The sequence below is a fragment of the Haliotis cracherodii genome, unplaced genomic scaffold, assembly GCF_022045235.1.
Source record: "Haliotis cracherodii isolate W230 unplaced genomic scaffold, xgHalCrac1.p SCAF_25, whole genome shotgun sequence".
Lineage (NCBI taxonomy): Eukaryota > Metazoa > Mollusca > Gastropoda > Lepetellida > Haliotidae > Haliotis > Haliotis cracherodii.
In genome coordinates this window covers 3709030-3853208 of record NW_027266281.1, presented here as the reverse complement: position 1 = coordinate 3853208, position 144179 = coordinate 3709030, and the positions used below count along the sequence as shown (strand labels likewise).

At 37.7% G+C, this 144179-nt stretch overlaps 3 protein-coding genes and 1 pseudogene across 3 annotated transcripts in view; 1 reads left to right on the top strand and 3 right to left on the bottom strand.

Moving 5' to 3' along the window:
• The window catches only part of LOC139472829 (uncharacterized), a 12862-nt gene extending 11416 nt beyond the window's left edge, over positions 1-1446 (bottom strand). The window contains exons 1-4 of the mRNA XM_071255303.1: positions 1416-1446; positions 1084-1119; positions 854-895; positions 251-280 (exon numbers count right to left, since the gene is read on the bottom strand). Coding sequence (XP_071111404.1) covers positions 251-280; positions 854-895; positions 1084-1119; positions 1416-1419 — 112 coding nt within the window. The 5' untranslated portion in view covers positions 1420-1446. The remainder of the gene's footprint in view (positions 1-250; positions 281-853; positions 896-1083; positions 1120-1415) is intronic.
• Positions 1447-44885: 43439 nt separating this feature from the next.
• On the top strand, positions 44886-119119 carry LOC139472807 (uncharacterized). The gene is made up of 14 exons (XM_071255286.1): positions 44886-45055; positions 45590-45728; positions 47568-47734; positions 48159-48309; positions 53773-53939; positions 54270-54417; positions 55019-55188; positions 55648-55890; positions 56251-56511; positions 57233-57475; positions 57762-58022; positions 103977-104117; positions 104287-104317; positions 117049-119119. The coding sequence occupies exons 1-14, from the start codon at positions 44890-44892 to the stop codon at positions 117131-117133; spliced, it is 2373 nt and encodes a 790-aa protein (XP_071111387.1). The 5' UTR covers positions 44886-44889; the 3' UTR covers positions 117134-119119.
• On the bottom strand, positions 50489-52799 carry LOC139472574 (uncharacterized; annotated as a pseudogene).
• Positions 69319-103210, bottom strand: LOC139472572 (uncharacterized). The gene is made up of 16 exons (XM_071255042.1): positions 103181-103210; positions 100616-100651; positions 100276-100369; positions 99497-99662; positions 97737-97932; positions 96040-96076; positions 90874-90945; positions 89609-89653; positions 89254-89301; positions 88767-88880; positions 86518-86637; positions 80586-80705; positions 79916-79999; positions 70627-72228; positions 69971-70219; positions 69319-69461 (listed from the first exon to the last, which is right to left on the bottom strand). The coding sequence occupies exons 1-16, from the start codon at positions 103208-103210 to the stop codon at positions 69319-69321; spliced, it is 3156 nt and encodes a 1051-aa protein (XP_071111143.1).
• Positions 119120-144179: the final 25060 nt, after the last annotated feature.

Below are 144179 nucleotides of genomic sequence, written 5' to 3'. Positions count from 1 at the left end.
AACTTTAAACTCTATTTAATATCTCGACCCCTGATATCATCGCTATAAAGTCTACTACAATTATCTTGGATTGGACGTAAACGGGTTGTAATTCAAGGCAGGTGGTTAATGCACCAAGACACAAAGTTTGTTCGAACTTTGACCCCACCCCATGACGTGGTGCAGCAACATGGACCAGTCAACAACTTCTTGCTTGGGGTACCGTTACAGCTTTGTGACAATTTAAATTTAATTCTACATTTATTCATACCTCCTTTCAGTGCTGAGATTATTCCCGCAACTGAAAAGAAGAAAAAAGGAAATAGTGTTACATGTTCCCAGGTGGTACCAATATCCTTCCTCAAAATATAACTGGAAATCAGAATACCATAAGTTCAAATTCAAAGCATTGAATTATGATGTTTGCACATATTACATGAACACAGAAAAACACGTTGGTGAGCATTAAAAAAAGCTTATCGCAAGACAAAACCCTGCCTGCATTGAAAATCAAAATTGTACTCGTGCCGTGTTTTAAGAATGAATTCTTATGACGACACGTATCGTATTGTGGCGAACTGTATCATTGCACCTTCATGCTGTTTTATTCTGCTTGTTATTTAACGCTGCAGTCAGCAACATGCCAGCTCTATGAAGGTAGAACGTAAATAACTGAATCTGAACCAAACAATGTATTTTTTTATGGTATGCGAAACAATCCACGGGTCCGATCAATTAAGTCGCCTCTTGCACCATTCTAACCCCTAAGTTTACATGATTAATTTGTGGCATTTTATGGCAGTGTTTTAAAGACCTTTGATTACAAAACAAAAGAAGAATTATTTGCAAATCGTTCCCGCCAGTTCGTACTTACTGTCATAGTCATCTACGATTGGATAACTTGAAGGTTTAAGAACTGAAATACGAAAAGGAACAATTACACACTCCGTATGGTTGCAACAATAACAAAATACATGTATTATGAAAGAAATGTAATGAAACCTTCACTACATTTGCTACAATCGTCAATGAGATATGAACATGTCTATATTAACTAGTTGAGTATTGTAATTTTTTATTTATGTATTGTCTGATAGTACATACCATCTCTGAGCTTTTCAAAACTAAGGTCTTTACACCCTGAAAGAAAAACATCAGTTTCATTACATATTATTATTCACTGTCATTACTTGCATTGCAGGATTGTGGTCACCCAAGTTTATGTATTTGGAAGTGCCATGCGTAACGTGAAATTGTAATCTGGTGTAAAATCGGAACGGGTATGGAGGTGAATATATTGGTATGAGTATTTCGTGACAGGTTGTAAGAGTTAGATTGAGATATAACTGAATGACCATTGAATATATATCATAAGTATCTCTTACGGAGGTGATTCATCTCAAACAAATGCTATATCTGTTTGGTTTTATACCCACTCATCAGTTTTTGATCCACTGGTAATGCAACAAGATCTGAAACAATAAGAACAAAAACGTTAACTTCACTAATGTATTTTCCTATTCTCAATGTCAAAGTGATAAGCGTAGAAATGTGTTGAATGAAGAATCACTTGACCGGAGCATTAAGTTGGGTTTTTGTTGTTGTTGTTTAACACCGCACTGTGCAATATGACGACAGTCTGTAATGTCAAGTAAATCCACTAATTAATATCATGAGATTCGATACGATTGGGATACGATGACATTTACCAACCAAGTCAGTACCTGATCCCATTCATCGCGTCATACGACAAGCAAGGGTTGCTGAAGACGCGGAATCTTCACGGGACCCACAGCATTAAGAAGCAGCTATGAAGGTATGCAGTATTGAAAATACGACATGACACGTAATTTATCAATTTGACTGTAATTATGTAGGATTACACTTTCGTAATTATGTTAATATTAACTTTATCACCGCGGCTGGTTACTCGTGAATCTCGGCGAACTAAATTAAGAGTAATTAGCACAAACAAATTGTAGAAAGTACATGGAGCTAGCATGCTACTCCGTCACAATCACAATTGGTAACCAGACCATCTTTCTACAAGCCTGGCTACTGGCGCCTGTTCTTCCCAAGATTCCTCATGAGGGGGAAAACATTGAATAACGCGACACCCCCTTCACTACCATTGTTGAATACGCCTTGCAAACTGCTACCCTTATTCTATACGTACTCACCGTCAAAGAGGTGGTTGTTTTCTTCCCGATCTGAAAGAATTATAAAGTGAAATATTTACATTACAAACTGTCCCAATTCTTACCGAACATTTCATACTTTTGGATACTTATTAATTTCAGATGATCTTTGTTTTATTGCTAATTTTGTCATCAGTATGAAAGCTTAACATTCTTGCCAAAAATGGGCTATAACCATCAAGTTTGATAAAACGGGAGTGATGTTTTTAAGAAATGGTCATGAGTTTAAGGAAGCATGAAGCCTGGTATGTTGGAGGTAGAAGGTTAATAATCTTATCATATAAAAATATTTTGAGAGTACCCTTTTCAAACAGATTTTCTTGGTCAAAAGCAGCTCCAAATATTGTTAAAAGGGCCATGGTGGTTTTGTCTTCAGATAAAATAATTGCAACCAGACTTCTGAATATATTTCCGATAGGTTTCATGTAAGGTTTTGTAAATATGTATTGAGTGTAAGTTATAAATGAACAAATGTTATCGTTTTAGCTGAATTGGCAGTTATTATATGTTTATTGATTCGAGTCACTATTGTTAAATACTGGTATCAGCTTTTGGAGCTCCCGGAGGATAGGTATACAAACATATTATGTACTTTATATCATATTGGCAGGAACAGGTTTGTTTATAGAGTAAAAAAAGTCTCTTTAATTATGGACTGGATTTGGGGAACAAGGGAGTTGGTAATAAAGCAGCTTTTCTAAAGGAAATGTACTCAAGGATAAACGATTGTAACGCGCATTCTGTCTTTTAAGACGTTCAAAGTGGCCCTCCCTTGATGAGTATTACTGAGCCTTATCTGTTAACTATGAAATCCAAAGGGTCAAGGAGCCCAATATCCATATTACGAATTGGTGAATTATCTTTACGTTTTGGAAGACGGAAAGGAGTACCCAGATGAAGTCGGTTTCGTGTATGAAATGGCAATAATATTGTTGAAAATAAATTTCAGTATATCACGACTGCGTCATTAATACATTACACATAAATGTGTATTTATAAACCATGATTTTTTTTTAATTATTGCAATGGAAGAGTCTGTCAACTCGAGCGAATTCTTCTGATATGAGATGCATAAGCATAACTTCAAAGATGCACTTACAGCCAGTACGGGAAACACTCAGAATATTGTTTTGATGGCACACAGGTACAGGGAATATAGAGCCGGTGTCACGAAATATATTCGCCCCCAGAATAAAATCTCCTCCCGGCGAATTTATACCGGTACAGTTCCGCCCCTCTCGAAATAAACTCTCCCCCACCCTACGAAATAAAATCTTCCCCCCCCCCCCAGAATATTTCCTCCCCCGATCGTTTTATAAATACTTGCCATGCAGTTCAATAGTTGATATTATTTTGGGTTAGGTAATGTTGTAATCTATTTTTAGCTATTGATTCCATTACTTTACATAAGTTTGCAGTTATGGATATTGGTCTATATGAGTTAGATTTATTAGCCGGTTTATTAGGTTTAGGGATTGGTATGACTAGGGCCTGTTTCCAGGGAGTAGGAACCTGTCCGTTTAGGTAGATGAGATTGTATAGTTTGAGTAGTGCCTGGAGTAGTTTTAGCGGGACATTTTTAATTATTTGGTAAGAAGTTAGGTCAAATCCTGGGGCTGTGCCCTTTTTCCTGTTTTGGATTACGTAGAGGAGCTCCTCCATTGTGAAGGGTTGGTTTATTTCTAGATTCTTATTGTTTGGATCTTTTGTGGGTTTGTTTTTTGTTTTAAGTTTATCTTGGAATTTTTGGCTGAAGTTGGTGTTACTGCTAACGGTTGAAAAGTGGTTGGCGAGAATATTTGCTTTTTGGGCGGGGTTGGTTGAGTTGTTAATGTTAGTTTTTTTATGTCGTTTTAAGCCTCTAATGGCGTGGATTTTGCGCCAGACCGTTCTGGCATCTGTACGGTTATTTACACCTTCGCAGAATTTTTTCCAGTCTCTACTTTTGGCTAGTTGGACTAGTTTTTTAACCTGGTGGTTTAGTTCGTGGGCTATGTTTAGATGTTTGTAGTCACGTTTTGCTTTATTGAAGGCTGATTTACGTTTTCGTCTAGTCTGTTCTATTTCCTCATTCCACCATGGTACCGTGGGTTTGCCTAGCCTGTCTTAGATGTTTTGAAGGGGATGGAGGTTTTGGCTGCGTTTATTATATAGTCTGTTAGGTTTCTACAATAGGTTTCTGGATCATTATTTTCTATTTCGTTTAAGTTAGCTTCGTTGCAGATATCTTGGAATTGGTCCCAGTTAGCCTCATTGTAATGGAATTTTGGTTCTTGGTTTCCTGTTTGGATTGGTACGTTTGTATTTCCTATGGTAATGTTTATAGGGAAGTGGTCACTACCTAGCGGGACGTCGTGCACTTCCCATTGAGTACTTTGAGCTAGATCTGCGGTGCATATGGTTAGGTCGATAGCCGACATTTTTTGGTTTATCTTATCGTACCTCGTGGGTTGGTTGTTATTCAGGAGTACTAGGTCGTTTGTTTCTATCAATTCGGAAATTAATTTCCCATGATTATCTATTTTATCATCTATGCTCCATGTAGGATGGTGAGCGTTAAAGTCTCCTAGGAATATAGTAGATTTATCGCTTATTTTGAGCAGTTTGTTTAGATCCTCAGGTAGGACTTTTTGTTCCGCCCAGTGGTATATATTTATGATGTTTATTTTTCGGTTATATAATGTGATTTTTTAATGCCGCTGACTTCTAGGTTTGGCGTGTCTATTTTTATTTCTTCATAATTTATATCTTCCCTGATAAATATGATTAGTCCTCCTGCGGCTCTTCTTGTTTTTGGTTTAGCTCTGTCAGTTCTAACTGAGTTGTAGTTAGGTAGTGTAAATTTGGATTTTTTTGAGAATTTGGTTTCCTGGATACAAGCAATGTGAGGGCCTTTATTTAGTTTAAATTTAGTTTTTAGTTCATGGCCGTGGGAGGTGAGTCCGTTGGCGTTCCACTGAAAAATATTTAGTCCTTCCATTATTGTGTTCGGGTGATTGGTGATTTAGTTTTTAGTTTTTATTTTATTCGGTGACTTCTTTTAGATGGAGGTTAAAGAGGAAGAAGGGAAGATGGGTTAATATTAGATTGAAAGCTACTTTGTGGAAGGATTTCATGCTAGCTTTTGGTGAGTTTTGAATATGTATGTATACTAGGAGTAAGGTGAGGTTATTTAGGTTTTGGGTGTTAGCTGGTTGGGGAGTTTTGCGGTTTAGTTTTTTCTTCCTTTTTTGGGATGAGATGGAAGTTTGATTTGTTTTAGTTGGAGTAGTGTCTATTGTTTCCTCAGTAGTGGAGGAAATCTTCGTCATCGGTTAGATTAGGTTTAGCTGTTTGGGTTTACATAGGGGAGGCATGTGATGTGGCGGGTTGTGTAGGTGTTTGCGGGATGGGTGTAGCTGTGGATTTCTTAGTGTTTGTGCTTTGTTGTTGTGCTTGCTTGTGGGGGAGTGTTGTTGCCATGTGGGCTGTAGGATGCTTGGATGAGGGTCGTATTGTGGCGGTCGTTTTGTGGTTTGTTTTGCATGCGGGGGTTGATGTTTTGGCTATGTTGAGATGTGGGAGGGTTCGTGGTTGGTTGAGTGGCTGCTTGTGTGTCAGGTGGGTGCAGTTTCTCGGTAGGGGCCCCAGACAGAGCTCTCGGTTATGGGTGTGGTGTTTGTTTGTGGGATGGTGTTTGGGTGTGGTGTAGGGAGGAGTGGTTTGGATGCGGGTGTAGCAAATTTTCGTGTTTGGATTTTGGCCGTGTCTATGTTTATGTGTTTGTTGGCCTGCTGGGTGAGTGTGTGTCTGTGTGGGCATTGGTTTGAAAGTGAAGTGTGTTGGATGGATTTGCAGTGGATGCACCAGGGTGTGAATGTGCCTGGGCAGTCTGTTTGTGCGCATTTTTTACATTTAGTTTTAGGGTATGTGCATTGGGAGGCAGTGTGATTGTATTTGAGGCACTAAACCCAGATCAAAGCAGTTTCACTCCTGGCCGCTCAACCCTAGATAACCTCGCCCGACTAGAGCAAGATATTAAGAGAGGACAACTAAATAAACAATATACCACAGGCATCTTCTGAGACTTCTCTAAAGCTTTCGACATGGTATGGCACGACGGGCTAATACAAAAACTTTAAAAAATAGGACTCAAAGGTCAGATAATAAACTACATCCAGGACTTTCTAAACAATCGTAAAATAACCGTGGGTATAGACCAAACACTATCGGACATTTGTCCCCTAGAAAATGGCACTCCCCAGGCCCAAAATTTACTCCAAAAATCTGTAAATAAAATACAACAATGGGCTGACAAATGGGGCTTCTCCCTTTACTCAGAAAAAACAACAGGAATAGTATTCAAACTCCCCAGTTAGAGCCAGTTAGGAATCTTAGGGTGTTTAGGTCTTTACTGCATTTAGTTGTTAGGTTTTGGATGTGAGCATCCCAGGTGAGATGTTCATCGAAAATAAGTCCTAAGAATTTGGTTTGTTTTTGAAATTTGATTGTTTGGTTGTTTAGCTGGCTTCTGATAGAGACGATGTTTAGTTTATATGCTAGTTGTTAGGTATAAAGATTGTTTAGTAACTTTAGAAGTTATTAACACGTGTCGCATTCGCGATTGTCCACTTCCAGATAACATCCTGTGTTGGTTTAACATGAATTAGTAAAGATTAATTGGGGATGTCCAACACGTTAATTAATGTCAAAACACTGTCATTTCCTGCCCAGGATATCACACCCCTACACGCTAAGGTCGGTGAGAAACATTCTCATCAAAGAAAACACACAGTCAAGACTGTAGATTCCAGTCGTCTAGCTACAAATCCTGTGATGTATGTAGTAAAGGTTGAAGAATTTTGAACTGTCCGAAAGTTTATATCTAAAATTTTGGAATTGGATACAGTGATAAAGTCTTATATCAATATGTAAATTCATAAATATTGGTTTTATGTTTTAACGGAGATATGATGTTTTCTTTTGAAATATCGCGTATTAGTGTAATTTGCATGCTTTACCATTCATTGTACCATTCTAAACCATGTGAATGTTGTAATATCAGTCAATCGGGTGGGAAAACAGCCCAATCCTCGCTCTGTAAAGGGGTATGTCAATCATTTTGCAAGTTTAAATGACCCCTGATACTTTATGAATACTTTATGACAGTTTATGGAGTCAAAATCAATGCTGATTATTCATAAACTTAATGCTTCGTACTATAGGCCTGTGGCCTCTTCAGTGCTGAATAAAGATTGAAAATACATCAGTCAATCAAAGATGAAGGTAACTTTATACATCAGAGTTCTTGAGAATTAGTTCATGTTTTGTTCTTAGACTTACATTTCAACCATCGATTGTGTTCACATGTAGACTCAAACTGGTATATTAAAAAATGTATACAGACAACAAAAACTGTATTAGAAACAACAAACTCTGTAAACTTTTAAGGATAGTTTTTGTATAGCATTTCAAAAGCCTGGTTTGTTTGCATTAAAATCAAAACAAAGGAATCTGTAATTAAAATGTGTCAGGTGAAAAAGCTTTTACATAAAAGAGCAAAATACATGGGGGAGAGTAAATATATAATTCTATATAACTTTTCTTGAATGGAGCACATTTGAAAAAAAAGATAATCCAAGCATATTCGATATTACCGTGTTTAACGAATTTATATCAGTCATATATTTCTAACTTAGATCACCCGTATGTAACCCAGGTAAAGCATGCATAACGGGGAACATTGTAATGTTGGTACAGTTTATCGTGTCTTCGTGCTTTAGCATTACACATTTTCATATTCCTCTAGGTTTTAATGTTTATTTGTTTACGTATATTTTGTTTATTTTTTTCTCTCCTTTATTTTTTCTGGGTGATATATTTATCTAAATATACATTTAGTTACTTGTGTGTGTGTGGTTGTTTGTTTTTATTTGTTGATTTTTATTGATTTTGCGGGTTTTTTATCTTTTCGGGTGTGGGAGGCTGGGGGGGGCACTTTTCCTTTCGTTTTTCATAATCATATTTTTTTTAAGTTGTATATAACGTATGAATCCCTTCTCAGATTCACCGCCAGCCCGATTGTAACAATTACATGATCAATTTGTTTTGTCGATGCCGGTTGATGTTGTTCAATACAGGCTGATAGTGGGTGTTTTTGAATCTATTCTACATGCTAATCATTTCGGGAAGATGATACACATTTCTCTATATTTTGGTTTACTTTGCTTATATAATTTCCGATTATCATTCTTAGTTTTACTTTTTCTCTTCTGCTGCGGCGATATCCATCCGAATCCAGGACCTTTGCATAGTCCAGATTTAAAGATTATATATCTAAACGTACGCAGTCTTAAAGACAAAGTAGATTTTATCAGTGCTGAATTAGATAGTTATGATGTTGTATGTTTAACAGAAACCTGCTTGCACCATGATATTCTAGCCACTGATATTACACTGATACCATTTTCATATCGTAGCCTGTATTAAGGAATATATTTTAGATCTAAAATCAGAGTATAACGGACAGCCTGAGCTGGAGGCGCGCGTGGATATAATGACAGTTTTTACGTAGTTAGTGTTAAAACCGAATGTTTGCGAGGATTAATAAGATTTCTGAATTCTGTTACAACAGTAACCGTACATGTATTTGTTACATTAAGTCATTTCATTCAAATTTGTTAGGTATGATTATGTCTTATAATTAATTTAGGATGGAAGGTACAGTTACCAAATAAAATATGCTGAAATATGAATTCATTATGACCATATTTCATAATCTATTTTTTAAAGTAACCCTCCTTACATTAAAGATAACTCTTTAAAGAATATAGTACTTAAAGACATTGCAACAAACCGAATAATCAGGGAGGAGACTTTATACTGAGGGGGGGCGCGAAACATATCCGCCCGGGGGAGATTTTATTTCAGAACAGATTCTCCGGGGTAGAATCTGTACCGGTATAAAATCTCCGGGGGGGGGGGGGGGGGGGGGGGAGGGGGAGAATTTGTACGGGGGAGAGTTTATACCGGGACACCGGAACTCTATTGGCGATTTTGTGACACGATTATACAACTACTTATCAACCGCCTGTGCACTTCTGATAGAATATGCATTTTATTTGTAGTGATCTTTTATTTGCCTGTGATGCAATCGTTGCCTTATGCATACTTTTCTCTGGAGAAAAAGGAAGAAAAGTAATGTCAATTCGTGAGGATATTAGTCCTTGAATGGATGTCCAAACGGAGGCCTTATACGGAGACCAACATTTATAACTACCCACTGCAAACATGAAACGTGTCCTTTATGATAATAGGTGTACTTACCATGAAGAGTCTTCCTTATTTCGTCAGTCTGTCTTCCCAGAAATCCTGGAACATTAAAGGACTATGTTTTTACATTATCGTTGGGATTGTCAGAGAATCATATATATATCTTTACAGGGATAGTTCCAGATCTTATCCAACCTGCGCGTGGTTATCAAACATCTCCTCTTGTTAAGATGTTTATTTTGCAGATCCGACAGATGCATGACATCTATATCATGTCAACTTGCTGAATGATTTACACTCTTTTCACAAGGCGTCCGACCTCGGATCAGAAGGTCCGTGTTTCTAAAAAGTTATGGTACTTGGCAACTGTATGGCTGCTACATTACGTAATATTTTACACAGGCACAAAAACTACTGCATATTCGCGACAGCTGACTTTAAATGTTATACCACCACCTACAAATGCCAAAAGTATATACGATAGAAATATGATAGAGGTATTGTGATCAACATCAATGATGCTGGTGCATTATCGTTGGGATAGTCGGAGAATCATATATATTGATGCTGGTGCAGTGACCCATTAGAGGAAGTAAGCATTTAACATCTGTGAAATGGCCAAAAAGTCAGCTAAGGATTGGTATAAGCATGTGAGAAAAAAATATTAAAACATAGTTTTATACAAATTTATTTGATTCATTTGGGAAAATACTGTCTCAACGTAAAACACATGGCCACATTGTCGAAGTGGTCCTTAACGACCATTGTCCTTGTGTAAGTACTTACTGAAATCATTATTGGGAATCACCATGTCCTGATAGACTGAAAGGGAAAGACACAAACATAATTTGTATACACTCTATAGCAATCGTGTGATATCCTCCGTCCATCCATCTATCCATCTGACTATGTAGTAGATATAAGACACCTCCAGTTCATCAGAGTAAAACACAACTTTTTACAAGTACATTTCATAATAGTTTCCATAACAACGTCAAATCAGCTCCAGCAAGATTATTTTAGAGTTTCTCACGAGTCGATTGGTTGGCCTGGTGTCGAAAGCAATCGCTCGTCACACTGAAAGCCACTTAATTCCCAATATGGTTACACTGTATGAAGCCCGATTCTGTTTTCCCCGTCGTGATTGGCATTTACTCATTCAAACGTTCATGGGAGAGGATGCATAGAACAAGAACAATAAAACAACATCATGAAAAAAGTCAGCTTTGGTTGCAGACTTTCTCATAGCAGGATTTTCTGACGTTTAATAGAAGAAAGGGTTGCTTAAGTCATATGATCATACTCAATAATACTCCAACTACTTTCAAAACTCAGTGATACATCAGAATCTGCATTTTTCTCCTGGTCACAAAAATCCCTAAGTAATCTCTGCATAAAGCAGAGTTGACTGTACAATCCCCCCCTCGGGACCGAGTCTCCACGGGAAAATTCATACAACACAGATGAACGGCTTACTTTTACCAATATTTCAAATGACCATCTTATAATACTTACGTTCTAGAATGCTGGTCTTGTTGAAATGGTCATTCACTGAAACAGGTTTAGGAATGCTATCAAGAATGCAATGACAATGAATCATTTTGGCACTGGAATTTGTTCAACAGATATAATTATTCATAGACCTTGGTGTTTTGCAAAGGTTCCTTACATTATAACGAGGGACTCATTCTTTCTGGACCTGTACATGTGTCATGGTTCAGACTGGTTTCCAATTCGTAGTTCAAGTTTGATCTGAAATTCTAGTTGTACCTTCTTCCCATCAGTATGTAATTGTATGTTTTTTGGCAGTATTGTCACTTAATTATAACTTACAATCAAACACAATGTATTCAGTCCAAACAAGGTTAACATCAGTTAAAGTCAGTTACAATATTTCCAAAGTTTTTTTTTAAATTTTCTGTCAAATTACTTTCATAAGAAATGCAGATATTACAGGGACCTGGGTATTCAAGGCGAATGTATTGCGTGTGTAATACACTATGCATTGTCACATAGGCTGAGTATTCCATACATAATGTAGTATCTTTTTTTAGAAAGAAAGTGAAAAAGCATATTGCGTGTGAAATGTCAACCCCAAAATGCAGTACTTTGACGACTTACTGTATTCATGGTAAGAAGTGACTATTTGAAGTGTAACTTAGAATATACCAATCAGTGAATTATTACGTTACATTACAGTGTATATAAAACTATTGACCTTTTTTACACTTCATTGCTTCCGGATTGAAAGCGAGGCCTGGAGTGCATAAGGTGAAGGCTGGATAGCACATGGTACATATGGTGATTTCAACAAGCCACGCAATCGGTACAAACTGTGCCAATTTGACCATTCCGATATGTTTTGATTTCAATTTCAAATATCCATGACCACCTGGTAACTACCAGTGCAGTTTATATACAGAAGCTCAACACAATCTTAGTACATACCCTACATGCATGTGTAAAGAATCATTCATCACAAACCATTTACTCAAACTATTTATTTGTTTTAGTCAAGGTGTGAGTTTGAATAACTTTGCGAGTTGTATTTGAAGTCAGCTGGGTCTTTGGCCAGTAGAAAATATTCACCTTGACCATATCGAGATAGATATCAGAAACTAACTGAATTGATATGTTGATCTTTTTTATCTTATTGTAACCTTTTAAGATTTTACAATCATAAACAAATAAGAAGTTTTCATCAGTTGTGTATTTGATATAAAACTCATATAAATTCCAATAACATTTTAGAGATCTAGATCTACTTGTGCTGCTGTGATTGTGAACAGTAGTTATATTAATTGTCAATGTTGACAGATTAGATAACATGAGGTGTATGATTTTTACTGAATTAGTACATAAAGGGAGTGAAAATATTTTTAAATGAACAGTTTGATCTTCATTATTTTTAACAAAATGATATTTACTTTTCTCTACCAAAATAATCATGTTATAAAATAAACAAAAAACTAATTAATGGTCAGAATATGTACAATCTATATGTGATCTGCGTGTAATGTACTCATTTAGTAATCCATCTGGTTTTATGTACACAAACATATTTTGAACACTTTTAAAACAAAATAATTTCTTTTATGCAAGCAAATGCATTGTAACGTTTTATTGATTATTTATCACGTTAATTAATATATAAGATGATAGTTGTACTTACTTGCTATCATGATCAAAAGAACAGTCTGATATACTTAAAATCAGTGTCTAAGTCTGACGTAGCTAAGGCATTTTAAAAGTTTTGGCAACTTTGGAGATATATATTTTGAAAAAAATTGCCAAGGACACTAGGCCTAGCCAAGCGGGATCAGTAGCCATATCTGTGCTTGTAGACTACGGCTTGAAACCTTTTCAACAAATTAAAATAGTTGGTTTTAGCCCAAATATGTTTGAATTGTTACCTTGTTTCGTTTTGTCGCTGAATGTACATCTGACTGCACTTCTTAACATTATGACAGAACAGGCCGACTTTCAATTGTAGGGTTATCTATATTATATATGACTATGGTTAGGTGCTCTACCGCCTAAACATTACTAGCTCTGTTATGCACGACTGAAGAGAGATGAGAGTGAGCTCCCCTTAGATCATTGACCATGTGGAGGCTGTATACTCAACACTCAGCACAATAAACCTACTATCTTCAAACTATATATACTGTGGTATATTGAGAAGACATAACATGGTGTCAGAAGTGGGATCAGGATATTATTAACCAGGTTAGCAACTACAATGGTCAAAAAGAAGATTTTACTTGATGAACTTGTTAGTGAGCGAAAACTGAAGGTCTAATTGAAGTCCATGAGCTTTTTGTGAAGTGTTGGAAATTTTCATCTGGTGTGATAAAATGGCAAATAACGAAGAGCAATCACAGTTACCTCAGTTATTACCACAGTCAGCATACAGGGTGAACCCACCTGAACAGTTTGACTTCACAAAACCAGAATCTTGGCCAAAATGGTCAAGTCGTTTTGAACGATTCAGACAGTCATCTCTTTTGACTAAAGAAGCAGATGAAGTTCAAATCAATTCACTCATTTACCATATGGGAGATGAATCAGAGGATATCCTGTCATCTCTGAATTTGACAGATGAAGAAAGGAAGTCATATCAAACAGTGATTGATAAGTTTCAGAGACACTTTGTAATTTCTCATAATGTGATATATGAGAGAGCTGTATTTAACAGACGTATACAAGAAGATGGTGAGACTGTGGATTCGTTCATCAATGCATTGTACGTTTTAGCTCGTCATTGTGACTACGGTACACTACACGACGATCTAATAAGGGACAAAATTGTCGTAGGAATTAGAGACAGTGCATTAAGTGCTAAAATGCAAGCAGATAATGAACTGACACTAGTCAAAGCTGTACAGATGGCAAGACAACGAGAAATGATTAAGAATCAACAATCTCAACTTCGTAAGACTGACACAAGTGCGGCAGCAATGGATGCAGTCAAGTCTAGAAGACCGACAAAACCACACAGACAATCATCAAAGAATAATTCTTCAAAGGCCAGTCATGCTTCCAATAATGGAAAACACAGTTCAGCAAAGTCAAGAAGACCATATTGTCAACGATGCGGAGCGAAACCTGCACACAAATGGCAAGATTGTCCTGCACGCGAGTCTATTTGTCACAAATGTAACAAAAAGGGACATTATAGTTCTGTTTGTCTTAGTGGCAGAAAAGTACATGAATGTGTGCTAGACTTTGACTCTGATGAAGACGAATTTTTCATTGGACAGCTGAGTGATACATCAAGAAATATTGATGAAGGCCCATGGGTGACAAACGTTCAAGTGAATGACACCTTGATGAAGTTCAAGATCGATTGTGGTGTGGATGTCACTGCCATATCCGATACCTGTTTCAAGAAACTTGGCAATGTCAAACTTGAAAAGACCAAGAAGAAATTACTTGGCCCAGCTAAAATAAAACTCGATGTCATAGGGGTGTTTACTCCGAAGCTAACCAAAGGCAGCAAGGTAACATCACAAGACATCTATGTTGTGAGAAACCTTGACAGAAGTCTACTGGGGGGACCAGCCTTAACAGCCTTTGAATTGATCAAGTTTGTTGACTCAATCACAATCGATGATGTGGAGAGAGACTTTCCATCATTGTTCAAAGGTCTGGGTGAAATTCCGGGTGAACATGACATAGAACTAACTGATAATGCTGTTCCCTGTTCTCTAAACACACCAAGACGTGTACCCATACCACTCCTTGAAAAGGTCAAGAAAGAGCTTGAGAAAATGCAGGATCTGCAAGTCATTGAACCAGTTACACATCCAACTGACTGGTGTTCAGGTATTGTCGTCGTTCCTAAGGGGAAGACAGGAGTGAGAATCTGTGTTGATCTGACACAGCTCAACAATAGTGTGAAGAGAGAAATTTACACTATGCCTGCAGTTGATCATATTCTCGGTCAGATTAAAGGTGCTAAGTACTTTACTCGCTTAGATGCTAATTCAGGCTTTTACCAGCTGAAGTTGTCAGACAAAGCATCCAAGTTAACAACTCCATTTGGCCAATATCGGTTCAAAAGGATGCCATTTAGAATCTCGAGTTCACCCGAGATATTTCAACGAACAATGTCTCAAATCCTGAAAGATCTTCCTGGAGTAATCTGCCTGGTGGACGACATACTCATCTATGGCTCGATTCAAGAGGAGCATGATAAGCGTCTCATGAGATTACTCAAACGTCTAGCAGATAATGGTGTCACACTCAACAGGGACAAGTGCGAGTTCAACAAGACTAAACTGCAGTTTGTTGGACATGTCATCAGTGAGAATGGTGTTCAACCTGACCAGGATAAAGTCAAAGCTCTTGTCAACATGAAACCTCCTACAGACAAAACTGAGCTGAGAAGATTTCTCGGTATGGTGAACCAGATGTCAAAGTTCTCTGACAAACTTGCTGAAGGTACCAAACCCCTGAGAGAGTTGCTACATAAAGACAGTACATTCCTATGGAGTGATGTACAACAAGCCTCATTTGATGAAGTCAAATGTCAAATAGGTGACGCACCAACTCTGGCGTTGTATGACTCAGCAAGAGAAACGATTGTATCAGCAGATGCATCATCATATGGAATCGGAGCTGAGCTGAAACAGAAACAATCTGATGGATCATGGAAACCAGTAATTTTGGCATCCAGGTCTCTAAGTGACACAGAGCAAAGATACGCACAGATCAAAAAAGAAGATCTGGCGATTACCTGGGCAACAGAATGGTTCAACGATTATGTGCTTGGAAAACACTTCCAAATAGAGACTGACCATAAACCTCTTGTTTCCATACTTGGATCCAAATGTCTCAGTGATCTGTCTCCAAGATTGCAACGATTCAGAATGAGGTTAATGCGATATAGTTATTCTGTGTTCCACACACCTGGCAAAAATCTGGCAATTGCAGATACACTGTCAAGATCACCGGTGGATGAAATCCTTCTAGCCGAAGACAAACACTTTGAACAAGAGACTGATCTCTTTGTTGATCTAGTAGTGTCACAACTACCAGCTTCTGATGCGAAGTTAACAGAAATAGCCTCAGAACAAGAGAAAGTGTATGGCAGAATATCCACATTCTTACAGAACAAGTGGCCAGCATACCATTCCCTGTCAACAGAGGAGAAGCAGCTGTACAAAGTGAGGCATGACTTGTCTATGGTGAATGATCTGTTGTTAAAAGGCAATAGACTGGTGATACCTCCTACTCTTCGATCTCAAATGCTCGAGAAGATTCATGCGGGACATCAAGGAATCCGTAAATGTCGAGAGAGGGCAATGACAGCTGTATGGTGGCCAGGACTGAGTGCAGAAATCAGATCTGTTGTTGAACACTGCAAAATCTGTTCAAAGTACAGGAGAAATCCATTGAACCTCTCCTACCAACACCAATTCCTGATCGACCTTGGCAGAGAGTAGGTACAGACCTGTTTGAACTCAACAAAGCAATGTACATACTGGTCATTGACTACTTCTCAAGGTACATAGAAGTCATCAAGCTGTCTTCTACAACATCAAAGAGTATCATCAACAGTTTGAAATCTGTATTCTCTAGACATGGGATACCAGAGGTAGTTATCTCAGATAATGGACCTCAATATTCTTCACTGGACTTCCGTGAGTTTGCTCAACAGTACAACTTTACTCACATCACATCCAGCCCGTTGTATCCAAGAAGCAATGGAGAGGCTGAGCGAGCTGTTCAGTCATGCAAGAATATGTTGTGTAAAGCTGATGATCGATATCTTGCAATGTTGGAATACAGGTCAACACCTGTATCTGGTGGATTATCTCCAAGTGAGCTTCTAATGGGAAGAAAGCTGAGAACAAGCTTGCCATGTCATCCTACACAACTACAATCCAAACATGAAACATGAATCAGCAAACTGAATCTGTGAAAAAAATAATAATGAAAGATCAGTATGATCATCATCATAATGTGCGACCAATGTCTGAGCTCAAACCTGGTGATTGTGTTTGGGTAAATCAGTCTGAGTCGAAAGTGGTCGGTAAAGCCGACACCCCGCGGTCATATATTGTGTCAACCCCAAAGGGGGAGGTGAGGCGCAATAGATGTGATCTCAAGTTAATTCCAGGAACAGAGGATACAAGTGTCAAAGTGATCCAACCAACTGTCAACAGCAGTACTGGAAGTGCAAGTCTGTGGTCACAAGACAATACTAACTCTAAGTCTCCAGTTAAAGTTAATCCTTTCAGTCCATCATGTGTGCAAACCAAAAGTGGTAGACATTCAAAACCACCGAAAAGACTTGATCTTTGAAATGCATATTTCATTGTATTTGAATAGCATTCAACAGCGATGTTGTATCAGTAATTTTGAAGTTATAGCAATGATCATTATAATGTTCTATTTTAGAAAACACTTAACAAGAGTACTGTTTAACTAGAATGATCTAGTAACATTGACTAAGTGTTAAGGCTTTATTTTCAATATAAGGTTATGCATAATACATATGCTTGGAAGTGTCAAATGTTAATTTCACTTAAGAAAGTATGATCATTTATTTGCAATCGTTATTGCATATTTGTGTTTAAATGCATTTAAATGTGTTCGGCATATATCTGTCTGTAACTAGAACATGTAGAATGCATTAATGTTTACTTTGTTTCACGTGCTTAAAGTTTTGCAATTATCTTTCCTAGAAAGGGGAATGTAGGGTTATCTATATATATATATATATATATATATATATATATGACTATGGTTAGGTGCTCTACCGCCTAAACATTACTAGCTCTGTTATGCACGACCGAAGAGAGATGAGAGTGAGCTCCCCTTAGATCATTGACCATGTGGAGGCTGTATACTCAACACTCAGCACAATAAACCTACTATCTTCAAACTATATATACTGTGGTATATTGAGAAGACATAACATCAATAACGTCAGAATGTGGCCGTGACGTCCCCTAGACTAGGGGTAGAGTAGCTTCCCTTTGACAAAGGGTAGTTACTCTAGCGGACAGATTGATGGATTGCCGCGAAATGCAAGTAAAAACCGACTGACTCATCACTTACCCTGTGACATAATAGATATTAATGCGAGCATTCCAGGAAAACTCGCAATGTTTCGGTTATGTTTGTGAGGGAGGGAAAGCAATTTCCAAGCACAGAATTACAGAATGACATATATGATAAAGCCAAGGCTCACTAAATACAATATTTATTCCTAATGCAGGATATTTACCATCCCCAAACACACTTGTGTGATAACCTCTATTTCTCTGTCATCTTCAAAACCTTACTCAGTAAACCATAGTGCCAATGAGGCAGACTGGCTGTAGGTGTAACAAAACATGATGTTGAACCTGATTTTAGTAATGGTATTAATTTCACACCAGCGAAATTATCCTTTCAGCATGTTCAGACTCACCAAAATATTTCATGATTAAATACATAATGCAAATATAAAAACGTGTTTCCTTGCAACAAGGGTGAATTTCTCTAACATTGATATAAGAACTGCAGTGCATCCTGTGTCATTAAACTGGTGCATCGGTTGTGTTTAGACAATTCAGATGAATTCATACCTTCAAGATTTTTCTAAGCGGCATGTTATGTTATTCATTGTGATGAATTTTCCCAAGATTCTCTTTTATATCTGAAGAATATTGTTTTCGGAATAAGAAATATTTTGAGAGAAGATGAATATTTATTTGTTATTTTTTTAAATCATAGAAGAAGAAATATTATTACGAAATCATCGAAATATTTATTTCAGGCTTTGAGTCAAGAGATTGAACAAAGTCTGCAGAGTCCACTCAGTTGATACTCCTACTTCATGGAGATGTATGCTGAAACATATCGGGGGATGGAGGTCTGGAGGAACTTCTACTGATAGTAACACACTGAAACATCTCGGGGGATGGAGGTCTTGGGGAGCTTCTTTTGATAGTAACACACTGAAACATCTCGTTGGGTGGAGGCCTGGGGCAGCTTCTACTGATAGTAACACACTGAAACATGTCGGGGGATGAAGATCTGGAGGAGCTTCTACTGATAGTAACACACTGAAACATCTCGGGGGATGAAGATCTGGAGGAGCTTCTACTGATAGTAACACACTGAAACATCTCGGGGGGATGGAGGCCTGGACGAGCTTCTACTAATAGCAACACACTAGTTGCAATGCGCTTCCTGTCACATTTCACTGAAATAGGATTAGAAGTGAAAAGCCATATTCTCTCTCTCTCTCTCTCTCTCTCTCTCTCTCTCTCTCTCTCTCTCTCTCTCTCTCTCTCCCTCCCTCAGAACTCTCTCTCTCTCTCTCTTAATCAGAACCATTTAATTGAACCAACACACATATTTAATTAGCCTGTTCAGACATTAGCATTAAATACCATATTTATGGTTTATTTGTCCCAATCACAACATGCTCTCTGTTTCCGATCAGCTGATGCGATTGACACTGCATGGAGCTATGCTCCCCAAGCCTCGTTTTCGATCCAAGATGGCGAAAGTGTGGAAAAGGTCAATTGGAATGTTGTACCAGTAGCTCACATTCTTATTGTTTGGTGTGTACTTACATTCCATTCGTACTTTGGGTGGTAACGTTCGAAGAACTAAAATGATAAAAGGAGCGTCTCTCATTCAGGGTAAAAGACACACGAAAAGAGTCACTTACATGTACAAGGATGAAATGTACACTTGGCACATAAATCAGTACACCATAGCGACTGCTGATACATAATAGTAGCGTAATACTTGCAAGTAAACATATTAGCTGACATTCAGACATAATTATCTTGTAATTGAAAGGACAGGATATGCATGATCAGTTAAACTTCTGTTGTCACGTTTAAAGACATTAAAATATTAATCCAGTATTGTACTTCTTCCTTTTCCCGAGGCGATGATATTTCTGGAATATTGCTAAAAGCGGTGTAAAACCATACTCACGCTACCTTTACCCAGTTTCGTAAGAAGCCTATACACACTTAGCATGGTAAATCTCTGTTATTGTTATATGCTTACACTCGTCCAGTTTCTGTGGCCTCTCATCTGAAGGAAAGGAAAATGTAAATATATACCTGTTATACAAAACATTAACATATATATGTATAATATGGTCACACATTGTGGTTTGTGGGTGTGGTATAACGATATATGTTGAGTGATTGCACGTCAGTTTTAGTGTTTGTTTGTTTGTTGTTTAACGTGGCACGCAACAATATTCCAGCTTTTAGACGGATGTCTGTAAATAATCTAGTTTTGAACAATGATTGACATCATGAGCATATCTCACCGCATTTCTGATACGATGACATGCATCAACCTCGTTTGCGAGTCTGACCATCAAATTCCGTTAGTCGCGTCTTAGTACCAGCACTGTCTCTTCTTATGGCAAGCATGGGATCCTGAAGACCTATTCTCTACCCAGATCTTCACGGGTCCAGTTTAATGTGTGAGGTGAGCTCAACATGACCACCGTGTTTTGTAATACAGTGTGAGGTACCATTAAGAGATTCTGGCATTATACACTAGGACCCAAGTTTAGCACTGATATAATTGGTTAGATAGCACCATACACACGCTCGTGGGTTTTAGGGATGTTGTAATGAAGTAAGCGAACATGCAATGGTATGACTGGAATGCCGTTTATAAATGCCTCAAAGCCAACTCAACCACCCATTTACTCTTGTTAACTCTTTCTACAGTCACCTGTTACGTTCATATTTCATATTTTCGCATTTCCAGTACGACCAATCACAGATATATATAATCACACACAAAATTGTTTGTTGCTTTAAATTCGATGACGATCGTCGCTCATTTCTTTACCCAATTGTTGAAATACAAATAAATAAACAAAACGCTTTCTATAAACAAATGAAATTTCTGCCTAAAAAATTAATGATTCTTCTCTCTCAATGATGACTCCACGTTTCTTTTTCTAGAACTTCATTCAATTTTTGACGCCTTTTAATGAAGACATGTTCAACTCTATTGTGCAAATGATCTATTTTGTAAAAATTGCAGGGAATCTTATTTTCCATTTCTAGTATATGTAACAAACATTGACACACATATTGATTGTTCAGACATCTTATCTAAAAACAAACAAAAATAAATGTCTTTCAGACATTTCAAAATGAAGCTTAATGTATAGACTCTTACATACCTTCTCAAGTTTTGTGTTATGTTGATAATATATTGTAATGACAATCCTTTGGATTAGATTGGTATTGAGAAAAATCACGAAACACGAATATGATTATACATACCATCATTAAGGAGCTCGTCATCTGAATCATATTCAACTGAAACAAGTTAAATTCATAGGTTGTAGTTCAAACAAATTTTATATCTTCTGACATTTTTTTCTGAAGTAACTAGAACAACTTCAGTTCATCGGATGTAACAAATTTGGTTCATTGAATGTATCTTACAAATGTTAAATTCATGGGATGTAACGTAAAAAAATTAAAATCTTCAGATGAAAATGAAACAAGTTTTTTTCATTGAATTTAACTGAAGCAAGTCATCTGATTCGAATGAGTTAAATAAATCAAATTTTCTTAACTGGAATACAATCGACATCTTCGTGTTATTTATGTTTTGGGTGAACATACTTCTCAAGGTATATTGTGTGTTAGTTGTTGCATTTCAGTTGGTGATTTTTTTTAAAAGACTGCAGTTACAGACTCAAGTTGTCGCTGCAATTTCATCAAAGCAAATTCATCATTTTGTGTGTTAACAAAAACAACGTTACTTATTCAAGAGCATGGGGTAACACGTGCAAGCAGTTGTGATGAATGATAAATCTAGGGGTTTTATAAACATGCAGTACATTGGTCAGTATTATATTGTATTATAGGTCAAATTATAAAAAAAACATGAACAATTGTTAAGTGATATTTGACGGTACACACCTATTTCTCTATCCTCGACAGGTAACCTTTGATAATCTGTAACAACAAAATATACCAGTATTGACTTGAAATGAACTGAGCTTGAAATTTAAAGAGTGATTGTTTTCTCCTTAGCAAATAATGAATTGTTTTGGGGTGATTCCCTTAAGTTAATAAATTACTTTACACTTGCCTGTTTTCATCATTTATATAGTTTCACATGACGAATGCAAATCCTCATTTCCTTTAAAAAAGATTTTTCCTTTTAAAGTTTGACCTGCAAACAGTTCCAGCATTATCTTCTTCGTTGATACTTACATTCCACGATGCGTCTGGGTTGCATCAGCTCACAAACTGGAAAACAAAAGCAAAGAATGATTTATTGAAAAAGTAATCCACCATACAAACTCATATATAGGTGTGTGCACGATATATCCGGGTGTGCTTTCGTATTGCACAAATATATTGGAAATAGAAATGGTATGATACGAGCCTTTGGTAACCATGTATAGAGCTTACTTATTCCCCGCCATAATGTGATAACACTTAGTATTGAATAAGAACTATTTGTTTCATAGTACTTTGGTACCATGGTAACCATATATAGAGCTTACTTATTTCCCGCCATAATGTGATAATACTTAGTATTGAATAAAAACTATTTGTTTCATAGTACTGAGGTTAGGTATCATTATAAAGCGTGACTCATGTCCACAAACGTTCAATGAAATAGTACATACGCTTCTTGCGATCCTCCAACGGAAGTTGGTCAAGAACTGCAAAATGAAAGCAGAATCGCATAAATGACCTTTTTTGTTGTTGTGTTTAATCAAAGCTATTTATTTGCGCAACTATACTTATGTCATTTCTCTTCACTGCGGTAGGTGTGTTAAAGTCCATCGCCAAACAATAAAGAATATAAGTATTTACCTTTATAAACATCCTCGTCTTTTATTTCACGGAGAACTGAAAAGATGAAAGACCCATTTCATATGTTTTACAACAGGGAAATGCATAGTAATAGCAGTTTCTCTTATTTCAACTGAATATATTAGAACTTGTTATATTCATTTCACGAAGACACTGATATTTTATATTTCTCACCATTAGACAATTGTGTCCCAAAGACAAATATCAGTGTAACATTTGAAGGATAAAGTGGTAGGCATATATAAACTGTATAGATACAAATAGAAAAGAAATATTGAATATTCTGCCTAAACGTACCTTTGGCAAAGTTGTCAGTGTGAACGGCTCCATTGACTGGACAAACAAACACAAGTGCTTAAAATAGTGTGTCATTATAATGTTGGTACATGTGTGGGCGTTTGATTTAATATGATGCTTTTTCACAGAACTAAAGACGTGTCTCTGTTCTTCCCTCAGCTTGGGAAACCAAGCATTATTGCCAGAGATAGACACATTGTGTCAAACGCATATATACTTACTCCTTCGTCAGGTGAATGAATGCTATGAGGCAGAGAGCATATATATGTATGTGTAAGAACAAGAACATGTGGAAACTTAACAAGGGAAACCAACAGATAATTTGCGCTGATAGGTGATGAGCAATAGATAATGGAAGCCAACACTTTACAGCAATTAGCGCTGATAGTTAATAGTTATGGACAACTGGAAGCCAGAACTTAAATTCTCATTGATTGGTAATTGGCAATGGACTATGAGAACACGGAAGTCTGGGGGTTATTAGCACTGACAGGTAAAAGAATTGAAATAGCAATATGCAAATGGAAGCCACCTCGATAATCAGCACTGACTAAGATCAAAACAAAAAAATCCAAGCACTGGGCAGATAGGTTCCCATGGGTTCAATGATATACATGATTTCATTGGATTTATCAAAAAGGACAAGATCAGGTTTGTTGGCCTGGATACGTCTGAGGTTGTAAATGGGCCTATTCCAAAGAAACTCGTATTGATCATTTTCCATGACGACTTCATCCAAGCGAAGGACTCTGAAGGATTGCTGATCTTCTCATCCTCTCAAGACACATACACTCGTTGCAGTGGTCGTTCAGATAGCCTCTCCTTAAAACACTGAGTCTGGGCCGACTTGATATGGCACTTCGTTTGGTTGACACTTATTTTTCATTATTATTATTAACTCATTATCATTGTTTTCAGATTAAAATAAAACATGCAGCAAAGAGGGTTTGGGGGATACTGGCACAGTCAGGCTGGTTAGGCTCATTATCGGCTCAGTGCCCTTGCCCCCTCTACACGCAGCCCAGACAGCGAATGGGACTTCTCCCAGGAAGCGCTGCCTAGTCAAACCCACCCAGAACTTTTCGGAGAACGTGAAGACTCCCCAACACTGCAGCCTTCTGCATTACCCAGATTGTCAGAAGGGCTGTATTCCTGGTAGCAAACCCGGGTACTCTACCAATGTCAGTCAACAGATTGGGAGGTACCAAACCAAAAGGCACCGAGAACAATGGGGAGTCGGACAACTTGGTACTTGGGATGCAAGTGTGACATTTCGAAAGCAAGGTCCGCATATTTGCCATGTTTTTCCTCAATCTTGTCAATCACACACTGTCAAAAGGGACACAAAATTCAATGATATAAATGATTTCATTGGATTTATCAAAAAGGAAAAGATCAGGTTTGTTGGCCTGGATACGTCTGAGGTTGTAAATTGGCCTATTCCAAAGAAATTTGTATTGATCATTTTCCTTGACGCCCTCTAAATATTCCGGGTCGTACCATTGATGGACCTCTGTGTCAAAACCACAAGCATGGCGAAGACGGCAATAAAATGAAGATACTGTGTCTGTGCCAAAGCTGGGCATCCACTCACAATGTGTTGGACAGTCTCATTAAATTCATTACATAATCTAAATTTCATATTCACATTTTAAATGCAAAATCACACATTGACGGTTTCGAGGGGGAAGTGACTGGTCCTGTTTAACATACAATAAATATTTTCCTAATTTCAAGATTGTTCATGAAGAACGTGTTCTTTATTGACACAAAGACATATTTCACTCCTTTATTTTGTTACTTACTTTTTCTTTGAAGATTGTACTTTATATCATCAAGCCCTGAAACAAACTCATTTAATGGAATCACAGTTCACAATTTCCTCACACGTGACACGCCATGATGTTTGAAAAATGAGGCAATGAAATATTGAAATATTCATCGACCTAAATATACACGTCTGATAGCTATTTTGCTTCAATAATTCACGACACCGGACTATTACTTCCTATTTGGGAATAATATCGATTCTTTAATTGTATGGCAATGTCCACACGGTGATCGGAAAAATGCATTCATGATCGCTATCAACACGTGAACATGATTTCAACCCTGATAGGTGAGGCCAATGGCCGTTTCTTTTCCCGTCGGTCGGTTAGACTCGCTCAGATTATCGAATCACAGACCTCCGATTCATGTCGACGCTCTATCCACGGATACGGTTTGTTATGAACTGTTGACAGATCACCTTCCATTTAGATGACATTGTGTCCTCAGCAATGGGAATGGAATTGCCTAAGTCCGTGATAATATCGTGCATGAAAGTTGGCTATGAATAGATAGTTTCACAACGCAGTTAACCACTTATGTGCATGAAATTGAAACGCTTACACTGTTACTGTTACATTAAAAAGTGAGTGAGTGAGTATGGTTTTACGCCGCTTTTAGCAATATTCCAGCAATATCACGGCGGGGAACACCAGAAATGGGCTTCACACATTGTACCCATGTCGGGAATCGAACCCGGGTCTTCGGCGTGACAAGCGAACGCTTTAACCACTAGGCTACCCAACCGCCCCTACATTAAAAAGAATGTCTGTTGACATCTTACTTTCAGGTCGTATTTTCATATGATAATGTGTACGTATTATAATTTCAAAAGTCTTACGTGTACTACATGAGTTTCTTTGCGACATGCTTCCGATACAGAAAAACAGATTTTCCCTTTCAAATTTTAAGAGATTTTTCAAATAGCAACAATCCGTTTTTACTATAGGTGCAGAAAGTTCCTCAGTTGGTCGATAGTATGTGCAAAAGCAAGGTCAAAATATTGATATCCAAACAGCTGATTTGCATGTTGATTCATGTTTTTTAAATGAGGATAGATTTCTTTTTTTAATAACAGTTACTTGACACATATATAAGGCATACAGATGAAACATATGGATGCACATCTTACTTTGCAACATAAAGTACAGAAATTAACGTATTATATAGAACTAGATGTGCTTAATGAAGATGAATTGGTGTCTGGAATATGTGATGAAGTGATAAAACCAATAACAAATGTTCACATCGAAACTTGCTTATAAATAGAATATTAGATGTGTATTGCATTTTACTAAATATTTGCCCGGTTTGCCAAACAATGTTCCTGATCACATATGCATCCTTTAATACGAGAAAAAAAATATGGATCACGTGTGCTGAGAAGAAGCTACGTCGTTCTGATTACAAACCATCCCCTAAAATTTAAATGAGAACTAGAATCCTGATATCATACAAATATGTCATATATGAGATTCATTTCTAAATTGATTACCATAGCATAATGTAGGTCGCTTCAAAAGAATATAAAACATTTAACATACGTTTTTCCTCGGCATCTGCAGCTACGGTTCCAAAAACTGAAACGAAAATAAATATGTATATATATCATCTGTGCCTTCCAATCAAAGCATTTCTTTTTTATGTTACCATTGCATAATGATTGCATAAACCACTCTTGCGTTTGATTAGGGTTACATCATTTACGGTCATAAGCTTTCAAAACGTTTCCAAATTTGACGCATCTGAGACCAAAATGATGTCAGATGCAATGTGTATCATATTCTAGTTTATGACTTACCCTTGAAGAGATCACCCATTTAATAAACATGCTGTAATGCACATTGGATAATATCAATGCTGCTGATGTACTGTGGGATCAAGTTTCACGAACAAATATTGAAGGCTCTCAACATGTCACTGGCTTATTCAGTGATATTGGGTGTTCAGATGATAGATCACGGAGAGGAGCCAATGAACACTCGATGTCCCCAGCAGCCTGTTGCTTTCGCTCGTCAGATACCAGAGATACTTATGAGTTTCATTCGCTCGTGAGATACTACAGGTATTCACGAGTTTCATTAAATTGGTATTGCACTGAAGTTCGCTTTGCATCTTATATATCTTTCTTGAGCGAAGCGACCTGTTCACGAGTTTTTGAGTTCTGGAACAAATCGTTGTGATATATATATTACAACGATTTGTTCCAGTTCCGCGAGACACCATTATCTGCTCAAAATCATGTACAAGCGCTTTTGTTAAATATATGGGGATTTTTTTCGACATATTCTCAAAGTGGAATGAAAGACATCACATAAGATAATAGGTATGGAGACTGACATAAAGATTCAGATTTCTGACATGGTTCATTTATATATTGTGTTTGCGAACATCTGGTGTAATTACTGATTCTCAGTAAGCCATTTATCATATTTTACCGCTATTTTAATATGTTTTGGCTCAGAATGGAATCTGTTTCGGCGGACGGAAATTCTCTGGTGTTGACGTTTAATATCTATTTCTTACATCAAATAATAGATTGATTAATTAGATTGTCATATGGATTATTTCTGTCATGGCTCATGGAAATTTATGCACACGCTATCATGTTTCATCACAGAATTTGCATTTTGCTTTTTTCCATCAATAAATATCTCTTACTGTCCTATTTCATATCATAAGTCACACAAAAAATAAAAAATTCATAACCTACTGCTTGTATGAAAATTGTTTACATAAATAAAGAAAATAGAGTTTTATTCTCGCATAAGATGCAATGCAAATGTTTAAAACTGCAGCATTTAAGCATAACATTGTGTGTGCTATCCTCATATATAAGATAGCTATGCAATAAATCGCAAAGAACGACGACGAAGAACGATGCGCGGTTTGTTTCACGTGACGTAATTTACGGATATTGGAATACGCACTCGGAAATTGATGACGTTATATATGGAACGACGTTGTTTTTTAGGAGGAAGTGACTGGTAAGTTGTTTCCCGTTTGATGTAGCTGGGCTAAGCAGATAAACGCAGCAGCCGAACGATTGCAACCAAGTGGAAGATATATCGGCATTGGGACAAAAATTATCTATAACCGACGTGAGGATTGTGAGAATATAGAAACACCAAACTTAACCCCCCTGTTCGTAAGATGGACTGCGCCCCTCATGGTTTATTCTCCCAGCACTGTTTCAAAAACAGATTTGAATTAATTCCCACTTGGAATAGACGGAACTATTTCTTCACATTTATTGACGAGTGAACAATTTCATATCTTTTTTCGAAACATGTGTCGCCAGCGGGGTTTGATATGAGAACCTGTAATTGTCAACCTCAGCTACGGCAGCATATTAAGGTATGGTGTGAAATTAACTATTAAATATTTAAATCATTTTGCATAATGCTCTTTGTTCGGGGCTCTGTATCTCCTATTATTCCCGTCAGCATGTATTGACAATGTGCAAGCGATTGATAAATGCTAGTTAAGGACCTAACGAAAATACGAAGAGCCGTGAACCATGCATTGTAAATGTCAGCTCGCGACGTGGCTTGGGGCACGTGCAACAGCGGCAGAGAACGCACACCTCGTGCATCACGCAAGGGTGACTCACGTATATAAATACAGTCCACAAAGACACGATTAAAAGACAGATGCCTATATTTCTAATGTCTAAGCTGTTAACTTTTAGAATGAAACAAAGTACTAAATGTAACTTACCCAACATTAAGAGGACCAGTGACTTCATGACGATCAGAATCATGACTATCGATACAAGGACTGTTCACAGGCTTAAATAACTACAAGCTACCAATAAATATTTAATATTCCCTTTTAAACTTATCAATTACCTTAAAGTTAATAAACTGTCCGAATATTTGAATTTCGTTTCGAGCTCTGAATAGAAAATTTAATATCAATATGCTATTGCCATCATTATTAGTATATTCAGCTTCAAGTTACCGCCCATGTCGAATGATAACTCTTTAGTACCACAGAAACATAATTTGTATATTATGAATCTTGAAATAACAAGCTTAAATAACCACAAGCTACAAATATATAACCCATATCCCTTTATAAAAGTATTAATTACATTAAAGTTAATAAACTGTCCGAATATTTAAATTCAGTTTCGAGCTCTGAATAGAAAACTGAATATCAACTTGCTATTGCCATCAGCATTAGTATATTCAGCTTCAAGTTACCGCCCAATATCGAATGATGACAACTAAGCCACTGAAGCATAATTTGCATATTATGAACCTGGAAATAAGAAATATATACATGGCCTCGACAGATGCAGTTAAATTAAGTACACCGGATTGGTATTAATTAATTATTTCAGTTAAATATTCGGGCGTGAGGAACGGTTACTGCATAATTATGGATTTTACTTACAATATTTGCATACACGACTATGTTTGACAAGTTTATTATATTAACTTTCCATTTTAATCCTAAAGGGCGTGGGGTATATTACAAACTTTATTATAAAGGAGTATTTGATATGCATTTGTTGTAAAACTTAATTTAGGTTAGTTAAAAGTGCTAAAATATCGACTTTGCTGGTGGATCAGCACCCGGGCGTTAAAAAGCAATACTTTGGTGATTATAAACATACTCGAGATGGTCTTATATGAATTGTATACTTGCCCGTAACGCAAGGCTGCATACACATTACACGCAAGGGCGACCTACACATTATGATCCCGATGAAGCACAGTGTTCCTGAACATCTTTCAAACAACGGTTACACATTTTAAGTGCTGGGGATCTTTGACTTACTTACTTATATTGGAGATTTTACGTGCGCTCTCCGGCTGCAAGCTTATGTCGCACACGGGGATCTTTGAGTGTTGGCAATGCTTTTAGGTTAGAGCTCATTGATCCTGGTGTCTAATCGTTGGCCTAATGGTCTAACTTACCATTTCAACGATTAGGCGCCTCGTGGTCTAACCTCTTCGTGAACACTCTCATCATTCTTTGATAGTGATTGATAAACACGTACTCATGATACAGTCAGAATCGTCAAATCGTCGATCTCTGAGAGAGTAGGTCCCTAGAACACCACGCCTGAAAGAGGTCCCCGGTACATCATGCCTGACAACGTTGGTCCCCAGTACACCATACCTGACAGAGGTTCCCAGTACACCATGCCTGAAAATGTAGGTCCCCAGTACACCATGCCTGACAATGTAGGTCCCCAGTACACCATGCCTGACAATGTAGGTCCCCAGTACACCCTATCCGACAATGTAAGTAACCAGTACACCATGCCTGACAATGTAGGTCCCCAGTACACCATGCCTGACAGAGGTTCCTAGTACACCATGCCTGACAATGTAGGTCCCCAGTACACCATGCCTGACAATGTAGGTCCCCAGTACACCATACCTGACAATGTAGGTCCCCAGTACACCATGTCTGACAATGTATGTCCCCAGTACACCATGCCTGACAGCGAAGGTCATAGTGCACTATTTTCTAGAAATACAACACACTCTGTCCAACCGAATATATAACACATGCATTCCTTCAATGTGACAAATGACTTGGGTCATATATATGTGAGGATCGTTAGCTCATCTGCAATGCTTACAGTGTAGTTCTAGACAATAACATCTAAAGTCACGTTACATGTGAAGAATACGTCCATTTTAAATAGGCAGGTACTCTCTCGTTCTTTTGTGCATGAGACCGTTACGAAAGGACTTTTCCCGTATTGCTTAATGGCCACTCAAGCATCCTTCTCATCTCCAGGACAGACCTACTTCTTGGAAGGACACGTCTTCGTGAACACGCTTTGCCGAGGATTTAAATTTCAAATTTACTAAACATTATAATATTTGCTATGATGATTTTTTAGTACATTATTCGTTTGATGTTGCTGACGCAGTTTCAAATGTTGATATTCAAATTGTTACCCCGCCACGACTTATGGCAGCTATAACCTTGAGATAGGAAACCAGTGTTCTTGAAGCTCGATCTGGCCAATCTGAAGGACATATTTCAATAACTGTTTTGATAACTAATATCCTAAATAATATTTTTGAAGCAAATCCATTTCAAACAAAGATCAAGTTCCTGTTTCAACAGAAGTTACCATTTATTGCTGTGCTTTCTGGATCCCACCATTCTAAATCGGCTCACCTTGAGTGAAAGTAGATCATGGCTTGCAGCGAAGTTTCACAGTATCCACTTCATATCTTGAAAACTAAAACTTTACATTAAATTTTGTTTAAACAAAAGTAAAATTCTTTTACCAACAGATATAACCATTTATTGCTGTGTTTTGTGGAGAACCGCACCAAGCCCACCATTCTAATTTGGCACCTCTTCACTGAAAAAAGGCCATTTTGTCTTGCAACGAGTTTTTGCAGTATCCGCTTCATATCTTGAAAACTAATATTCTTAATAATCGTTTTAAAGTAATTCCACATTAAACAAAAGTCAAGTTCTTTTTCCAAGAGATGTTACCATTTACTGCTGTGCTTTTTGGCCGTCATTCTAATTCGGCACATCGTGACTGAAAATAGGCCATTTTGGTTTGCAACCAGCATAAGGGAAAATTCCAATATATACAAAATATACAATTTTGTATATTTGGTATTTCCAAAATATACAATTTTGTATAGTTGGTATATCCAAAACTATACAATTTTGTATATATGGAGAGATTTTACCCCTGCTTCATTGAATCTTTTGAACCCGTAAGAGGTTTTCTTGGGGTTTGAAAATATTACTAATGTTACCGAACAGTATTTTTGCACGTGACAATAATACGTTAATACTATTTTCATTATGGCAACTATGTTTGGAGTGTTATGAAATAATTTGTATTTCTTTATGTTGACAGCATTTTACACAAGAAATAGAACATTTGTGCAGATTTTAGTAACAGATAATGTAAATAATACCGCTGTCTTAATTAGATCGCGGTTTGAAAAAGCACTGTTTGTATAACGAAAGGCTGCCGCTGTTTTAACTAGGTCGGGGTTAGAAAAGCACTGTTGGTATAACGAAAGGCTGCTGCTGTTTTAACTAGGTCGGAGTTAGAAAAGCACTGTTTAACGAAAGGCTGCCGCTGTATAAACTTAATTGGGGTTAGAAAAGCACTGTTTGTATGGGGAAAGGCTGCCACTGTCTTAACTAAATCGGGGTTAGAAAAAAAACTGTTTGTATAGCGAATGACTGACGCTGTCTTAAATAAATCGGGGTTAGAAAAGCACTGGTTGTATAACGAGAGGCTGTCGCTGTCTAAACTAGAATAACCACTAAACGGAATAGCAAGAGAGTAGCCTTTTAGCGATTGTCACGATCATTGCAAAATAATAGATAAAAAAATCCATGAATTTAAAATTGTACAAGGAAACATATATAGGAAACACTTTGTTGGAATAAATTCCTATTATATTACGTTCACGACATTAGTTCTGGAGTTTTCGAAGTAAAATTTAATATATATGTTTCTGTGATTTCATGTAATGGTGATTCTAAATATGAAATATTGGTTGATATTGTTTGTCAAACAGTTGTACACACCGTCCATTGTGATACTTCTACTTAAGGATGTTTGTTTAGTCAATTGGCATGCGTTCAGTGTATACAAGGATCATTAGTGTGAAAGGATTACTAAGTTTGTCATCCAGTATAATGCACTTCCACGATTAGCATATTTAGAACAGAGTTTGTAATTAGGTACATCCGGACTCCAGTTAATCAATGCAGCTACATCAGTTCAGAGTGTGAGCAACTGGAGAAGAGGCGAGCAACTCAATGTGATTAATGAATTAGTGGAATTTTAATAAATAAACGAACGCCTGTCGCAAAAATGCTTCCCAAATAACCAATCAATATTCACGGCAGAACTAATGGGCATGGCCTCAGCCCTCCATAATCAAGAATCCAAAAACCACGAAAAAATCCTAATACTAACCGACTCCCTAAGTGGACTGCAAGCCCTCCAAAACAAAAATACCAAAAAACGACCTAAATTAATAAATCAAATACTTAAAAACTCCAACAACCTAACTAAGGCAGGCAAACAAATAACCTTCTTGTGGATCCCCGCCCACGTAGGAATATACGGTAATGAAAACGCAGATAAAGCAGCTAAACTATCCCTCAAAATCCCAGAAATAAGCTTAAACTTACCCATCTCAAAATCAGAAATTAAAAGTGTAAACAAGCAAAAAATCACCAAAAAATGGCATAACCTTTATCTAAACTCAAATAGCCAAATCAAAAAAGTGCTCAGCAAACCACTAACCAAACCAAAAATTCTCCATCCATCAAAAAAATCGACAGAGTAATCACTAAACTCCAAACAGGACACACCAACCTAAATAACCACCTAAAAAAAATTAAAAAACACACTACAGGTAACTGCCCACATTGCAAACAACTAGAAACCCCAGAACACGCACTCATCCACTGCACACACTACCTCACACATCGAACCGCATTTCAAACCACCCTCAATCTAAACAAGGCTCTCACTCTAGAAGCAATACTAAACCCACAAAATAAACTAGAAAACTTCAAGGCCTTAGGCGTATTCTTAATCAAAACGGAACTAATAAAACGCATCTAAAAACATAATAACCTACCAAATCAAAATCACATAAACAAACAAACATCCACCATACCCAGCTCCCTTAGTTCTCCTCCCCAACCCCATCGGCATCTATTCCAAATCTCAAAATTCCCAATTATATATAAGCAACCCCTAAAGCCCCTTTTTAGGGTTGCACAGGCCACCTTTGCCCCTTTCGGAAACACATTAAATGGCCTGGCCGGGCCCGTGTGCGAAATACGCATCAGTCGGAAAGCGCACGTTAAATCTCCAAAGTAAGTAAGTAAGTAAGCAAAAATGCATTCGAACAATCGCAGATTTCTATGGTACATTTGAGGGTGAACGTGAACGAAGCCGTGCAGGATGCCTAACAGCGATTTGTCTTCAGAACACACAGTGAGCTCTGGTGAGTTTATTAATGATGATATTTTCATTCATTCATAGATATGGCGATCATGAGCGCTGACACTATATGTGTTCGCAATAGAACATTTGGAAGACTAGACACATATTGATTCACTATATGACTACATCAAATCCAGTATTTGTTTAATGCAACAGGTTTAAAGCATTCAAAATTGTGCATTATTATAAAATACAATGTGTGTCGCTTCGTCTTCCATGTAAAATACATTAATGATTTGTTTTAAATATAAGTTAATATTACTATAAGTTTTACATTATAACTAAAATTATGGAGTCTTGCATGTCGAGCCAACAAACTATTGTACATATTATTCACATTGGAATTTCTGTTTACTGTGTTTACGGTGGGGTCCAGACAATTCCCCAAAGGGACAATTCCAAATACTACTGCGTAAAATATTAATGCTGATTTGGAGAAAATTACCAAATGAATGAAAGTAAGTAAAATTTAATCCAGAGAAAACAGAAACTTTCTATTTCACGTTAAATTAAAGTCTTCCCAAGTGCAAAACCTAATCTTAAAATGAAAGGAATTAATATTTATGACTTTGGGAATAATATTTCAGTCAGATTCTGATATTGACGAGAACCATATTCACTCACTCAGTTAAATAACTCCTTTCACATAAATCGTTAGAAGTTATGAACAAGCATATAATGCCCATATTTTGGATAATTGTACCAAAAACAAGAATTAATCCTAGAATGTTTACACTAAGATTCATTCCGGACGCTGAAATATTGCCGATGAGACGTTAAATTTTAACTCACTCACTCAATACAGACTATACTGACTATTTGTGGGGCGATAAGGGGTACAGGCCACGAGAAAATATATAGAGAAACTAACACAGCCATTACAACTTTTTACAAGATTGAAAACATCTTTGCCTGTTAGTAATTACATTTATAGAAATCAAACCAATATACAGGCTATATGTTGTAGAACAGAATGCTTTGCCAAGTTATTCCTACCTGATACCATTAATAATTGGAATAGTAATCTGATATAGAGGATTATTAAACTTGGACAGTGTTACTTATATACATTTAAGCCATGATACCAGATTTTGTCACATAATCCTTTATCGCCTCGGACTCGGTTGTAGTGATTTAAACTTCCATCGGCTTAAAAGACAATATATTAAGAAACGATTCGCCTTTCTATTCTAAAGGCTAAGTGAGTTTATATTCAGTGGTTTATGGGAAACAATTTGTCAATTTAGCTATTTTGAAATCGGTCCATTTACATCCTACGTTCGGGTGAGTTTGCACTAATGTTATAACTTAAGAATTAATTAATATGTTAAGACACGTATTAAGTATTAAACAGTTCAATAGATTTTCTTAGTAATTGAACACCTTTCCATCGACCGCACCAACTGTTGACCAATCGTTTTTCATGTATTCTACGTCAAATAAGATCAGAACACGGGTATAATTACAACATCCCCAGGATACCAATAACAACGAAATGTACAAATTAACAAACATGACCAACATTATTATTTCATGATAATGTAGGTGTCATGCATGTAATTATAGCTATATAAACATATGTTTAATTATTCAGTTTGTGTGAAGTCGGTCATAAATACAAGAAACAGTTGATTCTGAAATTTTTTAATCATGTACTTTTAAGTATATTTTCCCAATATTATATTATCCCCAAAAGGGCAATTATATTCATGTTATATTTATCAGTCAATTTTTGAATACGAATTACGTAACATTTATGCTACTTTGATTTTATAAGACCAATGTTGTTGTTACAGATTCAGGGAGCGACTAGGTTCATTACATGTCATAAAAGTGCCGGGACATAATGTGGTGGCAATACATTCTATAAATAACACCTGTCACAAAGGGACGGGCCATTTGGGTTTGTCCTCAAGGAATGTGTTATGCAATTTGTGTATTCACGAAATAACATTCATCAAGTCGGGTGATATAGGATTGATGCATTTGTACTTCATATAAATAAATGAATAACATTATTTTCTTAATCGTGTGCTTAATACGCATAATGTCGGTAAGCGCAAGTTAAATCCCCAAATACTGACTTCATTCCTAAATAAATCACAACCCTCACTTATAATTGTATCACTGTATCACTTTAAATTTTAATGATGTAAATCACGTATCTGTCACTTTTAATGTAGAATACGTCAGACTCAACCAGTTCCACTATTATTTTCCCAAAAGATCAAAGATTAAAAACAAGTATCAATATTTAATTTCCATATCTTTAGATATACTTAATCTTTACATTGAAACAACTTGATGTATTATTCTGTGTTGAATGACATTACATATATGCTCCTATACCGCCGCTGGTGTCTTAATTTGCAAGAATTAAACATTTGGTTTGCATCCAGCCATACGCGTCCCAAATTATACAGCGTCAAGCTTTCAGAGCTCCAAAGTAGAAATTAAGCAAAATGAATATTTATCAAGTTTCCTTTTGCTAGAACATATGCGTGCTGTTGTGGTTTTTCAAAAACAAATCTTCGTTCTCTCTGTTGTAAACAATATTAAAACAACAAGTACTATAAAATATAATACGGAAATATATTACATATTATTTATGCATCCGGCTGCTCACAAAACAATGCTAGTAAACAATATTTGTGTCCCAGGGACTGAATACCAATTAGACCAAGCCAGCTCTACAGATACTGACTGTCTCAAAGACAGCAAGGTACATTATACAGTTAATTGAAAACTGTGATCTCAAACATATCTAATGCTACTTCAACACTTTATCATATACTTAGCATTTGAATATTCTGTAAAATTGAAATAAATCCTCTATTAGTTTACAGAGACGATTCTTGCAGGCTATATAATGACTGACTGACTGATATAAAAGATTTAACGTGCGCTTTCCGACTAAAGCGTATTTCGCACACGGGCCTGGTCGGACCATTTAGTGTATTCCGAGAAGGGTGAAAGTGGTGTGTGCAACCCAAGAGGGGGCTTTTAGGGGTTGCTTATATTGATTTTTTGAAATTTTTAAATTTGGAATAAATGCCGAGGTGGGTGGAGGAGGGAACTAAGGGAGCCGGGTGAGGTGGGTGTTTGTATGTTTATTGGATTTTGGATTGGTAGATTAATTAATTTTTAGATGCGCTTAATTAGGTCTATTTTGATTAGGAATACGCCTAGGGCCTTGAAGTTTTCTAGTTTATTTTGAGGGTTTAGTATTTCATCTAGAGTAGGAACCTTATTTAGATTGAGGGCGGTTTGTAGTGTGGTTCTGTGTGTTTGATAGTGGGTGCAGTGAATGAGTGCGTGTTCTGTGGTTTCGGGTTGTTTGCAGTCGGGGCAGTTGCCTGTGGTGTGTCTTTTAAGTTGTTTTAGGTGGTTATTTAGGTTGGTGTGTCCTGTTTGGAGTTTTGTAATTAATCTGTCAATTTTTTTAGAGGGGTGTAGGATTTTAGGTTTGGCGAGTGGTTTTCTGAGCACTTTTTTGATTTGGCTATTTGAGTTTTGATATTGATTATGCCATTTTTTGGTTATTTTTTGTTTGTTTACACTTTTAATTTCTGATTTTGAGATGGGTAGGTTTAGGCTTATTTCTGGTATTTTGAGAGATAATTTAGCTGCTTTATCGGCGCTTTCATTGCCGTAAATTCCTACGTGGGCGGGGATCCACAAGAAGGTTATTTGTTTGCCTGCTTTTGTTAGGTCGTTGGAGCTTTTAAGTATTTGGTTTATTAATTTAGGTCGTTTTTTGGTATTTTTGTTTTGGAGGGCTTGTAGTCCACTTAGGGAGTCAGTGAGAATTAGGATTTTTTTGTTGTTTTTAGATTGTTGGTTATGCAGGGCTGAGGCCATGCCCATAAGTTCGGCCGTGAATACAGATTGGTTGTTAGGGAGTCGGTAAGATTGTGTGGATATAACTGGTTGTGTGGTATGGACTCCGAAGCCTGTGTGGTTGGAGATCGGGTCTGAAGATCCGTCTGTGTATATGTGACACCAATTTGGCCAATTTTCGTGTATGTATGCAAGTGTGGTGGTTTTAGCTATGTTTGGGTCGGTTTGTTTATTTGTTTGGTTAGCTAGCGTTGTGTCTATTTGGGGTATTTTGAGTTTAGGGGTGAAGATATTTGATTTTTTGCAGTTTTGTTTAAGATTTTGAGTTTGGTGTTCATTGAGGTAGTTAGTTATTCTTTGGGATATTGGGGTGAGTAAGGGGTGTTTGCGAGCTAGAGCTTGGTTTCTTGGGCTAATGTTTTGGTTAATTAGGTTTTAGGATGAGAGGGTTTGTTTGGGACGCGGCCCAGAAATTAAGGCTTAGATGTTCCCTGCGTAGATTTAGTGGCATTTCTCCTGTAAGGGCCTGAAGTGAGGTGTAGGAGGTGCCATGTTTGAGAGCCTGATATTGTATTGAGTCAAGTTTTTTAGAAAGAGAGTTGTTTAGGGTATTGTATATGACACAGCCGTAGTCTAGTTTTGATCTAATTAGTGTTGTATATAGTGAGAGGAGGGTATCTTTGGAGGCTCCCCAGTTAGAGCCGGTGAGACATCTTAATGTGTTAAGGTCTTTGCTGCATCTAGTTTTTAGGTTTTGGACGTGAGCCTCCCAGGTGAGGTGTTGATCGAAAATAAGTCCTAAGAATTTTGTTTGTTTTTGGAATTTGATTGTTTGGTTGTTTAGCTGGAGGATTGGGTAGGCAGGTTTCATGTTTTTATGTTTGAATACTACTCCTGTTGTCCTGAGTTAAGGGAGAAGCCCCATTTGTCTGCCCATTGTTGTATTTTATTTAGAGATTTCTGGATTAAGTTTTCTGCCATTTTAATGCTTTTAGTGCGGATCCATAGGGCTCCGTCATCCGCGAATTTTGAAGTGTTTAGTTTAGGGGATTATCCCTCGAATAGATCATTTATCATTATATTGAAGAGGGTTGGGCTGAGGATGCTGCCCTGGGGAGTGCCATTTTCTAGGGGACACTGGTCCGATAGTGTATGGTCTATACCCACGGTAATTTTGCGATTGTTTAGGAAATCTTGGATGAAGTTTATTATTTGACCTTTTAGTCCTATTTTTTTTAGTTTTTGTAGTAGCCCGTGGTGCCATACCATATCGAAAGCTTTAGAGAAGTCGAGGAATATGCCTATGGTGTATTGCTTGTTTAGCTGTCCTGTTTTTATATCCTGTTCTAGTCGGGCAAGGTTATCGAGAGTTGATCGGCCAGGAGTGAAGCCGCTTTGGTCAGGATTTATGATGTTGTTTTGGTCTAGGTAGTGCTGTAGCCTATTTTTAGTCATAAGTTCCATTATTTTGCAGAGATTTGAGGTTAAGGAGATGGGCCTATAGGAGTTTGCCTGATCTGCTGGTTTATTTGGTTTAGGTATTGGGATTACTAGAGCTTCCTTCCATGAGGATGGGACCTGTCCGTTTAGGTAGACTAGGTTGTATAGTTTAAGTAAAGTTTGGAGTAGTTTGGTAGGTAAGTGTTTGATTATTTGGTAAGAGGTGAGGTCTAGGCCAGGGGCTGTTCCTTTTTTTCTATTGTTTAGTACGTGATTTAGTTCTTCTATGGTGTAAGGTTGATTTATTTCTAGGTTGTCTTGTCTGTTTTCTTTGGAGAATTTGGTTTCTTTATTTAGTTTATCTTGGAATTTCTTACTGAAGTTACTGTTGCTGCTAACTTTAGAGAAGTGTTTGGCTAGGTTGTTGGCCTTTTGGGTGGGGTTAGTTGAGTTGTTTATATTGGGGCTTTTTTTGTGCCGTGCTATATAATGCAGGCACGACCCGTTATGTATCATTCAATCTTTCTCTTTCTCACTTTCTTATAAAGGCATAATGATCGATAATCTCTTCTGTTGCAGTGTGAAATGTTAATTTATTGTGAGTAAGGCTAATCCCTTTCTCCAGACATTAATTGATCACTCACCAACAACTGACAAGGGATTACTCCTCGTTAAGGCAATACTAAGTGATACAATATACAGCAGATTAATTAACTAATTAAGGGTTAAATGAGATTGTTTACTCAGAGTGTGATGTAATCCGTTTGATGTCGAATTACAAAGAGTGAATCTTCAAAATGGGTAAGCATACCCAACACTACCAGTAGCACCTGGCATTCCCAAATAGTGTTGTTCTAAGGGTTATCAGAATAAATTTGAATTTGATTTTCACATATTTTCCTCCATTGCTCATGAGCATATACATGTATATACATGCATATGCATTATAAATTTGAAATGCAATTGTAAATAAAGTTGTTGTTTTTCTTTAGAAGAGTCGTAACCGAGTCCTCGGGATACGCCATCGCAACCTTCCCGTCCAGAAGAAACAGAGGTACGAGGACGCATTAAAGATAGCACAGTTGATGCGCTCCGAGGAAAGTAACTATGACGAAGACGGCATAAAGATTTTTTACAGTACGACCAAAGAACTGCAAGTCGACGGAACTGCAGATGGCGAAGAGGCTCGCAGATGAGACATACATGAAGAAGCTGGACAGTACAGCAGCTTTCCCTAAGGCAAGACGTGTCCGTTGACCACCATCCAAAAACCCATTCCCTGACATGAAGAAGGATATGTCATGGGTCAATTCCGAGTATGGAATTCCGTGGTGTGGTGTGTAACGTAATATATGTGGGTGGGTTAGTGACTGAATTTGCGGATGTGTGTGTGTGTTCGTGGTACTTCTATGGCGTGATGCGTATTTTGTCTCAAAAGCCAAAATGGTTGGTTGTTTAAATAGTGACACTTTAATAAACTATTCTGCTTTTTCTTCTTCTTTTTGTTCATTGTCAAGATGCTGTGTATTACTTCCCAGACTGCTGACATGAGTTATCATTTTTTATCTTCAAATATCACGATGTGCCCACTGATACCGTCATTATGTTGATTGCCTGATTGTTTAGAACTATCAGTTGCGATATGTTATATGATTGCTTTGTATAACATCGGCATTCTGTTCACTTTTATTGGGACTGGATGCTTTGCACAATAGCCAGAGTATCTCACTGTTAATTATTTTTTATCATTTGCATTTACATAAGTAAAGAACATATCAATTTAATCTGAATACGTCAATGTGTCAATTTCTTGTACTAAAAAGTACAGGTATAAGTATTCATATTCGACTTCTTATCATTTGTATTTGTAAGAATTATTTTAAATTTTCTTGCGCCTGTTGTACATTACATTTATGGTCGTAGTTTGTTGACTTTGCTAACAATATTAGGCTGAGCCCCAAGAAATATTTTCAACATTTGATTGCATTTTAAGCAATTTTGTGCCGTTTGGACAATATTCATACCAACAAATGTAACAGTGGCAAAAGTAAAAAAAACAAAGATGGCGGATGTAAAATTTCGGAGTTAAATCAGTACTTTTAAAAAATCGGGAATAGTTTCTGCGCACCCGGCCACCTGGGTTCCAGACGGTGTCTAGCCGGGAGAGCCACATTTCAGAAATGGCTATTGCCGGTAAAGCCACATTTTCAGCTGAGTGCATTTCGCCTATTCTAGCGTGTAATTAATTAATCCGATTACCGATACCTTTATATGAGTGTCCCACATTTAAATTACTAAGCGCGGTACTCCCAGACTGAGGGAGGCGACCAGTTCCTACACCGTGTTAGTGACGACATCATCATCTTCACTACAGACAAGAACATTGAACATTTGTGTACTGCAGACATTGTATTTTGTGATGGTTCATTTTATGCCTGTCCCAAGATGTTTGATCAGATTTATTGTTTACATGCTGAGGTGTTTGGCCATATGTTTCCATTAGTTTACTGTTTGTTGTCCAATCGAACAAAAGTTATGTCAACATGTTTCAGTACCTATGCGATTTTGCTAGTAGAGGAGGTCTAGAGTTTGCCCCACTTACAATTCAGTTGGACTTTGAACGTGCAGCTCACAATGCCGTGACTGAGGTATTTCCTGGGACATTAGTTAGAGGGTGTTTCTTTCACTTCACCCAATGTATCTGGAGGAGGGTGCAGAAAGAAGGTCTGGTGTTGGACTATAAGGAAGATGAGGAGGTGAAGAAGCTGGTGACAAGAGCTGCCGCCCTCCCTGTAGTACCTCGTGGAATATGCTGACCACGTGGGCGACCTCCTTCATCTGCATTATGATATTCATATGCTATTCATATTCATCAATGTAAAGTTTTGATGAATATGTTATCCTTGTTGAATAGAAAATGAGAAAACAAGACTTGTTTTGTTATATACGGTAACCTGTTAGAATCACAAAGCATGTTTTGACAGCATAGCCGCGAGAGCCACATTATACAATCACGCAACCATAACCATTGCCGCGAGAGCCACATCAATTTGGGCTATCTATTTTCGAAATGTGGCTTTGCCGGCCTGTAACCTTCCAGACACTAATGCCTACGTCCACTTTTGCCTACATTTACTATTGCCTACAAATAAATAAAGCAGTGGGGAATAATGCCTACACAATGAAAACCCATGCTAGGAATGAACTCTTTGATATTTCTTTGAGATCATCAAATATCTGCTGGTGTATACTATAAGAACTAATGCAATGATGCAGAAATGATGCACTGATAGCAGGTGTCGCTGACATTGTTTATTGTAGGCCGTAGGCATTAGTGGATGTAGGCATTAGTGGACGCCGCCGCCACCTGGGAGCAATAATGCCACAAACGTGCAATGTCCCTTTTCCCATGTTGAAGCATATTGAGAAAAGCATACCTTTGTACTTATTATCTTTTGTAAAACATAAGACATTAATACAACATATATCCCGGTGTTATGGGTTTTCGGACGCTGAATAAACATTCATAGTTTTTTCACATGAACAACTGTAAAACATCTCATTCGCTTATAAAAGACAACTTTATCATAAAAAAAGTCATTATTGGATTATTAACAATTTCTGTGTGACGAATATTGGTCCTTTAAAGGACAAAAAATAGAAACTTCAGGATTTTATAAATATCTTGGTGTTTACTTCAGTGGAAACTTGTCATGGCATAAACATTTGTATCAAGCTGCTTTACAAGCAAGAAAGGTCTTTGTAAGTATCCATAAGAGTTTGAAATTTTTAGAAACCATTTTATCAATCTTTTTTTTAAATATTTGATATAAAGATACTCCCCATTTTGTTGTATGGGGCAGAAGTCTGGGGTTTACAGCACTTTGATGCCATAGAAAAGATTCATATAGATTGCAAAAAAACTGTTATAATATGATGATAGTTTATTATATCAATGTTTATACTTTCATTAACCCAGAGATTAAAGGATATCTATTTACAATCTTGGACTGCATCATTGACTCTAACAAACAAGTGCTTTTATTACAAAATGTTTAAATCAGAAATAATTATGGAAGATTATTTATCAAGAGTTAATGTTAAAAAATTTCGAACGGCTCTTTTACGTTTTAGATGTTCTGCTCACGATCTTAGAATAGAAACAGGGCGCTATGTAAACATTCCCCGTGAAGAAAGAATCTGTAATCTATGTAGTTTAAACTCAGTAGAAGATGAATTTCATTTCTTACTTGTATGTCCAGTGTATTTACACCTTAGAGAAAAATACCTGCAAGCTTATTATTACAGGTACCCTAATATTATTAAATTTGTTACACTGCTGTCAAACCCAAAATGAAGTATCTTACAAAATGTTTCCATGTACATATATTATGCCTCTTTATACCGACAGAGATGCGAGGTGGAATGACGTGAGGTGATTTGGTGAGATATGTACATAAATTGTATAAAATTGTATATTCTTCAAATTGTACTATAGACCTGTGGCCTCTTCAGTATGTGAAATAAAGATTGGATTGGATAGAAAACGTATGATGTCCGGAAATGATCCCATGATTGTGTGATGAATAATAATAAAGGCATGTTTGATGCTGAAAACTGTGATCGAAAACAGGACAATCCGCCACGGTTGTCCGGCAACACGAGTACTTTTATTTTCGGAGTACTTTTATGGAGTATTTATAAAAAATATCTTTGATTATATTTTGAAGAGGATTTTTCCAAGTACTGCCGTTTTTAAAAACGCGATTTTCCGCGTTCCGCCTAGATTTGACATTATAACAATGTATACCCTACAATTAAACCGACACCTCAGAACAAACCAAATTCAACACTTTAAATTAATAATAAAATAGTTTTCATCCTCTGTGCAATCCACTCTGTTGGCTAATCTGCCATGTGCACGAGTGCATGTCACAAATCACATCGCGGCCTCCCCGTACAAGCTCAGCACAAATTGATTTCAACACTTTCAAAACAGTCTCCACCAATGCAATCACCCCCGACAGCTTATCCTCTCTATGCATTTGACCCTATAGTCTACTCACATACCAAGCACCGCGCCAGGAAAAGTACCAGATGCCTCAATCGCTTACCCGTCAATATCATTGCAAGGAGAGTATGTACTCCCGCTAACAGTGTGGAGTACTAATTAAACATTCCAGTAATGTTACACGCAACTATATCAGCTTTTGTAACTTGCTGATACTATTTTGCACATACAAAACAATTATAGAACAATACATAGCAATTATCCTCCTTTACAAATATATACAAAGAAACACAGTGCTCAACTTAAAACACTTCAATTTTCATATATATATAATAATTATACACAAATACATAACAATTATCTCCCTTTACCAATATATACAAAGAAAACAAATTTGAATATACCATATATACAAATGGTATATTTTTGTATATGTCGTATATACAAACTTGTATATTTTTGTATATATCATCATTCCAATCTTGTATATGCTTTGGAAATATCATCATTCCAAAGCATATACAAGCTTGTATAGATGGATTTTTTTTAAGTGCAGGTTCCACAGTATCCAATTTAGACAAGTCAATTTTAGTTTATGCAGTGGTTTCAATCTGTTGTACGTGATAGTGATGGCAAAGTTTATAGAGTCAATATAGCTAATGTGATATGACTTAGAAATTTATAACACATTCGGCAAAACCTTCCGTTTCTATTGACAGTGAACCTGGAATGACACCGAACTATATTTCCGAGTTTGGATTTGGAAGTGGGACAATCTGGCTTGATAACCTGGACTGCAATGGTACTGAATCATCCCTGAGTGATTGTCCACACAATGGCTGGGGATCCCATAACTGTGATCACCTTGAAGATGTTGGTATCATATGTGATGAAAGTGAGTTGGCATGAATACATAAAAGTTTCAATGTCCAATGTGTAGCCATTCAAAAATAACGTGCCAAAATTTGCAATCTTTGTTTCAAAAGTTTGCTTCATATACTAATATGGGCACATGCGTTACATTTCACAACTTTTGAGTTACATGAATATATTGTCTACCCACTCAACATCATTTTGTGGATGGGGCGGTCGCCCGACATGGGTAAAATGTGTGAAGCCCATTTGCGGTGTCCCCCGCCGTGATATTGCTGGAATATTGCTAAAAGCGGCGTAAAACCATACTCACTCACTCACTCACTCATTTTGTGGATAAATATGTCAGACGACGATTCCTTGATTACACTGAGTTGCCTACACATTCCATTAACAACGTTCAGGGGTAGAATAGGTCTTCAGCAGCCCATGCTTGCCGTAAGAGACGACTAACGGGCACGGATGGTCAGGCTCGCTGACTTTGTTGATGCATGTCATTGATCCCAATTGCGTGGATCGATCGATGCTCATGATGTGAATATTACACCCTGTGTAGATGAGGTGACGATAAAGCTGACATCAGACTACAATAGAGGACTTCTACAGGTGTACCACTCCGGTACATGGGGCATGGTGTGTGATGACAATTTCGGCCAAGTAGAAGCTTCAGTTGTGTGCAGGCGTCTGGGATACCAGTAAGTTATCGGTCAAGAGTTTCAACAGGCACATATACAGACACACACAAGCACGCACGCACGCACGCACGCACGCACACACACACACAGACATACATACAGACAGACAGACAGACAAACACACAAACACACAGAAATGATAGTTAAAATAAAATTAAAATATTTACATTCGCATCCTTTGCCCTCTGGAGAGCATGTTTATATTGAAAAGGAGCAGGCCTTCCAGGAGGGGATTTTTCAAATATACTGAACCGCAAAAGAAACGTCACCCCAAGTAAAATTGCATGAAAAGTTGTCATTTTAATGTCTGGGTATTTTTTGTCAAAGTTTCTAAAATTTAACATGACTTTGTCCTGCAAATAATGAAATTCAAAGATAAAATAAGAAAGCAGATGAGAATAAAACCGATCGCCCAAACGCATCATGGCAACGGCCATGGTAACCATGAGTTCCGTGCAAGTTGAAATGCACATGTGTTCCCCCATTTCTTGCCCTATAAAAATCCACCAAGTTCGGATAACATTCATTCGTAATGGAATTGCTACCACACGCCAAGATTGACAAGAAATCAGCGACACCAATCCCTTGGACGACTGCAAGCTCGACAAACCGCTCAGCAAGTAGTCAATCCATTTCAAATCAACGATAGGACCATATACAGGCTCCAGCAACGGTACCAGACCACCAACATTACAGATGACCGACCATGTAGTGGGAGACCAAGGGTCACCACTCGACGTCAGGATCGTCAGATTGTGCGACAGCGTCTTTAAGATCGCTTTGTTACTGCTGCGAAAACTGCTCGACAGACCATGGGGACACACCAGCGACACATTAGTGCGGACACCGTGCGTCGACGATTGACGAGCAGACACGTCCACTGTCATAGGCCAAACCGAGGACCCATTCTGACACCACGTCATCGCCGGGACCATCTTCAGTGGGCAACACAGCTCCAGCATTGGCGTCACCAGCAGTGGAGCCGTTACTGTATCTCAACAGCAGATGGCAGAGAGAGAGAGAGAGAGAGAGAGAGAGAGACTGGCGACGCCGTGGGTAACGTTTTTCGGATGCTCTTGTTGTTGTGAGAGACTCGTGGGGTGGTCCGAGCATCATGGTGTGGGGTGGAATTGGTCTTGCACAGAGGGTCGGCCCTGTGGACTTCCAGAACATTGATCCAGGCAATGGCAATGGTGTCACAGCAGCTCGGTACATTGATCAAGTCTTGAGACTACACGCCATACTTTATTTGGCACGTCGCCTCAACCACGAGTTTCAGCATAACGCCCGTGCCTCACACTGCGAGAGCAACAAGAGACTTCCTCCAGCAAAGTGGCATCAGAACCATGCAGTGGTCTGCCCTTAGTCCCGATTTAAATCCCATTGTGCAGTTGTTGGACGTGATTCAAAGACAGCTAAATGACGTCCGACCAAGGACGACAACTGCATCTGAACTGCGTCAGCCGTTCCTGAGAGTGTGGGCTCAAATGCCTATGGCCTTCATCAACCGCCTCAGCCATTCCATGTATCGACGTTGCAGGGCAGTCATCAATGCACATAGCGGACACACGAGATACTGACTTGTGATGCCATTTTCTAAGAGACTATGGTTTTAATCTTGATTATCAGTTTTGTCAAGTCTTTTTGATATGTTTTAAAGTATGTTTACAGTGTTTGGACAAATAAGATTTCTCACATATATATCTATTGTGACGTTCCTTTTGCGGTTCAGTATATTATTAAATTATTCATCACACTACACCTGTATTAATATTAACATTTATTTCATGCACTGTTTTTCTGTAATACACAAGACTTCTTGTGATGCTTCATTTACAGAGCTGGGAAGGTTTTCCATGCAAACAGAACCTTACCAATATTGTTGGATTACGTGCAGTGCACTATGCTGAATACAGATCTGATGGACTGCAAGCACAGCCAATGGGGGAGTGATAATTGTAGCAGCTCTGAAGCTGTTGGTGTCCAATGTTTTTCATTTACTTTAGGTATGTGTGTAACCTTTTTCTCCAGAGGTCTGACATTGCATCCCCAGTTGATTGTAATCACTTTATACTTCATGTAACTGGAACTTAATACCGTGATGATGTAGGCTGTTTGCCTTTATCAACCAATCTCCTGTTCATAGGAAGACGTTAGTTTTCTATAAACCAGATGGCCCTTTTAAAACAGACGCAATGTCAAACACAGCAGCAGTTACATGTCTAGAGCTAGACAGGATATGGACACCGGGCCATTGAGCGTAGTCCCGCTTTAACCTTATCTTGTCATCAAATATAGATACATTATTACAACATACTGTATTTTGTTCGGTGTGTCACTAACTTAATATTGTGAACAGTGTACATAATTCAAAACAAAAATTGTTAAGTCAGATATTGTTGAGCTTGGTTTTGTATGATGTCTTCGTAGAATCTACAGCAGCAAGACTTGTATCCACCACCAACACGCCAGGGGAAGGAGTGCTGGAGCTGTACTATGAAGGCCAGTGGGGTCGAGTCTGTTCTACAGGGTTCGGAGTGGAAGAGGCAACGGTTGCCTGCAGAATGTTGGGACACAAGACGTAATATGACTAACTTCCACATCACATATATTACTGTATCTGGAGAAGATGTATGTGTAACGTGACAAATGTTTGAAGGTTATTATACGAGGAAAAGTCGATAAGTTCATCTCTTGGTAGACGTAGGCAGCGGGCTACTTTGGTCCCAAACATGGCATCGAATGTTATCATTGAACATATAGGGACCTGGTTTCATCATACGCGTGGAGATACCGTAGTGTCGCGATTTCTAGGAAGGATTTCTAGGAAGGAATTTTTTGTTCGGGAAGCAGAATCTCTGGCATTAAATTTGGGTCAAACGAATGAAATGTAAATCTAATGATGAATAAGAGCCACACAGGTAGAAATATAAGTGAGGTTTACAGTACATATTGTAGTAAAAGTTTTCATTAAAACCATAATATCATCTATTGTTCACGTTAATATGTATACATATATATCTTATTTTTAGGCATGGTTATGGGACTTTCCATATAATTACAGTGAAAATAGGGTGAGATCCCTCAGATAATACATGATTACATATAGATAAATAAGTACCGTGTATTGAGCAGTATTGTCAACCGTTTCATTGTCAATACATGCATAAATCAATGCCAGAGCTATCACCGTCAGTCTGCTGCATCAGGAACAGATGTATCATCATCATCATCATCATCATCAGAATCCTCGTCACTGCTTGTATCCACTGATCCATCTATGTCTATCAGTTGCTGCGGCAGGATGTCTCCGAGTTTCCCATCAACCATCATCCATATAGACCACCCTTGGGAGCTGGAATATCAGGATTCCAAATGTCAACCTGATAATTGACTCTCCTTATGTGCTGCTCAAGACTCAGTCGACAAGGAGGTAGACTTCCCATATCAACATTGTGAGAGGGGCACACAGCCCATTCATTCTGAGGGAGCGTAGATAATTAACACTTATACAAGGTCTCCCATACAAAGCATATGAAAAGTCATGAAGTTGATGGGTACATGCTAGTTTTACCCGATCTTGCAACAGGTGACAGGATTTTCAGTGGTTTTACCTTCCCATGTCCATTGAGTGAGTGAGTATGGTTTTACTATGCTTTTAGCAATATTCCAGCAATATCATGGAGGGGGACACCAGAAATGGGCTTCACACATTGTACCCATGTCCGGAATCGAACTCGGGTCTTCAGCGTGAAAAGCGAACGCTTTATCCACTAGGCAACCTGACCGACCCCAATGTCCCTTGAAGGCACTCATAGTATCAATGTGGTACAGTCTTGATGAGTTTGGGACTGGGCAAGTTCCCGGACAAAAATCAACCTTGTCTTGTTACTAACCCGGTTTGAAATATTCTTTTTCTCCATATTGTGTGCATAATGGAGAAGGATGAACAAAATGTCAGTGTCTGGGCTCTTTACTCTGACATACTTGTAGTTCTGGTTCCTGGCGTATTTACAAGAATAGATGGAATCTGTCTCCTCACGGGAGGATTTGAGGATTGGTATTTCTGTATTCACTGTTCTCAGACCCATCACCAGAGGTGAGTTGGTATGCAAGGTTTCACATACGACTGTCAATTGTCTGCCTTCGAGTTTGTTGTAACAAGTCTTGGCTCCAGAGTCCAGTAAGAAGAATGATTAGCTTGTTCATATCATTAGAGATTAACTGTTTCCCGTCAGTAGGATTATTCATGTTCTCATGTCCTTGACAATGAAGTTTCTCCCACATCCCCTCCTTTGTCGCTCGATGGCTTTGACAGAATTAATAACATAGTTGTCTGTGCTGAACACAACATCGCCGGTTTTCGACATTATATGAAACATTTTCCTGCTAATGTGGTTGAAGTTACTGGGAATGTCCTTCAAGTAGTAAAACAGTTTATTGCCATTATGGATCACAAGAAATACATGGGCAGGAAGGGGATCCGCATCCTTGAGATCCTTGGTCAGGTGGTGGCCTTTGACAGGTCTGGTCTTTGGTGGGAAAACGTCTGCAGTCCGTTACTGTAAAGGACAGGAGCGAAAGGTGATTTGCAGCATTTAGCAGTTCCTTCAGATCCACGTATATTTCTTGACCTAGGGATGTGATAAACAACTAAAAAGTGACGTACCCTTGTTGTTTGGACTGAACTACTTTGTTTGCAGGGGTTGGGGTCCTGGCTTTCTTGGTCATGTGTCCCAAAGTTTTGAGATTCAGACGTTTCACTGACTCAAAATATATTTTCCTCTTTCCAAATGGGTTTTCATGTAAGCATTCTTTGCATGTCTTCTGTGAGAAAATCTATTTTCACATGTTCTGATGCCGCTTGTCCCGATGAGAGTGACTGATCTTTGCTGTCAACTATGAATGTGTTCAGGAAACTTTTAACGGTATCTTAAGTCCTGTTTACCAGTTTTTCACTTATCAGTACCTCAGCAGGCACCAAAACATCATGTTTTTTTGGTTTCCCCTATGCTGCCTGACAACATATCAGGCATATCGAGAGTGACGTTAACATACTGCCATCTGGCGTGAGTGGTTCTAACCCAACGTTGATAACCATCATGGTTGGTCAACATGACTGAAACTACAGCATCACCATGATACTTGGCACGTCACATGAACGTCTCTTTCATAGTCTTTTCGACTTCACACCTGACCGGAGGACCAGGCTACGCTGATAGCACCTCTCTTTAACAAGCCTGTAGCTCCTGAATGAGATCTCAATCTCAATGCTGGCTATGAAAGAGGAGAAGCATGTGAGTTACCAGCCATGAGATAAAGACAATGCACATACATTGTCAACATGCCTGAAACACCAGCACCACTTCCACCAGCATCACCTTGATCCTTGGCATGTCACATGAAGTCTCTTGCATATCTTTCGACTTCAAACCTGTTGCCAACAAAGCTGAAAAACAGGTCAGCCATGAGATGAAGACAATGCAAATGCACATACAAGAGGAAAGCATTGTGTTTCACGGCATGTATCAGTAGAAGTACAAGCCATACATGATCCATGTATGATAGCCATTGTTGAGCAGTCTTTCCATGAAGTCCTGCTCTAATGTCTACGCGATATTGCTGAAATCCATTGATTGCTCTGATAGCGAAGACAGTACTTCTGTTTCACCCCAACTGTCTACTTACTGAGTCATTAGGAGGCTCTCAAGGCATTCCAACAAGACCTCATGGCAGGGCATAGCTCTGTCGTAATGTTTCCTTGAAAGAACATCTGCAATGGACCCTAGGCAATTAAGTCTGATTCCAGCAGTATGTCAGAGAGACCTGAACCATTTATGTTCTTTCCTATCATGTTCATTTATGCACAAACTAGATGTAATGTTCTGATCACGATAATGAGATTCTCGTACTTAGTTTGGTTGTTCCAGACGAGGGGATATGATTTCAAACATTCACCTCAGTCGAAGGTGGTGATGATGTAGCACCGGTTGACTTCATTTGTGGCAATTTTAGCACAATGTAGACACACCTGTACTGTCCTATAATCGTTGATTGGACTACCAATTACGTGATAGATCAGGAGCTTTACCAGGCACGGTTATAAACCCTGTCCATCCAGGGATTTCCTGGTGTGAAAAACAACTCTTCATCTGTATCAGCACCCACGATACGGGTCACATGTCTGCTTCATGGTAGGAATGTTCACCATCAGTGTATGTCAGCTGCTTGATCACTATCTGTGGACTCCTACTCTAGGTCAAATAGCAATCTGGCAGATGTTCAGCTGGATTAAGGTTCAACGAGCGTTGTTTGGTAGTATTATCCTCCTTCGGAATTGTTGGAATTTTTTACACGGGTGCCACCATGATCTTCTGGCTTGCCTTCTATATCCTGTAGCATGATGCCAGCGCTGCTTCCAGTGATCCTGAGCAGATGGTGGCCATTTCAATTCGTTTGATTGGCGAAGCTGTCTATAATAACCTTGTGCAGATAACTTCCAGCTTCTTTATCGTATCTGAATAAGCGAGTCTATATGCATGTTCATCAGCATCCTCAATATCGGAAGTGTACACAGTATCGGTTTGAAAGTGTCCAGTGCTGTCCAACATACAGAAAGACAGTCTGTCCTTGTGTGTGTAGTGTTTCTCAAGTTTTCCTTGGAGGTTCTCACGGTGGAAGTTTGGATTTGGAAACTCTGTTAGTAGCAAGCCATCAATAAATATCTTGCAGAGATCAGTCAGTTTTATCATCTTCTTCTACTGTGTGATATCCAAGTCGATCACTTTACTCACAGTATCAAATGTTATATTATGGGCCTCTATGAGTTTCATTTATCTCGATTTGTCCAGAATTTGGTGTGTACTTCACTGTACACGGCTCGTGTTACTTTGCTTCACAGGCGAACAAGTTTTGTTTTTCTTGTGAGAAGTTTTTCGTCATCTCTTTTCCCGGCCGTTTCCAGTACGGCTCTCCATCGATCATATTGACACTGGCTCTGAACCTCGGTGCTACATGTTCCCTGGATCCTGGGTTTCTTCCTCCCTTCGGAATTGCAGAATATGCAGTCATGAGTAAACAATAAAAGGTCTCCTGAACTTTTCCTGCTTGGCTTGGAACTTGATGGTCAAGTGTGTGAAGAGAGGCGATTGAGATTCATGGTGAATCGTTGATAACATTCTCTGTGGTATGCATGGTATTCTGCTGTAGCATCTAGTATAAGTTCAGATGTCGTTGTCATTTGATGAACCCAGCCTCGGGTTGAAATAGTAGTCTCTTCTCTTGTATCTCCTTCAATTTGGTCTGTATGTTTTTAACATACTTCATTACAGATACTGGTTGGATTGTTCCATTTAACAATCCTGGGACGTGGACAATGCATACATGCGTCTCTCGTTTCAGAAATCACTCACACATCAGTTGACACCAATCTAAATAATGAGAACATATTTTACATTATCTAGGCATACAAATGTGTAATTGTATGGAAATTCTTCATCCACTTGTCTAATTGCGTAATGGTTCAATCAAGTTCGTAATATTAAACAAGATATGGTTGGTGATTACAGCTGAAGAATATAGTAATCTTAACTAACATGTCTTTGTAAATCCTTGAGTCATAAACAGTAGCGTATGACGTAGTCGGAATCGTTTTGGAAGATATTTCTGTTTATGGATATGGTTCTGTCGCTTTATTTATGTGAGGCACTGAACATTTTGATTTACCCTCGTATTTGTGCCAACACCTTTCACTATTCACCTATTTGTATACTTATTACATCGGATGTATTTTTAAGAGACACACATGCGTGTCCTCTGACATGTGAAATACATGTACTTATTGTTCACGGGGCATCGCTAGATCCAATTTTTTTTGTCATCAAATGTAAGACGTGCTTTTGATATCCCAATTTACGATAAGAGAAATGAGATTCGAATCTTAAATATATTGCAAACAAATTCCATTTTCAGGAATGAAGTGTATATTTGCATGTATATACATTTTGTTAATTGCCTATCTAATATTTTATAATCTAATATTCAGTATTGGGGCCAGCTCCACCCACCACACAAAGACATCAACACCTCCAGTTATCTTAGACAAGGTTCAATGTCTTGGCACAGAACTATCCTTCAATGAATGTCTCCATTATCCTTGGTATGATGTAGACTGTTCTACGTCGACCGTAGCTGGAATACGATGTCCCTCTGGTAGGTTCCAATATGATTAAAGTATAATCAATATTTGGCAATTATTATTTACAAAAACGTCATAACAAGGTGATGAGGGTGTTTTCCAAGGGTTGTGACGTTCATTCCAAATTATCACAATGTTTCGTGAAAGCTGTGACGTCTTTACATGGTGAGTGCTAGCTGCTATTGGGCCGAGTGTAAATTATCACTCAAAGACATGGAATAATGTTAACTGTTTCTCAACAGTTGTTCCAATATGTTCCTCTAGTAAGTCTAAATTTGTTGCACAATTAATAAAGGTAATGTTGTATGATATTTTTGTAATGCTTGGTATGTCATTTGTTCAAGAATATTCTCAAATACGCTTGAATTCGGCAATTCCTGGACGTGGTCGAGTGGAAGTACAACACAACAATGTCTGGGGAACAGTTTGTAGTGGGTCATCTTTTTCCACACAGGAGGCACAAGTAGTATGCAAAATGGTAAATCTGCCGTGGTAAGTTGGTCTTTTGACATCTCTTAGGGGGAAGGCTTACCTTGCCATTTTAGGAACATAAAAAGTTCTGCTTTTGAAACTTTACCAGGCACTAAATAGAGTGAGTGAGTGAGTAAAGGTTAACGTCACATCGGCAATATTTCAGCCATATCGTGACGAAACAAAATTGACATTAACAATATATATTAAGTAGTACAAAATTCTGCCGACGAAGGGCAGTATAGAAACTAGCATATCACAGACTGTCTTAAAACTAGTTTGAATATGTTAAAAGAGATAACTAACAGAATCATTTGACAATACATTATAAAAACGGGCTATAGATCGCCACCAACTGAAGCACTAAATAGAAACCAAACTTGCTAACCGTCTGATTCACAGAAATATAATAGCTCTTTAAAGTGTTCTATGTCTTGTCGTTGTTTGTATTGTTAATGTCATGTTCATAAGCTCATATGCACAAGCTTACATTTATGCCCACTCTTAAGTTAGACGTTCTACACTAATGTCGCATGAGAAGTTTAGTCAAAATAAATCTTAAAACTACAATCACTGTTCAAATAAGTATAGGATTCATGTAAAATGTAGAATTCTTTTACAGGACAAGCGCCAATGTGACGAACTCTTACGGGCCAGGTGAAGGGCCTGTTTGGCTGAGTAACGTCGACTGTACAGGGAGGGAGACCTCCCTAGACGAGTGTTCCCACTCTGGTTGGGGAATAGCGATAAACTGTTCTCACAGTAGTGATGTTGGCGTGGTATGTAGTGGAGGTGGGTTTGACACATTAGAGATGTAGGGTGGTATTTTGTGGAAGAAAGGTTTACACAGTAGTGACGTTGGACGGGGTGTTTTGGAAGTGGGTTGGACACATTAGAGATGTGGGTTGGTATTTTGTGGAAGAAGGATTACACAGTAGTGACGTTGGACGGGATGTCGTGGAGGTGGGTTCAACACATTACAGATGTGGGGTGGTATTTTGTGGAAGAATGTTTACACAGTAGTGACGTTGGACGGGGTGTCGTGGAGGTGGGTTTGATACATTAGTGATGTGGGAAGTGAGGGTGGTATTTCATTGAGTTGGAGGTGATAAATATACATAATAGAATTTTCTTCCTGAGAAATATCTAAACTGGCAAAATGTACATGATGTATTTGATAAGTTAGTTATAAATAAATAAGTTTACATTGTTAGATTGTTTGCATATTGTATACGTGGTAACATCTTTCAGCCACCCTGCAAATCCACCTGGAGCCTGCAGGAAGTGTCCTTAACGTTTTCCTTGGTCAAGTGATCAGTGTCGTGTGTGTGGTCGACTACTCCAACTCTCCGGTCACTTCGTTCAGATGGACACATAACGGAAGTTCCTACAGTGGACAAACCTTCAGCAAAACAGTAACATCCAAGTCGGACTCTGGCACTTTAGAATGCAGTGCTGGGAATGTGATCGCCTCTACTCAAATCAGCGTTCTTTGTAAGTCATTTACGATTTTGAATCTACGCAAAGGGAATAAATATGGTTGCAATGTATTGCCAATTCAAATGAAATCCTTTCGTAGCTGATTTTATGAGTTATGAAAGCATATTTCTGTGAAAAACCTAACGTAGCGTCATATGAATTTCGTGTTTTCTCTTCAGTAGAAGAATAATGTATGGACATTTTACAGATTCTTTATTGAATGCAGGAACGTACACCTGTCCCGTCTGTATGTACATCGGTAGTCGTTGAATTTGTGCATGTCATTTTTTTATCCTCATGAAAATAAACACTCTTGTATATGTCATTGCATGGAATTATATCACTAATCTATGGATTGATCATTGATATCCCCAGATCGGCCAGTGATACATCTGGAACCAAGCAATGACACCATTGATGTCATTGTCGGTGAAGACCTGCGTGTAGACTGTGTGGTAGATGATGCCAACCCTAGTGTCCACACATTCCGGTGGTCTCACAACGGACAAACAAGTAATGGGTCGACATTCCTCAAACGTAACATAACCCTTTCTGACAGAGGGACACTGACCTGTACTGCTGATAATGGACACATGATGACACCCGGACGAGCAGATGCACATGTTAACGTTCTATGTGAGCTGCATTATTAACCTATTATAAGTTTCTTTCTGTAATAATTAGAGGCTTTCTTCCACCCTGCTACAAACCATGGGAGTCCATCCTCGAGGTCTTTATTGGCAAACATGGTGTGTTTGTGTCGTGCACGACCCCAACCACTCTGTCGACTTCTACACATGATTGTCTATAACTACAATGTTAGTTATGGACAAGCGTTTATGAAGCATGATTTATCACGTCTTATGCCGGGAATATGTCCTGCTCTGCAAAATGGGCAGGGAACATAACTGATAATGATAACAGTCATCGATGGTGCACGTATGTACATATTGAATGTTTTACTTATGGGGGTGGGGGGAGGTATTTCAAGGAGGTGGAGGTTGATTTCCGTACACTATTGATATTGGCGTGATGCGTCGTTAAGATGGTTTTAAAACATTAGGTGATGTGAGGTGGTGTTTTGTTGAAGGTTTAACCCAGTAGTGATGTATGCGTGAAATGTCATGGATATCGGTTTGACACATATGTGATGTGAGGTGGTATTCCATTGAGTTGTAGGTGAACAATATACATGGAGAAATTTTTATCTTGAGAAACATTTAATCGATATGTAAATAAAAGTAATGGGATTCGATATGAAAGCTATATTGACTAGAAAATGCATGATGTATTCTAATAAATAAGTGGATACATATTCAGATTGTTTGCATATTGTATACGTGGTAACATCTTTCAGCCACCCTGCAAATCCACCTGGAGCCTACAGGAAGTGTCCTTAACGTTCTCCTTGGTCAAGTGATCAGTGTCGTGTGTGTGGTCGACTCCTTCAACTCTCCGGTCACTTCGTTCAGATGGACACATAACGGAAGTTCCTACAGTGGACAAACCTTCAGCAAAACAGTAACATCCAAGTCGGACTCTGGCACTTTAGAATGCAGTGCTGGGAATGTGATCGCCTCTACTCAAATCAGCGTTCTGTGTAAGTCATTTACGATTTTGAATCTACGCAAAGAGAAAAATGAGGGTTGCAAGTATTGCCAATACAAATGAATATCATTATGAATTATGAAAGTATGTTTCTGTGACAAAAGTAACAAAAGCGTCATATGAATTTCGTGTTTTCTCTTCAGTAGAAGAATAATGTATGGACATTTTACAGATTCTTTATTGAATGCGAAGCTTAAACCTGTCCTGTCTGTATGTACATCGGTAGTCGTGAGTGGAATTATGTCAATAATCTGTGGATTGATAATTGATATCCCCAGATCCGCCAGTGGTACATCTGGAACCAAGCAATGACACCCTGGATGTCATTGTTGGTGAAGACCTGCGTGTAGACTGTGTGGTAGATGATGCCAACCCTAGTGTCCACACATTCCGGTGGTCTCACAACGGACAAACAAGTAATGGGTCAACATTCCTCAAACGTAACATAATCCATTCTGACGGAGGGAAACTGACCTGTACTGCTGATAATGGACACATGATGACACCCGGACAAGCAGTTGCACATGTTAACGTTCGATGTGAGTTACATAATTAACCTATTATAAGTATCTTTCTGTTGTCTTGAAGGACTTTCTTACACTCTGCTACAAACTGTGGCAGCCCATGCTAGAGGTGGGTCCATAACTGTTGTTTGTGTCTTGCACCACCCCAATCACTCTGTCACGTGGCCTAACGACAATATTAGTTTTAGACAAGTGTTTAAAAAGCATGATTTATCACGTCTAATGCCGGGAATATGTCCTGCGCTGCAAACTGGGCAAGGAACAGGGAATTTATAATGATAAAAGTCATCGTCGGTACATGATATTTTGTGTTTTACTTAGTAGTAGGATAGCCACATCTTTCAGTGCGACCGATTTACAGACATTTGATATTTGCAGTACCTATAGAACTAAACCTACAATATTAAGAAAGGATGCAAGGTAAGATGTGTTGAATATAACCTTGCATTTTCTTGTATAGTGACAAATCCATTTTTTTAGCAATAATTTTCCTGTAAACAAGAGCAAAGGGTACTCTTAAGTCTAAGATGAAGGTGAGAAGTTTGTGAGTGAGTGAAAAGGTTCACATCTGGTGGTAATTATAAAAACAAACTTATACTAGAAGTGACAATTTGAATCAATATGCAGACAATATATATATATATGGAAACGTTAAGTATACATAAGAATACGAGTTTTAGTGAAATAGATATTGAAGGCTTTCAGTTCTGTTGTGGAAATGGCCGTCCGTCGATTAAGTTAACAGCCTACAGGTTGACGGTTGTCATTCGTATTGCAGTTCCATTGTAACAGGTAGGATGTATATATGAGGCTAGGTTGGCCATACAAAACATGCACTAGACTGATATGATCATGTTTGCAAACTGGAATTATCATAGCTGTACATGTTGTACAACATACATTGTGGGTCACTGTTTGATTGGCATCATAGAAATTGTTGAGTACGTAAGAAAACGTACAACATTATGGATGACAATTTCTGACTTTAATTATGACCCACTCAGCTTGTCGTAACTGTTTAATCCTTTTAATCCTTATCCTAACTGTACACCCATGTACTTCATTACGTGTGTACTACTTGTTAGTCTTACTGTACATTTGGCTTTATCAAATTATCTGTGTGCTATTTGCTATCTATTACCTGTTGCTTATCTTCCGCCTGTCTCATGTCATGGATATGTGCCCCTATCACCTGGTTGTTGTCACTCCAGCTTGATAACGGTGTAAGGTTCTACATCAACATGTGGCTATATGCTGTAAGACAGAAGTTGTTATCCACAGAGTTGTACGTTTTCTTAACTACATTCTGGATGATGTCATGACTGACACTTTAACATACAATGTGGCATCGGTGGAGCAGTGTCTAGTAGACCTTAGACATACCAAACAATAATACCGTGTTTGTGTTGGTGTAGAAGACGAATTACACAGATTAATGTCTGATCAACAAGAAAGTCTAACATACATTCGTTTACCTGGAAAGCACACACATATATATATATATATAATAAAATAATAAAGTCCACGTTAGTCCATCATCTTCTTTATAAAGAAGATGATGGACTAACGTGGACTTTATTATTTTATTATATATTACATGTACACCGAGTGAACATTTACCTCATTTTTGTATATATATATATATATATATATATAAGGACAAATGCTACCATTGGGCAACATTATGACATATTGGCACCTTTGGGCGACATTGCCATATATTACAAGCATACATAACTTAACTACTCTGCTACAATTATAAACATTCAAAGTTGAAACATAAGTATTAAAAAAACACCTAACCTTTTAAACATAAACAAATAAAGAATATATTTTTTATGTCGCCCATACCTTGTCGCCCAAAGGTAAAGTGGACAGTGTACATGTATATATGAGACCATTAGGCTACTGTCGCCCAAAGGTATATTAAGTATATGTCGCCCAATGGTTGCTCTTTATTATATATATATATATATATGTCACCCAATGGTTGCTGTGTAATATGTATGTACCATATTTGTCTTTCTTATTTAAAAAATGTCACCATTTGGCTTGACCCTGCCCAGTCATAAATACGTTCCATACCATGGCCTTCAATTTTAATCTGTTGTTACATCATTCTTGAAATTCAGAAAACTACTGATGTGCTACAACACACATATGACCAATTCATAGTTCTACTATGGCAGTGTTTAATCTTATAAAAAAGACTGACCACTTCTTATGATTAGTATTGACAGTCTGCACTTGCTATGATAATATGAATGTTTCCCTAAATACAATATTGTAACACCCATTTATCATTTTGCATAATTCTTCCCAACTCCTTCCTTCAGATTAGGTCAGAACTGAGGTCAAGAACTACCAGTTCAGTATGTTTCAAAAACATGTCTCCAAATAGAAACCCATCATGGTAGATGTATTAAATGTTGACTTTGACCAAGGTTGACTTGATTTCAAGCTTCCTTCTTTGGCTCCAAAAGATTTCACAAGCCATTATGTCCCTGCAAGAACTCTTCGACCAAATCAAGAATTCCTGCTGCAAGTTCCAAAATCAAAGTTAAAGACCTTCAGCATTGTACTCACTCCCTCTCACACTGAAATCAAAGCTAACACCCCAAGTCTGGGTGTAAAACACACATCTTTCAGTGCTATTCACATTATCTCTGCAGATATGGTTGATAAGCACCTACAGAGCAAACTGCATTCCTGCTATTTGTGTGCACTCGGGGCATGCCTGTGTGGTGTGGACATACAGTGCAATATAGATGGCCTTAATTTTTATTTTTGACAAAGCTCACTTTAAATGAAATAAGTTAGGAACAAGAACAAACCATCAATGCAATTTAACAATTTATTAAACCAAACTGTTTTGAATATGTAATTATCAATAATAATAGTACGGGAAGTAAGACTTAGGGACAAATATCACCAACATGTCTGTCTATCTCTTTATCCCCCCAAAAATTTATATTCTGACATAACATTTTACTCAATTATCTGCAAACTGTCTGAGTTTTGGGTTTTGGATTATCTATACTTTGGTTAAAATATGTATTTCTGTTGCCAGTAAGTCTGAGAAAGTTTTAGCTAGATAACTGGAGAAATTTTGAAGAAAAAGGTGTCCCATTCTTGTAAAAGTTTACATGCAATAAACACAGTATACATGACATCTGAATAGGGCTTATGAAACACCTTGTGTACAACTATAAAATCATACATGTTTACCTACATACAATGACACCTAAATACATACAATAATACCTACATATACACAATGATACCTACATACTTAGCACACAAACACAAACACACACACACACACACACACACTCGTGTTTAGTAGGTTAGCACAGGTTAGTAACAAACACACCTCACTACCATCCACAAGCTGCATGCACACATCCCCTCCGATACATCCCCACACATACACATACATACATTATTTAGTACTGATTAGATAATTGCTTTCTCACTTCATTGCATACTTACTTACATGCTTGTTTAGTGGTTAACTGGTTAGTAACATGATCCTACACACACACACACACACACACACACACACACACAAACACAAACACACACACACACACTCGTGTTTAGTAGGTTAGCACAGGTTAGTAACAAACACACCTCACTACCATCCACAAGCTGCATGCACACATCCCCTCCGATACATCCCCACACATACACATACATACATTATTTAGTACTGATTAGATAATTGCTTTCTCACTTCATTGCATACTTACTTACATGCTTGTTTAGTGGTTAACTGGTTAGTAACATGATCCCACACACACACACACACACACACACACACAAACACAAACACACACACACACACACACACACTCGTGTTTAGTAGGTTAGCACAGGTTAGTAACAAACACACCTCACTACCATCCACAAGCTGCATGCACACATCCCCTCCGATACATCCCCATACATACACATACATACATTATTTAGTACTGATTAGATAATTGCTTTCTCACTTCATTGCATACTTACTTACATGCTTGTTTAGTGGTTAACTGGTTAGTAACATGATCCTACACACACACACACACACACACACATACATACAGACACACAGACACACACAGAGATTCACATATACACACACAGACACATATACACACAGAGTTATACAATCAATGATACTTACATAAGATGTGATGTGATGGCGGTCTATAAAAAGTCAAGTCTGGACCCGACAATCCAGTGATTGACATCATGAGCATCGATTCATGCAGTGGGGATACGATGACACCCATCAACCAAGTCGGCGTGTCTGACCACCGACCCTGTCAGTCACCACTTATGACAAGCATAGTCACCTTTTCCGGCAAGCAGGGGTTACTGAACACCTATTCTACCACGGATCTTTACGGGTCACATACATACAATGATATCATCAATGAGACATACATATCATGAGGCAGAAAACAACAATGATACAAACTATCATACAATCAATGATACATACATACACTGATACCAACATTGATACATACATACAGTTATACAATCAATGATACAGACAAACACTGATACAAACAATGATACATACATACATAAATATATAAAAAATGTCACATTTGTTGTTGTTTGATGATCCTATGTCAACATGTAGTTCTCACGATCACGTGTGCTGCAGCCTCAACAGTGACTGGTCAAATTGTTCCATGTGAAAAAAATAACCAGCAATCACTACGCTTAGGCTTATTATTATTATTTAAATATTTAATTACAGCTGCAACTAAAATAACATGATACTGGAATAAATATTTTCCTGATAAAAAAATAGTTTCAGATACAATTTTTTCCCGATCCTTGCATTGAAATCCTTCAAAGGTATATCAATCAGTAAGTTTTAACCGAATCACTGGTAGACTCCAAGAAAACGTGTGTACATCTGATTGCTGTTTCCACCTTAGAGAAAATATGCAAGGTAATCTTAATCCCTGGATGTTAAACAATGCCTAGTAGAACAAACAAGAAAGAAGTGAGCAAAGCTCACATACCCCCGTTATCCCTGCTGGTCAACAACAAATAGTAAATACTTTGTAAATGAATGAAATATTACATATTTCTAACTGTTTTAAAAACTAAGATTGAGTTCCAGTGACAATTGACCCCCTCCCCCCTTCCAAATCTCCCATGTTACGAGTGTTCACTACGAGGAAGTAGATCACCATGAACACCTTTGAATAAATATTTGATTGAGGAGTTACATAAGAAGAATTATCAAAAGGACCGAAAATTGTTGATATAAAAACACAAAAAAATATGGAACAATATCATATAAGAAAATCAACAAATTAATAATTTCCATCTAGCCTTAACAGATATGGTAAAGATTCATAAATTCAAACTATCACAAAGCACAGATACTTATGATGATCTACATGTGTGGAATTTTTTTTTAAAAATATATTAGCTATACAAACCAGTCATCAAAATTTCTAAATTCCATCATGTTTCCATGAAAACAGCAGAAGAGAAAACTTTCAGAATCTTATAAAAGATAAAAAACAATCATAGCGGTTAATGTAGCATGTTTGCTGAAGCTAGGATACATAATATTGTAAACATGGATCGTACAATAACTCTACCCAAAATTTATGTTTCACCATGATTCCATGGAAACGGCAAAAATTAAAAAATTCAGAATCTTCAAACTAGCAAAAGGCACAAGTTCTCATTGTGGTTAATGTGTATAGAAAGTTTGGTGAAGCTAGGGTGCATGGTTAAATAGATATAGGCCGTACAAAACACCCACCCTAAAAGTTTAAGTTTCTTAATGTTTCCATGTTTCCGTGTAGCAAGTTTGGTGAAGCTAGGGTGCATGGTTAAAAGGTTATGGGCCGTACAAAAGCTCGGACGGAAGGACGGACGAACGAACGGAACGCTATATACCCCCGATTTACTTCGTAAAGGGGGGTATAAAAATACAATTTAAATGGCAGATATTCACCGAAATTTACTGAAGGGGTACAGTGTAATTTTCTTCTTTGAATGATATTCGGAGGGTTATTTCGCCAAAAGACTGAATCCACTTGAGGGGGTGCGCATTATACTTGGGTGTGCACTATATTCATGAAAATATGGTACATATAATGATACAAACAATGATACATACTCTGGTACAAACAAGAGGCCCATAGGGGCTGTATCGCTCACCTGGATATTTATGCAATCCTGACAAATATACATTTGCATTGTACATGTATAAAATACTGCAAATATTTCATAATTTTATGTCAGCAGTTAAAAGTGGTGGATGGCAAATCTGATGGTATGAACGTGTACTTCTCTAGATACAAATGTAGCATAAAGATCTGAACCATGTCCATGTTATAAGTTTCCAGAGGCAAGGCTAGACCCCTGGGCAAATCCTATTGGCATAAATGTATTATTCTCTTCATAACAAACAAATGTGTACAATGTATTTGTTTATTATAGGGTGGGGATAATATCGATTTGCATGTTAAGGTCAAGGTTCTAACTCCTTTGGGTGTGGCGGACAGATGAACAGAAGGGCCAGTCTGGGTAGCATATGTGCATTCCTCTCATGATACTCAGCAATTGTACATATGGTTATGCGGTTGGGATCTTAACAGTGTCCAAGTTATAAACTCTTTTGGCCCCGCCCCTCAGCCCCTTAGGGGGGTCAGCCCCTCCATTTGTACAATTGTGAATCCCCACCATTGGAGAATGCTTCCAACCATATATGGCTGATATCTATCTCTTAGGTCCAGAGGAGAAGTTGTTTAAAGCAATATAGCCAAATTACCCCTATTTGGTCCCGCCCCTCAGCCCCTTGGGGGCTGATCAGCCCTTCCATTTGTACAATTTTGAATTCTCACCACCGGGGAATACTTCCAACCATATATGGCTGATATCTATCATTTAGTTCCAGAGAAGAAGTAGTTTAAAGCAATAGAGACAAATTACCCCTATTTGGTCCCCTAGGGGTACAATCCCACCATTTGTACAATTTTGAATCCCCACCACCTAGGGATGCTTCCAGTCAAATTTTGTTAGTTTCCAATCAGTGGTTCAGAAGAAGTCATTGGTAAAATAAATGTTGACGTACGGACACCAGGCTGACGCCAGATGCCACTGTATGGACCCGGTGAGCTAACGATGATACATACATACAATGTTACGATCAATGATACAAACATACAATAATACATACAAACCATGATACATACATGTGAGTGAGTTAGTGAGTGAGTATGGTTTTACGCCGCTTTAAGCAACATTCCAGCAATATCGCTGCAGGGGACACCAAAAATGGGCTTCACACATTGTACCCATGTCGATGATACATACATACAATGATACAAACAATGACACATACATACAATGGTACAATCAATGAACATACACACAATGAAACATACATTGATACTTATATACAATGATAATTAATAAGACAGGAATATGGGCTTCCATAATTACCTTGGTACTAAATTTCAACCAGCAAGTAGCAAGTATTTCAAGCACATTCCAAAGGGCTGGTCTGCACAGTAAGTATTTCAAGCACATTCCAAAGGGCTAGTCTGCACAGCAAATATTTCAAGCACATTCCAAAGGGCTAGTCTACATAGCAAGTATTTCAAGCACATTCCAAAGGGCTAGTCTGCACAGCAAATATTTCGAGATCATTCCAAAGGGCTATTCTGCATAACAAGTATTTCATGGTCTTTCCTAACGGCTACTCTGCATAACAAGTATTTCAAGCACATACAAAAGGTTTATTCTGCATTACAAGTATTTCAAGATTATTCCAAAGGGCTATCCAGCAAAGCAAGTATTTTGGCACATTCCAAAGGGCTATTCTACATGGCAAATATTTCAAGCACATTCCAAAGGGCTAGTCTGCACAGCAAATATTTCGAGATCATTCCCAAGGGATTTTCTGCATAACAAGTATTTCAAGCACATTCCAAAGAGCTATCCTGCATTACAAGTATTTCAAGCACATTCCAAAGGGCTATTCTACATGACAAATATTTCAAGAACTTTCCTACGGGCTACTCTGCATTATGAGTATTTTAAGCAGATTCCAAACGGTTATTGTGCATAGCAAGTATTTCAAGCACATACAAAAGGGCTACTCTGCATAACAAGTATTTCAAGCACATTCCAAAGGGCTATCTTGCATAGTAAGTTTTTTAAGCACATTCCAAAGGGCTATCCCCCATTGCAATTATTTCAAGGTCTTTCTTAAGAGCTACTCTGCATAACAAGTATTTCAAGCACACTCCAAAGAGCTATCCTGCATTGCAAGTATTTCATGGTCTTTCCTTACAGCAACTGCATAACAAGTATTTCAAGCACATACAAAAGGGTTATTCTGCATTACAAGTATTTCAAGATCATTCCAAAGGGCTATCCAACAAAGCAAGTATTTTGGCACATTCCAAAGGGCTATTCTACATAGCAAGTATTTCAAGCACATTCCAAAGGGCTAGTCTGCACAGCAAATATTTCGAGATCATTCCAAAGGGCTTTTCTGCTTAACAAGTATTTCAAGCACATTCCAAAGAGCTATCCTGCATTGCAAGTATTTCATGGTCTTTCCTTACGGCAACTGCATAACAAGTATTTCAAGCACATACAAAAGGTTTATTCTGCATTACAAGTATTTCAAGATCATTCCAAAGGGCTATCCAGCAAAGCAAGTATTTTGGCACATTCCAAAGGGCTATTCTACATAGCAAGTATTTCAAGCACATTCCAAAGGGCTATTCTACATGACAAATATTTCAAGAACTTTCCTACGGGCTACTCTGCATTATGAGTATTTTAAGCAGATTCCAAACGGTTATTGTGCATAGCAAGTATTTCAAGCACATACAAAAGGGCTACTCTGCATAACAAGTATTTCAAGCACATTCCAAAGGGCTATCTTGCATAGTAAGTTTTTTAAGCACATTCCAAAGGGCTATCCCCCATTGCAATTATTTCAAGGTCTTTCTTAAGAGCTACTCTGCATTACAAGTATTTCAAGCACATTCCAAAGAGCTATCCTGCATTGCAATTATTTCATGGTCTTTCCTTACAGCAACTGCATAACAAGTATTTCAAGCACATACAAAAGGGTTATTCTGCATTACAAGTATTTCAAGATCATTCCAAAGGGCTATCCAACAAAGCAAGTATTTTGGCACATTCCAAAGGGCTATTCTACATAGCAAGTATTTCAAGCACATTCCAAAGGGCTAGTCTGCACAGCAAATATTTCGAGATCATTCCAAAGGGCTATTCTGCATAACAAGTATTTCAAGCACATTCCAAAGAGCTATCCTGCATTGCAAGTATTTCATTGTCTTTCCTAATGGCTACTCTGCATAACAAGTATTTCAAGCACATACAAAAGGGTTATTCTGCATTACAAGTATTTCAAGATCATTCCAAAGGGCTATCCAGCAAAGCAAGTATTTTGGCACATTCCAAAGGGCTATTCTACATAGCAAGTATTTCAAGCACATTCCAAAGGGCTAGTCTGCACAGCAAATATTTCGAGATCATTCCAAAGGGCTTTTCTGCATAACAAGTACTTCAAGCACATTCCAAAGAGCTATCCTGCATTGCAAGTATTTCATGGTCTTTCCTTACGGCAACTGCATAACAAGTATTTCAAGCACATACAAAAGGGTTATTCTGCATTACAAGTATTTCAAGCACATTCCAAAGGGCTATCCAGCAAAGCAAGTATTTTGGCACATTCCAAAGGGCTATCCCCCATTGCAATTATTTCAAGGTCTTTCTTAAGAGCTACTCTGCATAGCAAATATTTCAAACACATTCCAAAGGGCTATCCAGCATAGCAACAATCTCATTAAAATCAGATCTTAGTTCTCGCTACTGCTAAACAAAGATCTGAGGACGACCTTTCATCTGACCAATCAGAGCATCGCTTATCAGATCATGAAAGTGACAGTTAAAATGTGATTTTTGATCGTGCAACCTCAAAAAAAAACACACAGGGTATTCCGAAAGATAGTTATTGTCTTTATGTCTGTAGTCATACAATCCAGATGATCTATTAGCCATTCCAGAATGTTCTTTTGTTCAGTATATATTTTCTTTATTGAGTATATGACAGAATATCTTTCGAAGCGTAGTCGCCAGTTTGAAACTCATGCCATAAAGCTTGATGAAGCTGCCTTCTGATGGGCTATTGTCAACTTCTTGTCAGTCATTCAATTAGACGGTCAAAGTTTGCGAAAGGTCGGTCAAGCTTTATGGCACAAGTTTCAAACTGGCGACTACGCTTCGAAAGATATTCTGTCATATACTCAATAAAGAAAATATATACTGAACAAAAGAACATTCTGGAATGGCTAATAGATCATCTGGATTGTATGACTGCAGACATAAAGACCATAACTATCTTTCGGAATACCCTGTGTGATTTTATTTGAGGTTGCACGATCAAAAATCACATTTTAACTGTCACTTTCATGATCTGATAAGCGATGCTCTGATTGGTCAGATGAAAGGTCGTTCTGACATGACCCGTAATGGGATGTCCTCAGATCTTTGTTTTGGGGTAGCGGGAACTAAGATCTGATTTTAATTAAATTGGCATAGCAAGTACATTAAGCACATTCCAAAGGGCTATATAGCATAGGAAGCATTTCCTCTGCATAGCAAAAATTTCAAGCACATTCTAAAGAGCTATCCTGCATAGCAATTATTTCAAGGTTTTTCCAAAGGGCTATTCTGCATAACAAGTATTTTAAGCATATTCCACAGGGCAATCCAGCATATGAAGTATTACAAGCATGTTTCAAAAGGCTATCCTGCACAAGAATTTTAAGCACATTCAAAAGGGCTAATCTGCATAGCATATATTTTGTGATCATTCCAAAGGGCTATCCTGCATGACAAGTATTTTAAGCACATTCCAAAAGGCTAATCTGCATAGCAAATATTTCAAAAAGATTCCAAAGGGCTATTCTGCATAGTAAGTATTTCAAGCACATTCTAAGGGCTAATCTGCATAGAATATATTTCAAGCACATTCGAAAGGGACATTCTGCATAGCAAGTATTTTATTTTGAGCATATTCCAAAGGGCTAATCTGCATAGCAAGTGTTAAAGCACATTCCAAATGGCAGATGGATGGATGGTGTTCCATTTTAATACCCCTCACAAGTTGAGAGGGATAGTTACATACATGTAGGTGCTAAAGTCCAGGTCACTCAGTCTGACAATTAAAGGGAAGAAGTTTACCATGTGTTGACAGAGCTAAATATGCAATACACTGTATTTTAATGTTCAATTATCTAATTTCCTGAAATGCGTTCCATCTCTTCTTTCTCCTTTGTTGTTGTTTGTTCTGTTCATTCATGATTTTGGTTCTAAGCTGAGCATATGAACAGTCAAGCTTTGAGCTCTGAAGGTATGCAAGAACTGTTTTCCTGTCTGAAAAATAACAAAAGTTGTTAAAATTATGTTCACTCTGAGGTCAACATCAGCAATAGAAATTTACACTAATTCTATAGTCCTTGCCAAACTCCCCAACAGTAAAGTTGTCCTACGGACAAGTAGAAATTTGCCATTTTAAGGATTTTACTATATATGTTATCTTTATGAGTATTAGTGGACTAAAGATGTTACTTTGAAAGGCTGCACAAATAGATATAATCACATATAATCCCATACATAAGTTTAGTCTATGGTTAGAATAAAAATAATTCTATAAAATAATATGACAACTCAATAAAACCCACAAATCTGAAAACACACATTGTGTAATTACCTTGTAAAATACAAACGATATAGTCTTATTTTTTTATATTTATTTCTATTTATGTTAAATCTCAAAGTTGTGAGACAGACATGAGGTCACTCATGTCATGATGGAATGGATGACATCCCATGCGCCTGTGATAACAGAAAAAGGCATGAAAAGCACCCATGCAGAAACTTACTTGGCAATGAATTGCCACTTGGTAGACATATCCACTCCTTAAATGTGTCTCTAATCAGTCTTGTATTTGCCTCTGTCCACTTGAATCTTTTGGTAACAAAATCTCTTGGGCTTTTCTCCACTAAACCTGGACTGGTAAGACACAGAGAGCCTGTATTTACGTCATGGGCATCTTCTTCCTGTTGATCGGCTATTGCACCCATGTCAGGTTGGCTTTGAATCCTAGACTCAGTCGCCAGAGGGGCATCACCTGATTTTAAAAAATGATATAATTGACATCTTGAACACCTTTTACATCACTTGAGTGATTAAAATACAATCAAACTTCAACACACAGAAAAAGAATGTACTGATGCTAGTACTGAGTAGTTTATGATATACATTATTAGTACTGACTAAAATGAAAGGTCTTTCACAAAGTCAAACCTAGTAGCTTTTGTTAGAATCAAAATGGCTTCTTCAAAATCATCATATGCAATGTGCATTGTCTTTCATCACATGTGAGTTCAGTGATCTTATTCAAAACCAGGTAAATTAATCATCCCTATAATTTACACCTTAGACTAGTTATCCTGCTACTAAGAAATGATAAACACTAGACTGCGGGCTACAAAACGTCTATGAAGTCAATAACTCATGTAAGCTATTCATATTTACCTTGATCAATGTGAAGTAGGTGTTTCCCAACTTTTGTAACTTCTTGAATTGGTAGAGGGTACTGGTAGACACCTTCATTGACACCCTTGCTGTGACCCATATGTTTGTAGAAGTATTCTCTGTCAGAAGTAGGAACTTCAAGTGAAGCATATATGGTACTGATTCTGTGTCTTTGTTTTGATGCTGTCAACAACTCTGGATGCTTCACACCAGCTGCATCACACATACTCCTTATAGCATCCCAACCTAGCACATGATATGCTGACTGCTGTGTGTTTGGAAATACATAAGGATTTTCGTCCAGAATCCCAACTTCCTTCCTCTTGTCTTTGTCAGTAAGTATGGACAAGGCACCGACACAGTCTCTTGGGATCAGGACTGGAACTAAATGGTTCCCTTTCCCAGCCTGGTATGCAACCATCATTTCACTGAAGAGCTTTTTCTCCCAGGTCTCCAACTGTTCCACTCTAGAGTCATCGATCCATCTCTTGGCAACTGCATCATCCAAATTTGTAGTTTTTAGTCGTGATGGCTCACCACCCCGTCGTGCATTAAACAGTGTAATCCTGCAGCACACAGCATCTCGGAGAGTAACAAATTCATTGCGGCCAATGAATTCATACTCTGACATCAATCTCTCAATTGTATTCAGAGTATGAACCCTCAAGGTAGTGACTTCCTCTTCTCTTGCTTGCTGTTCTGGCATTCTAAGTCTTTCCTGTCTACTTCTATTGATTGAATAAGCTGCATCTCCAAATAAAATGTTCTGATTTAAATCTAGCAAATGAATAAATTTTTCTATTTCACTTGCTTTGGCATCTTCTTCTTCTCCAAATGAACGCAGCATGAGAAGATTGGCTGATTGTCTCAGGAGATAGAATAAAGAGTTTTTTAAGCCATACTTGAGCCTCCCTTCAGTGGTGGTCACCTCCTCAACTGCTTGCTCCAAAATTGTAAAGTTTCTACGACGAAACATGTCTTCCCCTGTCATACCATGATGTGACTTGCCTCGGAATGCAATGAGTAATCTTGACAAAAGTCGCATATCGTTCATCACCGATTTTCTTGTTTCCATCGTCTTTTCAATTTTTCTTAAGTTTTTTTGAAAGAGAATTCTTCCAATGGCAACTATTGTAGGTTCAGTTTGGCATGTTTTGCCGACTTCATCAGGATGAAAATGAAGTAATACTTCTTTAGAAAAAACATCTTGCTCCTTTGTTGTACGCTCCTTCAAATGCAGCATTTCAACTGGCACGGAACTGGGGACAAATGTGCTATCCTTCATGCATAGGTCCTTGTGTCTATGGTAGAGACGCCGACTATAGAATCCCTTACACAAAGAGCAGCATACAAGATCTTTCTGTCCTTTTCTCTCAGCTTCAAATTCTGGTTTATCTTCTCCTGACTGGTTTTTGTTAAATTCATAAATCCCACGCTTTCTAAAATTCTCAAACATTGTATTTCTTTCTTTTGAGTTTTTGGGAAATTTCATAGCCTCTGAAACTTCAGGAATGTCCTGATGCTGTTTGGATATGTGTCTTGATAATTGTGTTTGACCAATTTTGCAGAATGGGCATCTGCGTTCTGGCTTCCTGTATTTATCTGTGAAAGAAAGAATTTAATGTAAAAAATAATGTATAAGACATAAAAGTTTTAGCCAACCTGCCATATAATGTTACTTTTACTATAAGTATAAGTATATACTATAAGTAACTACAACTTCAGACCGAGTATTAAGTGGTACATATAAACTCTGAAAAAAAAGATACGCAATACAGATATTTTTGGCAATAAAAACAAACTTAGCGGCCCAAGAGGTGCAAAATGAAGAGGTTTAATGTGTTAAAGTGTCAGTGACAGATCATCATATATATATATATACACACATATCATAATCAGCAGACCATTGAGAGAGAGATCATCATATATATATATACACATATCTTCATATATATATATACACATATCATAATCAGCAGACCTTAGGGCAACAGATCATCATATACATATATACATATCATAATCAGCAGACCTTTGAGCAACAGATCATCATATATACATATACACATATCATAATGAGCAGACCTTTGGGCGACAGATCATCATATATATATATATACACATATCATAATCAGCAGACCTTTGAGTGACAGATCATCATATAAATATATATACACATATCATAATCAGCAGACCCTTGGGCAACAGATCATCACAGATATATACACATATCATAATCAGAAGACCATTCGGTGACATATCATCACAGATATATATACATATCATAATCAGCCTACTTTGGGCAACAGATCAACACAGATATACATACATATCATAATCAGCAGACCTTTGGGTGACAGATCATCACAAATATATATCAAATATATATACATGACATAATCAGCAGACCATTGGGTGACAGATCATCACAGATATATATACATGACATAATCAGCAGACCATTGGTGACATATCATCACAGATATATATACATATCATAATCAGCCTACTTTGGGCAACAGATCAACACAGATATACATACATATCATAATCAGCAGACCTTTGGGTGACAGATCATCACAAATATATATCAAATATATATACATGACATAATCAGCAGACCATTGGGTGACAGATCATCACAGATATATATACATGACATAATCAGCAGACCATTGGTGACAGATCATCACAGATACATATACATATCATAATCAGCAGACCATTGGGTGACAGATCATCACAGATATATATACATATCATAATCAGCAGACCATTGGGTGACAGATCATCACAGATATATATATACATGACATAATCAGCCTACTTTGGGCAACAAATCATCACAGATATATATATACGTATCATAATCATTGCCTTTAGGTGACAGATCATCACAGATATATATATACATATCATAATCAGTAGCCTTTGGGTGACAGATCATCACAGATATACATACATATCATAATCAGCAGACCATTGGGTGACAGATCATCACAGATATATATATACATGACATAATCAGCAGACCATTGGGCAACAGATCATCACAGATATATATACATATCATAATCAGGAGATCTTTGGGCGACAGATCACCACAGATATATATACAATTACAAATCATAATCAGTAGCCTTTGGGCAACAGATCATCACAGATATATATACATATCATAATCAGCAGACCATTGGGTGACAGATCATCACAGATATATATACATATCATAATGAGCAGACCATTGGGTGACAGATCATCAAAGATATATATACATATCATAATCAGCAGACCATTGGGTGACAGATCATCACAGATATATATACATATCATAATGAGCAGACCATTGGGTGACAGATCATCACAGATATATATACATATCATAATCAGCAGACCATTGGGCAACAGATCATCACAGATATATATACATGACATAATCAGCAGACCATTGGGTGACAGATCATCACAGATATATATACATATCAAAATGAGCAGACCATTGGGTTACAGATCATCACAGATATATATACATGACATAATCAGGAGACCATTGGGTGTCAGATCATCCCAGATATATATACATGACATAATCAGCAGACCATTGGGTGTCAGATCATCCCAGATATATATACATGACATAATCAGGAGACCATTGGGTGTCAGATCATCCCAGATATATATACATGACATAATCAGGAGACCATTGGGTGTCAGATCATCCCAGATATATATACATGACATAATCAGCAGAAAATTGGGTGTCAGATCATCACAGATATATATACATATCATAATCAGCAGACCTTTGGGCAACAGATCATCCCAGATATATATACACATCATAATCAGCAGACCATTGGGTGACAGATCATCACAGATATATATACATATCATAATCAGTAGACCATTGGGTGTCAGATCATCACAGATATATATACAAATCATGATCAGCAGACCATTGGGCGACAGATCATCACACATATATACATATCATAATCAGCAGACCATTGGGCGACAGATGATCACAGATATATATATACACATATCATAATCAGCAGACCTTTGGGCGACAGATCATCATATATATATATATATACATATCATAATCAGCAGACCATTGGGCGACAGATCATCACAGATATATATACCTATCATAATCAGCAGACCATTGGGTGACAGATCATCACAGATATATATACATGACATAATCAGCAGACCATTGGGTGACAGATCATCACAGATATATATACATATCATAATGAGCAGACCATTGGGTGACAGATCATCACATATATATATAAATGACGTAATCAGGAGACCATTGGGTGTCAGATCATCCCAGATATATATACATGACATAATCAGCAGACCATTGGGTGTCAGATCATCCCAGATATATATATACATATCATAATCAGCAGACCATTGGGCGACAGATCATCACAGATATATATACCTATCATAATCAGCAGACCATTGGGTGACAGATCATCACAGATATATATACATGACATAATCAGCAGACCATTGGGTGACAGATCATCACAGATATATATACATATCATAATGAGCAGACCATTGGGTGACAGATCATCACATATATATATAAATGACGTAATCAGGAGACCATTGGGTGTCAGATCATCCCAGATATATATACATGACATAATCAGCAGACCATTGGGTGTCAGATCATCCCAGATATATATACATATCATAATCAGCAGACCATTGGTGACAGATCATCCCAGATATATATACATATCATAATCAGCAGACCATTGGGCGACAGATCATCACAGATATATATACATGACATAATCAGCAGACCATTGGGTGACAGATCATCACAGATATATATACATATCATAATCAGCAGACCATTGGGTGACAGATCATCCCAGATATATATACATGACATAATCAGCAGACCTTTGGGCAACAGATCATCACAGAGATATATACATGACATAATCAGCAGACCATTGGGTGACAGATCATCACAGATATATATACATATCATAATCAGTAGACCATTGGGTGACAGATCATCCCAGATATATATACATGACATAATCAGCAGACCTTTGGGCAACAGATCATCACAGAGATATATACATGACATAATCAGCAGACCATTGGGTGACAGATCATCACAGAGATATATACATATCATAATCAGCAGATATTTGGGTGACAGATCATCACAGATATATATATACATGACATAATCAGTAGACCATTGGGTGACAGATCATCACAGATATATATACATATCATAATCAGCAGATATTTGGGTGACAGATCATCACAGATATATATCCATATCATAATCAGCAGACCTTTGGGTGACAGATCATCACAGATATATATACATATCATAATCAGCAGACCTTTGGGCAACAGATCATCCCAGATATATATACATGACATAATCAGCAGACCATTGGGCGACAGATCATCACAGATATATATACATGACATAATCAGCAGACCATTGGGTGACAGATCATCACAGATATATATACATATCATAATCAGCAGACCATTGGGTGACAGATCATCAGAGATATATATACATATCATAATCAGTAGACCATTGGGTGTCAGATCATCACAGATATATATACATATCATAATCAGTCGCCTTTGGGTGACAGATCATCACAGATATATATACATGACATAATCAGTAGACCATTGGGTGACAGATCATCACAGATATATATACATATCATAATCAGCAGATATTTGGGTGACAGATCATCACAGATATATATACATATCATAATCAGCCTACTTTGGGCAACAGATCATCACATATATATACATATCATATTCAGCAGATCTTTGGGTGACAGATCATCACAGATATATATACATATCATAATCAGGAGACCTTTGAGTGACAGATCATCATAAATATATATACACATATCATAATCAACCTACTTTGGGCAAAAGATCATCACAGATATATATATACATGACATAATCAGCAGACCATTGGGCAACAGATCATCACAGATATATATCCATATCATAATCAGCAGACCTTTGGGCAACAGATCATCACAGATATATATACACATATCATGATCAGCAGACCATAAAGTGACAGATCATCACAGATATATATACATATCATAATCAGACACCTTTGGGCGACAGATCGTCACAGATCTATATACAAATCATAATCAGCAGACCTTTGGGCGACAGAGCATCATATATATATATATATATACAGACCAGCATTGAAAACGCACCAGCAATAAATCTTGAAATATTACAAAAACACCTTGAGCAATGATTGATTTTAATTATAACAGACATAGACGGATTATTAAGAAAGACGACAAAGGAAACAGGAATACCACACAGTAAAAAAATTTACGTCATCAGTGTGAGGAAGACACATAGGGTTAAAAAGAAAAGTCAATATGTGGTATGTCCGCCATTGGCAGCAACACAGGCCATGCAACATCTTTTCATTGATCGAATAAGTCTCCGAAAAGTGTTCTGTGGGATAGCATTCCACTCTTGACGTAGTGTATCTTCAAGCTCTCTCAGGTTCCGTACTTGCGGACGACGTGAGAGGCGTTGATCCAGGCTATCCCATAGATGTTCAATTGGCAATAGATGGGTGACCGGGCTGGCCATGGAAGCAGAGGCACGTTATCACTCGCTAGGTACTGTGTTGAAACACGTGCTGTGTGTGCTCTTGCATTATCTTGCTGGAAGGTGTGCATATCCTGGTGCTGATGAAAGAATGGGATGACGTGATTTGCCAATATGTTATTCCTGTAGTAAAGGGCATTAACTCTTCTACAACAAACATGGAGCTCTGTTCGATGGTTATGACTGATGCCGCCCCACACCATGACACTCCCTCCCCCCCATCAATATGTCTGTACAACACAGTCATTGTGGTAAAGTTCTCCACGTCAACGCCACACTCGCAGTTGACCGTCAGCATTCCGTAAATGAAAACGGGACTCATCAGAGAACAGCACACCATGCCACTGCCGCAATCTCCAATGACGATGCCTTTTGGCCCGATGCAGACGTTCATTTCGATGTCAATCAGTGGGTATGGGTCCACCATATGGAGGCCGAGCACGTAGCCCTGCTGAGCAGAGACGTCAACGTACGGTGTCAGCGCTGATCAATCCCCGTCGGCCTTGTACGGTTGCTGCAGTCCTGGTAGCCAGAAGTGTACAATCACGAAGATGCCGACGAACAATATGGCGATCCTGACATGGTGTAGTTACACGACGATGACCCGGACGTGGTTGATCGCTGGTGGTTCCTGTCTGCTGGTATGTGCTCAGTAGCCTGAGGACTGTTGAATGATGGCATTGAAACCGTTGTGCAACGACTCTACTTGACATACCAACTTGAAGCATGCCCAAGGCAGGTTCACGTTCCTCTGCTGTTAATCTTGGCATTTCTTGTGTCAGTACCCTTTACGTCTGCAGCAACAAGTGATGTGGCTTTCAAAGTCTGTCTTTTGTAGCCCTATTCTGCATGCTTCCCTTGAAACAAAACATGTTTTCCATGATGCGCACGAAATTTGTTGCGTTTTGGCGTTGTCGCTCCCAAAAAATTTAGGAATGTGTTTTGACAAGCTGTCCTTCTTCATGCTTCACCCAGAACGTCGAATATTATTCATTCACTCATATATTTTCATATGACATAACCCTGGATAAAAATACATCAATTTTCATGGTGGTGCGTTTTCAATGCTGTTCAGTATATATACATATCATAATCAGCAGACCTTTGGGCGACAGATCATCAAAGATATATACATATCATAATCAGCAGACCTTTAGGGAAGGCTGGCTGAAAAGTTCTAAGCCTAAGTGGGATATCTCAATCAGATTGAAACAAACTTTTGCCACCACCAAGTACAATCATTGAATGAATCATAGACATAAGAACTGCAACTGTAGTGTTATTATTGTCTTTGTACCAGGCCATCCTGTGAACCTACCCATTGAAATCACCAGAAATGGACAAAACTGGCCATAGGGCAGTCATCAAGTACCTGCAACTGAAAGGGCTAACTCCAACACAGATACATGCTGATATGGTCTCCACTTTAGGGGATGATGCCCCTTCCTTTTCCAATGTAAAGAAGTGGGCTGCGGAATTCAAGTGTGGCAGAGAGAGCCTTGGCGATGACCCGCGTCCAGGAAGGCCTTCAACAGCAACCATTCTGGAAAACATTACCCGAGTGCATGACATGGTGATGGCTGATCGACGATTGACCACTCGACATATTGCCAGTGTTCTGGGCATCTCTCATGAGTGGGTTGAGCACATTATCACCACTGAGTTGGGAATGAACAAAAGTGTCTGAAAGATGGGTGCCAAAGCTCTTGACAGCGAATCAGAAACATGTCAGATTCCTGACGTCCCGTGACAATTTATGCCGTTTTGAAACAGATCCTGATGATTTGTAAGCATGGATGAGACCTGGATTCATCACTTTCAACCAGAAAACAAAATTCAGTCTAAACAATGGAAGTATCAGGAATCACCAGCCCCCCAAAAAGCCAAGTCGGTTCCTTCTGCTGGAAAGGTGATGGCTTCAGTCTTTTGGGATTCCAAGGGTATTCTGCTGATTGACTATCTTGAAAAAGGCCAGACTATCAATGGCAGATATTATGCTGACCTACTGAGACAGTTGCGTGAAGCTATCAAATCTAAGCGACGGGGAATGCTCAACTAAAGGAGTCCTGTTCCACCAAGACAATGCTCCTGTTCACAAATCGGTGGTTGCCATGACAGCGATCCATGACTGTGGCTTCGAACTCATTGACCATCCCCCTTATTCACCCGATTTGGCCCTGTCAGACTTCCACCTGTTTCCCAAAATAAAAAAGGAACTAGCCGGTTGCCACTTTTCTGGTAATGATGACGTCATTTCCACTTTGATTGAGTTTTTTAGGTTGGCTGAAGAAAATTTCTTCTTGCCCGGCATCCAGGCCTTGCAGCATCGCTGGCAAAAGTGTGTAAACCTGGAAGGGGACTATGTGGAGAAATAAATGAAAACCATCGACTTGGTACGGGTCTTTCACAGTTAGGCTTAGAACTTTTCAGACAGCCCAAGTAGTTTAGGATGCAGTACTACATCCAAACAGAAAGTCCTATGCTTCTGGAAACTTAAAAGGTGTGCTGGAAAGCAAATTCTTGTCATTTGCATCATGATTATCAGGTAGGTTATGGATGTTCACTAATCTTAATTTCTAGAAAAGATGCTATTTAAAACTTAACTTACCTTTCGCCTTTGAGTGCATTTGCATATGCACAGTATATCCCCCTTTCTTTTTTATGACCTTTTGACAGACACCACATCTGAATCCTGAAAAGGCCAACGGAAGAAACTGAAGCTGCTGACTTTGATTTGCAAACAGGTGTCTGCAGTACAATATATCATAATCAAAACACAAAGTATATGTTGGTACCCATTCCTTACCAGCTACATACCAACTGCAGCATTTTGCAAGTTGGCACATATTTCCTACTAACTTTGGAAATGACCAACATGCATGACCAGTAAAGGTGTACGAAGGTCAACAGTACATGCATCATGTACATGTATTGCAAAACAACCCTTGTGTATCAATATTTTCCGATACATTTAACAAAGAATTGATGTTTACTTGCATAAATTATATCTACTATCTTGAGAAATTTGGATGGACTGAGTTCTTATCATAACAGCAAACACTTTTCTCTGTTTACATTCCATATTGATGACATATGCCAGTCTTGTTTATCTGTACTGTCAAAATACATCTTGCAATGTGAAACTTGGATTATTGAGTGAAGTAGTACCATATGAACAGTCAAATATTGGGATATATTGCAAATCAATATAGGCCAAACCTGAGGAACAGTGGATTTTTAATTGTTAATTAACTTTATTAAAAAAGAATAACTCTCACCTGTTTTCTCAACATCAGCTGTTTCTTCCCCGTCTTCCATAAAAACTTCATCATCATGGGATAATTTGTGACGTTCATCTGATGCCACTTGATGCTTGTCCTGTAACTCCTGATGCTGAGCTGTGAAGTTAAAATACAGCAAATATTTCACACTAAATTCCAGTACGAAGCTGTAGTTGATGGAGTCCTAATACACAGTGAAGAATGACTTCTGCAGCATTTCTGCAACAAAGCTAATAAAAATAATAATAATAATAATAATAATAATAATAATAATAATAATAGATCATCATATACATATATCTATATCTATATACATATCATAATCAGCCAACCATTGGGCGAGAGATCATCATAATACAGTGGTCCCTCGCTACAACGCTACCAATGAGGGTCCAAATAATTGGTGGGCGTTTTAGACGATGAACCGTTTAACCGAGGCGGAGTCGTAGGGGAGCGCGCTCGGCCAATCTCACGATCTTCGCCTTGTCTCGCACATTGCAATGATATGAGTTGTTAAGGGTTCATAGTGTAAAAATAATTATACATCCATTGTATTTTCGCCATTTGTTTTATTTATAAGCCCTTACTGTCATATTCAATGTGAAAGTAGTCTACTTACATGAAAATATCGATCGATAATGGTAGTAACAGACGCTATGAGTGAAGAGCCAATCACAATTCATGACACAAATAGAGAGTATTTCAGTGGCATTGATTGGTCAGGTTGCTTAAGATACGGAAAAAGAGAGTTTTAACCAGCACAACATCCTCACGACGTCTAGCTTTTCTTCCACTGTGTACGCTTTCCTCATGTTGAAATTGGACTGCCCTTGATCTTACTTACTTACTTATATTGGAGATTTAACGTGCGCTTTCCGACTGCAAGCGTATGTTGCACACGGCCCGGCCCGGCCCGGCCATTTAATGTGTTTCCGAAAAGGGGGGAAAGTGAATTTGGGCAACCCCGGAGGGGGGCTTTTTTAGTAATTTTGAAATTTTGAGATTTGGAATGAATGCCAAGAGTGGGTTGAGGACGAACTAAGCTGTGTGTGTTAGGTGGTTGTTAGATTAGGTAGTTTTGGTTTTAATATCTTATTTGTGTTTAAATGCGACTAATTAGTCCTGTTTAATTAGGTATTAGCCTAAGGCTTTGAATTTTTCTAATTTATTTTGTGGATTTAGGATTGATTCTAGTGTAAGTGCGGTTTTAAGATTTAGAGTGGTTTGTAGTGTTGTTCGGTGTGTTTGGTAGCATGTGCAGTGAATGAGTACTTGTTCTGGTGTTTCTTGTTTGCAATGTAGGCAGTTTCCTGTTGTGTGTAGATTAGCTATTTTACGGTGATTATTTGGTTTTGTGTGGCCTGTTTGTAGTTTAGTAATTATTTTGTTGATTTTTTTGGATGGGTGTAGTATTTTTGGTTTAGTTAGGTTTTTTTTAGAGTACTTTCCTGATTTGGCTATTTGAGTTTTGGTATATATTTTGCCATTTTTTGTTGATTTTTTGTTTAGTGACACTTTTGATTTCTGATTTTGAGCTGGGTAAGTTTAAGCTTATTTCTGGGAGTTTAAGGGATAATTTTGCTGCTTTATCTGCATTTTCATTTCCAAAGATTCCTACGTGGGTGGGATCCAAATGAACTCTATTTGTTTACCTGCCTTAGTTAAGTTGTTTGAGCTTTTGAGTATTTGATTTATTAGTTTGGGGCGGTTTTTAGTGTTTTTATTTTTGAGGGCTTGTAGTCCACTGAGGGAGTCGGTTAGGATGAGTATTTTTTGGTGTTTTTTAGATTGCTGATTGTGTAGTGCTGAGGCCATGCCCATGAGTTCAGCCATGAATATGGAATGGTTGTTTGGGAGTGGGTAAGATTGATTGTTTTGGTTGGTTGTGCGATGTGGACTCCGAAACCTGTGTGTTTTGAGATCGGATCTGAGGATCCATCTGTGTATATGTGACACCAATTTGGCCAATTTTCGTGTATGTATGCTAGCGATGTTAGGATCGGTCTGTTTATTTAGTGTATCGGCTAGTGTTGTGTCTATTTTTGGTATTTTAAGTTTTGGAGTGAAGATATTGGATGATTTATTCGTTTTGTTTAAGATTATTTATTTTGTGTTCATTTAGGTAATTGGTTATTCTTTGGGAAATTGGAGTAAGTAGTGGATGTTTCCGGGGTAGGGCTTGGTTTCTAGGGTTAATATTGTTTTTTATTAAGCTTTCGATTAGAGAGTTTGATTGGGACGCGGCCCAGAAGTTTAGGGTAAGTTGTTCCCTACGTAGTTAAGTGGCATTTCTCCTGTTAAGGCCTGGAGTGAGGTGGAGGAGGTGCCATGTTGAGTTAATTTTATTTAGAGATTTTTGTAGTAAGTTTTGGGCCATTTTAATGCTTTTAGTGCAGAGGGCTCCATCATCCGCAAATTTTGATGTGTTTACTTTAGGGGATAGTCACTCGAATAGATCGTTAATCATAATATTGAAGAGTGTGGGGCTTAGGATGCTGCCCTGGGGAGTGCCATTTTCTAGGGGACATTGGTCCGATAGCGTTTGGTCTATGCCCACGATGATCTTGCGGTTTGTTAGGAAACTTTGGATGTAGTTAAATTTTTTACCTTTAAGACCTATTTTTTGTAGTTTTTGTATAAGCCTGTTATGCCAAACCATGTCGAATGCTTTGGAGAAGTCTAGAAAGATGCCTGTAGTATATTGTTTGTTAAGTTGGCCTGTTTTAATGTCCTGCTCTAGTCGGGCGAGGTTATCTAAGGTTGAGCGTTCAGGAGTGAAACTGCTTTGGTCTGGATTTATTATGTTGTTTTGTTCTAAGCAGTGTTGTAGCCTGTTTTTTCCATTGATTCCATTATTTTGCATTTCTGGGAGTTGAAGTTGCTGTTGCTACTGACGGAGGAGAAGTGATTTGCTAGGTTATTAGCTTTTTGAGTGGGGTTTGTTGAATTGTTTATGTTGGGAGTTTTTTTATGACGTTTAATGCCCCTAATGGCGTGGATTTTGCGCCAAACTGTTTTGGTGTCTGTATGATGGTTAAGTTATTCGCAAAAAAAATTCCAGTCTCTAGTTTTAGCTGTTTTAACTAAGCTTTGTACTTTGTGATTTAGTTTGTGTGCTATTTTTAGGTGTTTGAAGTCATGTTTGGCTTTATTAAATGCGGATTTGCGTTTACGTCTAGTTTATTCTATCGCCTCGTTCCACCAAGGAACCGAGGGTTTGCCTATGTTGGTTGTTTTGAAAGGAATGGAGTTTTTAGCTGCGTTTATTATGTAGTCAGTGAGGTTTTTACAGTAGATTTCGGGGTCGTTACTTTCTAGGTCACCTAGGTTCCCAGTCGGCTTTGTTGTAGTGGAATTTAGGTTCCTGGTTTTTGGTTGGTGTTTGGATGTTTATGTCTCCTATGGGGAAGTGGTCACTACCTAGTGGTACTCCGTGTACTTCCCATTGAATACTTTGGGCTAAATCTGGGGTGCATATGGTTAAGTCGATAGCCGACATTTTGTGGTGTATTTTGTCGTATCTAGTAGGTTGGTTGTTATTTAGTAGTATTCGGTCATTTTGTTCTATTCATTCTGACATGAGTTTTCCGTGTTTATCTATTTTATCTTCTATACCCCAGGTAGGGTGGTGGGCATTAAAGTCTCCTAGGAAGATTGTAGATTTATTGCCTATTCTGAGGAGGGTGTTTAAATCCTCAGGTTTGACCTGTTTTTCTACCCAGTGGAATATATTTATAATATTAATTTTTTGGTTGTTACTTGTTATTTGGATTCCGTTTGCTTCTAGGTTTTTGTGTGTATATTTTTAGTTCTTTGTCGTTTAAGTCTTCCCTGATGTATATGATTAGGCCGCCTCCGGCTCTACCTGGGTTTGTTTTGGCTCGGTCAGTTCTTATTGAGTTATAGTTTGGTAGGGTAAATTTAGATCTGGTAGAGAATTTAGTTTCCTGTATACAGACTATGTGTGGACCTTTGTCTCTTTTGAACTTAGCTTATACTTCCTGGCCGTGGGAGGCTAATCCGTTAGCGTTCCACTGAAATATATTTAGTCCTTCTATTTTGGGGGATGAGAGGTTCTTAGTTTGTTTGGAGTTTTAGGTTGTGTTTAATTGGTAGCTTCCCTTAGCTGGAAGAGAGGCCCTTGATCTGATAATTTCACTTTATATACAGTAACGTATGTCAAGCCAGATTAATTGGTTTGATACGGTTACTTGATCCGAATCAAAAGGAGTGACCGTCGTGTTGTGACAGCAACTATATGTGAGTTGACAGTGTTGCCTCAAATTAGATTGCCCACTAATTAAGAATATGAACTTCGCTTTTGGTTCTCTTTTATTACATGCATGTGCTTCTAAGATCAAAGTATGTATAGTGTGAAGAGTTAACTAGTAGAACAATCATATTTCCGGGACTTTCCGCGGATGTTTCCAAACAGATTATTAGAACTCCATTCAGCAATAAACGGTTGATTATGCAATGAGAAGTGTTATGTGCAAATGAACAACGAACAATACAATCATGTCTGTGTAAAACTCTCAGTATTAAAAGTGTACATAAATTTTGGGAGCCATGCGTTACCACGAGTAGTAAACGAAGTAGCGCTTTATCGAAGAGCGCAATAGCCAGCAATCACTGTATATATATACATATCATAATCAGCCTACTTTGGGCAACAGCTCATCACAGATATATATACATGACATAATCAGCAGACCATTGGGCAACAGATCATCACAGATATATATACATGACATTATCAGCAGACCTTTCGGCGACAGATCATCACAGATATATATACATGACATAATCAGCCTACTTTGGGCAACAGATCATCACAGATATATATACATGACATAATCAGCAGATCTTTGGGCAACAGATCATCACAGATATATATACATATCATAATCAGCAAACCTTTCGGCGACAGATCATCACAGATATATATACATATCATGATCAGCAGATCTTTGGGTGACAGATCATCACAGATATATATACATGACATAATCAGCAGACCTTTGGGCGACAGATCATCACAGATATATATACATATCATAATCAGCAGACCATTGGGTGACAGATCATCACAGATATATATACATGACATAATCAACAGACCATTGGGTGACAGATCATCACAGATATATATACATGACATAATCAGCAGACCATTGGGTGACAGATCATCACAGATATATACACATATCATAATCAGCAGACCATTGGGTGACAGATCATCACAGATATATACACATATCATAATCAGCAGACCATTGGGTGACAGATCATCACTGATATATATACATATCATAATCAGTCGCCTTTGGGCGACAGATCACCATAGATATATCTACATACCATAATCAGACACCTTTGAGCGACAGATCATCACAGATATATATACATATCATAATCAGCAGATCATTGGGCGACAGATCATCACAGATATATATACATGACATAATCAGCAGATCTACGGGCGACAGATCATCACAGATACATACACATATCATAATCAGCAGATCTACGGGCGACAGATCATCACAGATATATATACATAATCAGCCGCCTTTGGGCAAAAGATCATCACAGATATATATACACATGGGAGGATAAAGAGTGGGGGTGCGGGGTGCACACCCCCCCTTTTTATTTCGAAAAAAATCTTTAATTCTGTATAAATTACCACCAAAGACAATAAATAAATCTTAATTGTGCACCCCCCTTTTCAAGAAAGCTGTATCCGCCCATGATACATATCATAATCAGCTGTGCCAAGTAGGTTATGGATGTTCACTAATCTTAATTTCTAGAAAGATGCTATTACAAATATTGTGATATATTGCATATCGATATATACGCCAAACCTGAGGAACAGTGGATATTTAATTGTGTATTAACTTTATTAAAAAAGAATAACTCTCACCTGTTTTCTCAACATCAGCTGTTTCTTCCCCGTCTTCCATAAAAACTTCATCATCATGGGATAATTCGTGACGTTCATCTGATGCCACTTGATGCTTGTCCTGTAACTCCTGATGCTGAGCTGTGAAGTTAAAATACAGCAAATATTTCACACTAAATTCCAGTACGAAGCTGTAGTTGATGGAGTCCTAATACACAGTGAAGAATGACTTCTGCAGCATTTCTGCAACAAAGCTAATAATAATAATAATAATAATAATAATGATAATAATATATGGCGGGCAATGGTGGGCTCCAAGTTACACTGTGCACAAACGTCCATGTTCGAATCCTCAAAGGGCTTCCTTGCACCAAATCCGTCACATGTAGGCACAACTTGCAGGGTAACGCCACTATGAAACTTGCGTGTGCTAAGACTGTTCTAAACCCATTTCTGACATTGAACATGTTCGAATCTTCAAAGGGTTTGTTTGTACCAACTCTGTCAAAAGAAAGTCACCGTTTGCAGGACATCACTGCTACAAAATTGGCGTGTTCCATGGGTGTCCCAAATATGAATCAATTATTACCACCAAGTGTTGTTACTTTTTCCAAGCACCCAAGAATAGAAAATAAGATACATATGATACGCTAACTTCATGTAAACTGTTTACATGTTTCTGTCAACAATCTAACAAGATATGATCTTTAAAGTAAAATTTCGGTAAAAAAATTGATCAATATCCAATACATTGCAACTAGAACAGATATAAAAAACGGCTATTGGAGTTTGCTGTGTTATGTGTGGAGACAATTCTCAGAAAGTTCCAAAGCATTTCATGCAGTGGACTCAGAGTTGTTTGCGTTTGAAGACAGGAACCCAAAAGACACTGTGAAAACTTTGAATCCAGTATGGCTGCAAGTAAAAAGGATATCCAAAAATGGCTATTACAATTTTTTGTGTTCTGTATGGAGACAATTCCCAGAAAGTTTGAAAGCATTTCATGCAGTGGACTCAAAGTTGTTTGCGTTTGAAGACAGGTACCCAAAAGACACCGTGAAAACCTTGAATCCAACATATCTGCCAAACCACATGACCAATGGCCAAAGTCAAGGAACAAAATATGTCAAGCAGCTCAGGCAGCAGATACGTGCAAGGTTTCAAAGTAATCGGATAATCGGATGTGGAGCAATAGGACGAAATACATCTTCAAAACATTTTTGTTTTTCAGTTATCTGCCCTTGGCCTTTAAGTCTACGGCTTTGGGATTTTGGCTTAATCTAGAACTCAACAGTCTTCATACACATAAATCGAGCCAGTCGTTATTTTGCTTGCTCTGGTACAAAAATCGCCGGAATAATAATAATCATAATCATAATCATAAATCGAAAGATTACAATAGGCCTTTTGGCTTGGATCCCTAATAATAAGTATAATGTGCCAAATTCCATTCACCTATTGGATGCTGCACTATTATTACCCCTGGGGAGTATACAAACCAAGCTGCCTGTGAGGCACTAGAAGGTTCACAGCCACACCACCATCTCATCCTAACAGGTACCCATTTACTGCTGGGTGAATAGAGGCACATTATGAACAAAGTGACTTGCCCAAGGAGACTCCAAGTGTGCTACACGTGTACATAGTGTCATCTACCCGAGGCAAGAGAGTTAACTGACTTTAAAAGTCCAGTTTCCACCCTTGCCGAACTTGGCTGGAATTCCTGGGCTCGATCGTAGCGCCACCAGTGGTTATTACGAGTTATGTCCCTTCTAAGCCTCTCCCATGGACCAATCAGATTCTATTACTTGCATTTGTTTCAAACAAAATGGTGGCACCCAGGCAAGACGATCTGATTGATAATCAAGATCTATGTTGTGATAAAACAGGTAAGTCGCGAAGTGCATCAAATCACGCGAGCACCTTTATTTAAAAACATGAAAATGTTTGGAAAATATCTGTTGACGAGTTGGCGGTGCACATGCTTTGCAAATCCTGCAATCGACCGAAATCTGCACGACAGTTTACTTCTTAGTTCAGCCAAATTCTAACTCCATAATACCAGCCTAGTTCGGCAAGGGTGGAAACTGGACTTTTATAGTCAGTTAACTCACTTGCCTCAGGAAGATGACATAGTGTATTAACTATCCAAGGGAAGATTCAGCAAATTCAAATCCTCTCTCGGTCAATTTTACTGCATACAAACATCTAGACCCCTGGACCCCATTGGATCCGCCTGAGCTATCTGTGATTAAACAATGCAGGTTCACCTGTTTTCTTCTCAACACCATTATCAGCTGCTCTGTCACCTTCTTCGATCACTATCTGATCATCATGGGAGGAATCCACTGCACACTTGGGTTGCCGAAACTCTGCTGGTTTGGCTGTAAATCAAACTTATAGCAGAATACTTTTAACCACATGTAAATATGAAACTCCAGTTAAATATCTAAAAGATACTTAATGTCAATGGGTGACTGACAGTCTTAATTCAAATGCTCATATCTTCAAATGGGCAGACAGTCATATCAGTAGATACATTTTACTTTACCAAGAAATTGCATCATTTTGAAGAATGATGACATTTTATTACTCAAGTACAAGTCAACCTAATATTATTCACTCAAAATATGTTAAAAAGAGAGAGTGCAGGATACTGCGTTTCATAAAAGACTGTGCCAGTGCATAAGACAGGGGCCTAAATAAACTGTGACTTGTGTGGAAAGCATTGGACAATTTTTAAAGTGAATCATATACCATGCAAAAACTTTGTTATAGTTGGAAGTAGAGAACTGCATTCAGAATCTGAAAGGAAAAAACACAGTCTCAGGGTGTATGAGTTTGTTTTTAACCAATTTCATTTTAAACAAGAGGACCATTGGGCCTGTATGGCTCAAAAAAAATGTGATAAAGAATTATAAGAACTGACTTTCACTTTGTGTGAGTTCTCAGACGTTCATACATTTTGGTCCTCACTCTATGAAGGTTCAGACTCAAATGAACCCACACAAAGTGCAAGTCAATTCTTAAACTATTCACTGAAAATACTTACTCTAGAGAAACAAACCTATTTTTGAAAACTATTCATGGTAACAGTGAGTAAATTACTTGCCTATTGATTCAGTGATCAACAGGGAAGTTGAGGAAATGTTTGAATCTGAAAGTAAACAGCATACTTATACATACAATGTAAATATACAAGAACATACTACAATTATCATAATACGATTACAACCCAAGCCTCAGATTTAATGTTGTATCATGTTGTAAAACATATTATCCTGGCCATCAGCTTGTGACTAATTTACTTATAAAAGTGACTTCATTTTGAATCTGTAGTTGCCAAGCCACTTTGTGAAAAATACAATTTCAGCAACATAATTTATTTCATTAAAATTTAGGAGACAGAAAACATAAAAATTGCACAGGCTGAGAAAGATGAAACATCCTTCAGTCGATAACAGAATCGTAATCTGACCTGCAACTGGCAAACATTGTGTGTTTTGTACAGTGCAAGAATTGTGTGACTTTCTAATATAGATTTTACAATAATGTTCTAAATATCCTTAATCGAAAATAGGCCCATTAAATTTTCTTTGGCTCCTTGACTTTCCATATGACTAATTGGATTAATATGGAAGGACCCAAGTGTCCAATCTTTTTATTATAGCCATTTTAGGAATGAGGGTTGATGAAAGTCTTTGGTACATACAGGAACTAATATGAAATAAATGAATAATTACTTACAGCCTACAACTTACTGAGAAAAAATCTACCCAAACAGTACCAAACATAAACTACACAACACATACTTTCTCAAACAATAGTATCACAGTCTTATACAGATGAAAACCTATGAAGAAATCTATGGCAGAAATAAGAAATTTGGATAGGAACAACTTGAGACAATTGGGGGACATCAATGCAAAGTTTTCAATTTAACTGGTCCAGTGATTTCAAAAGAAGTACTGAAAATGTAAAACTTAATGTAAGGGCTATTAAAATAGTTAAGCTGGTGGTTAAAGTGATCGCTCATCACGAAGAAGATCTTGATTCGATTCCCTACATGGGTACAAAGTGAGAATCCCATTTTAAGTGTCTCCCACCTTGATATTGCTGGAATATTGCTAAAACCATATTCATTCACTCACTCTTTAGTTGATCTATTAACATAACTTCTTTGAGTGGCATTAAGAAGTTGGAATGAATACTAAGACAAAATTGTTATGGACAAGCAACTTCTTTATTACAATTGGGGGACGTTTCGGTGTAGATTCTAAGACCGTTATCAAGCAAGTGATGAACAGACTAGGTATGAGCATGAATATTAACATAGCTGTGAATATGCAATACAATAAAAGAAGTCCAGACCATTACCTTTGGAAGTATCATCTTGTTGGTATGTGGGATCATCTACATCAGACAAATCAAATGGATTGTCATCAGTATCTGCAGTGAATCAGCACAGTATGAATATCAAAGGTCAACAGACACTGTTTCTAAAATATATATTGCTCACCTGATAGCTCAGTGATGAATGCTTCAAATTATACTTCAATCTGTTGGCGTATGTATATGTATATGTTCAGTAGGGCTATTACGATTCACTTGCGTATCCATTGAATCGAACTGTATCCATTCATGAATTGAATTCGTTATTTGTGACCAATAGAATTGAATATTCATGAATATGCAGTCATGTTCATTTACATACCCTGTATCTAAAAATATCCATTAAAACATATTATATTCATAGATATCGTGAAAGAAAACACTCTTACAACATTTCATTTGACAGTAATGTGGTCACTGGTCATTGTTGCATTTGAGCAGATACTAGCACCTGGATAAGTGCAGTATATGAATGTATATTATAATATGTTAATAATTAACAAACCATGTCAAATAATTTGTGTTGCTTTAGTTTCACTGAATATAACAAATAATACATCAACTGCTGACTTGTTATTGTATTTGTGAATTAATATTTGTATTCGTTACTCTATTACGTGATACGAATCGCATTCTCCTCATAGTGTATTCGTTGCAGCCCTAATGTTGAGTTCCACTACTAACTATGCATGTTACAAATATCTATACATTATAAACTACAGATATTTCACATTTCATTTCTTTTAAAAAAAATGGCTGAGTAAAGGCAACATTAACTTTAAAGGGGCACTGATCTAACACAATTCCCCGGACTGGTTGTTGCCTTTGTTATTGTTTTTTTCCGCGTGAGTACCCGGATAATACGTAACGCAATTGAGCATGACAAGAGACTGGGCTACCGTCTGCAAGGACAGCTAAATAAACTTGGAGGCAATATTTGCTTTACGCATTTTTGAAAACTGTTTGGTTAACTGTGATCTATAAAGATTTCGACAAAGGGCACATGTTAATTAGTTTCTTCAGCCTAAACTAACAGACAAAAAGAACGGCGGAGCTCATCGGATGTCGTCATTTGGAAATACCTCAGATGGTTATAGTTTAATAATAAAAAAAGTATCCATGCAGTGAAAGCATTTTCGGATTTTGGATTGCGTCGATAATACGATTACTACTCCCTTGTTGTCATACACGTTTTCTGATATAACCCTACACTTGTGTATTTGTCGTCATTCACTTGATGCTCAGTTAATCAATTTATTAAAGGTACAATTAGTGGTAGCACCACTCAGATTACCTGACAAAGGTTCCCATTTGGCATTTATTGTGTCTGGGGTAATTATTCAATCTAAATCCAGGTTTGAAGTGGGGTGAAATGTGTGTTATGTAATATGCACGTGGCAGCCCAGCAAGAGATGAATGATCAGTTGATTTACTTTTTGTATCGTTCCTAGTCATCAAAGGATTAACAGGAAATATGTTGATTGATTAATCCCTGTTACCTTGCACAGTGGATATGTCAAAAATGAGTGTTTACATGTCTAGGTTTATTAAAACAAAGGGAATACACTCATGTCATGGCGTGAAGTGCCGATGTAAAAACAGCCATGAACCAGTGCCCTGACGTTCGCCAATCTGATGCCATGAACGACTACATCGTTACGACATGGGTGGATGACGATGCCCAGTTCCCACCTCGACTGTGGAATCACCATGCTACACAAGGTCCCCGTACAAACAACAACCCAGAAGGTTTCCACTCCAGAATCGGCAAGTCCATCCAGCACAAGCATCCAAACATCTTCAGATTTATCGAACTGATCCAGAAGGTAGAAATTTTGGAGAGAGTGAAACTAGAGCAGATGCAATGTGGAGCAGCACCGCCACCCAGGAAGGTTGTCTACAGAGAGAAAGAACATCGCCTTGTCCGACTCAAGTAACAGCTTCATCACCGTGAAAAGACACCCCTTCAGTACCTGGATGCAGTTGGTCCACTGATGATAAACAAGTGAAAATGACTGATAATCATAGATTACAATGAAATAATTTTTTAATTTGAAGTTTACACGATATACAGCTTTTCCATTGGACGAGAGGTCGGTCACATGACCGCGATATTGACGTTCATAAGTGTATGAACGACACAATTTGACGTTCATACGTTTTTCACGAGACTGTGTTCTTAAAATGACGTAAACACTGACGGACTACTTCCACATTCCTGGGGAAACCCCTGGAATTCCCTAGCATGAAAACATACATTAGCATTATTTCTGATCATTTAGAACCTTTAATCTTGGTCTCAGCAATTCAGTATACATTGAGAAACGTAAGAGAGCTTGACTGCATGATTGTTTACGAATTTCCTCGCTATGACCCATCCTAATGAAAAAACGAAAAGATGCACATCCAAACTATCGTCAGTATCGATTCGATCTGTGTCTAGGCTGACAGTGACTGTCTCCAGCAATCTACGAATTTACCTAGGTGTCTGTTTGACGCATCTTTAATAACCTTTTAATAATCGGTCAGTTGATCAATGATGACTAACACATGAAACCGCCACAGGTTCATTAACAACTTCGGAAATCCTCCCGTCACGTTTATCGTGTCAGCCATTTTGACGTCTTGTATTTGATGTAAATGTGTTACGACGCGCTGTCATTGTGACTGACACACTGAGGTACTTCATTACAGACCTTTCTCATCTAATGGGGATATTATATGAACACATGTGTTGCGTAAGATGTTTCTGAAGAGGAAGTTCTGCATCCATTCGCTCATGTCACCTCTCTTTTTGGGGAACTATTTTACTCCGCGATATAGCTGGTTGTTGTTTGGCTGTCAGTGTAAACATGAAGTCACACATTCAAAATAAAATTGTGTTTAGATCTTTGCCTTCATCATTTGAGGTAAGAAATTGTGATAAACAATTATAAGAATTGACTTTCACTTTGTGTGAGTTCATTGGAGTATGAACCTTCATAGAATGAGGGCCAAACAATGTTTGGCCCTCACTCTATGAAGGTTCATACTCCAATGAACTCGCACAAAGTGAAGGTCAATTCTTAAATAACATTTGAATAAAAATTTGTGAAATCTACCCAGCTTTCTTTCTTGTTACATGGGTGATACCATTTTACTTAATCAAGGGTACAGGGTACTAATTACTTATGCAACCAGCCATAACGAGTGTTGTTTTAACGGGTCTGCGTGGACGTTATGAAAATAGTTGTCACGTGGGCTTTCTCAGCCGAGCCTTGAGACTTTACACCTATGTGAAACACCTGAAACAATCTAAGTGATCAGTTGAGAAACAAACACGGGTAATAATATCCTGAAACGATATATATCTTTTAAAATATTTGATTGTTACAGAGACAAGTGACATCGAATAAATTTCTTTGTACAGTTGCAGATGAGTGGGATATTGTTCCTTTGTGTGGATATTCACGGATACAGTCCTCAAATAAGGAAGCTGCCTAAAATTTATACACATAAATTTGGTAGGTTGTAATTATGGTATTTGCATTTTGTTTTCCTTCATTTGCTGTGTCATTGAACCGATTCGTTCTTGTTCCTCTACGTCTTGGTTGGGAAATTCTTCAATGCGCGAAAGACGTTGTTTTCACAAGTCTTTTCCTTTGTAAGCGTGTATATATTACCGTCAATTTGTAAAATGTGATTCTCTCAGGCAATTTATAAAATGTGTAAATATTTCAGTCATTTTGACTGAAAAATCTGTCCAGATTGAATAAAATTGATTAAGACGATCAAAAGGGCCTAAAAACATCACAACAGATTATTATGTAGGATTAGAAGCCACACAACATAGAAATGTACTTTTCAACGTAACATTTTCAGTCTCTTGGTGATGACATTAAACATCAAAATGTTTGGAATTTGTTATCATAATAATACAGATGGAAATGTTTTTCAGAAACTTAAAAATAACGTAAAATAACTGAATATTTAGGCGTTTAATAAATTTGAAAATGTTACACATTTTGACAGTAAAAAAATATACACGCTATAAAAAAGCAATGCTCAGGTGAAATATTTACTTTGTGTTGCAAGTCAAAATAGTGTAAACGAAAATCGCAAAATTACCAAGCAAGTGACTTATCAAAACTTCATCACCTTTACCAATGCTACCCACAAAGATACTTACATTTCCTTTTTATCTCGAAAACTGTATTTCATTTTGTTTATCAATGTGACCATACGCCCTTATTACTACCCATAAAAGTGACTAATGCGCTTACGAATGGCGCAGCAGAGGTCGCGAACTAGTCTAGATTTCTGCTATACATCCGGGTACTCACCGGGAAAAAACAATAACAAAGGCAACAATCAGTCCCGGGGAATTGCTTTAGATCAGTGCCCCTTTAAGGTTTCAGTAAATATCACAAAAACTGGAACATGTATCTTTTGTCCAATTTGTCTGGTTATCAAACTTTGCTCTCCACAAGGTAAATCCGAATCTTAAAGTTAATGACAGACAGATGATGAAGGATGTCTGGATACGCTCCTCTGGGACTTTAATCATTTGTACAATATATGAAATTAAAAACATCCTGTCCACCTGAATATTGTTTTAATGTGTCAGAAACAATTAACATTATCTGACCTAATTTACTCTGATTGAGGTAAAAGGTATTACTCCAAAACAAAGTTTGATTATCATAAATATAGAATGCAAAGTAAACAAATATGCAGCAAAATCTAAACGAAACAATGTTGATAATACAATCATGTTTAATAACTTTTCAAAAGATTATAATGACAATTGGAAGTCAGATATCTGCAAAAGAAAATCACACTGCAAGGATCAATATGTACATAACTAGGTATCTATAACCATTACTTTCTTTTTTCAAGGTTTAAGTGATGGGAATGAAACAGACTTTGACCTCATTGATTGTGTATAAAATAGTTGATATTTGTAACACAAATATAATGCATTTACAAAGGAATAAAAGCGGCCTTATCTTTTGGAGCCACCATGACCAGAACTCAGTAGTTTGTGGCAGTAGAAGTTGATTTGCAGACACTCTCAATTATCATTTTTATAAATAGCATTGACTCATAGGCTGTCACTAAACAAGAGCGAGAAACACAGAAACAAAACAACATCTGTTTTATCGCACTGACCAGGCTGAGAGAGAACTTCTTCACCTTCAGATCTTTTCTGCAAAACATGTTCACATTGATCCAAAAGCTGATTTTATCTCAGGTGGTAGGATTTGTAAAGATTTATGCAAACATCAAACAATAGCCATAAATTCCTGTTTTGGATGTCATCACACTATAAAACTTTCCTCTTCTCTGCCAACTTATCTAACCGGCTTAATGCAACTAGTTTACTTCTGGAAGAGCTAACATAACTTATATCAGTAGTTTCCTAACATCGTATATTCAGCAGCGTTAGAAACTGGCACTAGTCCTATAGTCCTTGCTAAACTGCCCAATAGTAAAGGTATCCTAAGGACAAGTAGAATTTTGACATTTTCAAAGGTTTTGCTATATGCTATCATTATAAGGACTACAGTGGACTGAAACTGTTAGTTTCTACCGCTGTTCAGTGCAACATATCAGCCAGTATTTAAGTAAAAGTGTCCCGATAACATTGACATTTAAATACTAAAATGATATTTACTGTGGCATCAAAACTACTAAAGTTATTTGTTGTTAGAAAAATAACATCTACATTAATATGAATATAAACTAAAAACAAATACATTGCATCACAAAATAAAATACATGCAGTGAATAAGGAATCTCGATGTGGTTTGCCTTTGACCGGAATCGAACCGATGTCTAAAGATAAATCTATCAGACTACCATTCAAAAGCTTCATTGCATCTAATTTCCATATAATAAATACTGACTTTGTTATTATGCACATCAAAGTATGAACCCATCATACTTGTGATGAAATAATAAATGTGTGAACCCATCACACATGCTGAAATAATAAATTTGTGAACCCATCACACATGCTGAAATAATAAATGTGTGAACCCGTCACACATGCTGAAATAATAAATTTGTGAACCCATCACACATGCTGAAATAATAAATGTGTGAACCCATCACACATGCTGAAATAATAAATGTGTGAACCTAGCACACATGCTGAAATAATAAATGTGTGAACCCATCACACATGCTGAAATAATAAATTTGTGAACCCATCACACATGCTGAAATAATAAATGTGTGAACTCATCACACATGCTGAAATAATAAATGTGTGAACATATCACACACACTGAAATAATAAATGTGTGAACCTATCACACATGCTGAAATAATAAATGTGTGAACACATCACACATGCTGAAATAATAAATGTGTGAACACATCACACATGCTGAAATAATAAATGTGTGAACACATCACACATGCTGAAATAATAAATGTGTGAACACATCACACACACTGAAATAATAAATGTGTGAACACATCACACACACTGAAATAATAAATGTGTGAACACATCACACATGCTGAAATAATAAATGTGTGAACACATCACACACACTGAAATAATAAATGTGTGAACACATCACACACACTGAAATAATAAATGTGTGAACACATCACACATGCTGAAATAATAAATGTGTGAACACATCACACATGACAAAATAATATATGCAGGCAAGTCTAAAAGGCACTCACTGTAAAGAACGATGAAACTGATACATACCCTCAGTCTTGCTTCAGCGATCGGCGTGTGCAGAGCAATTTTTTGATGTTTTACAAATATTTAAGTATCTACTTCATGCTTTGATAAATCAGGATATCTACAGTCAAATTGTGAGTCTCAAATAGCCAGCACTAACCTGTTTTCGCCAGTTGACAGTGTTATCCCCATAATCATACAGTAACTCTTCTCCAGCTTTAATATCACGATTAGCGAACAAGCAGAGATGTGGAAGGCCTCGATATGGTATGAGCTTCATAACACAGTTTTCCTCCTTCCACTCACCATCGTTGACCATCCGTCCCAGGTAAGAATAGACTTCTGTTGCATCTATACTGAAATTTTTAAATTAGTCATAGAAAATAAAAGTAACGTGGCTTCAAAGGCTAATAATCTTTTACTTGGCCTCAAAGCTCTGAAAACCTTTAATTGAAACAAGAAGAGAAATAATCACAAATTAGAGAAGTTAGTGAAGAATTGAAAACTACATTCTTTACTTAAGTACTTATCACTTAGAGCCCTGAGCTTACAATGCTTCTTCTCTTGTGGCACATGGGCAGAAAGAGGGCCTGATCTTATAGATAAGTCAAAGTGGGTTTAACATTGCGTTTAAGATTATTGAACGTATGTGTGTATGAGAATGCGTGCGTGCACTGTGTGTCTGTCAACAATACGAAACACATCTCCATACAGAACCACAATAAGATACGTATCTCGATACTGTATTATGCATATTCAACATTTTGTGCGAAATTAGGATGATAATAGAGTCCACAGATTCCATCATAAAGGTAAAGAAAGACAACTGACATCGACATGACACTGAGCCAAGTCAAGTTTAAGCAATGTATTATGACCGGAAGTAAGGAAAAGCAGTTCAGTCTTGTTATCAGGCCGGTTTCGTATCCGAAAGACAACCAAGAAAATGTAGATGGGTTGCTGCATGGAGGCTTTGTGTGTGCAGACAGACTGTGAAACCCCTGCATTAACCCATGAGGCTGCGTGAATCTAACATGAGGGGTTGAACATCTCTCCTTCTGCATCTTCCATGTAGACTTTGAAGAACTCTTCTCACCTGCAGCATTATGGTTCGTGATATTCACGTTTGCATTACATGTGTTGAAACTTTGTCGGCATTTACTTGGATGAACTAAAAGAAGTATTCTTCTTCACCAGCAATTGTAGATTATTCTTTAAAGTTGCAGGCAGCCACACATGATTCTGGCTGTACCCTTTACAGGGGTGTCAAGCCTTCTGCCTTAGGCAGCTCTGGATGGGCAGATAGAGTTGTAATTACCTCCTCTTATAATCCAGGGGTGGTGGGGTAGTCTAGTGGTTAAAGCGTTTGCTTGTCAAGCAGAAGACCCGGGTTGGATTCCTGACATTGTGTGAAGTCCATTTCTGGTGTCCACCCATATTGCTAAAAGCGGCATAAAACCATACTCACTCACTCTTAGGTCCATTGAACAAATGCAAAAAATAATCTTTAGATATGATACTAGAAGAGTGTAATTTTTTATAGGAAGGCTCGGATTACATAGCTCAGGAATTTTTTCCCAACCACCTGTTTGGCGCGAAAATGAGAAATTGCCATGTAACTAGACTTGGTCATGTGCTTCCAGTGCACATGCAATGTCCAGGGGTGTGTTCGGGTGAGATGTTTCAGAAATCAGTAGCAATAAGCAATAAGCATGAGTCAGGATAAGTTGAAATGTTATTTCTGCAAATTTCTCTGTGACAAGGGACTGCTGAGTGACAGATTGGTGTTTACAGCATTTAGACTGGTTGGTCTCCAGCATCAAGAATAAAGGCCTAGGAAAATATAAAATTCTTATCAATAACTATGAAAATTTATCTCATTTACAACTCCCACGCACAAATCTTATTGATAACACCTACCACTTTTTCTTGTCTTTGAAAGTAAAATAAAACATGTAGCAGCCTTCCTGTGCTCTAGCATGTTTTCTTTCCAACTCCTTTGCTTTTTCTTCATCCATAAGATTCCCTCGATATTCCAAAAGGAAGTCCCCTTTCGCAAATGGCTGTTTTGTAAAAACACCAAAGCCTGAAATGTGGAATGCAAAATACATTATATAAGATCAGTGTAGTGATAGAAAATGAAAGGGATTTGCAAGTTTAAACAATTCATAACCTTCCAGTATGTCCAGCGGCTTTTAGCACACACGCTTTTATAGTGATCATTTTTCAAAATATTTCAAGGGGGCACGGGTGGTCCAGTCGTCTAGGGCGCCGCGATTCGCTGTGCAGAGTTGCGTCCCTTGGGCATGCCAGAAACCTATGATTGTGGGTTCGAATCCCGGTTCGCCCAAATTATGTTTCTAGGTGTGTCAGCACCATACCCGTGCTCGTGGGTTTCACCGAAGTGGTAAACGTCTGAGACCTGCATCACTTCGGGCTTTCCTCCCACATTAGGCTGACACGCCGTGATATAACTGGAATAATGTTAAAAGCGGCGTTAAACCCAACTCACTCAGTCAAAACATTTCAATCATATCCCTCAGATAACTGGATACAGAAGCCCTTAAGTGGCAGTAACAACCTCACATTATGATGAACAGATGAACAAACAGACGTCTTATTCATAAGCCTTAAGATGTTTCATAAAACTGATGTGTTTTGGTTTGTTTTTTTAAAGACATGTACATGAAAATACTTGCCTACATAATCAGAGACAAATTTTAGTTCAAAGCCCTCCTTGTCGACCCCAACTGAGATCCACCATTCTGCATCTTCTCTTGCAGTAACTCTCTTCTATAAATAAATGAACCAATGAATTAATTATACGCTATGCTACGATGTATTGGTGTCCCTTTTATTAGTTTTAAATGGGGAAAACCATTTCCATTTCAGGCCATATATCCTGAATTAATATCTAGAGTACTTTGCATGTAAGTACACTAAATATTTACAGATGACAGACAATGGACAGAGTTTGATTTCACACACTATCAGTATTAGTGGTCAAGGAACAGTTGAGTAAAAATGACAAAATAATACCTTTTTTTGTGCCTGATGCTGGGTACTTCTTTGAAGCTGAAACAGTAAGATCGGGTGATTCAATCTGTGAGTTGGCAAGTGTAGACAGCAGGGGTCAATTTAACTTCTGGCCGTTGGCCCGTGGCTAGTTAAAATTACAAAGGGCTTGCTGAAACAAAATGTAGGTGGTCCATCTGGTTAGTCAAACTTTCACCCAATCTCCATGTAGGTTTAATTGTTTTAATTCGACACTGCTCGTGAATCATATGAATCTTTTCGATGGGATTAAGTTGGGATATCAAAGAATGATATATGTCAATCATGTTGGTAGAATGACAGTTGGTTGACATTTTGTGATGTTGTGTACAACAACATCTTCATTTGCTCATAAATCACCATGAATTCAGGCAAATGGAAGCCAAGATTTGACCCCAGAGTGCAGTGAAAAGGCATGTCATGGGTGAAGAGTTCTAATATTGTCACAGACTCGCCAGGTGGCTACGTGATCTCAGGTCCGGTCACATTTCGGCCTCCACCATTTAGTTGGCCAGTTAGTTTGGAGAAGGGTCAGCAACTTTTTAAAGGAGCAAGTCCTGCTGGCTACATACAAATCTGTAGATATGAATGTGTGAAATAATACCAAAGGCAAAATTACAAACGACAATTGAAATAACTAACTAAATCAGTGAGTCAGACCACCTGATACTGTTAGTTGTCTCTTACATAACATGGGTTGCTGAACTTAATACACAGACAATCAAGGACAAGCTTGCTCATATTTGGTTACTATTTGAGTCACAGACAAATACTGCTGTAAAAATATCAATATTCTGTTGTAAAAACATAAACATTTCCACCTCAAACATTTATACAAACTCATTTTTTTTCTTTAAAACTTTCAATCTCTTGTATTTAGACAAGATGAACCAAATACATAAGCATAGTGTCTGATATTTATTTATGATCAGATGTAAACATAGTTTATGTTGTTGTAATACCACATGAACATTTGAAAGTGAGAATAATATGATTTTGTTTTATTGCACGATTTATATGTTGTTTTGTTTGTTTGTTGTTTAACACCGCACTCAGCAATATTCCAGCAATATGACAACGGTCTGTAAATAATCAAGTGGATGACATGCATCAATCAAGTCAGCTAGCCTGAGCGTCCGATCCTGTTAGTTACCTCTTACAACAAGCATGGGTGGCTGAAGACCTATTTTAACCCAGATCTTACACCTAATAAGGATCAGGGCGCCTGAAAATATGACACTTTCAACAAGGCTTATCTGATAAAAAAATAACCATGATTAACCTGGAACCTGGAACACAGTTCAAGATAACAGCATACTCGACTTAGATGTATTTTGAAAAATCACTCGAAATATACACCGAAATGTGTTTCATCAGAAACCTAATACAGGATATGATTTTTAGCATGTGGAAATATAAAGCGAGCTTACCTTTTATCCAGGTGTATATCTATGATGTATCTTGATGAATTGTGCTAGCATGGGTTGATGAAGACTTAGACTATCCCATATCTCATATGTTGTAAATCAAAATAACATATTAATTGTTTCAGTATCATTTGGAGCAATATTCGATAAAAAAAAAGCTTGAAAATAATGGAAATTGGTGTTCTAATAAAAAAGGCATTTTCTGCGATTTTTCTGCAAGTTACATTTACTCCAAATCTTTCCACCACTACTCTTGGCAGGCTAACTATAATTCACTAGTAGTTACCAGATATATTAATATCAAGGTAGGAATTTATCTAGGCCTGCTCAGAGGCTGATTTTTAGTGCAAGGTTTATAGCTAAAGTCAGTAAATATTCCAATATTGGAATTGAATGTATCCACGTCATATTTTAATAACTAACGTTATGGCTTTGCATAGGTATCTGACAACAGGAAGTCCTAAACAGGCCTATAATATATCCATGCGTGGAAATAGTTTTGTTAGTTGTTTAACACCAGGCTCAGCAATATTACTCCTCTATGACGGCGGTTTCCCAAACAATGCAGTGATTGATCATGTTGATTTCGTGAGCATTAGGCCTAATCCACACGATTGGGACATGATGACATGCATCAAACAAGTAAGTGAGCCTGACCACCCAATCGAGTTAGTCGCCTTTTATGACAAGCATAGTCGATTCTTACGGAAATCTAGTTGATGAAGACCTATTCTGACCCGGATCGTCACAGATGGATGGTATGGAAATAGATATTAGGTTGACCCAACCTAGGTCGTATGCATACTGATTATGCATAATTATAATAACAGGAAGTGATGTAAGCACATACTTCACACACATCGTACCGCTAAATAATATATAGAGTTGCCCGCCCTTAGGTCGCTAATGACAGAAAACGTGTTTACATATTATCTCGCTAAAGAAAGTCAACAACGATCAATCCACGAGCACAAGTTCAAGTTCAAATGACCTAATATTCTGTTCACATAAGAAATCTTGAAATAGTTTGTGTCTTGAGAGCACCGCATCAGACAAGCATCACTTTTGATACAATTTATACATACAATTATGTTTAAAAAGATATACCAATCACGATACAAACCATGCGTTTCCCATAACTTAGTGCCGCCATGGTACAGTTCCTTGGGAAGCGCGGGAAGTGGTAACTACCAAATTTCAAGTTACGAAATGGCACAAAATGCGAAAGGGCCTGCCGAATTGTTCATTCAAATTATTTTTTTTATCTTTACAGTTTTATTTTGACTGAAGAATTAGTATGGCGTATTATATGTCAACATCAACAATACCCACACGCATTGGACAAATTATTAGCAAGTGCTAAATTCGACTTTGCCGTTTCTGAGTTTCACATATTTTGACGCGACTCTTCCTTCTCGGAGATGATCTGCGAAAGTCGAGAGAGCGAAACACTGATGTTCGGGAGAACACGTTCTGAGATGTATATTAGGAAAAACTGAACAAAAACTAATTAGATATATCTGTACCATAATATATCAATTTGTTACCACAGAACATATATCCAGGTGTTCGAGAATATTATAGAAAACCCCATGTCGCCTAAAGGTCGCAGACGTCATATTCGCAATATTTTTATATCATCAATATTATCATTACATTATTAATAAAATGCGAAAGAAACATTTCTGAACGTCCTGTGCAGACCTTCTATCCAAATAAACACTTTGGGGTGGCTGTTGCGGGAAAATAACATAATTGTAGGGTGTAGATTTTTAGGCGACAGAAATATATCCTATGGGTGACACGTGTCGCCTAAAGGTTGCGATAATGTCGCCCTAACGTCGCATTTGTATAAATATATATATATATATATATATATATATATATATATATTGATAAACTTTTTGTTACATTGCAAGTTTCGTCGTTGATAAGGAGTGATGACACGGAACAGAAGAATCACCTGACTGCCATTGTTACTGGATATGTTGGTATTGTGGTCTTTATCATCCTCATCGTCGTCATTATACACCTGAGGAGGAGTCTGCATGCTGCAAAACGTACGTGCATCTGTGATTTAACTTAACAGCATCAACGACATGTGTTATATACATTAATACACAACGTCTGTCATTTTGTGCACAAATATCGAATGCTTGTAATTTGTGTTGACTGAAAATAATGTTGGAACAGCTATGTTTTGAAACAGGTATGCTTTCTCATTTCTAGTTGGGCACAAACCAAACGAAAGATCAAACAGGTAGGTGTGTTTCTTTATTGCGGTTATCCAGGTTATCAATCCCGTTGTTTAATCAATATTTTAAGGATCAAAGGCATCGATCTTTCTGTAGTACAGTAAAGTACGATTATAATGAACACAAAGTGATCGCTAATTCTAGTTCGTTAGAACCGTAGTTTGTCATAAGCATATATACAGCAAATGGCCGGGAGCAAAAAATATGTTTGTGATATCCGTAAGTTCGTTATAAACGTGTTCGTTAAAAACGTAGTGTACTCTACTGTGATGCAAGATGGCGCATCCACGTCTGTATTTGTTGAAACAGGTTCTTTAAACATGAAGTTTAACGTTGAATATTATTACCTGGGAGGAAGTATGGAAAGATTATGTCAACCATCTCGCCCACAGCATGCTTATCCCAAACATGTATTCCAATACTGTGTCCGTAATACAGCAGTCACACAATTGTTTAAGGCGGGCGTTGGTGATGCCCGAGGAACTATGTATGTGTTGTGGGACATAGGAATGACGATTCCTTGAAAAGTTGCTCTTCCTCCACCATGTTCGTCCCCCGTCGACGCCATATCACGATTCACGGTTACGGTAACAAACTTCAAAGCACAATAACCAGCGACACCGGCTTCGGCTATGTCTACATGACAGTTCGGCCCCGAAAGCGTGCCGTGCTTTAACTATACTAGTTCAGGGCAAGACTATACTTTATAACACTAAACAAGGGGGCAGAGAAAACTACGTTTCTTAATTCAGCCTGAGTAACTGACAAGAAAGTTATGGAAATCTACCTGTTTATGGTGCGTGCCATTTCCAAATTTCCTCACATTATCAGCAACACTTGAACACTTGAACGCGTCTGTTCAGTCACCATATTATATAAATGTAAATTGGTATTATTTTGTTATCAGTTTATATTTTTAATTTTATTTGTAATTTAACGTTGAATTACGGGTACCGAAAACGTTATTCAATTCATCCCACAAGATGAAGAATATGTCTGCCAGATGGTAATGTAGCAGCGATCGTTGACTGACACCATCTTGTATAAATACTTTATGTGGTGGCTTTAAATATAGTTTTACTGTGGAACTACGCAATATTACAAAGATGAATGTACGAATAGATTATAAAATGTCACTGGTAAAAGTAAAACAGGAATATGACGTGTTACTAAAACATATTACGTGTTACATATGATTAGTTACTTAAAGGATACATGTTATCATCTCGCTTCATTCCCTTCATTTCTCTCCTAATTAAGTCTTACACGTGTCCAAATTGAATACAAATTGTCCTTAACTCTTCTATATTACCATTGTATCGTTACATATGTACTTGGCATTGTTTCATACCAAAATGTGTAATAGTTTAAAAGCTAAACAAAATCAAGTTACCTGATTATTTTCGAAATTGTTTTCCCAATAATAAGGAAATGTATGTATCTTTCTGGATAGCATCAGTAATTGGGACAAAGTTTTGATAAATCGCATGCTTGGAAATTTGTTGCGATTTTCGTTTACACTATTTTGACTTGCAATACAAAGTAAATATTTCACCTGAGCATTGCTTATTTTATGGTGTTTATATTTTTACAGTCAAAATGTGCAAGTTTTTCACTTAGGAAATTTATTATATTCCTTTATTACACAAATTGACTGTGGACTATGTCCATCTGTATTGTTATGATAACGAATTCCAAACATTGTTTTATGCTTCAAGGGACTGAAAATGTTAGGATTAAAAGTACATTTCTATATTGTTTGGCTTCTAATCATTGCACAATTAATTTATTGCTTTGTTCTAAAGCCCCTTTGACCGTCTATATCATTTAATGAATGGACAGATTTTCAGACAAAATGACTGAAATATTTAGACATTTTATAAATGGCCTGGGAGAATCACATTTTACAAACTGGCTGTTATATATACACGCTTACAAAGGACAAGAACACATACAAGCATGGGCTGTGAATACAGAAGTACCCGCTTGCAAACGTCCTTTGGGGGTGTTTGAAGGTCTTCATTGATGATATGAATTTAATAACGAGTTACCGGTCGTCGTATGGTCACATTATCTCCTTTAATCCCGTCACATCAATCTTTAACTGTTGTGCGTGTGGGTGACAGGTGCAGTTGGATAGACATTAAACATGTTCTGTACAGTATTCAAATATCAAGTGATGCGCAAGTCCATGAGCAGCTACATTAATTTTCACAGGTGTTTACATCAGGGCCTTTATGCATTGTGAACTTCATTTCAATGCCACATTTAATAATGCGACTTTTACTAACAATGGATTGCAACGACAGATCATGTTTGAAAAGAATTTGGGATCAAACAAGCCGTGACGTTAACATCTCGAGGCCGTGAGAAACACCTGGTTGTATTCGGTAACATAAGTACAAAAGTGTCCCTCTGTACTTCTACACAGTATGACATGCCACAAACTGACATCTGGAATACGCTATAAATACACGTTACGCTCTGCATTTAACACGGGTAAAAGTCATTCATTGTTGATGTGAATTTGATAATTGTTCAAGTAAATTTTACGAAGCGACCTCAGCCAGCGATTGTTTCGTTTGCAAGCGGCTGAAAGTTGGCACAAAGCACCCGATATCACGTACTCTGTGATCCCACGCCAAAGCTATGAATAGACAATGCCATTTAGAAAGTGGTCATATGTAACAAATGTTATATTTACACAATGCCATTTAGATACTGCTTATATAAGCGGATACTGCTTTTGAAAATGAGCTTACCCCCTAAGAAATCAGAGTTCGACGATCCAGCTCTTGCTGCACAATGTCACTTGCATGTAGAGTAAACTTGAACTGATGATGGCGGGTGCAAAATATGACGTAATAGTCATTTCACGAGACACCAGGGCAATTTGCCACAACTTTTTTATAATTATTTTCGAAACGTTTGTGTGATGTCAATTTTTACAAACGATTTAAGAACATGTCAAAAACTTTTATTTTTGTGATAAATTTTTAAAAACGTCTTAAAACATTTTAGTAACTGGTCATGAAAAATAATTAAATGTTAGAGGATGCGTTTTTTAGCATAAATCTATATTGATCCACTTCTCAACGGTCTCTCTCACACCAACACAAAATATGCGCGACTAATTGTAATTGCCTGTGACACTATCTGTGATCAGCAACAAACAAATCATGTGAAGTTTTGTCTTTCTCATATCTGGGTGGTCGGGTAGCCTAGTGGTTAAAGCATTCGCTCGCCACGCCGAAGACCCGAGTTCGATTCCCGACATGGGTACAGTGTGTGAAGCCCATTTGTAGTGTCCCCCACCGTGATATCGCTGGAATATATAAGCGGCGTAAAACCACACTCACTTGCTCATATCGGCAATATTTTATTTAGACATTTAGTCTACAGTTTGGGACGCTCAGTTGCGTTAGCGAGTAAATCGACTCACGGCAGCTCGTGAACCCCAGCGGCCAGTGTCAAAGAGGCGAGAAGAAGCCAAAGATTAGTGCCCCTTTAATTTTTGCCTTTGAAAGGCATTTAGAAGTGATTCACATAAGGAAGAGAATATAGGGATGTCAACTTCTTTATTATGAGGAACACAACGTTTCGGAGTATGTGCTTACTCCTTCGTCAGGTGAATGAATGCCATAAGGCAGAGAGCATATATATATAAATGTACATGTAAGGACAACAAAATTAATCAGATAACAAAGATGGAAAATGACAAAGGGTACAAGCTAACAAAGGAAGCCAACAGATGATTAGTGCTGATAGGTGATTAGCAATAGACAAAGTCAGCCAACTCTTAAGTTATCATAGTTAAGTAAGTGGTAATGGGCACTGGGCAAATGGAGTTGGGGGTGGGTAATTAGCACTGATAGGTGTAAGAATGGACATATCAAGGGGCAAATTGAAGCCACCTAGGCAATTAGCCCCGACAAAGATAAAAGCAATAAGTCCAAAGCACTAGGCAGATAGGTTCCCTGGTCACGGTTCATAGCTGGGATGTATATATATCAAATTAGTCGAATTAAAAACTTCACATTTTTAAAAGTAATCCCATATATGATATGCAACGGACAAATGTATCAGAGAAGGTAATTGTTAATCATTAATATCCAAAGAAGGATTTTAATTAACGTTGGTAACCATAATTTGTTAAAAGCACCTATGTTATTCGATAATAACATCAACAGTTTAAATCATAAGTCCCAAGAACGAGAATCAGATGGCACACAAGTTCAGTAGGGTGTATGGCCACCATGTGCGTTGACAACTGCCACAATACGCCTCCGCATGGACCTTGTGATGCTTGTGAACACATGATTGGGAAGACGACGCCATTGTTGCTGCAAAATGGGGCCAAGATCTTGCAAATTATGTGATTGGTTCTGGAGAGTGTGCAGACTTCTTCTAAGAGCATCCCAGACGTGTTCAATGGGAATGTGGTCGGTAGACCTTGACAGCCAGTCCATGACGTTGACTCCCGCATTCTGAAGGAAATTCCTTGTCAAAATTGCTGTTTGGGGTCTGGCATTGTCGCGTTGGAAGATCAAACCGGGTACATGTGCTGCCATAAAAGGCAGAAGTTCTGGTGCCAGTACCTGGTCGCGATAAGCAGCAGCGTTGAGGTTGCCACGGATGACAAGAAGCCTGGAACGTGCATTGCCACAGAAAGCACCCCACACCATGACACTTCCGCCTCGAAATCTGTCAACTTCCTGTACACAACACTGGGCGTAACGTTCATGACGGCGCCTCCACACCCACGCCCTACCATCAGCAAATCGAAGATTAAATCGGGATTTGATTCCAATTCCTCTGAGTCCATCGTAAGAGTCGTTGTGCCCACAATTGACGTTGACGTCTGTGTAATTGAGTCAGAATCGGCCCGCAGTATGGCCGTTGTGCTTGAAGGTGAGCAGTTCTCGGACTGTTTCGAACAGTTTGCGCACTGAGTCTACCCCTAAACAGTTCATTTCTGGTTGATGTAGCCGTCAAAAATAGGTTACGGAGGTGACGTAAGACAATCTGACGATCCTCTGCATGTGACGTCACACGTGGTCGACATGGCCGAGGGCGATCAGCGGTGGTACCCGTTTGCTGTAGACGCGTCTGTAAATCATAAACAGTCCATCGACTACAATAAGGGCCCACAATGATAACTGGTAAAAATGTTAAAATTTTAAGATTGTGAAGTTTTTAATTTGGTTCAGTATATTTTGTCGATATGAAACATTCTAGTTAATTGTGGATACACTGGGCTACACATACATAACAAAACCAAATGACCGATGAATTGGAGCCTTGATATGCAATAAGACAGAATCTTGTTTATTTGAGGGTTATCCTAATCACCGTTTACTTCTACTACATGCATGGTTGGAGGCAAGATCAAAGGCGCCGCCCAGCATTAATTAGACAACAGATAGGTTTGTCCGTTTCGCCTTGAACCATCACCCCACCCTGTCAGTAGGAGTTATCTAATCGTTGGGCAAATAATTGTGTCCAGTCTACCAAGGGGTTTGAAGGGTGTCAGTTTCGATTGATTTTGTGATAGTTGTGAAAAACTTCGTTATATACCGTATATTTATGTTTCTAACTATCCTCTTATTTGCCGTCGGGTAGCCTAGTGGTTAAAGCGTTCGCACTTCACGCCGAAGACCCGGGTTCGATTCCCGACATGGGTACAATGTGTGAAGCCCATTGCTGGTGTCACGCCGCCGTGATATTGCTGGAATATTGCTAAAAGCGGCGTAAAACCATACTCACTCACTCTTATTTGCCAAAAGAACATAACAAAACCCTGTGACCGATGCATTGGTGTTTTGATATGCAACAAGAAAGAAAATGGATATACCAACAGTAAGTCAGCTAAGTGGAAGATCCACTGACTGCTACATTCCTTTAATAGGCTAAACGGTCCTGTTTGTGTGTACTGGACGTAACATTCGAAGATTAATAAAGTCAATTTGAAGGCTTAACAGGCTATGGAACCGAAAGATAATATGTCAAGAACGCATCTGTTGTGTATAAGAGGATGTTTATGCTAGATTAGATCACGAGGGCGAAACATTAAAGTAGATACACAGAGTTGGGGCACTGACTATGTAACACCAACTATGCTTTTTGAAATCAGTCACTGAAATGAGAGGTTAGGTTAATTAAAACACCAAATTTTGCTTTCATATGAAGCATTATGAGAACTGGTGAGCCAATATGCAAGTATTACACGCATTCAAACACGGAAGCAACGTATAGTTGATTGGTACAGTTTAAATTAATCTGAACACATTTATAGCAACAGTAAGCAAATTAACACGTCAATTGAAAAATGCTTTGTTGCACGTTAATGTTTTTTGTTTTCACTTTGACATAATATATCATAACAGAGTAAGAGAAGGTTTGGGATTCTTCTTGAAAGAACAAAAATAACAACTGTTGTTTACCAAACAGAGAGCTTTTTATGATAAAAAAGCATTGACTATTAATTTCTTTTCTCATTTTCCAATGTAGTTCACTTCAAAAATGTTCTCTTTTAACTGTTAAGGTAATGAGCACGTTGAACGTTACCCTGTGCGATCTGTCACATCTATCACGGATTGGATGTTATCTACAGGTTCAGACATTTCCAATTTCGTCAACTAGTCATTGGAAACTATTTCCCTTCTCCCTTAAAGCGCCCCATGGTCCCCAGTATCGTGATCTACCTTCAGTTGCTAGCTCTTTTTTATAATGTATTGTCCTGTCTAGTGATGTATTTTATGGTTCCATGTTAGTTTTAAATAATAATCTGTGATTAGTCTAGTTACTTTATTGTCCCTTGTTGACAGATTTTATAGTTTACACGTATTTATTATGTATAACCTTTGAAAGTCACGATATGGCTGAAATACTGCCGGTGTGACTTAAAATCTTAACTCACTCACTCACTCCCTTAAAGGGGCACTGATGTAATTCCCTGGGACTGGTTGCTGCCTTTGTTATTGTCTTTTTCCCGTGAGTACCCGGATGATATAGCAGAAACCTAGACTAGTTAGCGACCCACGATGCGCAATTCGTAAGCGCATTTGTCACTTTTATTGATAGTATAAGGGCGTATGGTCAGATTGATCAACAAAATGAAATACAGTTTTGGAAATGATAAGGAAATATAGGTATCTTTGTGGGTAGCATCGGTAAAGGTCAACAAGTTTTGATAAGTCACATGCTTGGTAATTGTGCGATTTTCATTTACACTATTTTGACTTGCAACACAAAGTAAATATTTCTCCTGAGCATTGCTTATTTTATGGTGTTTATATTTTTACAGTCAAAATGTGCAAACTTTTCACTTAGGAATATTCAGTTATTTTACAAATTGACTGAAATATATGTCCATCTGTATTATTATGACAATGAATTCAAAACATTTTTGTGTACCAAATAATGTATTTTATCAACTAAAAAATCTAAATGGAATAGTATCTACATCCTTCGTCTCCGTTGCCTTATGCCCATTTTTCATAGTTCGTGCAGATAGCTACAGTATCATAACATTTACATATATAGTCATATTCAGATGATGTCTCTGCATATATGTGAGGGCAAACTTCTTCCCTTTATTTCATTAGTTTTCCTCCCGGCTCCGAATGTGGAATACAGGCTGCAGGATTACATATGTAACTTGTTATCATTTAATTTTAATGAGATTTGAATATTATTTTTTACTATCGTACTTACGTCATGTCTTACATGAGACGTTTCATATTTATCATGAATTAAATTTATTGCCTGTAAGCTCAACACAATTGACAAATACTCTAAAACATATGACTAGTAAACTATTAATGTACAATCTAAAAAATATCTATTGTAAATGCCAAAATGATGATCAAATATTAAGTAGACGATATATGGACAGTAGCGCTGGGAATTTATTCAACAAGCCCGTGAAAACATCCACTGCTTTAACAAAATGTTTACCTCTCCTGGCGGCCATTGTGCAACGGCCATCGTCTGCAGGTTTCTTCCTGTGATACGGTAATTAGTAGAACCCTCTCCCCAAAAGCGTATCCTCCATGATATAACCTACTCTCATTAATTAAATGCAGTCGTTTCCCAGCGTCACGGCAATGGAGCTGAGACAGAGAGACCCAACCATCGTAAAGTAATTACGGTCCAATAAAAGCAATGCTCCGCCAAACCTCATAAACATTTTCACTGAAAATCGTACTACAGACGTTAAATGTCAAATCACAACAAAACAAACAACGGGGTGCACACGGGTTGTGTAATGCATTGCCCATGCGAGGGAAATGAAATTCGAGAAAGCAGTATAAGTAGACGCTGATTGAGAACATATGTTAACAGAGAGGTAAGCAGACGCTGATTGAGAACACACTTCAACAGAGAGGTAAGTAGACGCTGATTGAGAACATACGTTAACAGAGAGGTAAGTTGATGCTGATTGAGAACATACGTTAACAGAGAGGTAACCAGACGCTGATTGAGAACAAACGTTAACAGAGAGGTAAGCAGACGCTGATTAAGAACAAACGTTAACAGAGAGGTTAGTAGACGCTGATTGAGAACATACGTTAAAAGAGAGATAAGTAGACGCTGATTGAGAACATACGTTAACAGAGAGGTAACCAGACGCTGATTGAGAACATATGTCGACAGAGAGGTAAGTAGACACTGATTGGGAACAAACGTTAACAGAGAGGTAACCAGACGCTGATTGAGAACAAACGTTAACAGAGAGGTAAATAGACGCTGATTGAGAACATACGTTAACAGAGAGGTAAGTAGACGCTGATTGAGAACAAACGTTAACAGAGAGGTAAGTAGACGCTGATTGAGAACAAACGTTAACAGAGAGGTAAGTAGACGCTGATTGAGAACATACGTTAACAGAGAGGTAACCAGACGCTGATTGGGAACATATGTCGACAGAGAGGTAAGTAGACGCTGATTGGGAACAAACGTTAACAGAGAGGTAACCAGACGCTGATTGAGAACAAACGTTAACAGAGAGGTTAGTAGACGCTGATTGAAAACATACGTTAACAGAGAGGTAAGTAGACGCTGATAGAGAAAAAACGTTAACAGAGAGGTAAGTAGACGCTGATTGAGAACATACTTCAACAGAGATGTAAGTAGACGCTGATTGAGAACATACGTTAAAGGAGAGGTAAGTAGACGCTGATTGGGAACATACGTTAACAGAGAGGTAAGTTGATGCTGATTGAGAACATACGTTAACAGAGAGGTAACCAGACGCTGATTGAGAACATATGTCGACAGAGAGGTAAGTAGACGCTGATTGGGAACAAACGTTAACAGAGAGGTAACCAGACGCTGATTGAGAACAAACGTGAACAGAGAGGTAAGTAGACGCTGATTGAGAACATACGTTAACAGAGAGGTAAGTAGACGCTGATTGGGAACAAACGTTAACAGAGAGGTAACCAGACGCTGATTGGGAACAAACGTTAACAGAGAGGTAACCAGACGCTGATTGAGAACAAACGTTAACAGAGAGGTAAGTAGACGCTGATTGAGAACATACGTTAACAGAGAGGTAAGTAGACGCTGATTGAGAACATATGTTAACAGAGAGGTAAGTAGACGCTGATTGAGAACAAACGTTAACAGAGAGGTAAGTAGACGCTGATTGAGAACAAACGTTAACAGAGAGGTTAGTAGACGCTGATTGAGAACATACGTTAACAGAGAGGTAAGTAGACGCTGATTGAGAACATATGTCGACAGAGAGGTAAGTAGACGCTGATTGGGAACAAACGTTAACAGAGAGGTAACCAGACGCTGAATGAGAACAAACGTTAACAGACAGGTTAGTAGACGCTGATTGAAAACATACGTTAACAGAGAGGTAAGTAGACGCTGATAGAGAACAAATGTCAACAGAGAGGTAAGTAGACGCTGATAAAGAACATACATCAACAGAGAGGTAAGTAGACGCTGATAGAGAACATATGTCAACAGAGAGGTAAGTAGACGCTGATTGAGAACATACTTCAACAGAGATGTAAGTAGACGCTGATTGAGAACATACGTTAAAGGAGAGGTAAGTAGACGCTGATTGAGAACATACGTTAACGGAGGTAAGTAGACGCTGATTGAGAACATACGTTAACAGAGAGGTAAGTAGACGCTGATACAGAACATACATTAACAGAGATGTAAGTAGGCGCTGATAGAGAACATACGTTAACAAAGAGGTAACCAGACGCTGATTGAGAACAAACGTTAACAGAGAGGTAAGTAGACGCTGATTGAAAACATACGTTAACAGAGAGGTAAGTAGACGCTGATAGAGAACATATGTCAACAGAGAGGTAAGTAGACGCTGATTGAGAACATACGTTAACAGAGAGGTAACCAGACGCTGATTGAGAACAAACGTTAACAGAGAGGTAAGTAGACGCTGATTGAGAACAAACGTTAACAGAGAGGTAAGTAGACGCTGATTGAGAACATACGTTAACATAGAGGTAACCAGACGCTGATTGACAACATATGTCGACAGAGAGGTAAGTAGACGCTGATTGGGAACAAACGTTAACAGAGAGGTAAGTAGACGCTGATTGAGAACAAACGTTAACAGAGAGGTTAGTAGAAGCTGATTGAAAACATACGTTAACAGAGAGGTAAGTAGACGCTGATAGAGAACATATGTCAACAGAGAGGTAAGTAGACGCTGATAAAGAACATACATCAACAGAGAGGTAAGTAGACGCTGACAGAGAACATATGTCAATAGAGAGGTAAGTAGACGCTGATTGAGAACATACTTCAACAGAGATGTAAGTAGACGCTGATTGAGAACATACGTTAAAGGAGAGGTAAGTAGGCGCTGATTGAGAACATACGTTAACAGAGAGGTAAGTTGATGCTGATTGAGAACATACGTTAACAGAGAGGTAAGTAGACATTGATTGAGAACATACATCAACAGAGAGGTAAGTAGACGCTGATTGAGAACAAACGTTAACAGAGAGGTAAGTAGACGCTGATTGAGAACAAACGTTAACAGAGAGGTAAGTAGACGCTGATTGAGAACATACGTTAACAGAGAGGTAAGTAGACGCTGATAGAGAACATACGTTAACAGAGAGGTAAGTAGACGCTGATTGAGAACGAACGTTAACAGAGAGGTAAGTAGACGCTGATTGAGAACAAACGTTAACAGAGAGGTAAGTAGACGCTGATTGAGAACAAACGTTAACAGAGAGGTAAGTAGACGCTGATTGAGAACAAACGTTAACAGAGAGGTAAGTAGACACTGATTGAGAACAAACTTTAACAGAGAGGTAACCAGACGCTGATTGAGAACAAACGTTAACAGAGAGGTAAGTAGACGCTGATTGAGAACAAACTTTAACAGAGAGGTAAGTAGACACTGATTGAGAAGAAACGTTAACAGAGAGGTAAGTAGACGCTGATTGAGAACATACGTTAACAGAGAGGTAAGTAGACGCTGATTGAGAACATATGTCGACAGAGAGGTAAGTAGACGCTGATTGAAAACAAACGTTAACAGAGAGGTAACCAGACGCTGATTGAGAACAAACGTTAACAGAGAGGTAAGTAGACGCTGATTGAGAACATACGTTAACAGAGAGGTAAGTAGACGCTGATTGAGAACAAACGTTAACAGAGAGGTAAGTAGACGCTGATTGAGAACAAACGTTAACAGAGAGGTAAGTAGACGCTGATTGAGAACATACGTTAACAGAGAGGTAACCAGACGCTGATTGAGAACATATGTCGACAGAGAGGTAAGTAGACGCTGATTGAGAACAAACGTTAACAGAGAGGTTAGTAGACGCTGATTGAGAACATACGTTAACAAAGAGGTAAGTAGACGCTGATAGAGAACATATGTCAACAGAGAGGTAAGTAGACGCTGATTGAGAACAAACGTTAACAGAGAGGTAAGTAGACGCTGATTGAGAACAAACGTTAACAGAGAGGTAAGTAGACGCTGATTGAGAACATACGTTAACAGAGAGGTAACCAGACGCTGATTGAGAACATATGTCGACAGAGAGGTAAGTAGACGCTGATTGAGAACAAACGTTAACAGAGAGGTTAGTAGACGCTGATTGAGAACATACGTTAACAAAGAGGTAAGTAGACGCTGATAGAGAACATATGTCAACAGAGAGGTAAGTAGACGCTGATTGAGAACATACTTCAACAGAGATGTAAGTAGACGCTGATTGAGAACATACGTTAAAGGAGAGGTAAGTAGACGCTGATTGAGAACATACGTTAACGGGGGTAAGTAGACGCTGATAGAGAACATACGTTAACAGAGAGGTAAGTAGACGCTGATAGAGAACATACGTTAACAGAGATGTAAGTAGACGCTGATAGAGAACATACGTTAACAAAGAGGTAACCAGACGCTGATTGAGAACAAAGGTTAACAGAGAGGTAAGTAGACGCTGATTGAGAACGTACATCAACAGAGAGGTAAGTAGACGCTGATAGAGAACACATGTCAACAGAGAGGTAAGTAGACGCTGATTGAGAACATACTTCACCAGAGAGGTAAGAATGAAAAAAAAGAGAACACCAATAAACATGGGTTTTAGTAAACTAATCTGTGGCGCTAAATTTTAAGTCACTCACGAGACTACCAACTTAGGCTACCCCACCGTTCCTAAGGTCTTTATGAGACGCTGTTCTATCAAAAATAATACAATTCACCATGTTGTCTTCCTCACAGAGCCCATCAATCAGAACACCAGCAGCAGCAACCAGTTGGCCAAGCAACTACGGGAGGTTATGACTGGGGTACCTACCAGCGATAAATTTCGTAATTATACATTAATGTCAGAATATTGTATGTAGTAGTTATTGATAATGTATTGTCTGCATATTTTTAAAACATTTCTGAATTACATACACTGTGATGTATGTTATGCCAATCCTCATATATTCTTGTCATCCTCGGCGAGCAGCCTGTTATGATCCACCTACAATAGCTTCAAGCACCCGCATAATAAATAACACACGCTAGTTTTATGTTTTCGAGAATTTAGTGTTGTTTAACATTATCATTTTACTTTTAGTGTGAAGAACATTTGTTAGTCTTTATTTGTGATGTGGTAACATCCTGATTGATGTATTTCCTGGTTTAAAATACACAACATATTAACAGACGTAATAGAGGGTCCATGTACTCAATATTTCTCAAATCAGCAATGTAGGCACCGGTAATTTTTGACTTTCTAAGTAATACAGTGGACATAGCCTTCTTCAATGATCTTGAAGACTTGAATTTCTTTGGTGACGGGGAAGTGGAATGGTGCCATTCCATGTTTTGACGTTTCGACTTGGGATCATTCTGGTAGACCATTTATCATCACCCGTTACCAAATCTTCCTCAATTAGCTCTAAATATTCTATGTCAATGCCAAGGACGTCCAGACCTAGAGTCATCATGAAAAGGTGATCCCCCAAGCCTTAAACATAGCTGACCAACGTTTAACAGTGGAACAGCTAACAGCTAGTGGAATACACCTGTGACATGCGGTCATGACTTTCTTGACGACGTAGATGATATAATTTGTCAGACAATCAGCCAAGTCACACATTATAACCAAGTCGTCGGTATACGATGTCACATAATCAGCCAAGTGACACCTTGTAACCAAGTCGTCAGTATATGATGTCACACAATCAACCAACATTGAAGTATTAACATAGCTGACTCATCCCATATGCATGTATGAAAGGACATTTATATATGTCAGAACATTTTGATGTACGATGATCCATAATTTTTCTCAGAACATTATTCAAAAGTTGGGAATCATAAGAAAACGTTATAAAGAAGATTTTTGTTCAACTAGCTTGACTGAAGTCTGTCAAACAGACCTGAAACAAATATATTCAAAACAGCTTAATATTTGGCAAAATGAAGACAGTCTCCTGACTCATTATATTTATAACTATTATTTAACAACTGTTTTTTTCTGTAAAATATGTTCTTTTCAGAGATTAGATATTAGTCAAGCATCAGGTCTGTGTTACGTACACTGCAACAGTGTTGACATTAAAATGATATTTACATATATCAATTTATACAGAGAAAAACATGCTTAGCATTTATCTTCAAGGAAGAGTGCCGGGGCTGCTTAATACATACATATGTGGACATATATGTATGGACATTTTGATGAATTGAGAAATACCTTCTTGTGGGTATATACATATACCTTCTTATGATTTGTGATCAAAGATCATTGTGGAAAGTACATAAAGAAAATTGAATAAATGTGTGAGTAATCTAAAACATACAAGACGTACCATGAAATCATGACTTGGATTTGGACCTGAAAAGTAGATTAAACTGATGTATACATGTAACAGGATATTGTATATATAGTTTTTAGGAATATAGTTTTAGCTCTTTTCATTTCAAGTAGTTGTATACATCTTCATTAGTTGTAGTACAAAATGTATATGCTTGGGTTAAAAGTCCAAGCGGTTGGTCCAATTTTATTGCAGGGTGGACAGGTTCGTCTATTCCTGTCCCTTTGTCACCAACTCTCTAGCTTGTCAATACAATAGCTTTCAGCTTCCTAGCTGATTAACATTGTCTAACTACAGCTTTCCTCCTAAACATTTGCACACTTTTTATTCACTCTGCTTATAACTCTGCACAGACAGGACATGGACTACCTATAGTTCAGGAATACCATAATCCTATATGATGTGGGTTTATAGACACACCCCGGTGTCACCCACAGGGTTGATTGATCAATTGTGATTGATAATGGAATAAATGTCACCTCAACCAACACAACCGCAGCTTGTCATTTTTCGTAATGAAACACCCCTACTACATACATATGGACATATATTTGCGTTGTATTACAACGTTAATTAATCGTATGTATGTGAATAACACACATACACACTAATAGACACTCTGAATTTATAACAAAACGTAGTTGTCTGTTGATATATATTCTCTTCAAAAAAAGAAACTTGACATAGATGTTAAACCACTTTTTGCCAAATATCTAAAATAATTACATTAAATGAGAACCAAAAAAGTCAAACAGAAAAATGATGTGTCTATAATTCACGAAAACACATGCAAAGCACATAAACGTAGCGATTGGGGATCAATTTTACAGCTTCATCCAAACGCAAACGCCAGTAAAAAACGTGCAGCACAGGATCCTGCATTTAGGCATGCAGCCCCCCTGCTGAATGGGTATAAAAATCCACATCAACGGCTGTTCATACAGTCCTTATAACGGCAGTAGAGGCGGTGACAGAATGCCAAGACTGAATGCAGCTCAACGGAACAACGCCTTTGGGAGATTTCAAGCTGGAGCAACTCAGCAAGAAGTGGCCAGGCACTTTGGCGTATCCAGACAGACAACCGCCGCACTGTGGACCCGATACAACACCAACAGAGTTGGTCAGACCAAGGTCAGGAAGACCAAGGGTGACAACCCAAGATCGACATCCGACTGCGACACCTCCGAGACCGCACTACCACAGCCACGTCTACAACCACACAGATCCCTGGGGTACGCAGAATATCAGATCAAACGTCAACGTTCATGGCGGACAGTTCCAGCAGGACAACGCTCGACCGCAAATTGCGCGTGTTTGTCGGGACTTCTCACAGCACAACAACATCCAGACATTACCTTGGCCAGCCTGGTCATCAGATTTGTCCCCGATTGAGCATCTGTGGGACGAGTTGGATCGACGCGTTCGCAGAAGGAATCGACCGCCCCAAACACTTCCGGCGCTTCTTGATTCACTTGATTGCATCTGTGGGTCGTCGGTGTCAAGCGGTGATTGATGCACGTGGTGGGCACAACCGATACTGACATTTTCTGTATCCCTGTGACATTAACTGTATCGTGTACGTGTGTCTGTCTAGGTGACACGATTAATGTTTTGAACATTGTGTACATTGATCTTCAAACAGTGTTTCAATTATGGTTTCTGTGTCCTATTTTGAAACAATCGCATTACATTACATTTTGAAAGTCATTGTCAAGTTTCTTTTTTTGGAGAGTATATATATATATATATATATATATATATATATCGATAGAAACAACGAGAGTCTGACGAAATCTGAAGACATTTAGACTTGCATGGGATCGTTTGGATAGTTATACTTCACGGTGAGACTAAAGCTTAGATTCTCAGTATATATTATTTTGATAAAAGGAGCCCCTGTGGGACGGAAAAATCAGCCTAAACCTGTTGAACATCTAGGCGTGTTTCATTTTGGCTATATCATTAAGGTAAGGACTGAGCGGAAGGGAAAATAATATTCTTCTGTAACATGGTCGTCATCGTAAGAGTTATGCAATTTGAGCCTTCTCAGACAGCCACTCGACACCTGTTTGCACCAATCAGATACAAGTCACTACTGTTACTACTTCTCTCTCCCAACCAACACAAATACGAACAATGTCGGAACTGTATATGTTTAAGCCTGCTAATTTACTATTTAGATACATGTTTTAACTTGTAAGTACTTATATCCATCAAAAATTAATTATTGGTATCTGTGATACTGGAACACTTTTTGTCGTCCTTGTGGAGTGGAGTTGAATATCAAGTACATGCATATCACAGCAAAAAAATGCAGTTTCCGGTATCCAGATACCTTCCAGATACCTCCGGACACTTACCCAAAATGCGTCCGGGTATCCGGTGGCAGATACCTTGCTGGATACCAGATCCGTGGTATCCGGCATGGACACCTCACCGGAAAGTATGCCTCCTGAAATCCGGGTATCCGGGTATCCGACACCGGATACCTCACCGGATACCTCAATCTGGGTGTCCAAGGATCCGTCACCGGATACCTAATTCTGAGTTTCCAAAAAAATGTCACAATTTAGGGGTTGCATTTTGTTCAAATAGGTGTGAAACACCTAAAAATAGATTGGATTGAACATTGCTGAAGGTTTACCCGGATGCAATTTTTCGAGATGTCTTATTTCTGGTAAATAATGTTAGCCTGGGCATATCAGATAGCTGTAGTAATATTCTGTGTCATTTTAGTTGTAAATGTCCCTTTAAAGTTGAGATCTATGGGCATGTACGTTTGGAGAAGACAATTTTTCAATTTCATCTATAATTCTTTTTAGATGTTAAGCTGTTTAATGAACAAACATGAGTTCTAATACATGTATGATGATATCATTAAATTTCATGTTCAGACTTCCAGATTGTTCTGAGTGAAAGTATAAACTCATCGACTGTGTGCTCACTTGGGCCTTTGGTCCTGGTGAGATGATAATAAGATTATTTGTAACGGTACAAGTACTTTTTATATCTAGACATACCAGCTTCATTTAAGTTTGAAACACAATATGCCTCACTCTGAGGGTGACATGTACCAGATTTCATCACACTACAGAGAGCTCTTCCTCGGTTACTGTAGCATTTATACTGAAAGACACTGAAAGTAAATTTGACCTTCAATATCAGTTGCGACTATTTCAAAAACAATTGTTAAGTGCTTCATATCATTGATATCACTTATGAAGGCCCTAGACAAAATTATATGCAAAAATGAAAATATGGCTTATACTACTCATTGAAATTAGGTGACTGTGATTTGTTACCACTGCTCATACATAAGTATTCAAATACTATAATATATAATACTGCATGCACAATACTTCACAAATATCTCCAGAAATGGGCATTTTAGTGATAATGGAAAAAAAATACTTTATGAATGACCTTCAATATTGCCCTGATCTTACACTTAAACCCTTCGTGAGTTATCACTTTTGACCTTGACAGTGTATTTGACCTTCAATATCAGTGACAAATATTTCAAAAACATGTCAAAGAGCTGTCCAGCACATAAAACAAATATGGTGTCCTTTGGTGGAATTCAATGTAATATTGACAAACATATGACAATGATATACAACTATATGTATAAGAGTTATTTAGACTTCTGCAGGAAAAGGCACTTTAGAGAAAAAGTAAGTGTATGACCTTTTGCCAACTTCTATCCCTGCCCTAAGGAAGAGTTTGGCCATTAACAAACTTTCTGTCTGGCTATGACATTGACCTTTGACATAACAGATGAATGTGTTATTCCAAAGATGTCCAAGCAATGCATGGTTTCATACGATAACTGTGGCTATCAAACTGAGGAAAAATCTTGGAAAATCTCTATTTACACAGCTGGCTAATGAAATATAACACATTATCAATTTATTTTATTTATATACCTATATCACACATTGAACAGTGTTCACATGATGGTTCCTGATGCAGTATGCAATTTCCTCCTTTTCTTCAATACTAATAACAGAGTGGGATAACTATTCGCTTGAAAGCATCAGCAGACCATGCTCACTAGTTCAGAGTTACTTGCCCTTAATCCTCCTTTTCCTTCTATATTGCCATGGAAAACAGGAACCAGGATGAGGGGAGGCCAGATGGGCTCTATCCATGTTGCATTGTGCTAGTAGAATTGAGAACATTCTATTTGGTATTTGGGTCCACATTTATAGACAAGTAGTCCCTAACATCATTCCTTTCAAGTGATTACCACATGGCCAAAGACAACAATTTCTTCAACGTCCTTGAAGGGTCCCACTCCGACTTGGCATTGGTTGGTCTTCTCACATTAGCCAGACAAGCCTTTGTGAGTGTGTCCCAGTGTCACTTGGCATACAACTTCTTGGTAGGCCCCCATTGAAATAACAGGACTCTCCTCATCGCTGTCTGCCAATCACTTCTTAAATCTGGAGGGGTCCTTCCAGACTGTCAACCTGGAGTAATCATCCGGGTATCTCAAGCTGGACTTCACTTTCCAGAATTATGTTTAAAGATTGTAGCAATAAAAAGAATTGTTGCAACATGTACTTACAGATGAAAGGCAGCAAATTCACTTAGTGTATCATATTTGAGTCTTGTTATATACCAAACATTTGAGATATATATTGTTCCATGCTTTTGAGTTGAAACAATCATTAACTGACATCTCTTAAAACTGTTCCTAGCAACCTATGCTTACCATACAAGCCAAAGTAATAGATGAGGGGTTATAGCGAAAACGGCACCTCAGCAAAACGTCACCGGGCGAAAACGGCACCGATTGGCGAAAACGGCACCTCGACTCAAGCCAAAACGACTACTATTGTCTGGCGAAAACGGCACCTTATATTTTTTTTTAACCTTGGTCAAATAAGTGCTATTAGTGCTAATTAGACCCCTACTCCAATTTACTCTCCGACTGATTGGGAGGCGCAGTTAACTTAATGTGAAAACACTATATGCTTTCAAGTTTTAAGTACCTTTACTCAATTTAAACTGAAACTGTATTTAAGAGGCCTAACATGGTGCTGTCAGATCACAATTATTCACAATGGCCTTTCGATGTGTTGCATGAGAGAAGAATGTCAGAAAACAACAACATGCTGTGATAACTGTGACCATGTAAATAAACCATATATATAACTCCAAAAATCGTTCTTATCCTTATTAGAAATAGAGGTGCCGTTTTCGCCCGACACATAGTAGCCGTTTTCGCCAAATGCGGTGCCGTTTTCTCCAGGGAAACCGGTGACGTTTTGCTGGGGTGCCGTTTTAGCCTGCACCCATAGATGCGGTAGCAAGTGGGCTTATTGATCGCTCGTAATCGTACCCCAATAACGTGGGATATTGTCAATAACAGTCATCATCGGTGCGTCTGGATCGAGTTCACAACATTGATCACTGGTTTGTCTAGTTGAGATTTGAGATTTGATTAATTATAATCCTTGTCATTTAGCCGAACTATTGCTGGATGTGGTGTTAAATGAGTGACTTGGGTTTAACGCCTCTTTGAACAGTATTCCAGTTATATCACGGCGTGTAATCATAAGCTTGATGTGGGAAGAAAGCCCGAAGTGATGCAGGTGTTACATGATTACCACTTTGATGAAACCCACAAGCAAGTGCATGATGCTATCCTCGATTCAAACCCACGACCATCGGTTTCTGTCAAGCCCAAGAGAGGCAACTCTGCACAGCAAGATGTGGTGCCTTTGATAATTGGGCCATCCATGCCAACAGGAGATAAAGAACAAGCAAACTGAAGACATATTTGCAAAATAGCTACATGAACATTATGAACCAAACAGAATAATTACAAATATTTACCACTCACTGCTACTCTTCTCTTGTTCCTCATTGCTTCTCTTTTTCCATTGATGCTGTGCAGATGACTGACTCATTTATTCATCCAGACATTCTGCAAACACAAGTAGCATTCACATTACAGAAATGTCCAAACTGTACATGCTGTACATTGAATTCAATTGCAAAGACCCCAGTTGAGATTCCAACTTAGGACTGTCCTTATTAAAATATTTCATCCCAAACATTCAGAGATAAAACATAACCCCGTATTTAACAACTGTCAAACAATTATTTGACAACAAAGCCAGGGTCATTCTACATACACTTTACATAGGGAATCACTTGTTGCAAAAAAGATCCTCGCCAAGGTCAGAGTCATTCCATGAAATATTGAATTATTAAGTTATGAAGCTTATACAAACAAGGACATAACAGTGTAATTATTAAAATATCTTAAGCGTCAAAGAAAATAAAGTCTTTGTTGGCCATTATTGTAAATTATAGTCTGTATTAGCATCCCACGAAAGTTTAGAGGTAATAATCGTTCCTAGATATTTGTACTTCTTAACAATTTCAGTTTTCTTCATTATATATAAAAAGCGGATCTAATTTGGATCATCTTGTTTAGACAACAAATTTATTACGCCCCTTATGCAAATCCTTCTCGTCATAACAAACAGTTGACCACAATACCAAAAAAGGACCCTTGACGTTTACGGTAAAGTATGTAGAGCAGGAAAATATCTAAATCAATCCGTTCCATAAGATCTCTGCACAGAAATCATGGAACATAAGGTCACGAAGCCCTGCTTCGTACCTGGCCAATCGCCTTTCCAAATACTATTGATTTCCGCGTTGTGGGTGGCTCAGAGGAATTTCGGCCGGCATTTCCGTGGTGGAGGTTAATGAGAACAATGTATCGATACATGAGGTAAGCTTATCGTAATCAAGCATCACAGTGTATATCGATACATGAGGTTTGTTTACATCCATGTTCTAAAATGGCGCCCTGGACCGTAGAGGAATTATGGGTAAAATGGCTTGTTCCGGGTTAACACTAAGCTGGGCCCCGTCTCTAATATCACAATATTGTTTGGCGCAAGTTGCCGACGCGCATAGGGAGCCGGGAACCAGCTTTAGTTAACATGACATAAGCTGCCCAGCAAACAATTCTACGTTGTGACAACGTTGTGACAACGTTGACTTTTCGTTGTCACAACGTAAATCTGTAGACTCCCAGATTGGTTGCTACAACGTTGTGCGTAAACCAAAATACAACCAAATCAAGACGTTGTCACAACATCCATTTTTTACGTTGCTACGTTTATCCAAAACGTCGCGACAACGTAGGTATCGCATACATATGGCGACACTACAGCCATTGCAGCACGTTGTTGCAATGTCTATATAGATTAACGCCTGTCTTATTCCTCAATACCTCACAGGCAGCCTGAAAAGTTTGTACCAATCTAGTAAGACATCAGGTACCAAGCAATACATTCTGCAAATTGAATTCACTTTAACCCTATCCGTGAAACAGCAAGTCAATGTAATGCACTCTCTTTTGGCAGAGATTGAAATACGGCCAAGATAAAAATCTAAATGTTTTAAATTATATGTACAATTTGGTTATATAATATTTTTTTTCCCAAACAGTTTTCAAGGCTATGTGCAAATTGTTCACAAATGTTTCAACACAATTAAAAGATATTTGATTTTCCCACGAATTTGCAAATTAAAAACCATCAAACAATAAGCCCTGCACAAATTGAAACATTTAATTTTTCTTGGCCTTACCCCATACATTCAGCATTGAGAGCAACACTGTGACAAACAGAATAGTCTATGCATCTTATGTCCTAAGATCCATTTCCCAGCAACGAAATGACAATAGAAGTCTGGTTGAGGTGACCTTTATTTATTTATTAAATGACAAGTCAGAACTTGGGCTGAGTGGCTGAGGAGCCTTTCCAGTCCTCAAATGAAAAGTCACAGGGATGATCTTCAACTGTATCCATAGTCTTTCCTTAAGCCTTGGTAACTGAATAAAAAATGACACAAATGTTATAAAATGGCAAGGCAAGGGACATATTTCTGACGTAACAAAATAATGGTTGCATTCCCCAAAATAATATTTTGATGTCTGATGTCAGTCTTTAAACAGTTAAAAACTGCTGAAAGTGGAAAGAAGGCGCTGACAGTAATTATACCATGATGCTCTTGGATCATACATAGGCAGAAAAGCTTTTAGCACTGAATCATTGGTGTAACTTTATACCCCGACCCTTTTAGATTGTGGGTATAATTAAATAAGAATCATCTAAAATTTAATTCTTGAAGATGTTTGTATATATTATTGCATCATACATACCTTTCTGTCAGTGATGTACTTTAAACAAATATGCTCCCACAATACTGTTTTCTCCACCTGAAAGAAAAACAGAAACCACAAAGTATCACATTTTTAAATAAACCAGTTCTGTATAGATAAATCACATTTTCTTAGAGTATGATGTAACTGGTGGTAGCATTAGCAAATAGTTTTATCAGTCAATAGATCAACTGTAGTTATTCAAAAGCAGTAACTTTACCTTTCTGCTGTACATCACAAACTAGTGATTCAAGTGAATATGTTGGCCAAGTTTCTAAAAACTTATTTGAAAAATATATACATAAATGAAAAATATATATTGCCAAATAAAATAAATAGTTCCCATATTTGAAGTATGAATGTTAAATATGAATTATGAATAGAAGTGTTAACACTTTGGGGTATTTATCCTGATTAAAATTGTGATTATTCTTTTTATTTTATACTAATCTTAATATTTTCCATATTAACATGCCAGGATATTTATATAGAATCTATGTTCTAATATTTACAAAGATAGAAACATGGGTAAATTAACAAAATGCAATAGCTTATAAAATACCAGACGAAGTTGAAACAGCTCTGTAAATATTTATTGAAATTTATTTGTTACTACGTTTATTAACATAATACAGTTCAATATCGTAAAATATAATTCTGTAGACCTAGTATGGTAGCCTACGTGGCAACATATGGAGATCGAAAACCGAACGAATAGGGTTGCTATCAGTTCCATTGTATTTTTCATTGGTGCACATTGGCTACACCTATCTCACCTTAATAATCAACAAACGATGACCAACTCACTGACAATATATGGTGATATTTAACTTTTGACTATCGACTAGCTTATCATCACCAACATGACAATACCGCAAACACCCCGTTATAGCGCGCGACGAGAGACTCGTTTTACTTTTGCTCGTTTTCATTAGAAGGGAGTAGGACATAAGATCTAGTTATTGGAAAATGATGAATTGATTATTTTTTGGAAATAATAAAAATACACCATGATAAGAGCCTGCTAAAATAAAATGTATAGACAGCACCAACAACCTGATGGTCCACATTTAGGCTACTTCAGTCAGTGCTAATTAGGCCTTTTCGGAAACAACAAGTATGTTTCTATCTCTTCCCGAAAATACAATTTTTCATAACATCATTGAGCGCATTAAGACTAAGGCTATAACTAGTAGCCTACAGAGAGTCGATCTGAAAATACTTCCATTGTTTTGATTCCCTCTCTTCGCCGTATAAAAGAAATCTACTAAACCTTTCCCATGGCCTGAATGAGCCACATTGTTTCACAAAAATCAATTCTGATTTCTGGTCAAACATATACTGCTTGCCCTTGGTAATTACCCTTGGTATCCATAAAATAATAATATGGAAAAAAGTCTTGGGCCTCTTTCACCTCTTTATACATTATGTTCTGTGTATCAAATATTAATATCAACACTGACGCTCAGTGAAAGTGACCGGCAAACTGCATTCTAAACCCTGCCACTGCTGAATAATACGATACATTTAAATCATTTGACGATCTGCATGTACAGAAACATATCAACAAGCGGAGGCTGCTTCTGAAAAATTAACTTACCTCATCCGAATTCACAGATCATCTGTCCAGTTGCAGTTGCTGCATAATCTCTTGGTTGTAGACTTCTAATATGTCTAGAGTGAGCTTGAACTAAGATGGCTGGTGACAACAAATCTTCCGCGATAATGTGACGTCATTCTGACGTCACTTCACGAGGCAACAGGCTGAACTTTTCAGCAGTCGCTCTCACGCCGCAAAAAAATGGGCGCAATGGGCGATCTTTTTGTTCCAAAGGGCAATAACTCTCCTTTTGAAATGATGTAAGCGACGGTCCAAACTGTCGCTTCCGGTCTGGTTCCCGGATCAATGCGCGCTGCAACAACTACTGACATGTAGAGACGGAGCCAAGCTAAAGAGTTATCCTGTTGCCCCTGTGTTCAAAAACGGTCGTTTACAACTGAATATTTTTAACTAGCACATATTTTGTAGTGATTATTAGTTTAAAATATGAACATTTGTTGAGTTTCAACTACAAGACGAATTGTCACATTGGAATATAGCGGGAAAAACGTCATGAAAAATGATATATTGCCACGGTATTTTCTACGTCAGAAAACAGCGAGGCATAAGTCGGTCTGGGCTAACATATTGCATCGATGAAATAATGCAAACTCATTTTATTTATCAGCCTTTGTGTTATTTCCCACAACAATTCGAGCATTCAAATCTCAACAAATACTACCATGGACTTCAATGTAATAAAATTAGTGATACGCCAACATTTGCAGCACACAGACATCTTTGACAGGCCTTTACCAATGATCTATATAGTAAGTATACATCCGTGCCTTTACAAATATTTTAAGAAGAAATAACGTTCACAATAATGAAACAACTGATTTTAAATGTATCTTTTTTATCAAAATTAAAGTTGCATATGAATATTTAAATTTACATTATTTTTTTTAGAAATAGGCCAAATGAACATCTACCATGCATCAATTGAGCACTCAGTTACTCATTTGCAATATACATACCAGTCATCATTCTTTGAAACAAGAGATTTACCCATATTATTCTCCCCTTATAACATGTGTCCCACCATTAAGTGCTCTGAGTCATCACAGGTGTTAATTCATTGATCCATCATTTCTTACAGAATTCTGATACTCATGCTCTTAAAATAGTAGTTAATTACAGAGATTTGTCCCAACAAACAACAAATCATACTGACTACCCCACAAAATGTGTATGATGCATAAATAGATCTAAATCATAGTTTTATCTTCTTGTTTTAGTAACATCATATTTATTTCAATTTTGACAAATTATTTCCCATACAAACCAACACACTATCCTAAGTATCCTGATTTTCATTCAACAGTACTTCAAGACACCTGTAGTATAAAGAAAATTTATATGAAAATATGAATATGAAAGTTTATCATCAAATCTTCTGATGGTTAAATAAATGCAAATTGAACCCCACAGTCATTCCATGTAGATAAATGGATTTATTTATGTTATTTGTTTTTGCATATAACAGATTATACTTACATATGTTACAGTCAGTGTCTATAATCAGGCCCAATATGTATTTTGACTGAAAATTTCAGTCAATATGCATATTGACTGATTCACTCAGGTAAGGCATATTTTTTCTTAAATTTTCATTTATCTATTATTGCCTGAAAAATAGGACCTGATTTTAGACAGACTGGCTGAAATGAATAAGACTGCATAATTTAATCCTCCTCAATTTAATTTGGATCTATTTTGATCTTATCAAGATCAAAGTAACTTATGTAAGAAATTAAAAATGTTTTCACAATGAATTGATTGATTCTCGAAACCTGAAAGAATACCGGAGTCCCTTTTTAATGTTACTTATCTTTATTAGCATAATATTCAGTTCAGAAACAGATGACAGCTAAAAAGTCATGCATGTGTAATCAAATAGTAGTACACATGCACAAGTGTGCCATGATATGAAATAAAATAATAAGAGTCATAGTGCAATGCAGATATCTTTTGGTGTGAAGAGAAAAAAACCAAAAACATTAATAATTTGTTTATGTTGGAATTGGAAACATCAGTTTAGATCAAGGAAACATAAAAAGCTTTAGAACAAGGAAACATAAAAAGCAAGGCCTAATGAAGTTAAGAATCAGCTTTATCTGTGTCACAATCTTATGATCATTGTCAATGCAAACTGGCTGTAGACACTGCATTGTTAATACAATCAACATTATAGAGATTGACAATTAGTATGAATATATTGTTTTATTTTATAAAAATTGTAGTTGGTACAAATACTCTTGAATATGTATTTTAACTAATATATAGGGTCCTCTGTGTCTGATTTTTTTTTTCTACTTTGTAAAATTAAAAAAAAGCCAAAATAATATATATATTTCATTGATCATATTGAAATATAATCATGGTAGTATTTGGCAACAAACAGCTACCATTCATATACATAAAATCCTTGTATACAACATGCACCAATTAACCCTTAAATATCAAAACAGATTTCAGTGATTTCCATTTCTTTTATTTTGAACATTGTATCATGAAATCTAGTTGATGACGTTATTTTACAGTGCCTGTTACTCTTACAATATCTTGAGAACATTTCTCATTGCTCTCTGTTATATATCTGACAAATATTTACGCTCGTACATGTGTTGCTGTCAATATTCACAACATTGAGGCTACGGACAACGTCGCATGAGACCACAGGGCCACCTATAGCCATACTATACTGACTGTACTGATTACATTAAAAAAATGTAATCAGTAGTCAGTATAGTATGGCTATACGTGGCCCTGTGCATGAGACCTTCATATTTCGCGTACTGTATCGCCTCACCGTTGTACATACTGAAATGCATGCATATGATGTAGCCTGCTCGGCGATGCTACAAGATATAGGAACGTATACAAATTCTACTTAATTTTCATATTCATACATCATGGCCAACTCTTTCAGTACCGATCAACAAAGCGACATGGGATGAACGATCAGCTGATCTCACTGCCTCGCTTTGAACGCCTATCTAGTGGATAACTATACAATACAATCAGTCGTGGTCATCCCTGATGTATCATTAAATCAAGGAACATTTATTTCCGGACATGGCAATAGATAAATCATTGTTTAGGCGAAAAGATATGCTGTCCACACACAAGCGTGATTGTTGCCAACAGAGGTGAAGGTTATACTAGTTAACTGTCTGTAGGCGTCATAGTAACATGTAGTGCTCGTTTTGCGCATTCCACATGCGCCGTCAGTTTAAGGTTGGACCGTCCGGGTCTGCGCACCTAGCGGGTTAGTGAAGGGAAGATAAATTGATAAAGATCGCCCATTGTTTTTAACTGTAATATTGCTTGTGACAACATTTAGTAGATAGATAACTTCGTTATAAATATATATGTTTAAAAAAAATAAAAATAAGAGACGGTAGCTAGATCTACAAGTGGTTTCCTAAACATCATTTACAAAAAGTTTTGTAATGTCCAAAGCACAACGTTATCACAACGTTAATTTGCAACGTTGTTGTTACGTTGTGGAATAACGTTGTCATAGAGATACGTTCTGGAAATTTTAGTATTAAGAGATGAAAATTTAAATGCCGAATATATAGAAAGGTAATGCATTACTGCCTTTGTATTCTGACAAATTCATGTTGATTTTAATAAAGCAGTTCTATTCCTTTATGACTATCGAGAAGCAAACTCTATAACGTTTCACCGACGTTTCAGAAACGTAGCTACAAAACGTTGTGTGAGGTCCAATGCAGAACGTTTTCACAACGTGAATGTGCAACGTTGTTTTAACGTTGAGAAATAACGTTGCATGTTGACGTTATAACAACGTTGTGACAACGTAATATCACGACGTTACCAATACACAACCTTTCCACAACGTTGTGACAACGTCGTGTGTTAGCTGGGTGGTTCCCGGCTAACTATGCGCGTCGTCAACTTGCGCCAAGTTATATTAGAGACGAGGCCCAGCTTATCCACTGAACACGATCGGTCTTTTCGTCAAAATTGGCCAAATATTGAGATTGCAGCTGAGGTCATGCGGGCAGCTAAAGTGACACATTCAGGTAAGGAATATGTGAATATTACAATGATCACGTGTTAAAGTCATTTACTACATGTAAGCCACTCACATGTGACACATTAACTTTTATAGCCAACATGTAATTAAATGTGTGATTTTATTTTTATAGGATAAGTAGCCCGTTTATCACATTTTAGTATTTGATTATGTATATAATTATGTTTGCTTTAACTGGATACTTTGTATGCCAATGTGACTCACTGTCGTATTTCATATACTCCCTTTACTCTGTGAGAATGATTAATAGCCTCAACGTATATTTCCAGATGTGAAGAATCAAGAACAGATTTTAACCCTCTGGATGCCGAGTTTTTTTTCTGACGCACATTTTCATAAGATCGGAAAAGTGAAGGTTGTGCGAGAATTGCGCTCACGCGGCACCCGATCTACCTCTGGCTATAAAATTATGCAGAGGTGGAGAATATTAAATTTCCTATTTGATGGTGTAAAGTTAACTGCAAATATTGAACCGGTTTAAAAAAAAAACACTTCTAAGTGTTGCCCGAGAATTTTTTCTACCTTGAAAAACAGTAAATTTCTCCGCTTTTTATCGTACACCGATAAAAGTACTGTGCGACGATTTTTTTTATTTACAAGCTTTACGGAATCTGTGAGCGAACAAAATACTGCCTAATATCTGAACGACATAACTATATACCAAATGCAGTTATATGCGTATGTATAATGACAAACATGCAATGCCAAAAATAGCTTGCCGTAAATGACGAAAACTGATTTTTCACTATGACGTCAAAAGGCGACAGAGAGGTTACACACGCACAAAGAAAAGGGGCATAACTCCGCTAAGCTTAGCACTAGTTTATTGTAACTCAGGTCACTTGGTGAGAATTGTGGGTAATTGTGGGTAAGGAAAATATATTTTCGTGGTGTTTTGTTCACGAGGAACCAAACTATTCCAACACACATATCGATAAAGAAACTGTATACGTTTAGTTGTAAAAAAAACAACATAAGAAATGATGAAATCGTGCTTCATAAAAAAGTGGTAAAAGAGAAATGGATGGCCCTATCTAACCTATAACTTAGTCCTTAGATTCCAACATTCTCCTGAATGTGTAAGTGTAATTTGACTAATGTTGCACCATTATTAATGGAGCACTAGCCTTATCATCAAATGTAATGAAATAACAAAAAAAATAACACCGTTCTATTTGACGTCATGGCTGTTTTTATGTCTTTGATGACGTCGGAGAAAGATGACTCTGGTATTTTGATTAATATATATCTCCCCTAATTTTTGTTCACGATATGGAAAATCTCGATGTGTAAAACGGAATTTGGCGCTTTTTCGACACAACATAAAATGACTGCTTTTACAATTAAATAATGCTTTGAATATGTAAACAATTAGCTAGTTTATCGTGTGTCTTAATTTGACAAGACACGCACCTGTTTGGCATCAATTTACGTAATGAAATACACAAAATAATATTTCAAAACAACCAAATTATATTCAATATTGGACAGATATTGTTATTATTTCTCTTCATCTTGTCTCAGAATTACACACTAAAAGATGCGAAGAAAGCTCTATTGGTATAGAATTATCAGGATAATCGTATCCGGTTGAACCAACAGCTAGGGTACTTGGCATGGGTTTAATTTTATACATTTTACAATTCCTGGAGAAATAAAGTGAACAGTTTAATATCCTGTGATCACAATATTGAAAAAAGAATGAACCCATTGATTATATAATGCAAAACAAGAGGAATAATTCGTAAATTGTTTGTGGCTAACACGCACCTGGCGAATCATTAGCTATCACGGCTCTGTGAACAAACGACAAAAAAAAAAAAAAAAAATTCCAAGACCAAGACAATTTCAGAAATGTGTGCATATCTTTTTACGAAAAATATTATCCATTTTGTTAAAGTAACATAGAACTATTCATTTTTAGTTATAAAATAAAATGAAACAGCTATTCAAAGACATTGGTTATATGAACTTATGATATTGACTATTACACATCCCAAGAAATACGTACATGCTGCAGTTACCTTTACGCTTCATCTTGTAACACTTGTCCAAAGGAAAGAAATATCGTATTCGACACTAAAAACCTATCAATTGTTATGTAAACAATGTTCAAACAAACAGGAGATTATCAAAGATTCGTTCATACATGTTGTGGCTTATATTTGCGTAAGATATCATTTTGAACATTGACAAATATCCAAAGGGAAATTAATTATGTGAAAAAAATGTATAAAACATATGCAAAGTCTACATCATAACTGAAACTGTAAACAGCATGATACAATGATCGTGTGCACTCTCATTCGAGGACCTTCACCTCAAAGAAATTACCAAATATGTACAACAATGTTGACGTATGACATCACTAACTGTGACCGACTTTTACAAAATGGCGTGTTCACTGTCAACAGTACGCGGGATTTTACGAGGGGACTTTCGTTGATTCAGGGATCGCATATACATAAATGTGACATGTAAATAATCAGAAACATTCTGACAATCTATGTACTGTTATTTGTTCTTATAATCTTCATCGAAAAGAGCCGAAATAGGCAGAAATTCCGATAAATACCGTTGTCGTAGTGCGTGATTTTGCGTCAGTCATGGCGTCACACAGGACGGTAACTTTGACAATTTCTGTTGAAAATATCAAATCATTGCAATGTATCTATTTTAAATACCCTAAATTTTCCTACTATTCTCTTTCCGTGCATATTCTGAAAATGTTAAGCCAATGTCTTGAAAGATTAGACGAATGGATAGCTCTAAATTGGAGAAAATGCTACACTGTGTAAAATCTGTATTTTGCTTTGTTTACATTTCAAACAAGTGCAGTTTTTCGAGCACAGCGTTCGTTTTCACACCTGACATGTTTTGCTTGATTTCATCCAGCCACTTTGTATTGGTGACAAAGACCATTGGTCATTTGATTCTAAAATGTATGAGGAATTCAAGGATGTGTGTATGGCAGCTAAGTTTGAAATATACGCGATGTTACAGGCGCCTCATAACCGGTGTACCTCAAACGTGATTTTGTAAACACTAGCCAATATGGCGGAAAGTTCACTTCGGCGTTCGTGTTTGCGTATTTTCCAAAACATTCGAAACGATTCTCGGGTTATCGGAGATGTTTTGGAATGATCATTGGTGATTTCATAAAATACAGATACCCGTGATCACTAATATACTATTTTTGAAATTCATTTCTCCGAGTAAATATCCTAAATTTAGATTTCAAAACATGCTGTAAATAACGCCATGGGTTGTGATTTAGTAATGTGTAAAAAAATGGCGACATTTACGATGTACCTAATTTTCAGAGGTCATTTTCAATAATTTTGCTTGGACTAAAATGGCAGTGGATGATATCACAGAACAGGGAATTTCCCACCTTATTCAAAACTGTGAAGTGTATTTGTGTGGGTGATGTATTTTGAATTTTATTCGACTTCAAAGCGAGGGTTGTAGAGGAAGGACATATATGTCCCTCTGGCATCCAGGGGGTTAATGACAGGGAAGTTTTGCATCAGTGATCTTCGTGAAGTGGAAGATAAGACATAAGGGTATGAACATTTTCACTTAAACTAGTTGAACAATAACCATGATGACAACTTTATCATGGGGGGATTTTTGGTGGTGGAGTAGCCTAGTGGTTGAAGCGTTCACTCTTCATGCTGAAGACCCAGGTTTGATTCCTGCCATATAGCTGCGATATTGCTGAGTGCGGCCTTAAACATCAAACAAAGCTAACAACCGCATACTTAGTCATGTGTGGATTCCAGGTTGAAGTTGGTCCCCATCAACATGATCAACCTATGCTAGTTGTAAGAGATAACTTAATGGATCGGGTGATCAGGATCGCTGACTTGGTTGATGCATGTCATCGTATCCCAATTGTGTTGATCGATGCTCATGATGTCAGTCACTGGATAGTCTGGTCCAGACTTGATTATTTACATACCGCCGTCATATAGCTGGAATATGGCTGAGTGCAGAGTTAAACAACAAACACCAACATGATTCTACGACCTGCTCTTGTGGATACCATTTTGAGGATCCTACACATAACTTCTTTCACGTCTTAACTATTGCAATATGTTCTACTACATGTGTTTTAAACATATTTTTTTCATAGTGAACTTGATTTGCAAACAAGCCGATGGTTTATCTAAATGATGCTCAAATACAAAATAAGTATTAATAAAATTCTAATTCTATACTATTGCAAACTATCAGTTGAGCAATAATGTAAACATCTGATTATAAGTAGATAATGAAGGAGAAGTCCATATTGATTAAATCTACCAGATTCTGAGATAAATGCACGTATTGATTGATTTATTTCAATGTTTTCCTGTACATAATTTTCAACAATACCTTATAAAGATCTCTTATATCATATCCATGCTGTTTTATAATCCCTAGTATTCCTAATAATAGCATAATTTGGACACACAAATAATTAATGAATGGTATTTTTTATAACAGGTGCCGCACGTGCGGGATAGGTCATTTGACATGAATCAGTTTTATGTGAATTTAAATCACTACAAGCTGATCTGAGTCATGAAAGGATATGACTTTGATTCTGTGAAAATGGAAATGCTAAAACATCTCCCGATATTAACCATGCTATTACAGAATCTGTTCATTTGTTTTTGTATGTAAAATATCTTTGAACGATTACATCCATCTAATGATTTTTTGTATGTGTGATATGCCAGTATGTAGAGGTATATGTGTATAAACATGTACACACGCGTATAACAATTATGTATGTTTGGCTATGTACCAGTATATGCATGTATGTTGTTTATATGCATGTGTTTTGTGCGACTTGTATATTAGCATCATGATAGTTTCAACAGACAGTTTATGTATATCAAATGTTAAATGTCTTTGTAGAGAGAATTGCATATCAAAACTGTCATTATTTTATAACTGATAAGTAGAACTTTTTAAGTAGAAACAACTATTATCTGGCACGATACATTTCCTTGGTCCACAGAAACATGTTATCTAGTAAACTGACTTGATGAGTAGCATAGCAGTCAGTGTGGTTGGAAACTAACTAAGCCGTCACTACTCAATTAAGTAATTAACAGACATTTGCAAGTGATAATACCCACCCGACACTAATTGCCCTGTTAATCCCTAATCCACCATGAGTTGACATTGAGTTCATCTTGAGCTGCTGTGAGCGTAACGAGATGATAAACATCAAAGGAGGGGCAGGATTTGATCAAGTGTTCTGTAGAAGAGGTGTTGTCCTTTGTTTAATGTTTATTTAGGATTAGCTACATCCCTTGCTGCTACCAAGGCCATCCTTGAGATTATCAGACAGTTTGTCTGGATACAACCTGATGTGTCAACTGTACTTATTGGATTCTGCCTTGTAGCAAACTATGTGTGTGACAAGGACTTTGACTACTCTGTGCAGATGCATAACAATAAACTTAATGAACTTGGGGTATGATTCAATTATGTCACGCAAGTCAAAGATGGGTTCCACTGTATTTAGAAACAGACGATAGATCCAATACTGTGTAACTTTATAACAATCAAATGAGTATTCAAATAGGAATACACATATATTTACAATTACCCTTGAAAAGTTCTAAAACCGAATAGAACTAATTTAATTATGATTACACTTGACCAATATATTTGGCAGTTTTTTCCGTTATTGTTAATCTTCATTAAAGATAGGATAATGAGTGATAATGAGTGAGTTAATATTAATACGTCACATCGGCAATATTTCAGCCATATCGTGACGAGAAGTACATTAATAATACATAAATGTATACAATATAAAAAGCTGTCAACGAAGGACAGTACAATAACTAGTATATCACAGAATACATTTAAAACTAGTTGAGAATATATAAAAGTCATATGTATCAGAGAACACAATATAAAAATGGGCTAGAGATCACCATGCTAGGGTCCATGGGGACTTACAATACCTTTGCTTCCTGCATGGACCCCGACAGGATAACTATATTGTTTTCAAAATGCAAAATGTTTAGGGACTAAACAATCTTAGTTATGAATTTTGCACTACCAATCTTTAAAACAATACAGCAACTACATCAACATTTATGTCTAAGTTCTATTTCTTTTAAAAAACATAGTATTAAATGAGAGTTAACTTTACTAAAAATGTCCTTCACTGTTTTTACACTGAAATATTTAACCCTTGTGATGGAAAAATCAATACAGTCAAGCAGGACATGCTTAACCGTGATTCTTTCATCACAAGGGATACAAAACGGAGGATCCTCACCCTTTAATATATACTGATGTGTATATCTCGAGTGGCCAATACGACATCGCCGCATAATGACCTCTTCAAATCTAGACTGACAAGCCCAAGTAGGTGTAACCAATATTTGGTTTAATTTCGTGTAACTTATTTATACCTACTTGGGTGTCCCACTTCTTTTGCATCACATCACGGATGTAAGATCTAATTATAGGTTATAATAACTGTATGGTAAAAGAAGTGGTGTCACAGATTTGTTGAGTGCTGCTTTTGCGGCAGCATCCGCCAGTGTGTTACCAACAATCCCAACATGGCTTGGTAATCAACTACAGACGATGTCATATTGGCCAGTCGCAAGATCATTAAATAATTCAAGAATATCAATTAAAAATGGATGTTTACATGACATGTTTTTAATAGCCTGAAGGCACGAAAGTGAGTCTGAAAAAATAATGAATTCTTTATATTTGGATTTGTTCTTGATATATTTTATTGCCGTTAAAATGGCGTGTGCTTCTGCTGTGAATATGGAACTATTATCGGGTAATCTTGAAGATACTGTTCTGGATCCAATGACAGTGGCGCTAGCAACTGCGCCATCGTCCATGGATCCATCTGTAAATATAGATTTATAAGTGTCATAACTGTTTCGTAATTGATAGTATTCTTGTTTATAAATTAGTGGGTTTGTATCAGATTTCTTAAGACTAGTTAATGTGAGATCTACAGTTGGTCTTACCATTTGCCAAGGAGGTGGTGAAAAAAAATGTGTGTAAGCTATATCTTGAAAGTTAATCTTCGCAGCAGAAACGACTGATTTTATTCTTATTCCAAGTGGTGGAACAAGAGATGATTTCTTATTGTAAATTATTCGTAGAGAGGATTAAATACGCAATTAAAAGCTGGATTTGACTGATTAGAATATAATTTAATGATGTATTGTAAAGATAGTTTCAAACGGCGTTGTTTAAGAGAAGGCTCATCCGCTTCAACAGACAGACTTGGAATAGGAGAAGTGCGAAAGGCTCCAAGGCAAAGCCTCAGTCCTTGGTGATGGATAGTATCAAGTTTTTTTAAATTACTTTTACAGGCTCCACCATAGACGATGGAGCCATAAACAAATTTTGAACGGATCAGTGACCTGTATAAGTGTAGGAGGGTTGTCTGATCCCCTCCCCACTTGGAATTTGATACTACTTTCAATAAATCGAGTGCTTTCAGGCATTTAGCTTTAAGTGATTTAATGTGTGGTAAGAAAGTTAAATGGCTATCAAAGATGAGTCCCAAGAATTTGGCCTCTTTCACAACTTTGATAGGGGTGCCATTCAAAACTAATTCAGGGTCTTTATGCGGCTTATATTTTCTGCAGAGGTGTATACAGTTGGTTTTAGATTTAGAAATTTTTAACCCGTTTTCTTGACACCACTTGTGAATTTTGAGACAGATTTGTAACTGCCTCTCTATGGTATGCATATTCTTACCACGACATGAAACATTAAAATCATCCACGAACAGTGATCCATCCACTGAATCACTTAAAACCTTGGACAGACTATTTATTTTAATACTAAATAAGGTAACAGACAAAATACTGCCTTGTGGGACACCCTGATCCTGATTATAATGGTCAGACAGGGTGGACCCCACTCGGACTTGAAATTGTCTGTCTGTTAAAAATTGTGATATAAAATGAGGTAAACGAACTCTCAAACCAAAATCATGTAAATCCTTTAAAACACCATACTTCCACGTAGTATCGTATGCTTTCTCAAGATCAAAGAAAATTGATACTGCATGTTGTTTATCTACAATAGCATTTTTAACAAAGGATTCTAATCGTACTAAATGGTCGATAGTACTTTGATATTTTCGGAAACCACATTGGATATTTGTAATTAGATTATTGGTTTCCAGATACCAAATTAATCTATTATTAACCATTCGTTCCATGGTTTTACATACGTAACTTGTTAATGATATAGGTCGATAGTTAGAGGGATCTGTATGATCCCGGCCAGGCTTTGGTATTTGGACTACAATGGCATTATGCCATGAAGGAGGAAAATTCCCTGATGTCCATATTTGATCAAATATGTCTAAAAGTGTCTCCAGACATGATTCAGGTAAATGTTTTAAAAGCTGGTAGTGAATGTTATCAGCTCCCGTTGCTGTGTCATGAGCTTGCCCAAGGGCCTTATGTAGCTCATGTAATGAGAAGACTTCATTATAGTCTTCACCATTATCAGAAGTGAAATTAACTTTTATCTGTTCCTGTTGTTTCTTAAATTAGATGTTGAAGAATGTTTTGCTAACGTTTCTCCAAGTTTATTTGCAATATCTGTTTTATCCTTTAATAACGTGTCACCTTCCTTAAGATGGTGAACAGATGATCTTGAACCTTTGACTTTTATTTTTTGCACCATATTCCACACCTTGGATATGAGTGTGCGGGAATTTATTTTGGAGACATAGTTCCTCCAAGACTGACACTTATTGTGTTTAAAAGCACGTCGTGCCTTGGCATTTGTAATTTTGACCTTATCTAGATTATGCCCTGTAGGATGGCGGCAGAAATACTTTTCCGCTTTCTTCCTATATTTTCGTGCCTGCTTGCATATGTTGTTAAACCATGGTTTACGAATATGAGGAATTGCAGAGGACTTTGGAATTGCTTCATCAGCAATTTCATTCAGCAAGTCCAAAAACAACTGTATCGGATCTTGAACATGTTGAAAAATGTCAGGTGTTAATTTTTCAGTGGATAATAACTCATATAATAACCAATCAGCCTTTGTAAAATTCCACTGTGTTGTTGGTGGATGATCAGTAGGGTTAACAGTTTTTAGGATGGTAGGGAAATGGTCATTCCCACAAAGGTCATCATGAACTGACCATTCAAATTCGTTATAAAGATCTGAATCTGTGATTGAGAGATCCAGTGCTGAATATGTTCCTGTAGCAGAATGTAAATAAGAGTTTGAATCGTCATTAAATATGCAGAGATTATTGTCCGAAATAAAGTCTTCGAGCACTTTTCCTTATTGTTTGTATTTGGACTTCCCCATAGAGGGTTATGCCCATTTAGATCGCCCATGATGATACAGGGCTGTGGTAACTGATCATAAAGATTCTGAAGATCAGCCTGCTGAAGAGTAGTCGAAGGAGGAATATACAAGGAGCACAAAGTAAGTGCAATGTGCAAGGTAAGTCGGAGAGCTACAGCTTGAAGATTTCTATTGAGGGGAACAGTACTATGGATGATGCCTTGCCTGATCAATATAGTAGAACCTCCAGTAGCTTTCTCACCTGGAGGTGGAAATGAATGATAGCAATTGTATTTCCGTAAATCAAATACATAGCTGTGCTTCAGATAAGTCTCTTGGAGACACAGTGCTGATGGTGTAAAGTCCTGAATTAGCAATTGTATCTCATTAAAAATTGTCCTGAGTCCTCTGCACTTCCACTGAATCAAATGAGGCGTGTGAGTCATGGCGGCTCAATAGTTAATCTCACACGCGAGCGTGAAGAACTCCTAGCACTGGCCTGTGAAGACAGAGTTACCTCCATATCCAAGGGTCCAAAGGAGTTATGGACAGGCACCTCTGAAGGAGAGGGTGTCCTAAGATGTTGTCTGTTTAGCTTTTTGTCTTCCTGTCTTTGACATGTGAAAATGTCATGGTTTTTCAATAATAGGTAAAGATTGTGGATCAGTCTGTGATTCTTAAGGTGATGTAGTGGGCTGACAATCTGATTTGTTTGGCTGAATGACAGATGTTGTGTCATTCTATGGATGAAGTGGCAACAGAACAAGACACTGCAGCAGAATACGTTAATGTTGATGGCAACTGATTAGCTACTTGCGTTTTGGCTTCCAGATACGAAATATTGTTTTGATTTTTCAGTTTTAATATCTGGGATTCCGTTTTCCATAGTGGACAGGACTTTGACCAGGCCTCATGTTGGCCATTACAGTTGGCACACTTGGCATCTGCCCTACAGTCAGTGCTGTCATGGTGACCAGCACAACGCTAGCAAACCTTTGGTCAATCACAAGATTTGGAACCATGGCCAAACTTTTGGCAAGTATAACACCGGAGTGGATTGGGGACATACACCTCCACTCCAATATCAACATAACCAGCTGTAATTGAACGAGGAATATTTGGTCGATCAAATGTGAAGAGATAGGTGTTCAGGGGAGTGATAACACCATTGACCTTTTTGGTAAAACGTTTCACAGCTGTTACTGCTTGATTCTTCAATTCTGAAATAATTTCTTGTTCGGACATGTCAGAAAGGCATCTAGCTCTGTCACGAACAATGCCTTGAATTGAGAGTCTTGTGTGCTGAAACAGCAACCTCAACATTGGCAAACTGACTGATTGACAAGAGATTTAAAGATTGCTGTTTCTTCAGACACTCCACAAAAATAGAACCACTACGGAGACGAGTGACATTTTTCACTTCTCCACAGTGTCCGTTAATAGCTTTTGAAATAGCAAACGGATTCAATTTTAAAGGTAGTTTGTCAGCAGCATCGATCACCAGGAATCGGGCACATGAATCGGAGTTGTTGGGAATGGTCCCAGAATCATCATCTTCAAGACGTCTTTTTTTGTCGTTACGAATTGAACCAGGTCGTTTGGTAGACATGGTGAAAGAAAAGTGTTTCAGCATACCTGCTCCCCACCCACAATGGAGTCTCAACAAGGACAGCGTTGTAGCGCATCGGATGTCCAGCATGCAAACACCAGGGATACAGGGATGTTATACTCCAGAAAATATGACTTGAATAGCTATATTTATCTACCAGATGTAGTGCCAGGCAGGTTCAGTCCATGACAAGAAACTGGAGATATACAGAATACAGAAGTCAACATCACCAGATTGGCCCATGAGCCACCGCCTTCTGGCGTGAGACTCTAGGCAAGTGATTCAATCAAAAATTGAGAACTCATACAAGTTATGCATGGCCAAGACCAAAATATACATGAAAATACAACACAGGTGTGCATACACAATATTACGCACAGGGCCTGGCATGACCAGCCGATTGATAAGACCGGGCCCATCTTACCACCCGTCTAGGTGAAGTAAGGGTCGAAGTAGTGTGTTGGGCAAAGGAACACAGTTCCAGGAACCAGTGCCCTCAACTACCAGACTCCCGTCTTCCGCCGACACAAGGACGCAACCCACGGCAAACAGGTTGCCCATTTTAGTCGCCTCATACGACCAGCAATGGGGTGCAGTGGAAATATTCTGCCCCGGTTCCACACTGGGGAAGAGCTATTAGCATTACCCAGCACTCACCACGAGGAGGTTGCTCTTCACGAGTGCCAAAGATAGGATAAATGATAAAAATATGATAATAATTTTACTCATGAATATTGCCAGCAGCCGAATTA

Excerpts from the sequence above, each read along its gene's own strand:
- LOC139472807 (XM_071255286.1), top strand. The coding sequence starts at position 44,890 with ATGACACCGAACTATATTTCCGAGTTTGGATTTGGAAGTGGGACAATC. Across the intron at positions 55,891-56,250 it reads TACTCAAATCAGCGTTCTTT|ATCGGCCAGTGATACATCTG; the intron begins GTAAGTCATTTA and ends TGATATCCCCAG. Across the intron at positions 57,476-57,761 it reads TACTCAAATCAGCGTTCTGT|ATCCGCCAGTGGTACATCTG; the intron begins GTAAGTCATTTA and ends TGATATCCCCAG.
- LOC139472572 (XM_071255042.1), bottom strand. The coding sequence starts at position 103,210 with ATGGCGGCACTAAGTTATGGGAAACGCATG. Across the intron at positions 100,652-103,180 it reads TAAGTTATGGGAAACGCATG|CTTCAAAGAAGTACCCAGCA; the intron begins GTTTGTATCGTG and ends TTACTGTTTCAG. Across the intron at positions 80,000-80,585 it reads AGCTGATGTTGAGAAAACAG|GATTCAGATGTGGTGTCTGT; the intron begins GTGAGAGTTATT and ends TGGCCTTTTCAG.